The following is a 144,179-nucleotide window of genomic DNA, read 5'->3' as shown; positions in this document are numbered from 1 at the left end:
CCCTCCTACACACGCAAAGATGAGAGGTCAGTGTGAGTTTCCTGCATTCCCTTCCTGTAGGAGCAAAATAACCCTGACCAAAGTTGTGGGAGAACTCATGTGCTGGAAACCCTTCCCCGATCACGGAGTTCCCACCCCACACCCCCTCTCCAGCACCTTTGGTACTTGCCCGTTTCTCACTCCTACAAGTCTCCAGGCTCCACGTGTCCCTTTATTTCCCTGACTGATCCCCAACAGCCATCCTGGCACACCTCATGCTCCCTCTCGGTCCCATGAATATGACACTCTATTCTGACTTCCAGTCCCCACTGTGACTCCAACAGCAGTTTCAGAGTGATCTAAAACTTCGGCTCTCATCACTGTTCCCTCTGAAGGCACCTGAGACTCAGTCTTCCCCACAGAATAAAGTCCAGACTCCAACCACTGTGACGCCTCCAAGCCTAGCCCTGTTCTCTGAGAACATGGACACGTGTACATGTGTGTGCATGCATTCACAGGCTGCATCCATGCTCCTTCTCACGTGCATGCCTGCTGCTCATTTCCTCCTAGAACACTCTATTCCCTTTCTTTCTTGGGCCAATTCCTTCTGTCCCTTTAGCACCTCCGCAAGAGCATTTGGTTTTGCCAACTCTGACCTCTCCTCACTCCTTGCAGCAATGTGACTAAGTTGTAGCCACAAGATGTCAGTACAAAGCATTGGCTGGAACTACCAAGAAAACTTTGGCAAGAGCACAAGCTATCAGGCTCCAGTTTCTTCGTGTGAGGTGGATGTGATGGCAGGCGCTGTAGTAGCCACTGCAGCTGTGAGTCCATCTTCACATGGAAGTCATGCTCTATGGGTGGAGGCACTGGAAGAGGGGAGGATGTGGGATAGTGCTGATATGAAGGACCTGCCAGGTGTGGGCGGGCTTCCTCTGGTTCTTCTACGAGAAGAGGAAATAAGTCACCGTGTGCTTCAGCCTCCATTATTTTAGTTTGTTGCCGGACAGCCCTTGGGCCATGGGGACACACTTGTTCAGCTCTATTCCTTCATAAAGCTTTTCCCGATCTAACCCTCACTTCCACCATGCATAGTGACCATTCCTCCAGCCATATGCCCCCAAACATCTACGATGCCTCTAATGTGCCATCATGGGCTCATCTGCTTCAGCCTCCCTGGGCCTGTGTTATATGAGGCAGGAGTTCTGTCACTCCTTCTTGTCCAGCTAGCCCTGGACCCGCCAACACTAATAAGATCAACGATTAGGGAACATTCTATGACATGGGATGGGGGAGGGGCTGGCCCAGGGTCCGGACTATAACCTAGGAGAGATGGGAGACCCTACAGAATAAAAGAGCTGCTCTTAGGGCCACTGCACCCTATGAAACCCAGGAGAGGTCTCAGTGGATGAAAGAACATGGAACTCACCTTCCTTCCAGCTTCTGTCTTCTGGCAGCTGAGGCCCGCCTGTCACCATCTGTCCCTTTCTAGGCTTTTCCCCTGCACACTGAGCTGACACTCACAGCCAGAGGCAAGAGCTCCCTAAGTGCAGGGACAGACACCCAGCTGCAGCTTCCTGACACCGGCCCCTCCCAGCAGCCAGCGCTGCCAGGACCCATGAGCACAGCTGCTGCAAAGAGACCCGCAAGCAGAAGATGAGGTGGCCTTGCAGATGTCCTGGCAAGGGCCATCTCTCTAGCAGTGACCTTGACTTAGAGAAAGGATACCTTCCAAGGAAAATCAAACCTACACATGACAGCTCAGCCTTGATGACCTACACTGAAGATATCGGACGGAAAAGAAAGAAAAGAGGAATCCCAGAACCGTGCTGGGAAATAGAAAGTAAACTAAAGTAGGAATGTTTGAATGTATTGTCTGCCTGGCCGAGAGTCCTATACGGATGGAAGCTGTGTTTTTGAAGGACAGGGGCATGGGCAGCAGGGAGAGAGGATGGTTTGGGGGAACTCAGATTCTGCTCTTTCAGATGTGAATGGTCACTATAAGGCAAAACAATTAATGGAATAATAGGAAGAAAGGAGGGTATGTTAATTACATTGCTTGTCACTGTGACAAAATACCTGACAGAAGCAACTTAAGGGAGGAAGGGGCTTATTCTGGCTCACAGTTTCACAGGCTTTTAGTCCATCATGATGAGGAAGGCCCAGTGGCTGAGGGGGCTTGTGGCAGTGTGAGTAAAGCAACTTTCACATTTTGGTTGACAAGGACGCAGACAGCCAGAGCATCACCAGAGGCATGTTCCACCTCCAAAGGCCCAATATCCTTCACCCACCAGTTGCCCCCCCCCACCCCACATACCTCAAAGCTTCCATTACCTCCCCAGTAGCATTACCAGCTAGGGATATTGGTGCACACCTTTAATCCCAGCATCCTGGAGGCAGAGGTAGGAGGATCTCTATGAGTTTGAGGAGATCCTGGAATTATAGAGTGAGTACCAGGTCAGCCTGAGCTGGAGTGAGACCCTACCTTGGAAGAAAAAAAAAAAGGCCAAGCATGGTGGTGCATATCTTTAATCCCAGCACTTGGGAAGCAGAGGCAGGGGGATTACTATGAGTTCGAAGCCAGCCTGGAACAACAGAGTGAGATATAGGTCAGCCTGGGGGAAAGAGAGAGACCCTACCTCAAAAAAACAAAAACATAGTACCACGAGTCAGGGACCAAGTACTCAAAATATGAGCCTGAGGGGATATTCCAGACTAAACTACAGCAGGAAACCTCAGTGTAATCTAAGGAAGGATTTACCATGTAGTATAACTGTCCCGAAAGGAATGCACTGCTCTGGGAGAGTCCCCCCACAAACTATGAGGTGCAGGAAACACACAGCATGGCAGGCCACTATAGAATCCTTAGGCTGTGGGTGCTCCAAGCCTGCTACCTTGTGGGTCTTCCTGGGACATCAATCCTGTCTGGTTGTGGGGAACCAGTTGTCCCTGACGCCTTGGCTAGGTTTTTGGACTTCCACCGCCTCCTCAGGGAGCCTTCCTGTGTCCAGAGTAGCCCCGCTAGTTTATCAAGCATGGTGCCTCAACTACCTCCAAGGTCCTTTCATAATCTGCTTCACCTCAGTCTTCTCTCGCCTTGGGCATCAGGTACTGTGGCAGATGCCACAGAAGTTCTTATGGGTCACACACATACACAGAGGCAGAGACGCTGACCTGTGGGAGTGGCTAATCGAGCAGGGGAGGGGACTTCGCTGCCAAGGGCCATGATACCCACCATTCCACGACATACCTACCAAATGCCTGCTGTGTTCTGGGCACAGTACCAGGAATACAGCAACAAAGAAAGACATTGCTTCGAGAGAATTCCCATGTTCCTTTTGTCTTTCATATATAAGAAATATTTCTCTACTCTTTTATTTCTTGGTAGAGCTTGTTTGGCATTAAACTCACTAAAATGTGAACCCATTGCAACTGGAGACCCAGTTAGGACATTCCCACTGAAAGCTCACAGGGCTTCTGTGAATCAGTTCCCAACAGAAGAGGCAATGTGGGAAGGCAGCCTATCTGGGGCTGACTCTTCTCACTGATACAAAATGGGTCCTGTCTCCTTACTACATGCTCCCTCCAGACACAGAATGGCCTGGATATCTATGACCTCACAGTGCCTGACACTACCTACACAAGACCATCTAAGAGGAGGAAAAGATCATGACATCAAAATAAAAGAGAGACTGATTGAGATGGGGAGGGGATATGATGGAGAATGGAATTTCAAAGGGGAAAGTCGGTGGAGGGTATTACCATGGAATGTATTTTTTAAATTTTTTTGTTTTTTATTTTTATTTATTCGTTTGAAAGAGACAGAAAGAGAGAGAAAGAGGCAGATAGAGAGATAGAGAATGGGCGCACCAGGGCCTCCAGACTCTGCAAACAAACTCCAGATGCATGTGTCCCCTATACATCTGGCTAATGTGGGTCCTGGGGAATTGAGCCTCGAACCAGGGTCCTTAGGCTTCACAGGCAAGCGCTTAACCACTAATCCATCTCTCCAGATCCCCATGGGATATTTTTTTATAATCATGGAAGATGTTAATAAAAATTGAGAAAAAAATGGGTCCTGAGCTAGTAAGGGGAAAACGTCTTGGAGTACCCCTCACCATCCTACACTGCTGTTGTGTTTCTGGATGAACTTAGTGGCTGCTATAAACCTTTCATTCAGTAATTTCTCTGAACCAATGGATGGTGTCGGACTCTTGGTCAGCTGACCGAATCTTGATGACATAGAAAAGCACAGAATGGCCAGCCAAATTTCCGAGGCTACATCTCAGTCCTCATGCCTGGGATGCTAAAAGATAACCTTCATCTAGGCTGATGCCAGGCCTCCAGAAGATTATAAAGAGTCCCCACATGGAAAAGGAGGTTAGTCAGGAACCTGACCATACAAATTATCAGAGGAGATCTGAGAGAGAAATCTCTGTCCCGGTTGTCAGTGATACAAAATGTGGGAGACTGGAAAATATTTCTACACTACCTATCTGCATCAGGCTATGTCTCCCACACTCATGAAGTCAGAAAAGAGGACACAAGAACAAGAAAATGTAAGTGAACCTACAAATACTAACTCCTGTGAGTCAGGAGCAAAAGCTAAAGGAAGTCAAATAAGAAGTAGAGAGCTGGGCTGGAGAGATGGCTTAGCGGTTAAGAGCTTGCCTGTGAAGCCTAAGGACCCCGGTTCGAGGCTCGGTTCCCCAGGTCCCACGTTAGCCAGATGCACAAGGGGGCGCACGCATCTGGAGTTCGTTTGCAGAGGCTGGAGGCCCTGGCGTGCCCATTCTCTCTCTCTCCCTCTATCTGTCCTTCTCTCTGTGTCTGTCACTCTCAAATAAATAAATAAAAAATTAAAAAAAAAAAAAGAAGTAGAGAGCTGAGTTTGCCTAAAGGTGTTCCTATCTACCACACTAGCCTTTCAAACACATGTCCCCTGACAGCATGCCTAGAAACGGACTCTAGCATCTTTCCTTCTTGAACTTAAACTGAGCACACCAGGAATGCGTTTCTTAACTGAGCATGTTCAGGGCTGCTCCTGTTTCTAAAATAGCTTCCTATACAAATATGTGCTGGCTCCGTGAATGAAACCCCACCTTCCTTTAGTGGAGGAGGGAAGTGCTGTGAAATAAATCAATGTGATTAAGTAAACAAATCACTGGCAATACCACTACTCAAAAAAGTACCCTTATAAACACTTTGATGTATATATTCTTCCCCTAAATCTAGATAATTCTGTGTATTATTCTCTCTTCACTTATTGTATCATGAATAGCTTTTCATTTGTCAAGCATTAGTCTATGATACCATTTTTGTGTGCACTGGTATGTAGCATGCATGTACGGGGGTGTGCATGCTTGTATATGTATCAGTGGGTATATGAGCACATGTATGCATGTGTGTGTGGAGGCCAGAAATCAACGTCAAGTGTCTTTCTCTATCACTCTCCACCCATTTTTGGAGACAAGGCCTCTCACTGAACCTGGACTTCACTGATTCTGATTCAGCTAGATGAGCCAGCCAGCAAGGCCTGCCTCCCTGGTGCGGGATGAAAGGTGTCTTCCACCACGTAGGCTCTGGGGTACTAACTCAGGTCTTCATGCTTGTATGACAAGCCCTTTACTGACACAGCCTTCTTTCCAACCTCTAGGATATCATTGTTATTTGCTGTTAAAATAGGTCCCTTCATGCCTGTACCATAATTTGTAGAGTCAGTTCCCATATATTTACATATTTGCATCATTTCTAGTCTTTACTATAACAAACAGTTCTTTAATATGCATTCATCTAAGTGCTGGGAAGTAGCTCAGTGGTGGCATTGGCTTAGCATGCACTAGGACTTGAATTTCATTCCCAGCATTGTGGGAAAAAAAATAGCATTGTTTTAGGATATCCTTATCCATATTAGTGGTTATTTTACTGGTATAAATTCACAAAGGGGGAACTTAAGGGTGAACTATTTGACATATATAAACAACCAACCAACCAGATATTGCAGGAATTACAGCACCCAATTCCTCACTCCCTCTACAACATAGATATTAGGTTTTTATAACTAGAAAAGTTTATTAGTCTAGCCAGGTGTGGTGGCGCATATCTTTAAGCACTTGAGATGCAGAGGTAGGAGGATTTCTATAAGTTCAAGGCAAGCCTGAGACTATAGAATAAATTACAGGTTAGCCTGGGCTATAGTGAGACCCTGATTTGAAAAATAAAAGTTGACTAGTCTGGCAGGTAAACATATATCTCACTATTTTAATTTATCTTTTTTGTTTGTTGGTTTGAGACAGGCTCTCACTATATAGTCCAGACTTGCTTGGAATTCACAATGTAGCCCAGGCTGGCCTGAACCACAGTGTGATCTGACTCAGACTCCATAGTGCTGGGATTTCAGGCATGAGCCACCATGTTGGGCTGTATTTGCCTTTTAAAGAATTTATTCTTGGGCTTTTACATTTATTCTTTTTTCTGTTTTTTTTTTTTAACATTGTTGGGGAAGAATATGTTAGCTGTTTTATTTTGGAATAATTTTAGAGTCACAGGGAAATTATAAATGTAGTGTAGAGTTCCCATAGAGCCAGCTTCCTCTTATATGACTCCAGGACATATTTGGAATTTATCAGCTTTTCCATGACAGTCCTATTCTATCCTGGCTTCCAATCCAGGGTCATACACTGCATTAGCTGACATAGCTCTGGTCACGGGAACCATGATGTGTTTAAAGGATACTTGTGCAGTATTTTGTAGGACATCTCTCAGTTTGAGTTTAATGTTTTCTCATGATCAGATGGGGGTTATGAGTTTGGAGGAAGAGTGCCACAGAAGTGAACTGCGCTTTCCTTCTTGTCATTTCTGGGGTCACACGCTGTCTGTGTGGCATAGAACATCTAATGCTAATCTCAACAATTCGGCTAAGGTGATTTCTGCCAGCTACTGCTACTCCTGGAAGTCCTCATTATCTATGCTGAAAGCCCTCAGGTTCTGGGGCTCGGAGCCTCCAAGTCTGCAAAGAGTAACCCTGGAACTCCACAGCTCCACCTCCGCAGCCCAGCTTACCTGCTGTTTTTGAGCCCAAGATAATTCCTCTGGTAAACTTTCCTCTTCCTTCTTTCTTTGAGAAGGAAGAAGGGTTTTTAAATGATAATGCTTTTTTTTATTTTAAAAGAAATGGAGGGGGGCTGGAGAAATGGCTTAGTGGTTAAGCGCTTGCCTGTGAAGCCTAAGGACCCCGGTTCGAGGCTCAGTTCCCCAGGTCCCACGTTAGCCAGATGCACAAGGGGGCACACGCGTCTGGAGTTCGTTTGCAGAGGCTGGAGGCCCTGGCGCACCCATTCTCTCTCTCCCTCTATCTGTCTTTCTCTCTGTGTCTGTCACTCTCAAATAAATAAATAAATAAATATTAAAAAAAAAAAAAAGAAATGGAGGGCTGGAGAGATGGCTTAGCCATTAAGGTACTTGCCTACAAAGCCTAAGAATGCTTGTTCAAATCTCCAGATCCCACATAGCCAGACACAAAAGTGATGCAAGCATGCAATGTCACTCATGTGCACAAGGAGGCGTGCACATCTGGAGTTGGTACACAGTGGCTGAAATGCCCTGGCACACCCATTTTCTCTTTCTCTCTCTGCCTATTTCCCTCTCTTAAAAAATAACAAGTAATAAAAAATGGATATAACTCCTATTAGAGAAGGAAAATGTTTACAGTCCTAGGCCCCAGATGTAGAGATGTCTACCCATGGTACCCACAGTCCCAACTCTGGAAAAATCCAGCATTTTTGCAAAGTCAAATAAAACTGAGGGGTTGTGATGCAAACAAATCTAGAAATACTTGACTTAGCTAAAAACAAAAAGGTTAGCATCATCAGAGAGCTCACTTTCCACATGAGCTACATTGCTTTCTAGTGCATGTACAACAAACCCTCTCTATATCTATTCCCAAGAACTCAAACACAGTGTTTTGTTCTCCTGACCTCTGACAGGGCTAGGTTATATCCACTCTGATGTTAGGGAGAATTCCATGCATTATACTCCCAGGGACGCAATGTACTTGGCACCTCTTACCTGCAGCACTATGTCAGCCTCCCAACTGGTCTCCTCCCTTATTTTCCATGAGACTTCTCAGAGGCTTTGAAAGATAAGTATCTTATTGATCTCCCAAGAGGAAGATCCTAAGGATATGCACATTTCTCAAGCTTACTTGGTCATGGAATCTTCCATTCAAGAGGCATCTATTTATGAGATTAGTCTACTGGGGCTCTAGGGACCCAACTTGGAAAATTCAGCCAACAGGATACAGTCCCAACTCCTCAGTAGGCATGCACAGCTGTCCACGGTCTGATGTAGGTGCCCCTTTGTAGTATCATTTTTTTCCTCTCTCTCCTTTCTCCTGACACTCAAACTTGAGCTATGTGCAGGTCCTTCAGCACATGATCCTGTTGTAGGTGTCAGTGCATTTTCATATGCTATTCCGTCAGCCTGGCATGTTTCTCCCTGCCATCACCTTCTCCAAGGCCACCTCCTCAGGCTGACCAGGACACACCAGCCCCCATGATCTGTAGCATGTGGCCCGGGCCTTGCTAGCACTTTCCTGGATCGTGAATGTGTATTTCTTATGTGTGAGCTCTTGTCTTGGTTCTTGTATTCCTGTGGCTGAATGCTTTAGCCTCCCACCAATCCTAGGACACATTCCCATTCTTCTTTAATGCATTTCTTCCTCTTCTTTTTTAAGTTGGCAACAATTAGTTTATGTTACTTGTAATAAAAACAATCCTAGGACTTGGAGATAGTGTAGTTGGTGAAGTGCTTGTGTCACAAGCAGGAGGAGCTGAGTTTAACCCCTGGTGCCCATATGAAATGCCTGGTGTGCTGTTGCAGTCAGGTTCACATTGCTGGCAGAAATCACCCGACCAAGAGCAGCTTTTGGGGAAAAAAGGGGTTTATTTTGGCTAATCGACTCAAGGGGAAGCTCCATGGTGGCAGGGAAAATGATGGCATGAGCAGAGGGTGGACGTCACACCCTGGCCAACATAAGATGGGCAATACTAACAGCGAATGTGCCAAACATTGGCATGGGGAAACTGGCTATAACACCCATAAGCTCGCCCATAACAATACACTACCTCCAGGAGGTGTTAATTCTCACATTGCTATTAGCTGGGAACCTAGCATTCAGAACTCCTAAGTTTATGGGGGACGCCTGACTCAAACCACCACAAGTGGCAACACGTAGCTATAATCCCAGCACTGGGGAGGTGGAGACAAGTGAATCCTTGGAGCTTGCTGACCAGGTAGTCTAGCCTGACTGAGAAGCCCCAGGCCAATGAGAGACCCTGTCTCAAAAAGATGTGGACAGCATACCTGAAGAATGACCCCTGACACTGTCCTCTGGCCTCCACATGCACATGTGCCCACACACATGTGTGCACATGTAAATGCACATGTAACACACACACATTTATAACTTTATCACTCTGGAAAAATGTTAAATTTATAAATGCATGTTGAGATGACAAAAACCCTCTATGTCTATTTTCATAGAGGACTCATGTTCAGAGTGCCTCAAGAAAAAAATAATCCGACATGATCTGAGGAGGTACACACCACTGTGACTCAGATCTGATCCAACCCTCTGCAAAGGGAAGGGCTGTCTCTGTTAGTCCAGAAGGCAGATACCTGTATTTCTTCCAAGAAGCCAATGCCAGCTCTGCTCTGCACACAGCCTCTCCTGAGCTCAGGGGCAGGCAGGGACTGAGGCATGTGCTTCCTGACTCACCCTGTCAGAATGCTTCCTTAGCAGTCACTCTGAGGCATCAGAGAGGATCATTTAATCTCCTGAAGCAAATAAAGGCCAGGGCAGATGACTAAGTAGTCCCCCACCTTGCACAATGGACCTGGCCATTCTCCTCCCCTGGAATCTGACCAGTCTTGAGTTTGCTTCAGCCCAGAGAATGAGGTAGAAGTGCTGCTGTGCCAGCTCCAGCCCCACCACGGAGTCCTGGCAGCTTTAAGTGCCTGAAGTCCTGACCCTAGCATGCTTTGGAGAGCCAGGTGTGGACTGCTGGTGGGTAAGAGTCCATGTGGGAATCACCAGGCATTCCAACCAAGGGCCTGCAGCCAGTCTGAGGCATTTGGGTGGGAATCTCTGGGTCCAGCCTATTTCAGCCCAGCTGAATGCAGCTGCAGGTTAAGTCCATCCTAGACCAGCAGAAAGCCACCGGCCAGAACTGAAGGAAACAAGCATCATAATTTTAAGGCACTAAGTTCAGGATATCATGCTGTGCAGCACTGCATAATGAGACAGAAGCTATAGTGCAGAACCCCACAGGAGGGCCACGGGTTTCTAACTGTTGGGGACTTGGTGGAGAAGGTGACAAAGGAAATCACTGAATCTGCACAGTAACCTAGGTGCCAAGGAAGCAAGTGATGTCAGAGATGAGAGGCAGGAAAGTGAGAGGGTGGGCTGAGCCTCTGTCCTTCCCACCTGTTGTAGTCAGCTCCAAGTTGCTGGGCAGAACATCCAACCAGACAGTTTATGAAAGGAAGGGGTTGATTTCAGGCTTACAAATCCAGGGAAAACTCCATCGGTGTGGAAGAAGCTGCTTACTTCCATAGGCCCAAGCAGAGAGAAATAACCCATAGCCAGCACGAAACTACTAGAGCTCAACCTACTCTATCCACACCTTTGGGCTGGACTCCAGAGCTACCCCCAAACACACCTTAGGGCTGGATCGGCTGCCAGTGATACCTCCCCCAGCCAAATAGCTGGAGACCCAAATTATAAGCTTTAATTTTAATAAAATACCCAAGTCTATAGGGCCATACCTATACACTATCATATTCAGACTACCACACTGCCTCTCCTATAAAGTTCTAGGCTATCCCTACCCCAAGACAAGGAAGGAATTAGCTCCTTTCCTGTAAGCCTCCCTCCCACTCCTTTTCTTCTATTACCCATCCTGAACCATGACTTTGGGAAGAACAGACTACTAGTAATGTGATCTATACACTCAGGGAGCTACAGTGACCAAGTGAAGTTAAATACAGACCTAAAACCATGGAAACAGGCACTGTGAGGTCATGGATATCCAGGCCATTACATATACAAAGCCATCATAGTAGGAGGAAAAGACCATGACATCAAAATAAAAGAGACTGATTGAGAGGGGGGAGGAGATATGATAGAGAGTAGAGTTTCAAAGGGGAAAGTAGGGGGAGGAAGGGAATTACCATGGGTTGTCTACAGTTATAGAAGTTGTCAATAAAAGAATAAATTAACTTAGGACTGGAGAGATGGCTTAGCGGTTAAGTGCTTGCCTATGAAGCCTAAGGACTGTAGTTCGAGGCTCTATTCCCCAGGACCCACATAAGCCAGATGTACAAGAGGGCACATGCATATAGAGTTTGTTTGCAGTGGCTGGAGACCTTGGTGTGCCCATTCTCTCTCTATCTATCTGTCTCTTTCTCTCTCTGTCTCTCTCAAATAAATAAATATAAATAAATTTTTAATAAATTAATTAAATTAAAAAAAACTTGGAAACAGGGATTATGAAGGCAGTCCCACTGAGGGCTTATTAGGGTGGAAGCAGGAAGAGTGAGGTGCCCTGGTGCTGGGCTCCCATGCTGGACCTCCAAGGAAGGAGCTTCTCAGCAGGGAGAGGTGGGGAAAGGGCATCATATAAGGTAGGAGGAGCCAACAAGGGACAGTGTCCAGGAGTAAAAGTCCTCCATTCCCAGGTAATTCTCCCCATCAAGTATTGCCTTTCCGCTCACTGTTGTCTCTTTCCTCCCCTTCCTACAGCTCCCAGAGTGATTCTGGTGGAATTTTTTTCCTTTCTAGACTCTTGTTTTTATTTTTTATTTTAGAGATAGTGAGATAGATAAATAGACAGACAGAAAGAGAGACACAGAGAGATAGAGAATTTGTGCACCAGGGTCTCAGCCACTGCAATCGAACTCCAGATGCTTGCACCCCCTAGTGGGCATGTGACCTCGTGCCTGCCTCATCTCTGGGCATCTGGCTTATGTGAGATCTGGACAGTCCAACATGGGTCCTTAGGCTTCACAGGCAGGTGCCTTAACCATTGAGCAATCGCTCCCACCCTAGACTTTTTTTTTTCAAAGTAGGTTCTCTCACTAGTTCAGGCTGACCTGGCATTCACCCTGTAGTCTCAGGGTGGCCTCAAATTTATGGTGATCCTATTACTTCTGCCTCCCAAGTGCTGGGATTAAAGGTGTGCACCACCATACCTGGCTCCATTGTCTTTTTAATTAGCAGTACTCAGGCCTGAACCTAGGGCCTTCATGCACACCAAGCAAGTGCCCTGCCACTGAGTTGCATTGTCAGCTGGATGGGTATTCTTTCTCCTCTGTCCTGTGCCCAGCCATGTGTTGGATTAATCTGGAGAATAACAGATTTTAGAAGAGCTACTGAGAACTGAGGATGTCCCCAGGGAGTAGCCTTGAGAATTTACAGACTCCTGCAAGAAATGTGTGAGTCTTTTAAGCACCAGTCATTGAAAAACATACACATGTGAAAAAAAGACTTCGGCCCACCATGCAATAGTACCCATGCTCAGAGCCCAGGGTGGCTGAAAACCACCCAAGACTACTGATTACTGGGAAGAGCCAGTGGATTGAGACATGCATTTCCAGAGGGGTTTTTATTGCTTTGATCCTAAAACACAATGAAAGCGGAGGTTTTTCATGCCATGTTACATTTACATTTGCATGTGTTGAGGGGTGGTCTCCATGGTCCAGTGGTCCCTCCCTGTAGGACTTCACGTTCCAGCTGCTCTGAGAGGAGTGATGTTTACAAACTTAACCCCTGGTGATAATCTAGGTGGGGTCACCTTGCTGTCCTCTGACACACTGTTATCAACTCAGAAGCATCTGAGGTAGTTTAGAAAAGCAGTAGCCATGGGCTGAAGAGATGACTTGGTAAGGTGCTTGCCTACAAAGCCTAAGGACCCAGGCTCAATTCCTCAGGATCCACATAAGCCAGATGTACAAGGTGACACATGCATCTGGAGTTTGTTTACAGTGGCTGGAAGCCCTGGTGTGCCCATTCTCTTCTTCCTTCTCTTCCTCCTCCTTCCTCTCTCCCTCTCTCTTTTTCTCTGCTTGCACATCAGTAAAAATATTTTTTTATAAAAAGGAAAAGGAAGAAAGGCAGTAGCAGAAACCACAAACTCACTTTTTGAGGCTATTGCTTCCTAACTGTGTGAGTTTGTACAGGCTTTTCTGCCTAGAGTTCAATAAAAAAATAAAGGAGTGGGACAGGAGAGAGGAACACAGTGCATATTCTCCAAGGCATGGTCATGGGCCAACACTTGAGCAAATGATTCTGAGTGTGATTGGGCCTCAGGCTCCTTATTGGAAAGAGGGGAATGATACAGGACAATTTAAGAAGTGAGCTGTGAATGTGTGTAAATGACGGCCACATATAGCAAGTACCGATTACACTCCTCTCTCCCATCCTTCCAGGGACTGATGGCTCTCTTCCAGGTCTCAACCTCACCCTCTCACTGCCCCTTCAGTATGAAATGATCCCTCTGTGAGACATGGAACTAATCTTCTGGGAGAAGGGTGCTGCTGAAATGAGTGTGATGACTCCCCACACACATTTGATGCCCTGGGTGACAGCTGGCAGGTGCCAACTCCAAGCCTTGGCAATTCTGGCTCCTTTCTGGTCCTTGCTTAGAACATAACTGGCCCCAGGCAAAGCAATGAGTGAGGCTACCTCACTTCAGGCCAGGCCAGAACCAGGGCAGGCCCAGACAGTGACAACCACCCATTTTGCAACAAACAGGAAACCAGTTCACCAGCCTCTAAAATAGAACAGACAAAACCCCCAAAATAGGAAGATCTGCCAGTGGCGTAGCTCAGGTTTCTCCCATTGCTTCCTGATGGGTCACGGCGCATATGCTGTTGTTCAATGTCATGTGAGAAAAAGTTTGGCATTGCCTTTGTACAGGTGACCACACTCTGTGGGCTAAGACCAGGAAGTAGGCTGGCCAATCAGGCTTCCTTCTCAGTCCCAGTCCAGCTGCTGATGGTTCCATCCCGGAGGACACGACTGCCCTGAGCTCTATCGTGTCCCTGGCATGGGAGCCAAGTGAGCCTCTCACATCTAGCGTTGTTTCCTGTGGCCTCTCACCTTGTGCAATGTCATCCACCCCCCCCCCCATCTGCTTTCTCAGCTACCCAGAGATCCAGTGGATCACACCATCATCCACAGCCATGTTGACAACAGGCTCAGGCACGTCCTCCACTGGACCTTTGACACAGACATGCAGCGGGTCCTTGCTGTTCCCTCTAAACGTGTTCCTGACACATTCCCCTTCAGAATCCATTTCACTGGAAGGACGTGATTACTGTACTGATATCCCTGTGGACAATGCCACACAGAATCCCCCCTTGTGACAGGATCAGGGGAAGATGTGTGTCAGGTCTTAGCCCCTTAGCATCTGCACTTGATGCATTTTGATCCCATGGACATGATGGAGAACTGCTAAATGGCCACACTCCCTTTTTGATGTCATTGTTAAAGGGCTTACAGCCAAATTCATTCCTTTATGATATCCTAAATTGCCCAGTGGCTTCATTTCACTCTCTCTTCTTACTTTCCATGTGTCTGATTGCCTCATTCGCTTCATTTTCCTCTCATGTAGAATGTGTCTTTCCAAACTTTTATCTGGGACAATGTGAAAAATACAGAAATAACTGAACAAGCCATTCCAACATATGGGGGGCAGGGAATTCACTTCAAATGTCCATACCCCTGACTTCTTCCTGGCCACTATGCAAGGTGGGCTTCCCTCTCGGTAGTCTCACAACTCCTGTCTATATCATCCTGGATTGGCATCACCCATAGTTCTGTACTTTATCTGTTTTCTACACTGTTCTCATCACTTAGAAGGTTCTAGAATGAGGGCTGAAGGCTTCTCCTAGTCATCTCTGCCTCAATTTGTACCTGGTATTTCGTGTCACACCTGCCTACTTGTTTAGTCCTCCAGATGGCCTTCAGGAGAAGGATGATAGAACTGGATCTCAGCACGGTCAGGTGCTCACACGAAGTCACACACAATGGAGGCCAGAACTAGTAGAGAGCCCTGGTGTCCTAGCCTCATGCCAGACACATCTGATGGTCATCAAGCTCTCATATGAAAGAGAGAAGGAAACGGGTTTCCCTGGATCACCCAATAATTCACTGTGGATGACAGGCTCATCTTTACCACTTGTGGCATTTATAACACAGCTTGGTTCATTTAAAAAAATCCATTCTCTTAAAAAAAAATGAAGATGCATTTAACTGTGGCACCCTCTGAAAGGCTGGTTAGACCAAACACATCCCAGATTTATTACATTCCCCCCCCACACCTAGTGCTGGGAATAGAACCCAAGGCCTTGTGCATACTAGACAACTATTCTACCACTGAGCTATGCCTCCAGTCCCCAAACCCCATATTTAACTATTTTGAGCACCCTTTACCTCCACCCCTTAGTTGCCCCCCACAAACACTTTTTTTTTTTAACTCTAGGAAGTGGCTACGGGATAAAATATAATAAGACAAGAACTAATTTTGCAAGAAGCTTCCAAAAGAAAACAAGGCCACCTTTTTCCTGGTGAACAAGTGCATAGGAAACACGAAGCCAATCTCTCTCCAGCCCTCTAGTGTCAGACCCCTAAGACTTACAGCAAGGGATCTGAAATATGTAATGTCCCAGTTGGGAACCCACTTGGCCTGAAGCCTTTACCTTAACATCACCTTTACCTATGCCAATGAATACCCACTCAGAGAAGGAAACAGAGAAAGGTGATGGGGTGGTCTGGGTCTGGGTCTGAATGACCTTGGGCAAGTATAGAATCTCCCCAAGCCTCAGTTTCTATCTTCTAACTGCAGGGGGAACAGCAATACCGTCTTCTGGGGAGGCAGCAAGATGAGAGCTAGCACAAGGGCAATGGAGAGCTAAGTCACTCATCCCAGGGACAGGCACGTAAGCCCAGGCTGGAAGGTGAGGCATGGCCCTAAGATGTGCGCGGAAATGGAGCCAGGACTTCGGAGCCGCTTCCTTGGGGGCAGCAGAGCAGCCCTTATGCCGGGGGATCGCCGCCTCTCCAAGGCTGAGGAATTTGCACTTAAGCCACATTAGACCTTGAGGTGGGGGAAGACACATCTGGCCCTTGTTAAAAAGAAGTAGAGGGATCAGCAGCAGTGTATAGGGCATCTCCACACTTCATTTCTTTTCATCCTTTTTTCCAATATGAGCCCACTGGAGAGGGTTGCTGGCCTATGCCTCCTTTCCCAAGACTGCACCCTTCCATTCCCCCAGACAAACCAAGGCACCCTGGCTCAGACCAGTTGTCCTTCAGAGTTCTCCTGCCTGTACCCCTCTTCCTGGGGACACTCTCAGGTGCCTAAACATCAGGGAGTCTCACCTGTCTCCTCCAAGGGTTAGACCCTCCAGAGGCCTACTGACCATTATTCCTTGCTCCAAAACTTCTGTTCCTTCTTGGAGACAGTGGCATGGAGGTTGATTATTTTAGGGGCCCACAGAACTCAGAATGATTCCCCTACAATGCCACTCACGATCTCTAAGAGGGTCTGCCAGGGGCCACAGTTTCCCTGTGTGTTAGGTGGCAAAGTGTAGCACCTCACCCTGGAGTCTGTCCTGAGGATGGGCAGCTTGCAGCCCGTCTGGCACAGGGGCTGGGGTTCTGTCACAGCAGAGTAAGCGGGTCACCTGCACTTTCCTTCTGTGTTCCACCAGTGGGTAGACAAGCCCACAGAGCCCCTCAACCGGCCCTGGCCTCCTGTCACAGAGGCCTCCCAGCTCGACACTTCTCTTTCCCTAAGAAGGTCTACCTGACAGTACCCAGGCGTGTCAGGCTTCACACCACCACCTCGCCTCAGCCCCACTCTCACCCTACATCTCTCAGGGCAACAAGGGAAGTCAGTCTTAGGTCACTTGGGCAATTTGGGGACTTCATCTCTTCTCTTCCCCAAAGCCATCCACCTTCCCCTCTCCTCCCATCCCTCACCCCCACTACTCTTCAATGCTCAGCTGTGGAAGGGGCACAGAAGACCACCGTATCTACAGGGGATACATCCAGATGCCTGGAATAGCAACTTCCAAACACACCATGGTTTTCCCTATACACTGCGGTACCAGAGTTAGTCAGCCTCCATGTTTTATGCCGCGGCCCCTCTTCCCCATGGTTATTCGCATAGTCATACCTGACCGCTCAGCCGGCCTCTATGTGACTAAACGGGAGAGCAGCATATAGATGTGCTGGACAAAGGGATGACTCATGCCCCAGGCAGGACAGAGTAGATGGTAAGGGATTTGTCAAGCTACTCAGAATAGCATGCCATTTAAAACGGATGAATTGTTTATTTCTAGAATTTTCCACCTATACTTTCGGGTCACAGTTGAAGCATGGGGAACTGAAACCAAAGCTGAGTGTGTGTGTGGGGCGGGGGGGGGGGCTATTATGTTGCCTTTATATACCTCATCTCACAATTAAAAGTGGAGCACAGTTAGCAAAGAGCACCACTCCACCATGCTGCCCACTAAATAGTGACACAAAGAGAGGAGGCGTGGAGGAGGGTGGGAAATGCAAACACAATGGATTCCATCAGACGTCAGCCCTTGTCGTAGATCCCAGGGACCCAAAAGACCAGCAAGAAGAAAGGAGAGTATGGCTAACCTCTACAGGGCCCGAGGCCATGCACGTATAGGAAGACTGAGGAAGGAAAGAGGAAGGCTTACCAGGGTTAACCTGTACAGGGCCAGAGGCCATGTGGGTATGGGAAAGGGAGGAAGAAAGTGACCTTCGTGGAGACTGGATTATAGGCCAGGTACAGTCCCTACAGATGAGCTCTACCAGGCCCATGTTCCCAGGCATAAAGATGAGGAGATGAGAAGCAGAAAGGGGTTGGAGGATGAGATCCTGGGCATTCTATCTGGGCCGAGGTGTGACCTAGAATGCACAGCAGGGTCTACTTGGATCCATCACAGCCAATGTTGGAGACACAGAAGAGAACAAATCCTGTAGAACAGTGCAAAGGGTTAATAGTTCCCATTGACAAATGCTTGCTTGGGGAGGCCAAAGAGGGTAATAATGCCTGTCTGCAGAAGGTGGAACCAGGAAGGAGTTCACTTCACAAGGTTTGTGACATTGGGCCTTGGTCTGAGCAGGGTAGTGTGGAGGCCAGGTTAGGGCGTCACAGCAAGAGTAATGGCACCCAGGTGCCTAGCAGTGACTGGGGCTGGAGTCAGATTCCAGTCAAGAATGAGGGTATGGGAGAGGCACTGGCTCTGTTGTCTTCCTTTTAAGTCACTTCAGAAATCACTGCTGTTTCCAGGTAATGAGGGTCATAGCCCTAACCACAGCATCGCATACTCACAGGGCATTTACTGCATGCTGGACACTGTGTAAGTCCTGGTAAACATCACCCCTCTGGATCCTTACTACAACCCTATGAGATGAGACCAGTTGTCTGTCAGAATGCACTGGAGATTGGCTTCAGGATTCCTAGGGATATAACCATCCAAGATTCCAACCTACAACCCTCTCACTTCTTCTAAGTCATCTCTAGACTACCAAATACAACATACATTCTATGTAAATGGCTGGTGTGCTGTATTTTTTAGAAAACAGTGGTAAGAGAATAAAAAGTCTTTAACTTTACAGATGCACTTTTTTTTTTTTTTTTTTTGCTTTGGATATTTTCATCCTGTGATGGGCTGACTCTGGGCACGCAGAACCTATGAGTAGAGAGTTAACTACACTGCTGTTATCCTCTCCTTGTACAAAAGGAATGAGGCCCAAGGAGGTCAGGCAACCTACATATGATCTATGCTCTAGCAAGCGTGGGGCCGGACTTGAACCTGGACAGGCAGGCAGCAGAGGGCAAGCCTCTGAGCACTCTTCCTGCTCCAGCTCAGACAGCCTTTTCCTGATCCTGGCAGGTGCAGCCGCCCCCATCTCCACTTATCTCCTAGCTCTCACTAGCCTCCCAAGCAGAGCCACATTCCCCTCCAGTGTGTGTTATCCACCACCCCACCAACTGCCTTGGTAAGGGAGCTTGATGGGCACATCAGGATTAGCAGTTTCCAGGGGAGGAGGGGAAAAGCCCTGCTATAGTCCAGTCCGGGCCAGGACCCAACAATTTGTTGACTTAATCAGGCAGATGCAGAAAGGTGTTGTCATGGTGGCAAGGTTTCTATTCCAGGTGGCCAGGCCGTAATTAAATGTCCTGACCTGTGCGCCTCCAATTTCTGCACAAAAACTGGTTTCCCAGCCCGTTAACTAGCAATTATAGAACCTTCCACTGAAATTCCAGACCACTTAGTAAAGGTCACTTCCTTTATTTATTTTTCAGATATGGGTGTAGATGCTGAATGGAATTATTGCCCAAATTACAAGTGGCATCCGTTATTTAAAACAGGTTTATTCACAGAGTCATCTGGAGCAGGCCCTGCAGGCTGCAGGACTTATTGGCTGTTGTTATAAGGACTCTTGTTTATGGCACACTCACTGTGTGTAAAGTTCAAACATGGGCTCTTTATGTCTTTATATATGAGTTCATTCTTACAAACCTGAGAGGTAGGTATTATTACCATTTTGTAGAGGAATCAGCCCAGGATCAGGCAAGTTAATTGACTTTCCTAAGATCACACAGCTGGGCCTGGAAGATTCAGAATCCATAGCCAGGTCTGTCTGCCTCTGCACAACAGGCTCTTCCCATTAGTGTGGCTGGAAATAAGACATTCATTTTGGGGCTCAGAACAAGGTTGGCTTTGTGCTGTTCAAGTGCTGCTGAGAATTCTCTAGCATTCCCTTTTCTTGGTTTATCCCCGAAGGCTTCACTGCAATGGTGTCTATTCCAGCCTCCGGGATGGTTACAATGTCAGGGCTGTGCTTCTTCACCTCTCATGGCTCAGACAGCCTTTGTCTTGACAGGACAGCTTAGGACAGCCTGAGGACAGTATGCCCTGGGAACAAACATGGCTGATGCCAAAGACACAATCCACACACCACACTTGCCATACAATGCTCCTGGCAGACATCACAAATAATAGTGTTGGACCAGGCTCCTTCTCAGTACAGGTGACCCCTCCCACTGAAGTAGCCCAGGAAATACATCCCCTTTTTCCTCCCTTCCTCTCTCAATCTCTCTCTCTTTTTCTCTCTCTCTCTCTGTGTGTGCATGTATGTCTGTCTGTCTGTCTCTTTCTCTCCCATATGAACAACAAATTTCTGATACCAAATTCTGACGTGGTGTGACTTAAGATCATTTCCTAATTTATCATTTTGTTTTATTAAAGCAGCAAATAATTTAAAAAAATGCATTTCACAACTCACTTTAGCCAAACAACAAATGTCCACATAGTAAGACATGTCCTGGGAAGCCCACAGTACAAGGTTGTTACATAAGCATTCCGTCCCTGGGCCTGTACAACAGACCTTCAGCAAACTCACAAGAAATGGAAGAATGATGGAGGTGGAAGATGGAGGGTCCCCGAGAATAAACTATTGGCATCACTGTTCCACCAGAGTCCACACCTGGCTGGGCAATGCCCTGAATCTACAGATTGCTTTTTCAAGTGTTTTGTTCCAGAAGAGAAATGTCCAAATAATATGCTCATCTGATGGGAATGAACAGCAAAATGTCCACACTAGATGCACGTGGCCATATCTCTATGAACTGCAACTAGTCTAAGTACTCAGGCTCCAATGGTTGGAACCAGAAGCAAACTATAAATATGTCAAAGCCATGCTTCACAGACAGTCTTCCAGCCACCCACAACCACTGAATGGATTGGGTAACTGTAGAAATCCACATATCCATGAAGTTAAAATAGTAGAAGCAGATCCGAGCTTCTCCCAGTTCGTGATCTAGGCCCAAAGCAACTCTTTTCTTTTTTTTTCTTTTTAATATTTTATTTATTTATTTGAGAGTGACAGACACAGAGAGAAAGACAGATAGAGGGAGAGAGAGAGAACGGGCACACCAGGGCTTCTAGCCTCTGCAAACAAACTCCAGACGTGTGCGCCCCCTTGTGCATCTGGCTAACGTGGGACCTGGGGAACTGAGCCTCGAACTGGGGTCCTTAGGCTTCACAGGCAAGCGCTTAACCGCTAAGCCATCTCTCCAGCCCAAAGCAACTCTTTTCATTGCTTAACTCAAGTAACAGAATTGCCTCCACAGAAATGGATGCTACTGATGATGTATAAGGAAATAAAAGTCCACATAACCCTAGTGACAGCCAACAGCTGATTCTAAGTTTTGTGCAATGATTTCTCCCAGTTCTAGGAAAAGCCACCCCATTCACAGGAAGGACAGACATCAAATGTCCATTCTAGTTTCCCTTGGTTCCCATCTGCCATCACCTCCACCCTGAGGATTCTACCCAGAAGGTGAGCAACTATTCTTTGCCAGTGACATGCTAGCCCCAGTAGTAAACTCTTCCTCTTTGCCTGCCTCTGCTCTTTGGAACACCTAGAGCTCTCCAAGGTGCTGACCCTTGTTCCTGTCTGGGCCCCTAAAACTAGAGCCATGGTGAACAAGAGTTGTTTACCGTTCTGTATGCCTGTGGTTTGTTCTTTGAAAGTTATTTGTGGTTGTATTATTTGTGACACAGGAAAAAGATACTCTTGATACTTTTCACCCCATGCAATTTTTTTTGAGAAGCCAGCTGGGCCCGGTGCCATGTGGGCCATGGATTGTCTTACAAGAGCCCCACGGCTTTTTTTTTTTATTAGACAGAGAGAGAGAGAGAGAGAGAGAGGGAAGGAGGGAGGGAGAGAGAGACAATGGGACTGCCAGAGCCTCTTAGCTACTGCAAATGAACTCCAGATACATGGGTCATCATGTGCATCTGGCTTACATGGGGCCTGGAGTATTGAACCTGGGTCCTTAGGTTTCATAGGCATGTGCCTTAACCACTAAGATATCTGTCCAGCTACCCCCCAGCTTTGATGTCACCAGATCCTCACATCCTTGGTTCTTGCCTGTCCTATATCTTGGCTTTGTCCCCTTCCCACTTCCGGCCTATCAACTCCGGATGTCTAGGATGACCTTTTGCAGCCCTCAGAGGGCACTATGGCTGGTTGAGAACCTGGTTGTCTCTCCCAGTTGTTTGAGTCCTGGGCAGCTGCAAGGTCTGGGCTCTACCAATTATCTGGGCTGCCCTCCTCATGGTAGGGATGGTGGCCTGTGCTGATCTCTGCCTAATATACATCACTGGTACTCTAGGATCTGTTTCTGTTTGCTTGTCATTTGTTTACTTTTCTAGAGGAAAAGAGCCTGGATGGTCCTGAGTTGTCCTTACCCTTCGCCCACAGAAAGGCAAGCATTCATGGTTCATTTGAACACTGCTATGCAATATTCTAAGCACTGTATATTAGAACAAGCTAACCTTGTAAAATAAGTGCTGGCATTATCATTTTAAAATATACACCAAGGGCTAGAGAGATGGCTTAGTGGTAAAGGCACTTGCCTGCAAAGCAGAAAGGACTTAGGTTTGATTCCTCAGTGCTCACATAAGCACAAGGTGGCGCATGTGTTTGGAGTTCATTTGTAGTGGCTGGAGGTCCTGACATGTCCATTATCTCTCTCTTCCCTTTGTTCCCTCTCTCCCTCAAATAAATAAATAATAAAATATATATTGAGAAGAGGTAGGAGGATTACCATGAATCTGAGGCCACCCTGAGACTACATAGTGAATGCAGTCAGCCTGAGCGAGATCCTACCTTGAAAAACCAAGTGTGTGTATGTGTGTGTGTGTGTGTGTGTGTGTGTGCGTGCACACACACACATATATATATACACATATACATATAATATCTGTCTATATATAGAGATTGATGGATTGTGTGAGTGTATATATATATATATATATATATATATATAGAGAGAGAGAGAGAGAGAGAGAGAGAGAGAGAGTATATATATAATATATATTATGTATGTGTGTGTGTGTATATATATATATATATATATATATATATATATATAGAGAGAGAGAGAGAGAGAGAGAGAGAGAGAGAGGAAGAAAAGACACAATGAGGAAGGTAGACAATGCTGCTCACCCAGGTGGGCCAGCTGGATAGTGATATACCCACAGCACAACCCAGCATGGGCTCCTCCAGGGACAAAGCCTTTCACCACTGTGGTATGCTGTGAGAAGGGAATGGAAAAATTCCAGGAGAAAGCTATGAACTGAAAACTGAGAGGCTAAAAGTTAGGAAATGGGTGAGCTTTTACTTTTAGAGCTATAATAAATTCATAAAAGAAGGGGAAATCACAAAAAGATCACCTATTATAGCTACAGAGATGACTCTTTATCCAGCTCCCAAAGAGTCACATAACTTAGAGCTAGAAATATTGGTTTATTTTAAGGATGAGCTAGCAGAGGTCCAGAGAAACCCTGAAGTGCCCGTGTTACAAAGAAGGTGGCAATGGGCACCGGCTGGAGAAGAGAGACACTAGCAAACTATTTCTGCATTGGCATAAAGAACTCTGGAGAGATCATATTTCAATAAACAAAACAACCTGGATAATTAAACTCTACAGCTTAAGACAAGCACAGCTCACAGATCCGCTGGGCTCCCTAGTCCTGCCTGCAGGGGGCGCCAGAGGTGCTCCTTCCCTCTGCATAGGACCTTTGTCATCAAACTTGCAAGCAAGAGGAGCACACTGGAGAACAAGGCCATCTGAGGAGATATCTGAATCCTGAATAGCCGGCAGCTTTTAAAACTCCCCTGAAGCAGCTGGGCCACATCTGCACATATTCCCATCTGGACACCTCATTTTCATAGTGACAGTGACAAGTTTGTCCAGGAACGGAAGCTATCAACTATCAAGACAAATCTGGTGTGGGGAGGGGCAAAGACTGACCACTGGGCTGAGAATTTGCCATTTAAGTATAAAAATGAAAACTGAGAGAGCCCTTCTCTTAGAGACATACTCTGAGGACAGACAGGAAAAGCAGGGAAGGGCCTTGGCTTCCCAAATGCAGACCCAGACCTGGCACTGCTCAGAGAGGAACAGCTTTCTGGCCCTAGATGAATCTATTCATGGAGCCATGTGCTCTGAAGGCCCTGAGGCTCTTCCAGCAGCTGTCTCTGGGCTCTGATCCAAAGGGCTCATTTTAGGGATGGCGCTAGATGTTGAGGCTTGGGGTTGGTGAGAAGTATAAGGGTCCTTGACGCCAGTCCTCTAGACCCTGACTCAGCATTCTTTCCATTTGGCCAGAGCTGAGGGGGAGGGGCGCGAGGAGGCTCTCTTCATCAGACGCATCCTGGTGACGGGGAAGCATTTCTGGCAGGGCAGCTGGAAAGCAGTGATTTGTACTCCTTCTAGGCAGTCTGCTCCAGCTGGCCCTCCTCTTACACACACTGAGCAAGACTAAGGGCACAGAGGAAGCTGGCTAGGTCATGAGCGTATATGTTCTCTCCCAAGCCCCTAACAAGGATAGGACTTCTGTGCCCAGGAGCATGCAGAATAGATCTTACTGTGGAAATCAACTGCTGGCTCCTGGCCGCAGGGAATACAGTCACCCTCGGTATCCACAGGTTCCAGAGTGCCTAAATATACCACAACCTGAGAAGACACAAGTCCCTTGCATATATCATCTGTGTATATCCCCTATATAGTCTAAATCATCTCTAGGTTATTTTTGGTATCTATTTATGCAGTAGTTATTATACATTCTTGTTAAAGGAACAATGACAAAGCCGTTACATATTCAGTACTGACATAATTGTTTTTCTAAATATTTTCGAGCTGCAGTTTGCTCAATGTGACAATATGAAATCTGCTGATGTGGAGAACTAAGTGTATATCTTTCAAAATAAGGGAAGAAGCCTTATTGTCACAGAGCCACCCGATAGAGAGGGCCAGTGCTCTCTGATGCCCAGTGAGTAATCATGATGCATGACAGGCCATTAAAGTAGGAAAACCAAGGCATCCTTTCTCTACCCTGACACAAAACATTCCTCCCTTGACTCCAGGGCAAAATTCAGGTCTAAACATGAAGTCTTCAAGGAGGTCCTGTCACAAAACCCCGTGCCAGTGCCACCCACAGACCCAGCAGTGTATTCCCGGCTATGGGACCATAAGCCCCCTCACCGGGGGACATCTGAGGCTCTCGCACCCTCATGAACTACCCACGGCTGCCCAGACCACAGCCCTTGCTAAAGTCTCTGTCCCCAAATACCCTACACAGTCCATCTTCTAGTGGTGGGGCTTCCTCTCTTAAAGTTCTTGACTTGGGGCACTGTGATTCGGCTGCCTGAGGGGAATCTCCAGAAGACACTGAAAAAATGAGAGCCAGGGAGAGGGGACTCCTTTTTATTTATTGTTTTGGTCATGGATGAAATTCAAGCCCCAGTTCATCCCGTCTGTGAGGCTGTGGAAAGCCGACAAAGGCTGTAGGATGAGAGCATCTGCTGCCAGCACTCAGCAGACGTGGACCTGGCACAAGCCCTGTGCTCATGCCATCAGAGCCACAGCCGGAGCTCAGAGCTCCAGGAGAGCCCGCGGTGTGATGACAACCACTGCCTTGCCCTTCCTCATCACCTCTGGAGACGTTCGGTACCACCATGACGGCTAGTGTGTCCCTCTTTTGCAGATGAAGAAAGACAAGCTCAGGGAAGTTGGGAACGGCCAGGAGCCACGCACCTGAGAGGAGACAGAAGTAGAACTGGATCTCACGTCTAGATGCCCTCAGGTCATTGCCTCCCATCAGGTTACAGAACTGAGTGCATCCATTTTTCAAACTCTAGAATGAAGAATTGGCCTAAAATATGTTAGATTCAATCTATAGTGCCTCTCACAGCATAATAATCTTGTAATTATTATTCATTTATCACCACTCTCCATTGCTGGTTCACAGGGAAGCTTATTATGTATTAATACATTTCCAGTCCACGGGCATTAGTGGTAGCAGAGAAGGTGGTTCTTGTTTTCAAGCAGAGAGTTCCTTCTAGTAGCATTTCCTTTAGGAAATCTGCTCATTTGACTGCCTTGCTCATCTTCAGAAGCATTAGTTGTTTCAGCGCATACACACCACTGTGCTGGAGTCTGAGGATACAGCAGTGACCAGGACAGAAAAACTCCTTGCTAAGATGGGACTTATGCTATGGTAGAGGACATAAATAAATACGGTGATTTCTGGCAGCAAGTGTTATGGATAAAATGAGGCAGGATATTCATGGATACCCAGAGGAGATTTGGGCTGACACCTGATGCTTTCTGACTGAAAAGAGCCAGCCATAAAAAGAAGAGGTGAAAGAAAGTTCCAAGTAGAAGGAACATGGGCAAGTCCCTGAGGCAGGCATGGGTGGCCCTTGGTAATGGGAGTTAGTTCATTCAAAAGAAATCACAGAAGATGAGGTGACTGAAGACACAACAGGCTCCAAGACCACAAAAAGGCTTTGGTGCAACGTGACCCCAAAGCTGAGAACTAAGATGGCTTTCATAGTAGAATCACTGAGAGCCACACCCCAAAGATAATCAAACCTAGTGGTTTCTGGAATGAATTCTCAAAGAGTTGGGGTGTGCCCTGAATAACCCAAGTGGCCCTGGAGGCAGGGTCAGAATTAGAAAGAAGAAAGTGGCAGAGTCACAATCTGGACTCAGGCCAGCCTGGCTCTGCGGAGTCCTTCCACACGCCAGTCTCTCGCATTGAATATGTGATGATTCAGGAGAGGCATCAATTCCAACACAGAGTGGAAAGCACAGGGCACATTGGTTTACACACAATCAGGGTGAGGCCAGACTTGGCCTCCAAACTGCCCAGAGCAAGCAGCTCAAGTGTTTTTCTACTTCAGAGCAAATCCAGACAGCACGTTTGTATGAAGTAACAATGAACACCATCCATCCCCACAGCCCTTATTTGTGATTCACAGTAGTTGTTTTTATGTGTGGATCTCCTCAGAGGCCCACAAGAAAGATGGGCAACAACGTGCACTCCTCACCATGCCCTCTTGCTTCACTTTGCCAGGCTTTGCCCTCACTGGCACGGACTCCTGGGAGATACAGCCCTGCTCTTCCAGATCTGGCTCAGGCATCAGTGTCCGTAACAAACCTTCCTAACACACCAGCCTCGTGGACGGAATCAATCACTTCTAAGCTCCCATCTTTATCACACTCATTGTGCTGTGTGCATCCAATGACTCGAGTGACTGCTCCTCCTAAACTGTGAGCAAATACGGGGCTAGATGGTCACTGTGGATTGCTGGCGCCTGTCACAACACTTATCAGTGAGTAGGCGGTGACTGAGTGCTTGCTGCTACACTCACTTCCTGACAAGCATGGTTTTCTTCTACTGCTGATGAATGGCAAAGCTGAGAGCCTCAGATCACAGATTCAGCAGTGATGAACAGCCTTATGTTGTCACCAGGATGGGACAAAGGAGATGGAAGCATTGGAGGGACAGTGATTTGGGGTGAAAGAAAGTCCCATTGGACCACAGGAGGCCCAGTGCAGCCTGGACACAGCAGGGAGTGGAGAGTGAGGTGGCGATGGGGCAGGCTTTTGCAGAAGCCAGGTGGGAGGGTCAGAGGCGAATGAGCCTCCAAAGCTCCTTCTGTGGGCTGCTGTGGAAATGAGGACTGCCTGCTGGAGGTCAAGGCTGAGGGTGGGGGACTTGGGATGCCTTGCATAGTCAGCTAATCAGTGGGGCCCCAGGTCACCAAGAAGACCTGGAGCTCCATGTTCCCTTTAGACGTCGGCTTAGTGGCTGAGAATTACAACCAGGGTGACAATGGCTACCCCATGCTAAAGTCAATGGAACAAAGTGAGTTCAACAGGTCCAGAAAGGCCTTTGAATCACCACCCATCTGCACCCTCTCCAGTGAGCTGTTGCCTCTGGAAGTTACTAGGAATGCATCTTCATTTCCAAATATCCAAATGTGGCTGTGACAAAAGACGGGAACTGCCCTCTTTGGAGAAACCTGGGACAAGGAAAGAGCATGGGAAGAGCATGGAGCATGGAAGGAGACTGACCTGGGTTCTAACCCCAATTTTACCCTCCAGAGCTGAGTGGCCATTAGGCCAGTTCAACTGTCCTCAAAGGGCAACATGGCAACATCATAGACCCACGAAGACTGAGGAAAAGGATCTGTGACATCTGAACCCACCCAAGGTTAATTTCTAGACTACAGAAGGAAGCCCCATGACATCATCAGAAAAGAATGGTATATTCAATGGAAAAGCGTCAATGCATGTGAATGGGCCGAGTACATAGGGCAGCCCAATAGATAATAGTGTTTTCAAAGGTCTCAGATGTAGTAGTACATAGAATAATATCAAAATAACCTCAGTGAGATCTTTCTAACCTCCTATGCTGTGAATGTTGATGGTGCTCATATTGGTGGGTAAGTTGGGACCAGGAATCGTGTCTTGATGACGGAAGCGTGAATGGGGCAGCCATTGTGCAAAACAATCCAGCAGATTAGATGTACTGCATGATCTTGACTGTGAGCCAGAAAGTTCACACCTGGTGTAAATCCCAGAGAGTTGTTCATGGGGATGTGTCAGGGGCCACTTATGAACACATTCATATTGTTTCTCATAGCCAGAAATTAGAGGCAACCTACATACCAGAGACCTAGGGAGAGGTTATGGTGGGGGTTGGTAATACCCTTGGAACATGGTGCTGTCACCAGAAGCAATGACTAGGTGTGTATAGGGCTAGAGATATTTGATATATACTACGGAACAAAAAGGGTTGCACACAGCCAGTGTCAGATAACTGCATTTCCTTTCACGGGAAACAGGTTCCATATCTAAGGCACTAGCTGAGACTACGGAACTAATAAATCCTGGCTGTCTTTTCCTTATACATTGCCAGCTCCACTGAACACTCTCAGACTGTCCCTTTGCTTCCTCACAAGTGGAGTCATAAGGTCTCCTCGGCAGAAAGGGGAAGAAGATGGGTTAAGCTATTCTGGAACAAGCTTAATGTTAGAGAAGGAGTATTAGGATAGGAAGATTACCAGTTTGAGGGCAGCCTAGGCTTCCTAGTGAGACCTTGTATCCCTCAAAAATAGATAAATAAATAAAAATCCTGAATCATCAGTTTTGTTCTAATGGAAGTGGCACTGTAGGAGCAAGCAACAGTGCCTGCTTTGACTACGTATCACACAACTTGCCTCCAGGCACCCATTAGTACATCATAGAAATGGTATTAAAACCTGGGCAGCTGAAATTCAAAGTTTATATTCTCTTTTTGTGTGTGCATGTGTGCACATGCATATGTGCTAAAAATCTAACCTACAGAAATGCCCAGGGACTAATAAAGAGAAAACATCACGCCCACCTCACCCCCAGCTCTTCCCTGCCTTTGCCACTTAACCACAAAGCAGTGTCATTCTCGGTCGCATTGATGAGTTCCTTCTGCGTGCCCCTTCATCCTGGGTCTATCTAGCTAAAGGATTCTTTATCTTTTGTTTTCTGATTCAGTCACTGTCTTCTATGGTCTCTTTATTTTCCATTTTGTCACTGTGGTCTTTAGCATTTCCTTCTAATTTCTTTGAGTTTAATCTTTTGGTTCCTTTTCTTTCTTAACTGGGGCTCTTTTTACATGCAAATATTTATAGCTACAGGTTTTCCTCTCAGAATTTTTAGCCATTTCGTTAATATCAAAATGTTCCATTCAATTTAAACTGATAATTTCCATTGATTTCTTCTTTGGTTCACTTATTACTTAGAAGATTTAAAAAATGTCTAACTGGGAACTGGAGAGATGGTTCAGAAGATAAGGCACTTACCTGCAAAGCCTAACAACCTGGCTTCAATTCCTCAGTGCCACGTAAAGACAAATGCATGAGGTGGCACATGCATCTGGAGTTTGTTTGCATTGGCTGGAGGCACTGGCATGCCCATTCTCTCTGCCTTTCTTCTATCTCTCTACTTACAGATAAATAATAAAGATTTTTAAAAATTTCTAACTTATGGGAGGTTAATGATTGATTTCTGAGTTAACTGCCTTGTAGTCAATGCTACTGGAATTTTGTGATATATATTAGGGTTGGAGAGATGGCTTAGCAGTTAAGGTGCTTGCCTGTGAAGCCTAAGGACCGAGGTTTCATTCCCCAAGTACCCATGTAAGCCAGATGCACAAGGTGGCACATGCGACTGGAGTTTGTTTGCAGTAGCTAGAGGCTCTGGTGTGCCCATTCTCTCTCACCTGCCTCCCCCTACCCCTGTCTCTCTCTTTCTCAAATAAATAAATAAATAAATAAATAAATAAAATTTAAATATATAGACCTATATAATATTAAGATTTTTTTTAAAAATTAGTTGAGCACCTTGAAACTGGCACCTTAGGCCACTCAGCCATCCTGACACCCTTAAATTAGTTGATATTTGCTACATGGCCAAAATTTTAAATGTTCACATGTCCTTGAAAGAATTACTTTTTGAGCCAGGCGTGGTGGCGCACGCCTTTAATCCCAGCACCCGGGAGGCAGAAGTAGGAGGATCGCCATGAGTTCAAGACCCCAGCATTTTTAAAAATGTACATTTCAATGCTCTCTTCATCATTAATCTTAAAATTTTTAAACACATAAAAAATCTGGAGTTAGATGTATTCTTCAGTTGAATATTACCAAATTCCTAAAATGTTAATGTCTTCCAAGCCCTTTGACCATTAGTCTACTATTCTTTAAAAATTTTTTGTTTATTTATTTTATTTATTAGAAAGTGACAGAGAGAGAAAGAGGCAGATAGATAAAGGGAGAATGGGTGCACCAGGGCTTCTAGCCACTGCAAAGTCCAGATACATGTGCTCCCTTGTGCATCTGGCTTACGAGGACTGGGGAATCCAGCCTCGAACCGGGATCCTTTGGCTTCACAGGCAAGCACTTAACCACTAAGCCATCTCTCCAGCCCTAGTCTGCTATTCTTTAATATTTAGCTTCACCTGATTTTCATGCCTTCAAATTCGTGATTATTGCTAGTTCAGTTTCCTTGTTCCTGAAGTTTATTCTGTCTGCAGTGTGTCTAATTTGTCCTTATTCTTGGATGCTAGTTAGCTAGGTGTAATATTCCATATGGACACTGATTTTTCTCTTAGGAACTGAGGTTGAATTCCATGGGAATGGTAGAAATTATACTTGTATTACAGTCCTGTATTTATGTCAATTCAATCATTTTTCTTTCATAAATAACTTGTTGCTCTTGTACTATTTTGTATTTTTTCTTTGTCTTCAGTGTTCCACAGTGTCACCGCAGCGTGCACAGTACAGTGTAAGTTTCATTTGTCCTATTGGGGAGCAGTGTGATTCCTTTATAAAGATATTCAAATGCTAAAATTTCTCAGCCACTATTTGTATATTACCTCTTCTCTGTTCCATCAAATCTTGCCTTTGAGTATTGTTTTAGAGATATAGCCATATTCTAGAATCCTCCTTTTTCATTTGTGTTATTTTCATCTCTCTGGGATGTACTTTTTTAATTTGATAATTTTCTCATTCTACCATCTAGTTTATAATGCATTTTTTCTTCTGGGTCTTACCAGACAATGAAACCCCACCACTGAAATTCAATATTATTAATTACTCCCAGATGTAAGAGACCTGACTTAGCTTCTGGTAAACCTGAGCAAGCCGCTATTGGATTGAGTCTACTTAGATAGTGACCAAAGTACACACAACACAAACAAGAGGCCAAAGGCACTACAGAGGGAAAATCCAAAGTAGGCTGACTCTGGAGGGAGCCAACTGACACTTAGTAAGGGTGGTCATGGCATTAGTCCCCATATTGCTATGGAGGAACCAGCGGAGATGATAGTCTCTTGGGGGGGGGGGCGGTGACTGAAACTCCAGTAGTGGGAACAAGAGGAAATCACAGAAGAAGCCATAGCTACTTCTGTTACCCTGAATCTCTGTAAAAATTCTACCCAAATCTCTAGACCCTGAGCCATGTACATGCAGATCAGACTCTCACAAGCCTGCTGAAACAAAGAAATGGATTTATATTTAAACTTTTATCCAAGAGGCTACATGTTTTGCATTTAATCAAGTTAACTGCCTGCAACAGCAACAAAAAAAATTCAACACACAGGCTGGAGAGATGGCTTAGCAGTTAAGGCGCTTGCCTGCAAAGCCTAAGGATCCAGGTTTGATTCTCCAGAACCCCTGTCTCTCTTCTATGTCTCTCTGCCTGCAAACAAATAAATATTTTTTTAAAAAGAAGAGAAAATGAAAGCAAAAGAGAAATCTTCCTTTTCTACCATGTGAGGACCTAGCAGGAAGGCAGCCATCTGCAAGTCAGAGAGTCCTCACCAGAACCCAGCCATGCTGGCACCAGAATATTCAGACTTCCGGCCTCTGGAACTGTGAGAAAGCAAGTGTCTGCTAGAAGTTACTCCACCCAGGCAGCCTGAGCAGATGGAAGAACATCCCATCTGTCTCAGTCTCCTCTTCCATACTCTTAAGACGTCGATACACAGCTGAAGAAAACAAGACTTGTCTTGGTTGGAGTAATGTGACCAGGCCACACAGGAAGTATCAGATTGGTGTGGGTTCTCCTGGCTCTCTCTGAAGCCCATGCCCTGTCCTATATGCCTATATGCCCAGAGGCCTCCTCAGCATCTCTCAGTACAAACTTCGGAAAAGCCGGTGGCTAACTGCTTCTGTTCTGCCCTCCACCTCCAGCTGCCCTCTCCTTAGGCCCAGGCCCTGGAGAGTGGAGACTTCAGGAACGGTGGAATCCACAAGGGCTGCATATTCCCAGCCTCAGGGAAGGCAGCAAAGAAGCCCAATAAGCATCAAGTGTGTAGGTGGAATGGGACAGCAGCTTTTGTCCTTCTTGGGGTGTCGATGGGAGTACACACACCTTGGGGATTTTTTTTTTTTTATAGGAGCACCTGGGACACCTGTAAGCTCACATGGTACCAAAAGCACTAAACCCAAATATTTTTGTTTTTTAATATTTATTTATTTATTTGAGAGAAAGAAAGACAGAGGAAGAGGCAGAGAGAAAGAGAATAGGTATGCCAGGGCCTCCAGCCAGTTCAAATGAACTCCAGAGGCATGTGCCACCATGTGCATCTGGCTTATGTGGGTCCTGGGGAATTGAAGCAGGGTCCTTACACTTTGCAGCCAAATGCCTTACCCACTAAATCATTTCCTTGGACCCAAATCAAATGTTTTTAAAATCCATTTATTTCTGTCTCGACATAGACTCTAGACCTTTCTGACTTCAGGTAGGTAATAGAAGCAAAGTTGCTGGCTGGGGATTGAAGCTGAGGCAGAATCATCGCTGAAGAGGACTTCCCAGGGGTGGCCCATTGCCACTAGCCCAGCTTTGTCTTCACGTAAGAAGTCGGCGGTGGGGCCATGGCTGGGGCCTGGGGGTGTCTTGGTTTGCTAGGTGAGGAGATGAAGATGTGGACAATGTAAGAAACCAGCCCAAGGGAATAGCAAGAATCCATCTCCAGGCCTCTTCTCCCAAATGCCACATGCTTTCTGTCTCCAAGGAGATGCATCACCTGCTCCTAACTGCTTCCCATAGATGTCCCCGTCACTGACTTTCCCTGCCTTCTCTTGTTTATCAAGACTACCATCTGTCACTTAAGAATAGCCTGGCACAGTCGAAGGGGAAAAGCCTCTTTGTAGCTGAGGGTGGATCACACAGCTAAGGGGAGAAGTGGTCTTGACCGTGGCCAGAGTACTGTCTCTATGGTGACCAGCCGACACCAGATCCTGCTCTAGGTGCTTTACAGGTTCATTTCATCCTCACAGATCTGACCTGACTTGCAGAGATCACTTAACCTCAGGAGTCCCCTCCCTGAAGCCTTGTGAGAATGACGGGCCATCCTACACAGCTGTGCCCCAAAGCTATGGGCCTGGCCTGAGCAACTGAACAAGCCACCCTATTGGACCATGCTGTTCTTAGTTCCCCCTTGCTCTAGGTCAGGACGGATTAAGGCTTTCTCTCTCACCCTTCAGACGGCCTTCTCTGGTTTGAAGAATCTGAGAGCATCTGGCATGCCCACCCTTGTTCACCAACATTTCCAGAGAGGCTGATTTCTCTGTAGCACAGTTACTTCCGTAGGTCACTTCTCCTGAGGTTAGAGGCTGAGCATTGTCAGCCACGGGCAGAGGCTGGGAAACATGGATTCTGCATGGTACTTGATCTTGAACTGACAGTTGCATTTCTCAGGGCTTCAGGTGCTCATGTGCCCTGGCAGGGTGTTGCATTCTCTGGACCTTTAAGTAACTACCATGTGATGAGAAAAGGGTTCGTCTCATGGGATCACTGAGCTGGGCTTTAGGTAACATATCCCGCCTGGGCCAGGGATTTGACTGCTCATGGGTCCAGCCGCTTTCAGTACTGAGGAAGCTCTGCCAAAGTGTCAAGGTCATACTACTATCTGCATTTCACACAGGAGGAGATGTAACCTCAGAAAGTGCTCATATTTCAAGACCCCATTCAGGGATGTAAACTGATATAACCTTTTTACTTGTTAATATATATCAGGGGCCTAACAAATCTCTAACCCAGTAACACATGCCTAGCAATTTATTCAATGAAACAAGCAGAGATGAGCCTAGAGAATATGTTTTTCATTATAACACTGATCTCCACTTTTTCTTCTTAGTGATCATTAGCAACAGCAAATAATGATAATAACAAACATCTTAAATGGCCTGATAAAGAAATGGTTATGTAAATTTTGGGGGATCCAAACAATAGAAAATCATGTGACCACTAATAATCATGTCTTTAAAAATTATAAGTGATGTGGGAAAATTCTTATGATTTGACACAAGAGAAATAAAAGAATCCAGAACTATGAACATAATAAAAATTATTTCTCAGGGGGAGTGTATACATGGAGGAGAAACACTGAAAGGAAATATACTGATTTCTAAGGGCTATTGCTAGGTGGTAGGATAATAGGTAACTTTTTCTTTTTTACCTATGTATATCTTTATGACTTTAATAAAATTATTGATTTTAACATCTTCTTAGGGAGCCATAGACTGGACCAATAGTGATAAAACTTAGTCATGCACCTGACAGGCAGGGCCAATAGTGACCATGCTTTGCCATACATTTCTCAGACTGGCCCAACAGCCACCTTGCTCCACTATGCATTTGACAGGCTAGACCAAGAGTAACTGCTCCCCACCATGCATTTGACATCAAGAGACATTCATTCATTCTTCAGTAGAAGATTTATTACCTCTGGATGAAGAGAGCTCAGAGACGTGAGGCTTCTGCCCTGCGTCACGTGAAACCCACACTCATTTGTCTGATTTCCAAGTCCCAGCTCTTTTCTCTCCCTGAAGCTCTTTCCTACATATGTTGCATCTGGGCAGGAAAAATCTCACAGGGAAGAGGTAGCCAGGCTACCCCAAGGCTCAGGGGGTCTGCCGGTAGCAAAGACCAGAAAATTCTACTTGAAACAAGTTAGTGATCTGAGCCTGGTAGACAGATGGTTGTTGTCTTTCTTCCCACAAGTGTACATGAACTCTACCATGTCCAGTAATCACCAAGAACATTTTACTGAACAGACTTACTCACATCAGCTAAAACGTAAACCAACACGATGGATTTTTCCTTTTCTTTCTCCTTCCTTCTCTCCCTTCTTCCCTCCCTTTTTACCTTCCTTTTTTTTCACTCATTCTGGTTTTTTTTTTTTTCCTTTCTTGTTTTACTCCTCAGGCTCCTGGCCAACATGTTAATACCTCTTTCCAGCTACCAGCATTATCCATCTCCCATTATTGAAAATGAATGACAGATTGAACATTAGTTATCTTTTTGCATTAGTTCAAGATATCACTGAGGTCCCAGGTAAGATTCCCAGGGCACTGCAGGGAAGCAGATGGACTGGGAAACAGTGAGGGGTCAGTCAGGCCCACAGAGCAATTGTTTCCATCTGTAGCTGAACACTGGGTTGGTCTGAAGAAGGGACCCAAGGCTAGATCTAGATCACTAATAAATGCAGTAAATACCACAGGAATTAAATTATTTCTGTCAAAACAAAGCATGTAAAGTGCAGGACATGCCTTATGGTCTCACTCTAGCCCAGGCTGACCTGGAATTCCCTGTGTCCTCTCAGGCTGGCCTCGAAGTTATAGTCATCTTCCTCCCCATGCCTCCCAAGTGCTGGGTGTGCACCCCTCACCTGGTTATGATCCTAATTTTTAAAAAGACTCAAGAATTCTGAAATTTCTCCAGCTGTGAAGTAGAACAGCAGTGGACAGAAGTCCGTGTCTTTTGGAACTAGTGGGAAGCCTGGATAAATTAATTCACACATAGTTTTCAGAGCAGTCTCAATAACTGTTAGCTATCATCATTTTTGCATGCGTGTATATGTGCATGTGGAGGCCAAATGACAGCCTCAGTGTCACCATCCCCCGTTCTTGAGACAGGATCTTTCACTAGCCTAGAGATTGCCACTCAGGCTAGACTGGCTGCCCAATAAGCCTCAGGGATCCTCCTGTCTCCACCTCTCCAGCACTGGGATTACAAGTGCATGCCTCCACACCCATGTGTTAACATAACACACATGTGTTAATGTGGGTTCTGTGGATTGAACTCAGGTCCTCATGCTTGCAAGGCAAGCACTTACCAACTGAGCTATCTCCCCTGCCCTTATTATTACTGCCATTGTAGAATACAAGACAGTTTATCTCCCCCTTTACTCCTTTTTCTTCCACAGGCTAACAAAGTAGGTTTATCAAATCTCATGGCCCTGTGTACTAGGTAAAGGTGAACATACTCAGGTAGAGCGCTCTTATTGCCCTCTGGGATTTGAACATTCAAGGGGCTCCAGAAGCAATCACAGAAGCAGCCTGCTACGATTTTCAGACTGGAATCACTGTGTGGGAATGCCTGCTCAGCTGTCTTTCTGTCTACTGTGCCTCTCACCTTGGAGGCCTGTGAACTGTAGCATGGGAAATTGGCCCAGTTCACTTCTGCTCTACTGATACCCAGACGATGATTTGGAAATAAGTAAAAAGAAACAACTATGTGACCAATACATTTCCAGGCAAAGCAAAACTAGAGGAAGATAAAGGTGCTCTCAATTCCCTCTATAGGATCGTCTAGACTACAAGGTCTTGGAACTTTGTAAGAGCTAGGCAGAGGCATAGTGTGCCCAGAGCCTCTGCCCCTCTCCTCCTAGCACCCAGCTGGAATGTGGCCAGCTGACAGCTCATGCTCAAGGCCCTCCCCAGGAACTGCCTGCTCCACAACTTGGTACATCAGCTAAGACTACATGCCCTTCCAAGTACAGCCTGTGCCCAGTGATTGGTCACTGCATAAGGACAAAGACCCTTTGGCCCAGGTGGTAGAACTCTGAAGAGCCACTTTAGCTGCAGACATGTGTGGCACTGACTTGGGCCCCGGCTACATTGTATTCAGCCCGCATTTGCCCTCTGCCTAGCCCTGCCTCCATCATGCCCCAGCAAACTGCATGCATGCAGATGGGTGCCAATGTCTGAGACAGTCTGTAGAACCCAACCTGTGACCAACTCCTGAGATCAAGACTGAATGCCAGGAGGTAGCTGCAGGGTGGTTCTTCTCTGGAAACTTCTTCATCCCATGCCTACACCACTCACTCCAGCACTTTGTTCAGATGCACTCTCTCAGAGAGGACGTCTGGAGGTTGGGCCTAATAATTCTCAGCCTAAAACAATTCCTATGCCATTACCCCATTTTTGTCTCCGGTGCAGTCACAACCTCTCAAATCACCTGTCCTTTCCCACCTCTCTAGCCTGGAAGCAAGCTCCAGAGGACAGATGCTCTGCTACGCTAATATCCACAGCTTCTTAGTAGCACACTGTACAGTGTAAGCTCTTATCAAAGATTTGTTGAATGATCAAGAAACTACTCACATATCCACAGAGGGAAGCACTGGGCTACAAGTGAGAAGGACTCACTTCTAGCTCTGTTTCTGCCATTAACAAGCTGGGAGAACTTGGGCAAGCTACTGGGCCTCTCTGAGATCACAAGCCCTGTTCGTTCATTTGTAAAAAGTGGTGGCTGAATGTGAACACCAGAATTTTGGCAGCTACATCCTATAATTTCACATGGTTATGCATCTTGGAATTGCTGTCTATAAACTGCTTGGGGATTACGGAATGTTTTAGCCGATAAGGAACTTTCCAGAACATTTTGCAATGTCTAATGAGTGTTCCAGATGCCAATTTCATGATATAATGAAAGCTTGAGAAACTTTGATGGGAAAACATACACTAAAGGATAGGTTCAACAGGGAGGCCATGGACGCTCTGCGCGCTGTGAAACTGCCCTCAACCACAAGACCATGGAAGCATCTGGTCTCTCTCACACCCCGTGAAGTGAGACACACTGCACACTGGTTGAAGTCACTCGAGTACATGGGTACATCTATGCTCATGTGAACATGGAGAGCTTCCCCTGGCATGGAGGGAGGGTCACAGAATGCTACCTTCAAACGCAGGGCTCATTTAACCCAAACTACAACTGGCAGGAGGAAGAAGTTGCTCTTCTTCGTCAGCCTGGACTTAAGGACACTGACATACCAAGAGATGATCAACTCGTCCATCCCACACAGCTGACCGGTGATGGAACCGGGTTTGAACCTGCAGAGCTGGGGTCTAGAGCTCTGATTTTTTTGTCTCTATGTTCTGCTACCACTGAATAGAGATGGAATTCTGGGCTGGGATCCAGTCAGTGGTCTACCTGCAACTACAGAGGACAATGGTTGTAAAGCTAAGAAAGTACTGATTGTCAGTTTCTTGCTACTATGACAAAATATCCAAGAGAAGCAACTAAAAAGGAAGAAAGGTTTACTTTGGCTCATTTATGGTTGTTTGGTATTTTTGCTCTGGGCCCTTGGTGGTGTGCATCGCAGTGGGAGTTCATGGTAGAAGCGACTGCTCACCACATAACAGGGGAAATGGAAAGAGAGAGGAATAGGTCTGGGCTCCCTTTGTCTCTTTCAAGGGCATTCCCTTACTGACCTAATTTCCCATCATTCAGCCCCACCTCCCAAAGGTTCCACCACTAGCATCAAAGACTGGTGACCAAGCCTTTAGCATATGGGCCCTTGGAAGACATTCAGGGCCTAAACCACGGCACCCTCCAACTTCACTGTACACAAGAATCACCCACACAGTGCTCTTGGCATTCAGGCTCTCAGTCACAAGATCAGGGCAAGAGGGAGACACGTATTTCTTTTAAAAAAATATTTTATTTATTTGAAAGCAGAGTGGGGAGAAGAGGGAGAGAAAGAAAGAATGGAAAAGCTGGACCTCTTGTACCTCTGGCTTATGTGGGTCCTCGGGAATCAAACCTGGGTCCTTTGGCTTTGCAGGCAAGTGCCTTAACTGCTGAGCCATCTCTCCAGCTCTGAGATGTGATGAGAGGTAGGGTCTTTCTCTAGTCCAGGCTGACCTAGAATTCACTATGTAGTCCTCCCACCTCTGCCTCCTGAGTGCTGGGATGAAAGATGTGTGCCACCATGCCCAGTGAAATATGCATTTCTAACTGTTTCTAGGTTATACTGATGCTGAGAGACTGTAAGGAGGTTACTGTGGCCAAACACCAGAGAAAGAGTTCCAGAGACGATCTCCAGCCAGCCCTGGCAAACACCAGCCACAAGAGCACATGACATCTCTGCTCCTCTCCAGTACTCCACATTCTCATCTACATCATGGAGACAGCCCCACTGCTCATGCTCGGCACTGGAGGCGGTCGCAGTCATCAGATCACACGAGTGTGGAGAGCACAGTATAAACCGGCAAACTGACGTATAAAGAGGGGCAGGACCTTGCTCAGGCTCTGGGCGCTTCTCTGCTTGTGTGTGAGATGGGAAGCATCAAGGATTCCCCAGCACAGCACCTAGTGCATAGCAAATAATTAGAAAATAAGTGTTCATTATCATACCACACACTGTACATGTCATATAAGCTAATCTTCACAATGGCTTCTGATTTCCATTTTACAGATCAGGAGCATGAGGCTTTGTACTCAAACCACCCAAGCAATGAAAGCCAGAGCCTGGATTTCAAATTAAATTTGTGTGGCTCCCCACGCCGATGCTATTCATCTCTTCTTCTGCATGTCCTCCAGTCAGAGGCCCCACTGAGCTCTGCAAGTGGATGCAGGCTTTGCTTCTGTGCCTGTCACCTGGGCACTAGGAGTCCAACCTCCTGGTAGAATAAACAGGGGACCTTCAATAGTCTGGGGACAGATCCTGCAAGGTGAGTCAAACTCTCTCTTTGAGGGAGATGATGCAGACATAACCACACTGCTCAGATAAACTTGAGAACTCTACAGTGAGCAAAGTCAAGGCCTTCTATTGTCAGGGCTTCATAGTGAATGGTAATGACATGACAAGTGCAAAGGAACAAGTGCCTGGAAGTAGATCCTACCAGGGTGATCCAGGCAACCCTGCAGATGGTAGTATTTGGTTCTCAACACTAATCGTGGCCCTGGCATTGGCAAGAAACTGAAGAAGAGTTATCCTGTTCAGCTTCTACCTGCTGCAAAGCCACAGGGTAAGGCTGGCCTGAGGTCACCAGTTCACTGACCAACAACATTGTGGCCAAAGACTTCATTAAGAGGCTGCCACTGTCCCTACCTTACAGACTGGGAGGTCATGTCCTGGGAGGCTGAGGAATCAGTCCTAACCACAAAGGCATGGGCTTGGGGATGAGACTTGAATCCAGGACCAGCATGCCCCAGGCTTTACCCCCAGTGTCTGCCATGACCATTCCCAGAGGGGGCACAGGATCTGGGCCCAGAAAGGATCCTGGATCCACTGCAGATCTTGCCTGGGTTCTGATGGCTTCAGGGATGAAGGTAAACGTATATACCTCACCTGGGCAAGGTACAAACATGGTGACTTCCCTTCCTGCATCCTTCTGCTGGTGGCTTATGTGTCAGTCACTCCAAAGCATCTAGTGGTAGTGGGGAATCTAGGATCTGACAATCTGACAAACACATGCAGGAAAGACCTGGGTAAACGAAAGGGCTACCAGGCCTACTCAGTGGGACTCTAGCTCATGAAATGACAGGTGTCATGGGAGTTGCATTCAGTCCACTGCTCAGTCAGATCTGGCCCTCCAGGTTGCTTTCTTGTTTGTAAATGGGGGGAAGTGGCCAGAAATCCCTAGCAAGGTCACAGAACAAGAAGGGTCAAGATGTTGGAAAGAGCCTCATTTTGGAGATCAACTGGCCCTGTTCCCTCTGGGTTCATGACTGAACACAGCATAGCTTGCCCTCCTTAACTCCTCCTCCTGAGATGACCAGGGAAGCAGAAACCCTGGACAACAGGATGGTGGCAGCCATGCCAGTGCCCCACCAAGTCCATGTCTCTGCAGACACAGGGGCATTACAGCTGCACCTTACCGCCTCACTCTGAGCAGTCTGCCTTCCAGGTGGGCAGGTGGGATAGGCACAAGCCCTGCCCTGTGGGGCCTCGTCCTTATGATGCTATAGGTTTTGTCTGGCTGTCCTTTATCCTACAAAATACAGGGACACAAATGCAGGTCTTGTGAACCCCGTGCATTGTCCAGCACATCAAGAGTTCAGCAAATTCTGGGTAAAACTGATGAGGGATCATGGAAGGTCTGACTCAGCTGAGTAAAACAGTATTTCATAAAGACTTTGGATTTCATTATATATTTCTATATATATTTCTATATATATATTCCATGTGAAGCCATTGTTGAGGGAGGTTCTGAGCACAACGGGGATACTATAGCTTGGGGACCATAATAACTGGTCCCTAACATGTGCACTCTAAGAAAATCTAGGAACATTAAAGAAATCCTAAATACACTGTTTGAAATATCATTGGCTTAGTGTGCTCAACTGTCCTAATAAGATGCCATTGCTTGGGTGACTGAAATAAAAGCAGTTAACTTTCTCGAAGTTCTGAAGGCCAGGAAGCTCATGACCAAGGGTCTGGGACAAGGTGTCCAGGGCAACCTCTCTTCCAGGGTTGCTATGTCCTCATGGCTTTAAAAATATATAAATTTATATATTTGCAAGGAGGGAGGGAGGGAGCAGGAGAAAGAGTGGGGGGAATGGGCATGCCAGGGCCTCTAGCCACTGCAAATGAACTTCATATGCATGTGCCACTTTGTGCATCTGGACTTACATGGGTACTGGGGACTCAAACACAGGTCATCAGGCTTTGGAGGCAAGTGCTTTAACCACTGAGCAAGTTCTCCAGCCCCCTCACATTGCTTTCCTATGTGCTTGCACACAAGGGCAGGAGCAAGTTTTCTGGTCTCTTCTTCTAAGAATGTCTATGCTCTGACCTCACAGTGCCTGACACTACCTACACAAGACCATCATAAGAGGAGGAAAAGATCATGACGTCAAAATAAAAGAGAGGGCTGGAGAGATCGCTTAGTGGTTAGGCGCTTGCCTGTGAAGCCTAAGGATCCCGGTTTGAGGCTCGATTCCCCAGGTCCCACGTTAGCCAGATGCACAAGGGGGCGCATGCGTCTGGAGTTCATTTGCAGTGGCTGGAGGCCCTGGCATGCCCATTCTCTCTCTCTCTCTATCTGCCTCTTTCTCTCTCTGTCTGTTGCTCTCAAATAAATAAATAAAAATAAATAAATAAATAAGAGACTGATTGAGGGGGGGATATGATGGAGAATGGAGTTTCAAAGGGGAAGGGAGGGGGAGGGAGGGCATTACCATGGGATATTGTTTACAATCATGGAAGTTGTTAATAAAAAAATAATTAATAAATAAATAAAATTTTAAAATGTCCTTGAGAAAAAAAATGTCTATGCTCAAGCCAGGTGTGGTGGCGCACACCTTTAATCCCATCACTCAGGAGGCAGAGGTAGGAGGATTGCCATGAGTTCAAGGCCATTCAGAGACTACATAGTGAATTCCAGGTCAGCCTAGCCTAGAGTGAAACCCTACCTCGAAAAAACAAAAAAACAGCAACAACAACAACAAATAGTCTATGCTCTTGATACCCTTGTGACCTCCTTTAACTGGCATTAATTCCCAGAGGACTATTTCCAATTACATTCCCATTGTGGGGACCACACTGTTCTCTTCTTTCCCACACCTGGCTGGGGAGATATCTCAGTTGGTAAAGTGCTTGCCTCACAAAGATGAGGACCTGAGCTCCATCCTTAGGACCAAGTAAAGATGGTGGGCATGTTGGGTCTTGTCTACAATCCCAGTGCTGGGGAGGAAGAGCTTGCCTGATAGCCAATCTAGCCTAATTGGTGAGCTCTAGGCAAATAAGACACCCTGTATCAAAAGAGGGAAAAAAGGACAGTTTCTTTTTCTTTTTTTTTAAATTTATTTTTATTGAGAAGAGAGAGAGGGATAGAACCTGGGTCCTTTGACATTGTAGACAAATACCTTATCTGTTAAGCCGTCTCTCCAGCCCAGCAAAAGGACAGTTTCTAAAAATGACACCTGAGGTTGTCCTTTGGCCTCCACACTCCCACATATTCACATGTACATGCTCCACTCCCCCCCCACCACATGTCAAAAACAATAACAAAGAGAGCCCTATAGTAGAAACCTCATAGTTTGTTCATAGAAGCTGACAACCTTTACCAAGTTATCTTCTCCCTGAATGGGTCTCAAGGATGTTAGCAGGACCCAGAAATGGATCCAGAGCAGTTTATGCCAATATCTGTCCAAGAACTTGGTTGTGATCCCATCAAGTTTCTCTCCATCTCAGAACCCCATTTCTTGATATCCTGCAAGGGTGCCAGACTTCACCTGTGTTGTCCTCACCTTGTGCTTCAGGGTCCACAGTGAAGGCAAGCTGGGGCTCATTATGAATGTCTGTGGTTTCTTTTGCTCCTCAACTCCCCAAATCCAAGGCCATCTGCCCTCATCATTGGTTTTGTGCCTCAGCGGTACAGGAGGCTTATCGGTTGAAGGTGCTCAGCTTACTCTACTGTGCTCAGCACACAGGGCTCTGAAACAGGAGCTGGTCACTTAAACACCATGTCCATCAGGAATCCGGCTCTGTTTCTAGAGACAAGGGTAGACACGTGGACTCCCATGGAATTTCCTATCTAATTTGCCCATAAGAATATTCCAGAAGTGGACACTAAGGAGAAAAGGGGTCCAGCACATGAATGGGTGGATGCTGGGTATATGAACATACATGGGTGCACCCAACTCACAGCCCTGACTGACAGGCAGTTTGGGGTGAGGACTCCCAGGGAAAATAAGACGTGATGGATGTGGCACTGAGATTCCATGTGTCCTCCTTCCAATGGAGGCAGGAAACAGCCACTTCTACCTCTCTCAGAGTTATAAGTGCCTGGTAGCCAGCCTGGGTGTGACTGGCCCTCCCGTCCTTCTCTTGTCCCACTCTCAGGAAACAGCACTCTGCCTCAGGACCGTGGCTGTTTAAATCAACTAAATTCAAAGTCTAGTGCCTCCATCACACTGGCCACAGTCCCAGGGTGCAGGTACAGGAGCCCCTGTCAGTGTAGAAAGGTCTAGCAGGTCTGGCACCTCAGCCTCCATCAGTGAATCCATTCACCACAGTCCCTACAGGTTCACTTGTTCCTAAAGGACTAGATTGGAGGGCATCCCCACCACCACATCCACCCAGAACCCAAGCATGAGACCTTATTTGGAAAGAGTCTTAATTGGAAATGGATGTAGTTAAGGTGAGGTGATACTGGAGTTAGGTCAGCCTAAATCCAATATGACTATGTCCTTGTAAGACAAGAAGTCATTCACCCATCACACTCAGAGAGAAAGCCTTGTGATCAGAGGTACCAATGCAGTGATATGCCCCCGCCAGCTGAGGACCAGTAAGGACAGCTAGCAGCCCCCAAGAGACAAGTAAGGACCCTTCTCTAGAGCCTTTGAGGAAACACAGCCCCACAGACACCCTGGTTTTAGACGTCTAAGTTTTAGATGTCTAAAATGTCGAGCCGGGCGTGGTGGTGCACGCCTTTAATCCCAGCACTCGGGAGGCAGAGGTAGGAGAATCGCCGTGAGTTCAAGGCCACCCTGAGACTACAGAGTGAATTTCAGGTCAGCCTGGACCAGAGTGAGACCCTACCTCGAAAAACCAAAAAAAAAAAAAAAAAAAAAGGAAAATAAATAAATAAATAAAATGTCTTTAGATGTTTAAGCTTCCAGAAATATGACAGACTAACCTCCTGTCATTTTAAGCCTCCCAGTTTGTGATAATTTGCTACACAGCAGTCACAAGAAACAATGCAGGGCCCAGCTGCCCCTCACCTCCCTAGCTTTCATCCAGTGCCTGCCGCCCCCTTCAAATACGTCCCAGATCTTGTGAGTCTGGATATTTACTTCAGGCAGCAAAACCACAGAGCCCATTGGGTCTCTGGCTGAGCTGGTCAGTCCCTGAGTGGGAAAACTGAGGTAGAAGAGACACCTGGCCCCAGAGGGAACCAGCCATATTGGGTGAGAGAGGTGCCAAGGAAGGTAAGAGAGGTGCCAAGGAAGAAGCTGGAAGAGTCAGACAGCCAGCACTGCTCTCTTTTCCCTGCTGAGACAGTATCAGAAGGTTCCCAGAAAGCGACACGCCCCGGGCCATCCAGGCAGTAGTGATACAGTGGAGGCTGACAGCTAGGTTTATTAACTTGCTAAATCAAAGGGCTCTTCAAGTCTTTGTCCTGTAATAAGACACAGGAAGCGGCTGAGACACCCACCTACTAGTGACAGTGTTGACTCAATTCACGGAATGTGGCTGAGGGGGATCCTTGCTGGACAGCAGAGCCAGCCCCTTGTTGCCACCTACAAACTACCACTTCCTGTGCCCACCTGGTGCCTGCACTGTGCACCTGCCCACACACCAGCCTGTCGATGATGGCAACAGCACCATTTCCTTGAGGTGCCTCAGTTTTAAAAACATACCCAGAATTTCCCCTCTCAAATACAGTCCCATCCATCTCCTCCAGGACCCCTCTAAAACCTCAAACAAAGAGAGCAAACATCCGGGAATTTAAAGGTTTATTGAATTGATTCTTTAATGAAACAAACAGTGAGGAGTTTTCACTGTGTTAAAAAGAGGTGCAAAACCCCGGAGCCAAACGCTGTGCAGGTTAAGCAGCCAGACCTGCACCAGCATGACCCGCTGACCATAATGGAGCCTGGAGTCTCTGTTATGTTTGAATGTGAAAAGTGCCTCCATAGCCTCCTGTGTTTGAACATCCCATCCTCGGCTTGGGACACTATTTCCAAAGTGGCAAATCTTTTAGAGGTGGAGCTTTGCAGGAGGAAGTGAGTCACATGGGTGTGGGCCTCAAGGTATTTATAGCCAGGTCCCACGTCTTGTGCACTTTCCACTTCCTGACTGTGGACTCAATACGACCAGCTACCCCAGGATCCTACCACTATGCCTTCCCCAACCTTCATAGGCCATATCCCTTCTTAAACTGTAAGCCAAAATAAAACCTTTCTCCTTCAAGTGATTCATGGCAGGTACTTGCTCACAACAGTGAGAAAGACTTATAAACCCTGTATACCACCTTTGCTCCACCCTGGCTGTTTCTCTAGAAAGTTCTTTAGCAATTTACTTTCTCTTGTCCCCCTTTTTTGTAATAGGGTTTCATGTATCCCACACTGGCCTCAAAGGATGACCTTGAACTTCTGACCTCCTCCCTCTATTTCACACATGCTAGAATTACAGAAGTATTCCATCACATCCAGTTTTAGACATGCTAGGAATCAAACCCAAACCCAAATGCATGCTGGGCAAGCACTCGACCAACTGAGCTATATTCGCAGTCTCTCCTATTTTTCTTTTTATTTCTTTACGGTTTTTGAGACAAGTCTTCTTATATTGCCCAAGCTGGCCTTGAACTTGCCAACCTCAATTTCTCAAGTGCTAGATTATAGGCATAAACCATGATGCCTGGTTATTCAGTAGTTTTTTTAAAAAATTTATTTATTTGAGAAAGAGGCAGAGGGAAAGAGCCAGAGAGATAAAGAATGGACACATCAGGGCTTCTAGCCATGCAAATGAACTCCAGGCACATGTGCTACCTTGTGCATCCGGTTTTATGTGAGTACTGGGAAACAGAACCTGAGTCCTTTTGGCTTTGCAGGTAAGCATCTTAACCACTAAGCCATCTCTCCAGCCCTGCAGTAATTTTAAAACAGAAAAAGGGCCAGGCTGTGAGATGCTCTTCCTGAAATTTGGGGGGTAAGGCTTACAACTTCTGCCTGCGTTTGTGTCCCTTAAGAGCCACTGGAGCAAGTTACCTCATGATCTAAGCCTTGATATTCTCACATATAAAATGATGGATCTGATGAAAGCCCTCTTCCTCAGACCATAAAAACCCATTATTCATTATACATGGACCTGGTGGTGCAGGCCTATCCTAGCAACCTGGGAGGCTAAGGCCGGAGGATTGAATATTCAAGGCCAGAGTATACTAAAGACAAGTGTGGGAATTAGTCATACTTGTCAAAATAAAACATTTTTTTTAAAGGAGAGGCTAAAGATGCAACTAGTGGTAGAGTGCTTGCCTTGCATGGCTCAGGCCCTGGATTCAGTCCCTCATACTGTAAAATAAGGAGGAAAGCAAACAGCTATTATAATAGAGCAACTGTACAGCCACACAAATTGCATCCCTCCGGCTATTCCAAGTAACTCTTAACTGAGTGAACAAAGGACCGACAGGGCCATGCAGAGCCAGGTTAGCCCACTGTTCTCCCTGTCTCATTGCTGGCCCTCCTAAAGGCTCCTTGCTTTCTTATTGCTTCACTCCATACAGGTCCATTACTTGCAGCTTCTGGGGCCACATTTATTCCCATCAGGAAGTCTTGGAAGGAAGAACTTCATGGACCCTTGCAATAATAGCATGTTATTCTCCCAAATCCCAGACTCATTGAGAATGCTGAAGAAGGGACTGATGGTAGGTTCATTTTCCTTCCCAGGAGGAAAGAAAGAAAGAAAGAAAGAAAGAAAGAAAGAAAGAAAGGAAGGAAGGAAGGAAGGAAGGAAGGAAGGAAGGAAGGAAGGAAGGAAGGAAGGAAGGAAGGAAGGAAGGAAAGAGAAGGCATTCTTTCTCATTCATCCTATCCTGACATGCCAAAGTTCCTTTTTCACTTACAGCTGAGACCTGCCAATCAGACAGCAATTTTTCCCCACCCTTCTTGTTAACAGTGTCAGGGAGCCACTAAAACCAGCCCCTGCCATTAGATCTGCAGCTAAGGTCTGTCCACCTGCTACAGACAGGGGGTGAACTCCAATCCAATCTCCATAGCTTTCCAGAATGGATCTTTGATGGAAGGAAGAGTTTTGTTTCAAATTAAGGGTATTTTTTTTTTCTTTATAGTAAAAAAAACAAAAACAAAAAACCTTGGAAATTGTTGCTATGGGGACAAGCATGCAGGATGGAAGGATGTAAGCTTCCACTGTCCCTCACAGAGTGCCTCAGCACCCTTCCCAGTGAGCTACTAAGATGGCACCACAGTACACAGCAAGTCCCCAAACTTCATGGCATATGTGCCTTTCCAGATGACTGCATGGATACACTTCATCACACATTGTTCAAGTGGTAATTAGTGATAGACTTGTTATGAATATTCCAAATAAAATCTCTCCCCTCAACAGTTGACAAAGAGGCAAAGGGCATCAAAGGAAATGTAGGCAGTACTGTGTTTTTCTTTTCATACATAAGTATACCTTTATACATACAATATATACAACTGAGAAAAAAGCATAAATCAGAAGTTGATTTAATAAATTAAATATTTCAGAATCCTTTTTGGGCCAGGTGCCTGAGTGCACAAATTTCTTTTACAGTGCTTCAGAAAGATAATACCTCCATAAACTCCACTAAGAAAAGAGAAGCCCAATTTGAGAAGACACTTTTCTGTTATCTTGTGAACAGCAGCTAAGAATACTAAGGATGGGAGGCTCCAGGGAATAGAAGCACCAAGGAAATGCTGAGAAATAAGCAAGGAGCTATAAGCAAGTTCTCTTGCCCTTTGAGAATGAGAGAAAACAGCTTCTGCTCACAGTTATTATTTCTTCCTGACAAGGAAGTTTCTGAAGGCTGGCTCTGCCCCCACAACCTCGTCTACAAACTCTGACTTTACATTCACAGTGATGCTACTCCCACAGGCCAAGGGTGGTGCTAGTCACACCCTCCCTCTCCGCTGTCTAATTCCTGGGGTAGATGAATCTGCATCCATACAGAAGACAGTGAAAATGGGAGGATCAAAAGAGCCTTCCACAGCCACAGATAAAGAACAAGTCCACCAAGAGCAAAAAGGAAAACCACCACTCTCCCCATCAAGAAGAGGAAAGCTATGAGCCTGCTCCTATATCTGCTCTATTCACATGGGATTTCTGGGCTAGCTTGGATGGATTCTTTTGCTTATTATTATTATTTCTTTATGTGTATGTTCACGTGTGTGCTTCAGTATGCATGTGTGCGATGGTGTGTGCGTAGTGGGCAAAGGACAACCTCAGATGTCGACCTTCACTTTCCACCTTTTTTGTGGCAGAGTCTCTTACTGTTTGCTACTGAGTGTATCAGGCTAGCTGGCCTGTGAGCTTTTAGATATGTTCTGTCGCTGCCTCCCCTCTTGCCCTATGTGTTGTTTTCAATGTAAAATGTTCCCTATAGTCTCATGTGTTTGTGATTATGCCTCCTATGTGGTCCCAGCTGATGGAACCTTTGGGAGGTGAAGTCTTTCTGGAGGGAGGAGGTGTGTCACTGGGGGTGGGCCTTGAGGTTGATTTGTCCAGCCTACTGGCTGTTCAGAGCCAGCTCACTCAGAAGACTTTCTTCCTGCTTGTGTGAAGATGTGACACCCTAGCTGTCTACTTTTGCCATGCTTCCTCCACCATGATGAAACTTTCTCTCAAAACTGTAAACCAAAATAAACTCTTTCCTCACATAAGCTACTTCTGGTCAGGTGTTTTGTCCCAGCAACGAGAAGGTAACTGTGTCATCATAAGAACCTTGGCATTACAGACAGGCACTACTGCATCTTGCTTAATTTGGGTTCTTGAGATCTGAATCCAGCTCCCCATGCATACATGGCCAGGACTTGACACACTGAGGCATCTCCCAGCCCTGTATCTGCTGCCTTCAGGTTGCTGGTAAGAGAGAAAGTGAGGGGGCAGTATGTGCCATCATTCATAGTGTCCTGTGCAGGCAAAGCCTCCTTGCTTCCCTCACAGTGTTACCAGATGCCATATAGTACCACTTCCTACCCTGTTTATTGTGTCTATCCTACCATTGAAACCAAAGAAACATCCTGAAGGGATCATAATTGAGAGTGACAGTCATCTTAGCCCTGTGGACAGAACAAACCAGCCAGACCTGGGCATCTGAGGCAGGTCACCATAGCAAGGTCACCAGGAACAGCCTGAGTATGCAAACACACAGGCCTCAAACTTTTGCCACAGGGCCCTTCTTCCTTCTTCCTTCTTCCTCACTCTCCTGCTTCCTCTCAGTGAAGCCTTTTCTGACCACTTGATGAAAATTGTCCTAATACTTCCATCTCCTTCATCCTGCTGTAGTTTTCTCCATAGCATTTAGCACTTACACAATTCACATATCAATTATACTTATACAACTTGCCATTTTAAAATAATCCCACAAGGACAAGGAACTTGGGTCTACACCTATATTGCTTAGGTGTAGAATGGTGTATGCACTTACTTAATAACTGCTCAGTAACTACCAGTTGAACAAATAGATGAAAAATTGTTCTTTCCTTCACTCTTCTTCATTAACACTCATCTACTCATCTGCACACACATACACACACACACACATACGCACACACACATATATACACACATGCATGTACCTTTCTGTCTTTTTTCTTCACCTGTACCCAAGGCCTTCCATTAAAATTAAAAAGAAGGGGTGGAGAGATGGCTTGGAGGTTAAGGCACTTGCCTGCGAAGCCTAAGGACCCATGTTCAACTCTCCAGATCCCATGTGTTAGCCACACACACAAAGCTGAGGCAAGCTCAAGGTTGCACATGTCCACTAGGTGGCACTAGCGTCTGGAGTTCGAGTACAGTAGCTGAGGCCCTGGAGTGCCAATTCTCTCTCTCTCTGAAAAAAATTTAAAAGGATACTGTATATTATTCAGTAACAATATTGCCAAGACTTCCATTAAAAGTTCATATTTTGGGGCTGGAGAAATAGCTCAGTGGATAAAGTATTTGCTAAGCAAGTGTATTTGAGTTCAGGTCCCCAGAACCCATATGAAAAGCCAGATACCATGATGGATGTTGGTAATCCCAGCATAGCTATAGCAAGAACAGAAGCAGAAACATGAGAAACACCCAGAAGCGCACAGGCCAGCTTGCTTGGTGAATACAACAGGAAACGAGAGAGATCTTGCCTCAAACAAGGTAAGGACCCACACCCAAAGATGCCCTCTGACCTCAACCCATGTACAATAGCACATACATACACCCATTCAGACACATGCTCAAACATGTATCACACTTTCACACTAAACATTCATATTTCATGTACATATATGGTTTTGTCCACATAAAAATATCTAGGGCTGGAGAGATGGCTTAGCGGTTAAGCACTTGCCTGTGAAGTCTAAGAACCCCAGTTCGAGGTTTGGTTCCCCAGGACCCACGTTAGCCAGATGCACAAGGAGGCGCACATGTCTGGAGTTCATTTGCAGTGACTGTTAGCCCTGGCGCGCCCATTTTCTCTCTTTCTCTCTCTCTCTTCCTCCTTCTGTCTGTCACTCTCAAATAGATAAATTAAAATAAACTAAACAAGTTTTTTAAATGTCAAGAACAATATGCAAGAGGCTGATACAACTGATTATCTTGAGGACACTAAGTGATTGGGGCCTACATTTTATAATATAGGCTTTTGCATGATTTGAGGTTTAAATTATATAACTAACTGCTCAACATTTTTAATTAAAAGTAAAATTGTTAAAAAATACTTAACTTGTACCAACCTTAACCCTTGTCTTCAATATCATCTTAATCTAATTTTTTCCATGGTGAAGGTCACTAGCATTCTACTGGGTTGGGTTGGGTTGTTGAAATGGCAGTTTCTCCTTTTATCTAGTCCCCAAATTTTCTGGAATGTCACTGTTACTTCTATAATGAAGTATCTGAGAAATTCCATCAGGCAGAAGGATATGAATTAATGCAAATGCCCCTGCATACATAAAACATTGAGACTTTGTTTCAACTCATGAATCCCTTTACCTTTCATTTTGTTTACTTCCATGTGGCTTTTTCATGGAACAGATTTTAGAAGTTGTAGAAAATGGTGCCAGCTCGCTAGAGGTGCAAATGAGGGATACAGACAATGCCGTCAATAAAGTGGGACCCAGCAAAGATGTTCACGAGTGAGCAAATCTCACAGCTTCTCAAAGAGGCAGCAGGTTATGCGACAATTTTCCTCTAGGTCTTTCAGATTGCACCAAATTTTCTGCCTTGCAACATTATGATCTTACAATTTTCCTCTAACTATACATTAGCAAAGTAAACATGTATTATACAACACTGGCCTTCTCAAAGCTGTGGTATTCCTGAGGTTGGAGCCCTTGTTTAATTCATCTTTGTCTTCTTAGCCTGTAGCCTTGCACCTTGGAACAGTAGCTGCTCCTTAAGTAGAAAATCAATGATCACTTCTTAGCATCCACTGAAGAATTATAAGGTATCTCCAAGTTCCATAACCAACAACAACAGAACTCCCTCATCTCCACTTGCTCCCCTCCACCATCACTGATGGTTTATCTCTGCCCTGGGTGAGGCACCGGAAGCTGGTGTAGCTACTCGGGTACAGACAGACAAAGGCTGCTGAGAAAGACATATGTGGTCAGCCCAGAAGCCTATGGTACTGTGCTACTATAGACACATTCATGTAGGAACATATGACTCAATGGTCATCTTATCACTGAGGGAAGTAGGATTTGGGTATATTTTTTCTTCTATTTACTATATTTCTATTGCCTTTTTAATGACCATGGGTTGCTTTGCAATGATTAAAGGTAAACAAAATTATGTTTAATTGAAAAGTAAAGTACAACCATCCTGGATTAAGACAGGCATAGAAGACAATACTGGGAGTCAAGAGTGTGGAACAAGGCAGAATATGTGCGAAGGGTGGGTGACCTTCTGCCTGGGTTGGAACCAGGTTCCAACTGCCTCCCAATGGACGAAGGCAGCACTTCTTCCCAGCCCATGTTCACCTTCACATGCAGTCCAAGCACCACAGATAAGGGAGTTGCATCTGGGATGGGAAGGGTCGGGAAGAAAGGAACTGAAGAGCTGAGCAGGAGGCTCACTGACAAGGAGGCTCACTGACCAGGCCAGGTAGCACCTGTCAGAAGTGGAGCCTGGAATCACGCATGACACAGATGTAACGTCGATTTAGCAGCTTCTGAAGATTAGGAAAGTTCCCAGGTGCTTCTGTTTCAAGTGACCCAGAGTCAGGCATGACAACTGAATCCAGAACTTCAAGGGGAAAGTGAACACTTCCTCACAAGGAAGGCTAACCAGCACTGCCACAGCTGAAAGAGAAATCCATCTTTCATGGTGGATGGAAGATGGTTTGACTTCCATCAGGAATGGCGTCCAGATGTGAAGCAATCAGGGTGGGGGAGGTCCCTTCTCACAGTATCCCTTGGCACAACTGTTTGTAATCAGCACATGACCATCTCTGGGTTTCTCTGGCAGCTTTGGCTACTTTGGCTTCTCTGATCCTTGTGCCAGCTTTTGTGAAGTGAGAAGGACCCTGCTATGCTCTTCTCCATTTGGTGGGTCACGGATGTGCAGCCCAGGAGCTGATGTTCATGGCTCTTGGTCACTGTCAGTATCTGCGAACAGGGAGAGCACTTATCAGAATGCAACTCTACCGTCCTCCAGCTCCCATCACATCATAATGGGTAGAAACAGGACAAGGAAGATGAATGGGGGGAGTGGGCAGGATTCCATGGGAGCTTGGGAGGAACACACATGTGAGGTACACAAGTGCAGCAGGTTGTTGGAACACCGGGAGGAGGGACAGACCCCGGGAAGGACCAGTATCCTTGGAGATGAAAGGATACAGAGAGGGGCAGAAGGCTCGTGCAGTGAGGAAGGCCAGTCTCGGCTGGAGGACTCAGATTCCTGGCCATGGCTGTCTTACCTCCTGCTTTGCCCATCTGCCTCCTAGTCTCTGGCCCAGCAGGGGTCCTCCCAGCCCCACATCCCCATTCCTTTCTACCACTGGCCCTCCTCTAAGCCTACCAGAGAAACAAACTTACATCTACCTCCCAGGACTAGAGCACTTCGTGTCCAGCTCTCCTCCGACTCCTGGCAGCGCGTGACAGAGCGATCTCTGACTCCTCCAAGTGGTGATGTTCTCAGCCTCTGATGGCATTGGAATATGTACTTTCAGAATCTCTTTTCTTCCCATTCTTCAGGTAGGTGGCAGGATGTTTTGTCCCTTGGCTGGACAAGATGCAGCAGGAGTGGGCAACGCAGGGCCAAATCCGAGGCACCAGACTGAGAGGGACAGGAAGGGGAAACACGGGGGAGTGCTGGGTGATCTAGACCACTGGTCACCTCATTCTAGTTCACAAGTGGATGGCTAGATGAGAGAAACCAGATGGACCAGAAGTGCAAGTTCAGCGTCCAGCAGTCATTGGGTTATCTTTCATGTAAGACCCAAGCCCTTTCAGCACATAATGACACAGGCCCCAGCAGACCTATTTATCTGGGACAGGGTCATGCTTTAAAAGGTATGACAACTAACCTGAGTCAAAAAAAAACTGCTGTAATTAACCAGTATCTATGGAAACAAGCCCAGCAGCACTTCTGCCAAGACTCCTGGTTGAACCAGACCTTGGCAAAGACTCCTCTCCAAGCAGATGCCCACCCAGAGCACCTGCTCCAACAGAGACATGTATACAAGGTGTTGGGGCGTGACATCAAGCAGGACCACTTGGCTCAACCCCAGGGAGGTCGGGTGTTTTCCTTCTGCACTATTGCCAAGGACTGCACCAAGCCAAGCTGGAGAAACACCTTACAAACACAACCACTTGCCATGGCCATGACACTGACTTCAATGAAAGAATTCATCGCCAGAGCCCACACGGAAAAGTGCGCACTCTACATGACTGGACTCCGATGTGAGCATGCATCAGCCTCATCTGGAAGCCTTCAGCTGTATCTCTAGAACTCCCAACTTAGTGGGTCTGCAGTTCTAAGTAGTGCTCAGGTGCTGCTGCTGCTGCTGCTGCAGTCCAGAAACTTTGAACAGCACTGGCCCACAAGAGAGCCCAGTGGTTACACCTGTCTGACATCAGAGCCGCCATTGACAGCTTGCTCTTATCTCATACTCAAAGCTCACCCAAAGTGGACAGAAAACTACAACCCACAGAAATCTGCTAGCCAGTGCAATGTGTTCGTTTATAACAGAATATGGTGAACCTGAGAGTTCAGCTAATCTACCTCCTTCATGTCATCTTAATTAAAATAAGCCCAGTGAGGCAAACACTTACTCAAGGAACTAACAAGTAAAAAGCAGAACCCAAGAAAAAAAATCCCAGCACTGTTCTTAGAATCACAGTCCTAGAAGGTCCCCTGCTGTGTGCTGTTACCAGGATCACCAGGGTCAAGAATTTCTGTGCTACACCTTCCAAGGCTCAGGGTCTAATGCAGAAGAGGTGGCGGAAAGAATGTAAGAGCCAAAGGAAGGGTAGGACTCCATACAACATGCTCCCTCCAGACACAAAATGGCCTGGATATCCATGACCTCACAGTGCCTGAAACTATCTGCACAAGACCATCATAAGAGGAGGAAAAGATCATGACATCAAAATTAAAAGAGAGACTGACTGAGATGGGGAGGGGATATGATAGAGAACGGAGTTTCAAAGGGGAAAGTGGAGGGAAGGAGGGTATTACCATGGGGTACTTTTTTATAATTATGGAAGTTGTTAATAAAAATTTGGAAAAATAAATAAATAAATAAAAGAATTTTGTGCTGGGTAAATTTAGGCTTCTCCTTCCTGTCTCCCTGCCGCAGCGCTCACAGCATGCCATTGTAACCTCTGCGTAAGGCTGCGATGGGAAGCAGTGACTGGTTCTCTCCAGGTTCAGCTACCAGCCCAGTCTTCAGATTTGGTCTTCTCAGAAATTCCACGACACGTGGGGGCTCCCACACAGCCCCTCCCATGAGGCACAGGCTTGCTGCACCGCAGCGCTGACAGAACACACGCTCACCACCACGATGGATGGTTTCCCCACGCTGCACGTTGAAGCCCCACTTGGCCCTTCACATTTCCTGGCCACCTTCCCAGAAGCTCTCTCGTGCCAGGCTCCTTGTGTCCCAACCCGGAGCTGGAGCTTTGGCAGCTTCCCTTCCAAGTCCCTTCTGACTGCTCTGCACCCCCACCAACCTCCTGGGGCCACATAACCCAGCCCCTATAACCTTCTCTTTGTACCGCAAGTGCTAGCAGAGCCATCACTTCGCCCATTGCTCACCTGGCCCCGCCCACGCCAGCTCCAGTGTCAGGGACTTCATCTTTCTTGTTCACCACTAGCATCCCAACACCCGCACAGCGCCTGGCACGGAGCAGGTTCTCTGCACATGTCCACTAAGTGAACCAATGAACGGACAGAGGAAGAAAGAAACCAAGGCACCAGCAGCGTCCTCTCCCAACACGGTTCCCCAAGTTGGGACCTGAGACTTTTCTTCCTATTTCTCTTTTTAAGTAGTGGACTCCTCAAATTTCAGCAGAATGTGGAAGGAGGGAAAGGCATCCCTGGATTGGCATTCACGGCAACAGGAGAGAGGACACAGAGAGTCCTGTTAGCATAAGTTACCTCGTTGGGCTTGAGCCAAGTGGTCCAGCTTGATGTCATGTCCCAACCCTAACCCTAACCCTGAACCCCCTTCCCAGCTCTGGTCTCTTTGCCCAGATCTAACTGGACATAAAGTCTGCGAGGGAACAAGGTGTAGGGAACTATGAGATGCTTCAGGGTCACAAGATTTGTGTTCAAACTCCAGGCTTGTCATTTAAGTGTCTTTGAGCCTGTTTTCTCATTTGAGAATATCCAAGGCCAAGGGTATTTGTGAGGATTAAGGAAGTTAACATATGTGGAAATGCTTTGTAAACTGGAAGTCCATACCTTGCTGTGGAACTGTTGTTAATAAGAGCATGGTGTCCCTAGAGAGATCTAAATAGGTGACATTTTTCTATCTGCACATGCCTCTTTCGGGCCCATTGAGACCCCAACACCCAGCGAGTCATATGGATACTCCAGCCCAACAGTGACAGCCCTGGGGTGGGGCACTGTACACTTGGAGTCTTGGGGTCAGTCACAGCAGGAAGCCCAGGAGAAGGTCACTGTGGGAGCCACAGAGGAGCGCCACACACCATTAGTGGAAGTGAACCATGGAGCAGAAGGAAAGCTAGGACCCAAGTTCTCTGGGTCACCAAGTCCCAGAGACCAAAACTTCACAGAAGCCAGGTCCTCTTCTTTATGCCCTTAGGAGTGTCAGCCACACTCCTAAGTAGCATATCCTATGCTCTTTCCTCTTCCCCAGGTCTCTCCTACCAACAGCAATGGGAGCTGTACTGCCAACTTCCCATGGACAACATGTAACTTATGCTCCAAGCAATAGAGCTCTTGTCTAGAAAGCACTCTCATGTGTCCTTCCTCTGACCTAATCACAATCATTGCCACTTTTCCCTGAGAGATAACTTTAATGACAACTCTCATGCAAAGAATAATTCATCCCTTCTACCAAGAGTTCAATTTGGTCCACCCACTGGCTACCAGCCACAGATAGCTGAGAACGATTTTGTACAGAAATGTGCCATGTCCTCATGGAGACATAGCACAGCAGCCAGTTCCTGCTATCAAAAAACCTGGGGACAGGGCTGGAGAGATGGCTTAGCGGTTAAGGTGCTTGCCTATGAAGCCTGAGAACTCTTATTCAAATCTCCAGGTCTCACATAGCCAGATGCATTGTGATGCAAGCACACAATGTCACACATGTGCCCAAGGGAGCACATGTGTCTGGAGTTCGCTCACAGCAAGCTGAAGGTCCTGGCATGTCCATTCTGTGTCCCTCTCTCTCTCTGTCTCTTTCTCTCTCTAAAAGTAAAATAATAGCAATTTTAAAAAGCCTGGGAACAGAGAATGCAGTAACAGCACCAGCATGAACTAGGTGTCAGGGGTCACTGGCAGGTGAGACATGCACATGGTGGAGCATGTGGAGGCATCTTCAGTGCTGTGCTCTCTCCTAGCTTTCCCCTGCTGGGCTTGCTGGGCATCTGGACCATGAGTGAGCTATCAGGTTACTAGGAATGCTTCTACATTGTCATGGATACTGCTTGAGTCAGGAAGGCTTTAGGGAGCCATTACACATAGAATGGGAGGATTTCAGCATGAAGAAGGGTGGAGGAGTGGGACTGCACACTATGGGCAGCGAGTGAGAAAAAGGAAGAAGGAAGGTTGATCTTTGAGTGAGGCATGGAAGAGGCCATCTGCAGCTTTAGCTGGAGTTTGAGGCACCTGTGAGCTTTCTGGAAGCTACCCAGTCTCCAACTTCCACCCTAAGTAGCTGGCTCTGGGCTGACAATGCCAGCTGAGGAGATACCAGCCACCTGCCTATAGATGGTGAAGAACATGTGAACGCCAAGGGAGAAGGCCAGCTCACATGTTGGAATGGCAGGCCTTCAGGGACAAAGCGAGAAAGAGTCCAAAGAGGCATATGGACCAGGAAACCAGGTGCCTCATTCAGCATCTTGTCTTGTTTCTCTCTCTCTCTCTCTCTCTCTCTCTCTCTCTCTCTCTCTCTCTCTCTCTCCTCCCCTCCCTTCCTCTCTCCCTCCCTCCCCCTCCCTCCCTTCCCCCCCTCTCTTATATACACATGCACATACACATACTGTGTTCTTGGCGAGACAGGGATGTTCTTGGCGAGACAGGGAAAAACAGCTGGACTCTATTACTTCAGAAAACTTAGCAGATGTGACTAGTACCTGCTATCAGGGCCACTCAATAGGTGCCAGGGAGGGGATGTCACAAAGAAGTTACCTGCAGATCCAGGGACTTCTCTGAAGGGCACAGGTGCCTGCCCTGGGATTAGGAAGGTTGCCAGAGCATCCCTTCAGACAGAAAGCCTCTTTCCCATCTTTGCTCAGGTGTGCCCACCCTGTCTCCAGGGTTCTACAGAGCTCCTGTTCATGTGCAGTGCCTGATCTGGAGAGCTCCTCACAGGGTTCTCCTGCTGCACCTCTCTGCACTTCAAACCTGACTTTTCATGTTTAAGTCAGCCTTTCCTTCCCCATGTTCCTAATGGATGTCATTCTCCCAGCACTTTCCACATGCTGACTTGATCACTGGCCCTGCTTCCCACACTGGACCATGAAGCTCTTTGGTTTAGGAATGCCATCTGGACCAAGCATCAGATTCACACAAGGCCAGGCAGGTGACATTCATGAGAAGAGCAGCTTATTTATGGGACAGGAATGGTGGCCATCTTGGTGTTGGCCCAGCCACAAGAAGTCACAGGAGCTACACTGAACCAGAGGAGCTATCCTCACCTAAGGGGTGACTGCATATGGAGAATGCCACCACATGGGTACATGGCCCACATGGACAGAACTTCAGATGCTTGGGAAGAAGTTAGGTCTGTGCATTCTTGTGTGAAATCAGCCCAACCTTATATCAGCAGAAAACTCAAGACTTTAGATGACATATTGAGAGCCAAATAAAATGCACCTGCATCCAGAAGAGTCTCATAGGCCACCCACCCACTTGAACTTCTAGATGGCACCTCTTTATTCCTGTATCACTAATGCTTGGCACACTGAAAACACTCAATAAATGCTTACTGATTGGAAAGCAAAAGAAAAAATAGGAGTGAGTGAATAAGGAACAAGGAGCAGATGGGTGGGAGAGGGGAAGCCGGATGAATGCCCAAATGTCGAAACCCCAAGCAGTGGGCTGGGCAAGCTCAAGGTGACCCCATTGCCAAGCTGTTAGTGTGAACATTGGATTGCACAGTCTTGCTTGTTGGATAAGGACAAGAAGAAAGACTGAGGCCTGGGAACTGAGTCAGTCACCAGCTTGTCAAAAGCCATCGCAACCAGAGGCTCTTTCTGCAGCCAAAAAAGCACTGACCACAAGCTGGTGCGTGCACACTCCGGCGCACAATGTGTGCTGAAGCCAGACCTCAGCATGACAAGAGTTCACAGTCCCTCTGAAGTCCACGTTACGCCTCATGTTCTAGACAAACTGATGAAGGAAAGGAGAGATGGTGGCATTATTTGGGGGATTTAAGGGAAAAGGGAAGGAGTCGTCTAGCCAGGATGCTCCTTATCTCTTGCCAGAAACTCTGTCTCTGTTGCCTGTTGACTGTTGGCTCTGAATCTCTGGGATGGTACGTGTGAGCCTGGTGTAGGACTGCCCCTTGGCCTCCAGGATCAGGGCTGGGAGTGGCATATGAGAGGCCCCTGCGGAATGCCTGGGGTTGCAAAAGCAAAGTTATTTCAGGTTCAACTGAGTTATAATTTATTTTTTCTAAATGATCATTACTGCTGCTGGCTCTATAAATAACCACCTAGGGAGGCTGCTTTTCTGCTCCCAAATCCTGCAAGAGCCTGGCCAGGTTCTCTGTGGTTTCTGGCCTGCCAAGCACACAGCGCATTCCTTTTCTGTGCAGCCCTTCAGGGAATCCTTCTGCAGTGTGTGCCAAGGAATCTGCTGAGTTTGGCCCAACTTGGCCCTCCCCTTCCTGCTCCAGTTCTGGCCTCCACACTAGCCACCCAGTCCTCCTCCTTCTCCTTCACAGGAGGCCCTGCTGCCTGGACACAGTGGTTCCCAAGCCAAGCCTTGGCTTCTGTGTTTACTGTAGTCCTGTCCACTGTAACCTCCATGCTCAGAAGACAAGAGCTGCTTGTCCTGCAGAGGCCTAGCCAAAGCATCATTTGAGGTCAAACATGGGAGGAAAGAATGTTGTCGGTCTGATGGTATGGATGGTGAAACATCAAGAATCCATATGGCCCCAGGAAGGAAGGCTGTTGTTTACGTGAAACCTATTTAAGTGATTAAGTATGACTCAGTTCAAGGACAAAAATAGCACTTTGTTTTTACTGTACAAAGATATGCATCACTTCTTTATTTTTTTAGGGGCAAAAGCCATGGACAGAAACATCAATAGCTAACAATAGAAAAATAAATGAATGCTAATATATTCAAGTAATGCTAAAGCCCTAGGTAATCATCAAAAATGGTTATTACTTTGCAGTATAATTGTTAAGGAGCTCTACTTTAGGCCTTGTACACATAGACATGGATCAGCCTCACAGTGGGGATTTGAAGGAGGTATTTGGTCACTAACACAGCCAACTCAATTTTGCTTTGGACTCCCCTAATTTCATTTCCTTCCTTTTTTATGGTTTTTCGAGGTAGGGTCTTACCCTAGTCCAGGCTGACCTGGAATTTACTATGTAGTCTCAGGGTGGCCTCGAATTCATGGCAATCCTCCTACCTCTGCCTCCCAAGTGCTGAGATTAAAGGTGTGTGCCACCATGCCCGGCTCATTTCCTTCCTTTTGAGAACTCCTGAACCTTTTTCTGAAAAGCAAATCGTTGATGATATTCTGAGGATGAGTGCTGAGCTCTTTCTAACTGGCTCCTCTTTGATCGGAGGACTCAAGGGTAGTGATATTCTGAAGGCCCACAGCACAATAAGCATGGCTTTGTTGCAAAGTTCACAACGTGATACCTGTTACGTTGTGTGTTTATTCACACTGAGAAAAGGGATTTCCTCAAAGTCACACAAAAAGAGAGGGCAGGAGTAATCAGGCCTTGCGCGGCTCCTCCTGCTCACCCCTCTCTCTGGAAGACCACAGTCGAAGGCTGTGCTTAGTTTTCTGCTTCAGAAGACTTTCCTGATAACTTCATACATGCATATCATGTATTTTGATCATATATTCACCCCCCCATTGTCCTCTCTTATCCTCCTCTATTGACTTCTCACCAAACCCCTTCTCCTTCCAACCTAATCCCCCTCCTATTTTCATATCTTTTTGTGTGTGTGTGTGTGTGACCCATTGAGTTTAACTGCTGGTTGCTTGCATGAGCATGGTTGGGAGATTTATTTCCTGGAGGAGCAAAGACAACTTGGTGGGCATCCGAGCTTAGCAAGAGTCTATCTGAACTCTTTTGAATTGGCATTTCCATCTAGTTAACTGAAGCCTTAACTGCTGTCTTTCAACATGCACAGGGACATTAGCCACATAAGCTGTGGACATTTAGTTTGCTTTAGAGATCTGAAATAGGGAAAGTATGTACTTGTGTATAGCCTTAAAAACGATAGCCATGAATATTAACAAACTAATGAAAACTGTAATCTGTAACAAGTCTACAACCATCCAGGACATCAAGGAAGTCCTTGTGCCCCTTGCACACTCGTATACACGTGCTCATATCACACTCTGCCCACCTGAGGGCAGCACCTAGGATTGTCTATTGGAATGGTTCATTTCCTGCCTGCTTCTCCTTCTTGGCCAGTGAATTCAAAGTATTTGACCTTACATCCCAGCAGTCAACACAAGTGTATAACTATATGTGTGTATATTTATTTATGAATTATATTTATAATCTATTGATGGATTTACTAATCTGTTAGATCTGAATTGTCTCCTCAAAAGCCACGAGTTAGAAGGTCTCCAGCCTACAGCACTATCAGTAAGTGGTGAGAGAACCTAGCAAAAGGAAGTTTTGTCATTGGGGCTGTATCTTCAAAAGGGATTATGAGATGGGCTGGCGAGATGACTTAGTGGTTAAGGTGCTTGGCTGCAAAGCCTAAGGACCCATGTTCAACTCTCCAGATCCCACATAAGCCAGATGCATAAGGTGACACATGCACAAGGTCAAGCATGTGCACAAGGTGGTACACATGTCTGTAGTTTGATGTGTCAATACACACACACACAGTCTCTCTCTCTCTCTCATAAAAAAAGGGGGGGATATGGGGCATCCATCTCTTCCTCTCTCTGGCTTTCCAGCAGCATGAGGTAAGCAGCTTTGCTCTAGCACACACTACCCAGAATGATATGCTGCTCCAAAATGACCATGGACTGAAACCTCTGAAACTATGATCAAAATAAGCTCAGGCAGGGGGGCCCTGACAGCCTTCTTTAGGAGTAAGGCCATCTGCCATTTAAAGTTACTAAAAGAGCTAGGTAAAGGACTAAAACATTTGAAAGATATAAAATGCCAAAATCAACAGGAAAAAAATCCCAAGCCCATGGTGGACACTCATGAATGGTGATACACGGCAGCGTCTGGTGTCTATTTTCTTGCCACCATCAACCTCCCGCAGTGTGTGGAAGCTCAGACACTGTGGGACATTGATGGTGCAGGTCTAGCCTCTTTCCACCCTCCTGAGCCACAGTGGCTGTACTTTGCTGCCTGATGGAAAGCTCATGAGGGAAATTTAGCAAATGGATGGATTGAAAACTGGGTAACGACTAAAATTTAGAGTTTGTATAAATATAAGATAGAATTTTTAACCAATTTTTTGGAATTATTAAAGTCACCTCATGTGTAGTCTGTGTGTCTTCAATGCCTTACACAAAACCGGGGTTACAATGCTGTATTTTCTGCGTCCGCTGTCTGTTGTGAGAAGTTGTGGAGCAGTCATACAAGAGCATCAGCTCTGGGAAGTCTGTCTAGGTCTGGCTCACCTGCACCATTAGCCACCTTGGCTACCTTGCTGGATTCACCTCACATGGTTTTGTCACTTTATCGGTAATAGTACAAACTAGAGACCTATCCTTTAGCAATGCCAGAGGATGGTATGCATGATACAAAATGCCTAAGAAAGGCTCAGGCCGTGGTGTCACTACCTTAACCAACCCCAATTGTTATAGATTCCACTGCTCTTTGTGCTGGATGTATAAACATTACACTAGGAAAACCCTTCTGGCAAATTCTTCCTACACAAACACCATTGTTTCCTTGATTTTTTTTCTTGCAGTACTGAGGGATCACTGAACTGCACTACTGTGGGACCACTGAGCCCAGCCCTTTTAAACACAGTTATTTCTTTGAAATAGAGTACTAGCCATGCTTTCGCCAATCCAAAGGATACAGATATTTTAAGGCTTTTAATACACAATGTCAAACAGCCCTTGGCCTCCCTACCTCCCAAGCCTCTTCCTGCAGAGGAGTTAAAACCTCTTAATGGTCTTTGCAAATTTAGTAAGGAAAAACATGGCATATTGCTTTGATTTAGTTTTTCTTAACTACCAGGGACTCTGAACAGTTTTTACTTGCCTGACTTCTGTTATGAATTGCCTGTTTGTATCTTACAAGGAATCCATTTGTGTGATTGGAGGCAGCAGCACTGGTGGCCTTCGGGTGAAGTCCCCACCGCTGGAAAGAGTCAGCAAGAGTGGCTGGTAAAGCACCAGGGAGCCAGGCAACTCTATCTTGTCCAAAGTTGAATTCAGCGAGCTCTAAGGTCCCCTCTCACCCTGGGGCCACTGAACTCTGGCTTTGTCCTGCAAGCAAGCCAGCCTCGTATGAAAGGAGCCCCATAGATTAGATCAGCAGCAGACTGTGAGGACCTACGTCCTACATCAGTGGCTCCCGAGACAGATTTGATCCTCGCCCATAGCTTCTACAAAAAGATGCTTGAGTTGCATCAGACAGAAAAGTCAAGCTGATGAGGCCATATCTCTGGTAGACAGAGCACTGCTCATACTAAAGCAAATGCCTTAAGTCTCCCCTCTTGCCAAGATGGAAGAACTATTAGGACCTGTAGGAAGTACTAAGACCTACTAGGACCCTATATCCACAAACACGTCCACAAGGTGAATCTAGCACAAAGGCTTGTGAAGTGTGCATGGTCAGTGGTCTGCTTTCCTCATGCCGTATTTGTCTCACCGTCTTCCTTGTTTTGCACTTGGCTTTGGTACAGTGACTCAGCTCCTAATACCCTCCTTAGCATTCCCCCCGCCCCCCCGCAATTACGGACACAGCGATTTTCTTTGGAATTGGCCGGAGCCCTGCTAAGGCTTAGCAGAGGCTGTGTGCAGTGTTTGCAGTGAGCAAACACCAGGACCCAGGTTTGCTCACAGTCCACTTTTACACAGGGAAACTGATCATTGGTTGTAAAAGAATCCAGCTGTGTCTAACTCCCTTCTTCAGCAAGATGCCTGCAATGTGTCCAGAGGACATTCCAGATTTTCACACTGGGAATCTTTCTCCTAACACCTCTCCACCCACATTCAGGCTGATCCCATTAGAGTTTCTCCTGGGTATGGCCTCTAGGGGCATAAGGCCATTTGGAAACAGAACACACACATCTCTCAACTTACTCCTCATGGGAAGAAGTCCCTCACAGGGTGACCTGGCTACTGTTCCTGTGGTACACCTTAAGCACACAAAGCTGACATGGAAGCTGGCAGAACAGCGACATTAGCAGCCAAATCAAAGCAAAAAGAACATCTTTCAGTGGGATGGGGAATCATATGGAGGCAAAGCCAGGGTTTTAGCAATGTGAAAATAAAACCCACATGAAGAGTGTGGAGAAGCCTTCCTACCAGAACCAGAGCACACTGTTCAGACAGCCTAAGTATGGGGATGGAGAGAGCCATGTGCTGTGCAGAGCCTACAGCTCTGCCTGGGACCCTCGTTGATGAGCAGATTGACTAACGACCACAAAGAAAACTCACACACCACATTCTGTACAGCTCAACCTGTCGTCACGTTATCGCTTGCCTGAGCTGTCCAACTTTGACTCATCCAAAATGACTGATGGAGACCTGTGTGTATACTGCATGAGGCTTTCTGATAGAGACCCATGCATTTATTGCATGAAGCTGAGCACTGGGGGTTGATTAAAAAAATTATAAGGGAAGCTGGGCGTGGTAGTGCATGCCTTTAATCCCAGCACTTGGGAGGCAGAGGTAGGAGGATGATCGTGAGTTCAAGGCCACTCTGAGACTACATAGTGAAATCTAGGTCAGCCTAGACTACAGTGAAACCCTATCTGGAAAATATATATATAAGGGGGAGGGGGGCTAGAGAGATGGTTTAGCAGTTAACACACTTGCCTGTGAAGCCTAAGAACTCATGGTTGAATCTCTAGGTCTCACAAAAGCCAGACAGTGATGCAAGCACACAATGTTCCACATGTGCACAAGGGGGCACATGTGTCTGGAGTTTGTTTGCAGTGGCTGAAGGACCTGGCACACCCATTCTCTCTCTCTCTAAATAAATAAATTTTTAAACAACCAACCAAAAAAATTATAAGGGGCTGGGGAGACTGCTCAGTGTGGGTAAGAGCACTTACTACACAAGCATGAGGACCTGAATTTGGATCCCTAGCATTCACACAATAAAAGGACAGGCATGGAAGGCCTGTGCTTATGACTCCAGAGCCAGGAGCAGAGACAGGAGAACCTATGGAGCTCACTGGCCAGACAGCCTACTTAAAAATCATGGAGCCACAGGTTCGCAGAGCATCCTTACCTCAAGGGGATAAGGTGGAGAGTAATAAAAACATCCAGTGTCCTCCTCTGACCTCCTCAATGTGCCTGTGCATGGATGCATGTACACACACACACACACACACACACACACACACACACACACACAGATGCATACCCCCACACACATGTGTGCATACCCATAACACACATATACACACACACAATAAAGGAAGGAAGGAAGGAGTGCAAAACATGGGTGGTTGCACTAATACCATAAGATAAAACCAAGCTAATGGCCTCATAAAGATCTTTGGTAATACTGCAAGTCAGTAGGATGAGAGATTCCAGCAGGTAAGTGGGAAGTGAGCAGCCAACTGGGGAGGCCAGCCACTAGGAAAGCAGGAGAAGGGGTCCATGTTGCTGGCCAGGAAGGAGGGCTCCCTATGAGGAAGGCAGATACTCAGAGCATGGGGGGAGGAGGAAGGAGGCCAGATTTCAGAGGGGTCTGAATCCCACACACAGACATCTGGGTGTGATCCAGTAAGCAGGAGGGAGCAGTTGGAGCCTTGTGAACAGCAGATTAACATAATTAAAGAAAATGCCTAAAGATTTCAGCTTTCAGTGGGTATGCATATGAGATGAGAGGTGATGAGAACTGCTAGGAGATTTACAAGAGTCCAGGCTGGTAGCCACGGAGCTTGGACCAAGGCTTCGGATATGTTCCAAAGAAAGAGATTTGGAAGCTACCACAAAGCAAATGTCCACAGGGCTAGGAGACGAATTCTGTAAGGGCATCAAGGACGACTGGGAGGGGTGTTGCTGAAATTTGAAGCTTGGTGGCTGGAAGAGGGGTGGCAGACCTGAAAGCAGAGGAGAAGTGATGAGGTCAGAGTGGGAACATTCGAGCAGCTTGGTAAGAACTTTTAGAAGCCAAAAGGTCCCCAAAGCAGGAATTTACTGCAAGGGGAGGATATGAATGATTGTTCCTCATTTTTGTTCAAAGGAAAATTAACAAATCAGTCAACATTTTACCCAATATTAGTAAAACAGATGTCGGTCCAGACAAATAACCAATCAGTATGAGCTCTGCCCTCCCTCCTGCCCTCCTTACTCTACTCTCCTTGAGTTTATCAGACAAGAGACGAGGAGAGGGAATACTCAGAATCCAGAATTCTAGTCCTTTCTTCTACTGAAGTGCTGTAGGGCTTCCTTATTTTCACACATAAGCACATACTTCAATGTGTATGCTCAATGTGTAAAAACTGAGTCATTCCTGTCCTTTTCCTCCCCCCTTCCATCACTTACCCTATGAGTTCCTCCTACTCCACCACCCTCTCCAAACCACTACCAACCTCCTGGCATGCATCCTTCCCCATTCCATTTCTGCCACTTTCCAATCTTGCCTCCAATTTCTTTACAAGTGCCAGGGGTCCCAGAAATGAACTATATTGAACAGGATGGGGTGTGGAGAGGTAGCTTGTTGTAGACAGAGCCTTGAAAGGCAAATCGAGGGGCTGGAGGTTTAGAAGTGAGACAAGGCAATCAGATAAAGATCCTTGGTGACAGGGAGCCCCCTCATTACTCTGTGCCACAGAGATGAGATTTCTCCCTGCACAGATACCTAGGGGAAATGAGCAGGATCCTCCCACAGAGGCAACCCCAGTGCTCACAGCTGCAGCTACTCTGAATAACAGTGGGAGGGAAGGAAGCAATGAATGCAAACAAAACAAGAAGAAAGAAAAAGGCAGTGCTTAAGGAGCAATGGATGTGAGTGAAATGCACAGTCTCTAGTTCCTGGAAAACATGGATGAGTCAGAGAGAAGTGCGATCCGCAGGCAGGCATCCCTCCTCTTTGCCACAGACATTCCCAGACGCAGACTCATCCGTGCACCTGTCACCATCTCCACTGCCACACTGCCACTGCCTCTTTGGAAGGGAAGTGGAAAGGTCAGATGTGCCTCTGCTGGGAACCCCAAAGGAAGCTCAGCAAGGTGGAGCTGGCTTCGAGGGGCAGGAGAACAGGAGAGGGCAGTGAAAAGATGACAGGAGTTCATGTGGCTTTGAAGAGAGGAGCCAAGGATCATGCAATCTGTGGTGCCTGGAGCCTGCAGATATTTCTGGTTTCCTAGACAACCCTGCCTGAGCTCGGCAGAAATCCGAGCTCCATCTCAGAGAATAATACAGGTTCTGGGAATGGGGTAACAAAAGGAAAGGCAAGGAGAGGTGATGCCATGCCATGTGCTGCCGTGTGCCCTTTGCGGGCGTGGGCCTGAGCTGAAGAGGAGAAGTGAAACCTCACTAGGTCTGCGTTTTCACAATGGTGCACTTGTAGTCAAGAGAATGGCTGCAACTCCTGTTCACCAAAGAATGTGTGGGATACATGGGTGCATGAGTTCCTCAAAATTGATTGTGGGCTGGAGAGAAGGCTCAGGGGTTAAGGGCTCTTACTTACAAAGCCTGTCAGGCTGGGTTGGATTCCCCAGTACCCACATAAAGCCAGATGCACAGTGGCACATGCATCTGGAGTACATTTGCAGTGACAGGAGGCTATGGTGCATTCATTCTCTCTATATATCTCTGTCAAATAAATAAATAATTTTTTTAAAACTTTGATGTTAAGGGTATATTTAGGGTCTTTGCATTTCATTGTGTATGAATTTATTCTAGTAACTTTGGCTCTCCTGATTAATTGGTTGTGTGACCTTAGGCAAGTCACATTATTTATTACCTGTAGTTCAGAGTCCCTCATATGTTAAACTAAGACTAAGAAGTTGTCTTCTAAGCTTAATTCACTGGCCCTAAAGCTTACAATTTTGAAATCTGATTTTAAAAGCTAATGGACAGATATATCCAAATCCAGAAAGACTGTGTTCTTCCATAGACGCCGAGTCTTTTGTGATTGGTATTAGCCACTACAAAACTGCTCCACATCATCCTTCCTGGGTGCAGTGAAGAAGCCATCATCCCCTCATCACTGACTTTGTGGTTTCCCCTGGTCTGAGGCCTGTCCTCCCCTGCAGGGTCTCTAAGCTCTTCCCCTCAATAGCTTGAGGATCAGGCAGGCACTTCTCTCCCCTTCTTTCCAGGCCCTCTATGGTTCTGCAATGCCTGGTCAGGCAGCATGAACAAGTTCTTCATGAAGGGGGAGAATTTAAATCACACTAAATCCAGCTTGAGCCAGGCAATAAGTTTCCAATCCTACCCCTTAGAATAACAGATATATATATATATATATATATATATATATGGGGGGTAAATGAGATGGGAAGGGACAAAAAAGAAACATGTATGAAAGCAGAAGGAAGCCTAAGCTGAGGGAAGGGTACAAGAGGAGAAGGGGAAGGAAGAAAGTGGGGCAAAGGGGCAAAAGTATATGGAAACATTATAATAAACCCAAGTCTTGATAAATTAATAAAACATTTAATGATAAATAACAACTGGTAGGGCTTAGTGTGGTCAAAGGTTATGGAAGAACAGTAGCATGAAGCTGCCTGCAGGTCCCTGTGGGCTGAGTCTCTCCCAAGTGGTGATCCACATGCTCATAAATAAGTCTATGGTGGGCAACCTCATGTACATGGGCCAGGTATGCCACAGACAGGCCAGGAACCATGCACAAGTGGACTAGCCACTTACCCACTTCTCAGAGCAGTCTGAGGCACAGGGAGAGTCTCAGATAATCACAACGGGGAGAAGTTCACAAAGGATGTCTCAATAGCAGCTGTCCTGGTAATGTCACCTAGAATAGCTGGCCCTTACACAGACTCTGGATAAGAAAGACTACTGAATAAACACTGGGCTCAGATTGCAAATTGCTATAGCAGTTAGAAGAGGCAAAGGCTGAGCCATGAACCTAGACCAGAGGGTTCCTGCTTCAGTGCCAGCTTCCTCTGATGCTCATTTAGCCCAGCTCAGGCTCCATGTCGGATAAGCAGCCTCCCTTCACAGAGATACTTAATCTGAGACGCTACAGACTTCTTCAGAGGTGACTGCGAGTGAGCCCTGGGCTACCTGCCAGGATTTGAGGCTGGCATATCCAAACAGCAAAATGACAGTGGCTTATCATAAAAGGCCCAAACTATCACATCATGAGAATTAACCCCTTAGGAGTTAACCAACAGCTTTTCAATATAGATATTCATATAATTTTTTAAATCCACTCTCCCCAGCAGGCAAAGGCCTTCATAATCTCCCTGATGATGTCTTTTAGTCATAACCATAATAGAATCTGACACTAAACAACGATTGGGACAACAGTGGGGAGGAATTATGAGAAACAGAGAGATCTGAATTACCCAGGGACCCCGTGGCTGAGCTAGAGCCACCTGGCAGGCCCCCCTTAATGTCTTCTAGTGGCATTGTAGGGGAAGCTTGAGCTATACCCTTGAAACACGAGTCTCACAGAAGATAAGTCACCCCTTTATCTGGTCTCCTTCAAAGATGCTCTGAAGGATTGTCAGACCTCACCTTACAGAGGCAGTAAGAGAGTGGTGGAGTGCTTTTTTTTTTTTTTATCAGTCTCCTCTGATCATCTTTAAATAAGGGCATCCTGGTGTTGGGTCCATCCTAGAAGTGACTTGCGGAGACTATGGATTATATGACAGAGATGAGGATGATTTGAAAACTAAATCTTGAAGCCAAGGAACTCCAAATTAATCCTTTTTGTGACTAGGTAGGAGCAGAATCATGTTTCAGCAGTTAGCAGGACCTTACATTTGCCATGGGGAAAATTAAATGTGACAGATATAATGAGGAGGAGGCTAAGAAGCAATAGCTCTATGGACTACTCCCAAGGTCAACCCCACGTGCCCATCCCATGTGAGCTTTGGATTTGGTTACATAAATAATAGCATGGGCTTTCAAGTTCATAGATCAAAGAATTGACAAGTAGGAGGAGGGACTGTAGTTCAGTGGAAGAGTGCTTGGTGCTAACACATTCAAAGCCCTGGGTCTAATCCCTAAGTACTGACAATGAATAAATAAATAAATATGTTAATGGTCAAATTAACAAGGCTTGGATGGTAAAAAGGGCAGCTAAGACATCTACTTCTGGCACTCTGTGCATTTTCTCCTCCCTCCTGTGACCACAGCTAGCAGCTAGGCTGTCCACAGTCAAGAAATAGACCTGTAACTACACAGCAGAGCCCAACCTCCCACCGAGGCAGACCTTCCAGGACATTTAGTACCTTTCACACCTGCTGTTCTCACTGGAGAGGGCAGAAGGGTGGAACCTGGCATTACCTTGCAGACAGATCTACTCCTACCTCTGCAATCAAGGGACTGCCCAGCCACAAGCCCTCTGAGGCAGCTCCTAGGATGCGGATTCATGGCAGAAAGCACTGACCTTAAGAGCTGAAGAGCCTTCTATCTTCAACCAGAGGTTGGGATGACCTGAAGCCCAGGGCCAGGCCCTGGGTCAAAGGCCAGGCATGTCTGGGCCTCTGTATATGGTAGAGCCTATAGTCTATGACAGGACACTTGCCAAGAGTTTACTTTGGATGTGACTGTTGCCTAAGGCATTTATCATTTATCAAGTCTAGATGACCCAGAACCAGTTAGCTTGCCTAGAGTCAAAGGTCAGATAAAATCAGAAAGGGAATGCCTGTCTCTGACCCTTCTTACCTCCTTTCTGTTCTCCTCCCTTCTCCAAATAAGCCCTCTTGGCATAATTCCCCTCTCACCTCAGCTGATGCCTGGTATACCAAGTGTCCTTCCCAAAGAATGCCCCTGGCCCACCAGGCACTCAAAGTGTTAGAGGGTGGACTGTTGTACCCGAGTACACCTGGCTTACTAAGTGCATTCACACATCACTGGCAAAGCTAGAACAAGATCCAACACCCCAGCCCAGCCTACACATCCTGCCTTAGACCTTGACCTGTGACAGCAAAAGCAACTGTTGAGATTTCAGGGACAGCTGGTAAAGTCAGATAAAATTATCTCCTTTAAAGTTCACAAAATATATTACTTTATCACTCCCCCAGCCCCAGCATCCTCACAACCATGGTAACAAAGAGCCAATCACTTGGTCTTTCCATGGCTACTAAGCACTTTCCCTCCCCCAAGGGGTATGCTCTGCAGAGATTTCAGAGAGAGAGCCTTCTGCAAGGGCTGTCTGCACCAGAGCTGGTCTGTGTGGCTGGTATTCAAATACAGTCCTCTGTGTAGAGACGTGAGGCAGGGTAGAGGGACTGCCTAGTCCTGGCCCATAGTCTTTCTCCAGCCTGCATGTGCCTACAAAGCAGGGGTCAGCAAGCCTTTTCTGAAAAGGCCCAGAAAGCAAGCATTGCAAGCTTGGCATGGTTCCATGGGAGCTCTATTGTATATTGTTTGATGTTTTTTGCAACCTTTTGAAAATGAAAGAAGCATGTAACCTGAAGGGATATATAAAAATAGGCAGCAGGTGAGCTTAGCACTCAGGCAGCAGCAGTTTGCAGACCCTGACCTACAAAGAAGAGAGAGCATCTTGGGTTGGTCCCCATCAAAAAGTCCCTTCCACCTGCTGCCTCCATAGACCTCATCCACTCAAGAAGGCCACTGATGGCTCCAGTTGCTCTCTGAACCTGTGCCAGGCCCAGGGTGTCTCTTTACTGCACACATTGCATTAAGAAAGAATGTGCCATTCTGTCTCAACTTTGAGAAACATGGGATCTGGTGCAGTGCACCTTACCCCGTGTCTTCCATTTCTCCACTCACCTTTATCATCATATTTTATTCATTTGCAAGCAAAGAGAGAGGGGGGCCAGACAGAGAGAATGGGTGTGCCAGGGCCTCCAGACACTGCAAAAGAACTCCAAATGCATGTGCCACTTTATGCATCTGGTTTTATGTGGGTACTGGGGAAGTGAACCTGGGCTGTTAGACTTTGCAGACAAGCACCTTAACTGCTGAGCCATCTCTTCCCCAGTCCTCCCCTCTCCTTCCTTCCTCTCTTATTTCCTTCTTCTTCTCTCTCTCTCTCTTTCTTTCTGATAAGAGGCAGACAGAGAGAAAGGATGGGTATGCCAGGGCCTCCTGCCACTGCAAACTCCAGACACATGCGCCACCATGTGCATCTGGCTTACATGGGTCCTGGGCTTTGCAGGCAAATGTCTTAACCACTAAGCCATCTCTCTAACCCCCTCACTTTGAGATAGCATCTCACTGAGTTGCCCAACCTGGCCTCAAGAACTGTAATTCTTGGGCTTAGTGATTAAGGCGCTTGCCTGCAAAGTCTACGTCCCCAGGTTTTATTCCCCAGTGCCCACAGAAGCCAGATGCACAAGGTGGTTGCATGCATCTGAAATTCCTTTGCAGTGGCTAGAAGTCTTTGGTGTGCCCATTCTCTTTCTCTCTCTATCTGCTTCTTCCTCTCCCTTCCTACCTTCCTCCCTCTTTCTCTCAAATAAATAAATAAAAGTTTTTTTAAAATAATGTAATTCTCCTGCCTTAGCCTACCAAGTGCCAGGAGCATAAGTGTGTTCTGTTGCTTTGTCTTCACATTCATAACTGGTTTCCCGTCACCAACAGTTTACATAATGCTCTGTGTGCTTTTTTAAAAAATTCTTTTTCTTTGCTTTTCTTTTCCCTTTTTTGATGCATGCACTCTCATTCTACACAGGCTGATTTAGAACTCACTCTGCAGCCCAAGCTGATCTCAAACTAATGGTGATCCTCCTACCTCAGCCACCCTAGTGCTGAGATTGAAGGGGTGTGTATGTGCCACTAATGCCTAGTTTGTAGCATTTAAAACAAAAGATCTTGGGCTGGAGAGATGGCTTAGCGGTTAAGCGCTTACCTGTGAAGCCTAAGGACCCCGGTTCAAGGCTCGGTTCCCCAGGTCCCACATTAGCCAGATGCACAAGGGGGCGCACGCGTCTGGAGTTCATGTGCAGAGGCTGGAAGCCCTGGCGCGCCCATTCTCTCTCTCTCCCTCTATCTGTCTTTCTCTCTGTGTCTGTCACTCTCAAATAAATAAATAAATAGATCTTGTTTTTCTGCTTTTCTCACTAGAATCTAAGCAACATCAGATACAGGCTTTGACTTTCATAATGTCATAGCCCAGAGCCCAGTGCCTAGTACAGGTAAATATTGGGGGACTAAGAGGATTGGATGAGAGGTAGCAGGGTTGCCATGACATTACAGCATCCATCCCACTTGGATACCTTTATGCAAATAAGTAACCTTTTCCTTAAGTCCCCTCCCCTCAGGGACCAAGGAGATTAACCAAACAAGGAAAACAGACCCATCCCTGGAAAGAGCCACTCAGATGGTGTGTGTGCACACCCCCAAGTGTGCACATGTGTATCCAACCCTTAGAAAAGCAACACCAAATTAAAGATTGCAGATAGACTAATCAATTACCCAAGGTAAAAAAAAAAAAAATGGTTGCTGTAAGGTTTGGAGCCACCTGTACATGGCTCCCTTGTACTCACACATCACCTGGTAGGAGAGAGCAAAAACAGCCTGAAAAGGCAGCAGAAGCCCAGCATTCCAGCCCCAGCACTGACGTTTGCAGGAGGTGTGTGAATCTCCATGCAGTGCAAGCCCCAGAATGCAGCTTCCACTGGTTAAGTGGGGATGCTAATACTTATTTCATAAGGATCCTGTGTAGCTTAGCTGAATTGCTTACAAACACAAAGACAGCTCAAGATAATGCTCATGCAGTCACTGCTCCATAAGCAGTAGCTATTATTTTTGTAAATGAGGATGCAGAACCTGGGCCTGTGAGAGGATGTGCCAGCAGTTAGAGGGCCTGTGGGATTGGTGGTGTGCCTGGAGTCAGAGGGCCTGTGAGATGGTGGTGTGTCTGGAGTCAGAGGAACTGTGAGGTGGTGGTGTGTCTGGAGTCAGAGGACCTGTGAGATGGTGGTGTGCCTGGAGTCAGAGGACCTGGAAGATGGTGATGTATCTGGAGCCAAAGGACCTGGGAGATGGTGGTGTATCTGGAGCCAAAGGACCTGGGAGATGGTGGTGTGTCTAGAGTCAGAGGACCTGGGAGATGGTGGTGTGGCTGGATCAGAGTTCCTGGGAGATGGTGGTGTGTCTGGATCAGAGGACCTGGGAGATGGTGGTGTGTCTGGATTCAAAGGTCCTGGGAGATGGTGGTGTGTCTAGAGTCAGAGAGCCTGGGAGATGGTGGTGTGTCTGGATCAGAGGACCTGGGAGATGGTGGTGTGTCTGGAGTCAAAGGTCCTGGGAGATGGTGGTGTGTCTGGAGTCAAAGGTCCTGGGAGATGGTGGTGTGGCTGGAGTCAGAGGACCTGGGAGATGGTGGTGTGTCTAGAGTCAGAGGACCTGGGAGATGGTGGTGTGTCTGGAGTCAGAGGACCTGGGAGATGGTGGTGTGTCTGGAGTCAGAGGACCTGGGAGATGGTGGTGTGTCTCTAGTGTCAGAAGACCTGGGAGATGGTGGTGTGTCTGGATCAGAGTTCCTGGGAGATGGTGGTGTGTCTGGAGTCAGAGGGCCTAGGAGATGGTGGTGTGTCTGGATCAGAGGACCTGGGAAATGGTGGTGTGTCTAGAGTCAGAGAGCCTGGGAGATGGTGGTGTGTCTGGATCAGAGGACCTGGGAGATGGTGGTGTGTCTGGAGTCAAAGGTCCTGGGAGATGGTGGTGTGTCTGGAGTCAAAGGTCCTGGGAGATGGTGGTGTGGCTGGAGTCAGAGGACCTGGAAGATGGTGGTGTGTCTAGAGTCAGAGGACCTGGGAGATGGTGGTGTGTCTGGATCAGAGTTCCTGGGAGATGGTGGTGCATCTGGAGTCAGAGGGCCTGGGAGATGATGGTGTGTCTGGAGTCAAAGGTCCTGGGAGATGGTAGTGTGGCTGGAGTCAGAAGGCCTGTGAGATGATTGTGTGACTAGACTCACAGGGCCTGGGAGATGTTGTGGCTGGAGCCAGAGGACCTGGGAGATGGTGGTGTGCCTGGAGCCAGAGGACCTGGGAGATGGTGGTGTGTCTGGAGTCAGAAGGCCTGGGAGATGGTGTTGTATGGAGTCAGAGGGCCTGGGAGATGGTGGTGTGCCTGGAGCCAGAGGACCTGGGAGATGGTGGTGTGGCTGGAGCCAGAGGACCTGGGAGATGGTGGTGTGGCTAGAGCCAGAGGACCTGAGAGATGGTGGGGTGTGTGGAGTCAGAAGCCTGTGAGCTGGTGATGTGTCTGGAGTCAGAAGGCCTGCTCCCCAGCGAAACCTGGTGTATTAGGAGTACTTTCTTTCTCCCTTACACCCATACCCAGCCTCCCTCATTTTCATCTTTTTTACCTTATTTGCTTTTTCTCCCAGTAGAACTGAAGCAAGCATGTGCTTTCCCATCAACCCAATTTTGAAGGCCTCTGGGATAGGGACAATATGGAGTCATTGTCATTCTTTTAAAATATTTATTTTTTTTATTTATTTAGGGTGGCAGAGAGAGAGAGAGAGAGAGAGAGAGAGAGAGGGAGAGAGGGAGAGAATATGGGTATGCCAGGGCCTCTAGCTTCTTCAAGCAAACTGCAGACACATGCACCCCTATGTGCACCTGGCCTATGTAATGTTGCAGTCAGATTCACATTGCTGACAGGAAACACCCAACCAAGAGAGGCTTGTGGGAAATAAGGTTAATTTGGCTTACAGACTTAAGGGGACACTCCATGCTGGCAGGGGAAACTTGGCATGATCCAAGGGTGTCATCACCTCCTAGCCAACATCAGATGAACAACAGCAACAGGAGAGTGTGCCAAACTCTGGCAAGGGGAAGCTGGCTATAATCATAAACCTACCCCCAACAACACACTGTCTCCAGGATGCTCTAATTCTCAAATTACCATTAGCTGGCAACCTAGCATTCAGAACACCAAAATTTATGGGGGACACCTTAATCAAACCACCACATATGGGTACTAGAGAATTGACCCATGGTCGTTAGACTTCACAAGCAAGTGCCTTAACTGCTACGTCATGTCTCCAGCTCCACATGGTCATTCTTAAATACAACAACCCTGGAGAAGGGAGTCACCTGAGAACATTGAGAAATCCAACTGGCACAAAAGCTAAGAGTTGGGGCTGAACCATTGGCTTAGTGGGTGAGTGCTTGCTGTAGAAACATGAAGAGCTGAGTTCAATACCAGCACGTACCTGGAAAAGCTGGATATGGCTGCATATGCCCGTATCCCTGATGCTGAGCAGGACAGAAACAGGAGGCTCCTTAGGTCAGCCAGGCTAGCTGAAAAAGAGTGAGCTCTAGGGGCAGTAAAAAAACTCTGCCTCAGGAAAATAAGGCAGAAGAGTGGCCGAAGAGAATGCTTGACATCCTCTCTGGCCTCCTCTCACGGGCTGACGAGGCATGCGCGTGTGCACATATACATGCATAACGCTACACACACACAGAGCCAAAAAGCTAATAATTCACTTTCCCTGGTTGATAATTGTCCTTAACACATGCCAAATGAAAGTGACCTCCAAGGAGACTCAGAGCCTCATAAAAATATACCAAGCCTTATGTCCAGAACTCAGTAGAAACAGAAGTCAAACATGTGTCACCAAAGGACAAAACCCCCATCCAACCTTGCCCTAGACATTCACAAGTATTTATGGAGCACATATGTTTACTAACCTTATATAGAAGGTAAAGTTTTGAGAACAAAAGGCAAAGGGACATAAGGAAGCTCTTATTTATTATCTTCATTGTGATGAAGATGTATCATGGGGGTCTCACGTCCCAACTCATTAAACTGTGCACATTAAATGAATGAACTATTTGTGTATCAGTTATATTTCAACATAGTTGAAATTCACACTTCTGTATGGTTAGAGTGCCCCTCCCCATGTGCTTGTCATGAAGTTGACAATGTGTTTTCTCCTGGAACACAGACACTGATAAGAATATAAATTACGGCCGGGTGTGGTGGCGCATGCCTTTAATCCCAGCACACGGGAGGCAGAGGTAGGAGGATCACCGTGAGGTCGAGGCCACCCTAAGACTACATAGTGAATTCCAGGTCAACCTGAGCCAGAGTGAGACCCTACCTCGAAAAACCAAAAAAAAAAAAAAAAAAAAAAAAAAAAATTACAAAGAACCCAACCTTTCAGGAAACCCATGTAGAGGTCAGACCATGAAGAGACAGCCTAGACAGCATGTAAACAAGCCGGGAAGGAAGACGTGTAAGTGTGTGAGGTTGCTGGAGAAGGTTTTCTTGGGGCATTTCTGGGGACGAGGACTTGAGGCTGTGACTACAATGGGAGGGCTCTGCAGGCATGATGGTCACGGCCCACCCACCGTGCTTGCCTGGCTGAGCTGTGTACACCTCACTCAGATCTTAGTGGAAACACCACTTCTCCAGAGAAACCTTCCCACCCTGAGGGCGGGGATTCATTCAGCAGCTTGGTCCTTCCACCACTGAGCCTTGAGCTTCTACTGTGAGTCACCGCCTCCGTATTACACTTGTTTCAACTCTGTAACTGGATAAGGATATGCAAAAAGCTCTGACGCATTGCTTGTCTCTTCATTGTACTGTTGCTCCATGAGGACAGAGATCTTGTTTGATTTGTTTGGCACTGAATTATCCCCAGTGCCTCCAACAGGGTAGGCATTCCTTAAACACATATTGAAATAGCTGACTCAAAGCATTCAATGTCCTGCTCAGATATTAAATCCATTATTACCCTGTCTACCTCACACAGCTATAATCAATGTAACAATCAATAGGGCTTTTAAATTAAATGTAGGAGAGTTATTTATTTATGTCTGGTGTGTGTATAGAATGTGTGGTGTGTGCATGTATAGTATATGCACATATGTGTCCTTATACATGAAGGAGGAGAGGCCAGAGTAGATTGTCGGCTATTCTCCTCTATCACTCTTCCGCTCTACTTCCCTGAGGTAATCTCTCACTGAAATTGGAGCTCCCCTGGGGACTTGAGAAATGGCTTAGCAGTTAAGGCACTTGCCTGCAAAACCTAAAGACAGGTTTGATACCCCACAACTCACATAAGACAGATGCACATGACAGTGCATGCATCAGGAGTTCATTTGCAGTAGTTAGAGGCCCTGAAGTGCCCATTCTCCCTCTCTCTCTCCCTCTCTCTCTCTTCCCCCCTCTGTCTCTCTCAAATAAATAAAAATAAAATATTTTTTAAAAAGAAATTGGAGCTCCCCATTTTTTTTTCAGTCAGACTTGTTGATCAGCAAGACCCAGAGATTCTCCTGTCCCCACTCTGCTCAGGACTGGGATCATAGGCACATATGGCCATGTTTGGCTTTTTAAAAAAATTGTGTTATTTATTTATTTATTTGAGAAAGAGATAGAAAATATGGGTGCACCAGGGCCTCTGATGCAAACCAACTCCAGATACATGTGCCTCCTTGTGCATCTGGCTATACATGGGTACTGAGGAATCAAATCCGGGTCCTTTGGCTTTATCAATAAGCCATCTCTCCAGCCCATGTCTGGCTTTGTTTCATGCAGTGGCAGAGATTGGAACTCGGTCCTCATGCTTGTGCAGCAAGTGCTCTCACCTGCTGCGTCATTTCCTCAGCCACATTGTTTGTTTACTAATAAAAGAAGTAATGGGAAGTGCAAGAATCAGCAGAAGGTTATTTTCCTTGAGGGACAGATTGATGGTACAGACTGACAGACTTATAGATGATTGGCAAAGGCTGGTAGGGCAAGCTTAAGGAGAAGGTGAACAGAGCCAGCGTAGTTAGGTGAGTATCTTCACAAGCCGCCCGGCCCACAGCAACCAGCAAAATGTGTGTGACTATGGACACACTTACCCTCCCCGCTTGCTTGTTTCTCCATTACATAAACTATTTACAACAGGCTGGCACATGGGACATACTCACTATATATTAATTGCTTTATTTTCTGGAAGAATGAGAACAAGATTAGCTAAAGCCAAAGAAATGATATACTTCCCCATCCCACTGAGCCCATTCTTCTGAGATTTATTACTGAAATGAAGCCACTGAAAGGTAGGCAATAAGATGGACTCCCAACTTCATCTTTGTGGGCTCGTGGTTTTACCTTCACAAGTGATGAATCCATTGTTACCCATCAAAAATGAAAAACTTGAATGAAAGGCCCCATAGCATGATCCAGGTCTAAAGCCTACAATCTGATTTTGTTCTCCCTTCAGTGCCCAACGGGCCAATAACAGATGTTCATTTAAAGTCCAGAATTCAATCAATGAATTAGTTTATAATGAACATTATTTAAAGCTGAGAAAACTGCACATTCCAAGGTCTAAACACTTTATTTCCCAGTGTATATATGACGTAATGTCCAGAAGAAAACAAGCAGTAGTGAGGAGCTTGGTGAAGAAACTAAATTAATTGCACACAATTATCCTTGAGTTCTTGAAACGACATGTAGACCACGGAAAAGTGGTTGCAGAGTGCTCCTGCTCAGGAGCAGATGGTGAAATGCCTCTCCTCAGAGGACGGTATCAGGAGGGGCCTATAGTGAACACCTCTCAGAGAATGGTGTAAGCAGGGGAACTGACAGTGAACGCCTCTCCTCAGAGAATGGTGTCAGGAAGGAACTGATAGTGAACACCTCTCTTCAGAGACTGGCATCAGGCAGAACTTTCAAAAAGTCAGAGAGCAATGCAATATTACTATTACATCAATTTTATTGTTGTAGAATCTTTTCATTTTTTGGTACTTAAGTCAATACAAGTAATATGCTTATTCATGACTTCATGAAACACCTTCAATGAGGGAAATGGCAAGAAGGGTGTGAGTTGAAGAACCTCAAATTCTGGCCATACAAATCCTTGCCCAAATGGAAGCTTCCAAGTCTATTAACATATGAATCCTTTACAATGAGAAAATTTTAAAATAAAAACTGTTTGTTAGCTTTTTATAAAAATAAACTTGGTAAGGGTATACATAAGGTACAATATGCATATGCCAAGGAACAGTTGGACATTTTGTGTCAAATATTTATACTCAGTAATCTACTATCCCAATCAAGAAATATAAATATATATTATATATGGATATTTTTCAATAGCTTATGAAAATTCATTTGCACATATCTGCTTAATCCCTACTCTTCCCTCTCCATATCCTATCTTAAGGCGATCTGTGTTCTGATTCACTCCCCCAGAGATTAGTTTTGTCTGTTCTCAAAAGTCCTATCAATGGAAATATACAAAACATACTCTTACATCTGGCTGCTTTCAGCATGGTACACTGACAGTCCATACGTATTGTTGCATACAGCCTTCATTTGTATTTCCTTTCTTGGATTTACTGCAAGTTACTTGGAATTCCCTGGTTGATGGGTACCTTGGATGTTCCTAGCTTTGAACCATTACGAATAAAGATGTTCTGGATATCTGTGTGCATATGTCAACATAGGTGTACACTCCCCTTGGGAAATAACTAGAAGTAAAATATGGTGTGTGCTGTATTTTATGTGTAACCTTCAGAAAAGCACAGATGTATCCAAAGTAATGGAAACCATCAGCTAACTTGCTGAAAGCACTTAGCAGATTTTACAAATGAGCCAAGCAGGGACGGACAGGAAGTGTACCTGAAAGCACTCTGTAATGGGTTTCCTGAGGAAGGGGCAGGGATCCCGGTGCAGGCCTCTCAGGGCAGCCCTCCCTGGGCATCTCTGTTGGAAATGGTAGCCTTTTGGATTCTCTCATCACTCTGCCTGCATAGGCAGTCCTGACCAGCTGGATACCCACAGACTTGTCTAAGAGTCCAGACTTAGAGGGCCCAGCTCACTCGGAAATCCACAACCTAGGATGGCCTGTCAGCACATGGGGGATTTTGGCATCCACTGTCCTCACAAGGGCCATGAGGAGTCTTTAACATTATCGTCATGCTACAGAACCTGTGTGCTTGCAGAACAAGCACCCACCTGCCTTATTTCAGAGGTGTTCATTTATTATTGTTGTTGTTGTTGTTATTATTATTATTATTATTTGGCTTTTCAAAGGTAGGATCTCACTCTAGCCCAGGCTGACTTGGAATTCACAATGTAGTCTCAGGGTGGCCTTGAACTCATGGCGATTCTCCTACCTCTGCCTCCTGAGTGCTGGGATTAAAAGCATGCACCACCACGCCCAGCCCCAGAGGTGTTCATTATTGACACACTAACTTTGAATTAGATAAGTTCAGATTTTTCTCTAATCTCACTGATTTATTTATGTTTTTCATCTGAACTTTATCCATGTCCTTAACATTCTCCCCAAACTCCCTACCATCTTCATCAAGGAAGAAGAAAGGAGAAAAGGATAAAGTCAAGGGGGTGGGAGGCTTAGGATTCCTCAAAGGCAGGGGAATCTCAGAGCTCTGGGGCTTTAACAGAAATCAGAAATCAGGAGTCTGGATGCTGAGAAAGCGATCAAACCTCCAGCCCAAAGGGCATGAGGCCCCTCAAGGGCCAAGGCAGCCTCCTGTTTGCTGCATCGTGTGGTCAACTACCTCTGATGAACTGTGGGAACTCCTCCCTGTCCACTGTGGGAACTCCTCTCTTCTCTCTTTCACACCTACCGCAACTCTGCTCAAAAACTGCTAGTAGGAGATGACCCAGGGAGGGACCATGGCTCCGCTGTGACCTGGCCACCACCAACCAGGCCAGCACAGCCACCTGCCATCCACCTGCACTTAAAATGACTCCTGCTTCCCCCAAATCATTTCTTTCTTGCCTTAAAAGTAGCCAGAAATACTACATATGGCCAGTGTGCCATCCCATCCCCTTAGCACTGAAACAGATGTCCTTATGTGCACTTCTCACTCTCCTTTGTTGGGTTTGTGAAACAAGCAGAGAGAGGGAACAGAAAGGCACTGACTGGCTGGCATTTCACTGGGATGGTCATGCTCCTTGGGAAAGCAGAATGAAGGCACGGGGTTACACCGAGTTACTTTCTTTGAGAGCTGCTGCTTGAGTGGGGCTTGGCCAGCCAGAGCATTCACCTGCAAAGAGAGAAGTCTTTCTTCCCTGACGTCTGCTTTAGGATTCAACAGCACAAGCACCAAGTACTTCCCTGAGGCACAGGCTTAGACTCTTTGCTCCTCTGGTCTTGACCTTGGCCTTAGCCTCTGGGTAACAGGTGAGGAAGGCCAAATCCTATAAGACAAGGAGTGACTCCCTTTCAGGAATACCCATAGGGCCCTCAATAAGACCCCAGAAACAACTGGAAGGGACTGTGGAGCTCAACCAGTCTGATTTTACATATGAAAACCCAGAGGCCCTGAGGCCCAGTCTTTGAGAAAGGAAATCCTCCATTGGTCTCTATCTATAAGACTCTCCTTTCCTGAGAATAATTCTTCTTCTAAGACTTTGTCCCTCCTGCTTTGTGGAGAAGGGGGAGTGCTGAGAAGACCTTTTGCTTTATAAAATGGTAATAGCCAATGATAGCTATCAGAAAAATTAATGTTGGCGTTACATCATTTTCTAAAATTTTATTGGAAGTTTATGAATCCATGCTATCCTCAATTAAACATAAGGGTTCTAGAACCCTAATGTTGAGACACAGAGGGCTGAATGGAGGAGTGATGGGTTCTGCACTCAGACCCTGAGGCCTATGCTCAGATCCCAACTCTGCTCCTTGACATCTCAGACTCTGAGTCACTTGCGCTGTATGCCTTGGCTTCCAGGTGGGGGGGAGCAGGCGGCACTCTCCAGGTCTTTGCGAGGAACGAGGTTCTTTAACAATTGTAAACTTCCTGGAACAATGCCTGACACATAGCATTTGACAAACCCTAGTGCTGTCATTACTGTTACTGTTGGTGGTCAGCCCACGTCTCTGTGCCACCAGGAATTTCTGCTCTTGCAATTATGTTCTAACATCACCTCTTCTTTATATATGTTTTATTTATTTGAGGAAGAGACAAAGAGGGGGAGAGAGCATGGGTATGACAGGGCCTCCTGCCATTGCAAATGAACTCCAGACACATGTGCCACTGGCTGTACATGGATGCTACAGAGTGAAGCCCAGGGCACTGGGCTTTGCAAGCAAGTACATTAAACTACGGAGCCACCTCTTCAACCCCCAACATCACCTCTTTAAATGTCACCTGGAACTCCTAGTTCAAGCTAAAATGGTGCATTAGAAAGTTCTCCCACTTCAGAAAACCAGATCAGTGGCTAGCTAAGTATTAGCCGTCATAAACTGTGTCCAATCGGGATAGAAATGCTTCCAATCTATGTGATGTTCTCCCTCCTTCTTAGCAGATTCTGATGAGATTATTATCATGGAGACACACGACGCCGCGTGACAGCAAGCACGAGGACAGCCGGCAGGCCCAGGCTCCGCAGCCTTGCTCCAGCCTCCCTTGCAGTCCGTTCCCCTGACAGCGGCAGAGCCTATTCTCAAAGCATGAAGGTCACGTGCACTCATAGGTCAGGTGGTTCTACTGAGCCAAGTGAATGCACGCTGCCACCTCCTGAACTCTTTTCTTTCTTCTATGGCTTGTAATGTTACTGCCCACCCTGAAGGCCTTAATCTGTGTCTCCAGGCAGAATTCTGTCTTCCCTATGCTCTGCCAAGCCTCCCTCCAAGGACAGTCAGGTCCACGCATTGGGAGCAGACCCATTTCTGCTCTTATACAGAGGGAAGTGCTTCCTGGGAGGGCTGATGGGACCAGTGGGCAAGTCACCAAGAGCTGTTCCTGCTGGCCTCCACACAACCAGGAGGCCAGGCAGCCTCTGACGCCCTGGAACTTTTGAGTTCAGCTTGACAAAGACACCATTCTTCTTCATAGCTGTTCACACCCTGATCCAAGCAATTTTAAGTGACTTCTATTTCCTTTCAACAGAAGGTTATTTGAAGATGCCCAAACCATACTTGTGAATGAATTCTAGCATTCTATTTGCAGAGTGGATTTCACTGAATTTCATGTTCTATATCAGATATTGGTCACCCTCTTAGGGCTCAGAATCATTTTCTCCACCCATAACAATATCAGGAAAATTATTTTTAAGGCAAAGTTATTTGTAATACATGTAAATATAAAAATTGCACATCTTAGTGGGATGCCATGTCATTCTGTGACACATGCTTGCGCTGTAACGGTGATCACAGCTGGGGAGGTTGCTTCTGGTATCAGCAGGTGAAGGCAATCAGGTTAACTGATCTTCTCAAAAAATCATTTTCTTATGGTGAAAATAGTAAGAATTCTTTCTTCTGGCCTTTTGAGATACACAGTCCACAGTCCGTATCAATAGTCATCCCATTCTGCATTGACACCCTAGAACTTATTTCCAAATAACTTCAACTTAGCATTCACTGACCCAATTTCCCCATTCCCTACTAATCTCAATTTCTGTGAGACTTACTTTTGTATAGCACATACGATATATATTCCATATATGCACAAGGTTATCTAACCTTTGTATTTCTATACCTGGCTTTTTTCACTTAACCATTGCGGGTTCATCTGTGCTATCACCAGTGACAGAACTTAGCATTCTATGGCGGAACAGTATTTCATTGTGTGTATATATACCACATCTGATTTGCCCAGTCATGAGTTGGTAGGCATTTAGGTTGTCTCTACTTCTTGGTGAATGGTGCTAAAATAAACATGGGTGTCCAGATGTCTCTTTGACAAGTTGACTTAATTTCCTTTGAGAATATACCCCAAAATGGGGTTGTTACATTATATGCTAGTTATATTTTTAAGGAAACACCACACTATTTCCACAATGGCTATACTATTTTGAATTCCTACCAACAATGTTACCTTTTCTCCATATCCTCACCAGCAACTCAATTACTATTGTGCACATCTTTGATAAGCTATGTAAATTACAATAAATATATATAAGCTACAGAGCCAATGCTTCACACTTTAAAAGCCTACATTTTATATTACTATGTAGATGTTAATAAGGTTAAGAATTAAAAGCAAGATCTTAATGAGATTCTTTTCATCTTTCTAATGTCACTCATCTAAAATCTGGAGGTGTCTTATTAGTGCAGTAGGTAGCAGTTTGTCTCATAAAATTCAGGATTCAGATTGGGACTGTAAAGTCAACAAAATTATTGATTTCTAAACTAGTCCTGGATTACTCTTGCACATAAATACCACTGCTATAGAGAAAGGATGAAAGTGTAAATTAAATACAAAGAAAAAAATGGATTTAGAAAGAATATCCCCACATGGGACATTTAAAGAGATATACTTACATATATAATTTTACAACTCCCACAAAGCCTAACTTCATTTGTAAAGTACACCAGAACACCCTACCAAGTTTCTGAGGAGCTGTGCAACTAATAGCATTTTTAAATTAATTGCACATCTAGCAATTGCCCAATATGAATTAAGTGCCACAGGTTAGCACTGTGGAACATTTAGGTCTCTGTCCCTGCAGAGCAAGTAATTTGGAAAACTTTGCTCAAAGACACACAAAATCCATGACCATAGCTACCAATCTGAAGGACTTTCTATTCTGCAGGGATTCATCTCTATTCTCTCCAAAAATATTTCATAGACCTTCTGTGTTTCAAAGGAACAAATCCCTAAGGCTCAAAAAATAATAATTTCACAAGAAAAAAAAGGACAAGATTATCTCTGAACAATCATTTCATTTGCATAAATCTGGATACGAGATATTAGGTCATTATGTCTTGGCTTACAACTTACATCTCTGCAAGTGATAAGATATCGATTGCAGATGGGGAGAGATTAGGAGAAAACACATTCATGGACATAGGGGCATGTGTGCACCACACAAATCTCAGGATTAAAGTATAAGCAGAGATGAGAGTGGAACTGACTCAAACCTGAATCTAGGAATAAAGGACCCTCCATCTTCCAATCTCCCCTCCCTCCTTCCATCCCTTCTTCCTTCCCTACCTCCATGCTTCTCTTCCCTTCTTCCATCCCCCCTCTTTCACTTCTTCCATCTTTCCCTCTTTCCATCCCTCCTCCCTCTCTTTCTTCTTTTCTGTCTATCCCTCCTCTCTCCCTTCCTCCTTCCATACCTTCTTCCTTCTCTCCATACCTCCTTCTCTTCCTCCATCACTCTTTGTTCCCTTTCTCTTTTCCTCCCTCCATTCCTCTTCTCTCCTTTCCTCTTCTCCCCCCTCCCTTCCCTTCTTCCATCTTTCCCTTGCTCCAACCCTTTTCTCTCTCTTCCTTTTCTTCTCCTTCCATCCCTCCCTTCTTCCTTCCTCCTTCCCATCCTTCCTGTCCTATCTTTTCTTCTCTATCAATAAGCTAAGTGACAAAAGGAACACCTCATGCTCTGCTAGCTCCAAGATCAAGGGCAAGTCTTTGACAGAAGGCAAACAGCATTGCCCCTTCTGAGGTTTAAGGCATACTTCTCAGACCATCCTTGATCCACGCACAATGTAGGCAAACAGTATTTTCTTGAACACCCTCTCCCACCCTGAAATCTAAAACTGCAGATGGCCCAGCACCTATCCTACTTGTCCTCAAGTCCTCTCCTCAGCAGCCGAGTAAGAGAGAGTGTACTCTGGAATTAAGTGAGGTCATAGTTGGCTTGCGTGACTGGTCTCTTGTGTCCAAACTTCTGCCTAGAAGAGGCCCCTGCAGCCCAAATTAGGGCCTGCCTGAAGGACAGCCTCTCCTACCTAACAGGATGTTCATTCACCACAGAAATCTAGCTGCCTTCTTCCTCCTCAGGGTTAATCTAAAGGAAGATACTCAGGCTCTGCAAGAGCTGATGCCGGAGGAATCCAGCCTTTGACTTTGAGTGCCACCTGGGGCAGCTTGACTATACACTACCTTCTTTTGTCTTCTTGGTGAAAATTCCAGGGTTTCCTCATGGAAATGAATCAGTGCCCGCTTGCTTCACCATTTTCTGTGGCCCCTCAGAGCATGTCTTATATGGAGCAGGAAGGCCCTGGTCTAAGAGAGCAGGCCTCAGACCAGCCTCTCTCATTCCCCAGCCTTCAGTGACCAACCCTTGCTCCATCTCGCCACCCATCTCTACTTGTTCCAGATCTGCTCCTCCTACTTGGAAAAGTACAACTGACTTCTGCATCTTAAGAATGTACTGGAGCTTCTCACTGTTAGAAAAGCTAAGGAAGGTCAAAGTCCTGGTAGTTACCAGGAGTAAAAGGCAAGGTATAGTGACAGCAAACCCACCAGCTGTGCTGGTGGTACCTGGAGGCTGGGGAACCAGGGAGGTATGTATCTGAGAGGCTCAAGTGCTTTGCATGTGCTGACTGATAGCTTTACACAGCCTTGTCCTGTGGGGAGTGTTCTGAGCCCATTTTACAAGTCATGCAAGTGAGGCCCAAAGGAGTGAGTTAACACGTCCAGAATTGTCCAATCAGTAAGTGGTAGAGCTGAGATTTCAACCTAGGCAGTCTGTCTCTAGAGTGCTGCTGACCAGGGAGGAACAATGTCAGCAGGACCTCAAGCCATTGTTTCCCCCAAGAGATAAAGTACCTTTACATGCATTTCCTCAGTTCACACTGACACACACCCTTCAGCAAGAACAGCAGCTGCTCAAGAACTGAAGGAATAGGGGAAACACTTTGGCCCTGGAGAGATCCCTTTTTTTTTTTTTTTTTTCTTTTTGAGGTAGGGTTTCACTCTAGCTCAGGCTGACCTGGAATTCACTATGTAGTCTCAGGGTGGACTTGAACTCATGGCAATCCTCCTACCTCTACCTCCTGAGTGCTGGGATTAAAGGCGTGAGCCACCATGCCCGGTGAGAGATCTCATTTTAATGTTTTTAAAACTTCTGAACAACAGTGGATCCCAAGGTCACGCTGGTCTCCAAGGTCTTCAGACCAGGAGTGTGAACTGTGTGGTCTCTGCACTTCTGCACCGGTGTTTCAGACCTAGTGCAGGGAAAAGGCAGGGAAGATGGAGACTGCCTAGGACCGCAGCTCCTGGCGCTTGGAGCAGGGATCAGCATTAGCATCAGCATCAGCAGGCGATGGGTGACTGTGGAAACTAAGAATGTCACATTGTTCAGTGCTAAAAGAGTGGCCTAAGCTCAATTTCTTTATGACCAAACTAAGGCATAAAGGCAGATGATCTGGTTCTAATATCAACCTCAGGGACTTTTTGTTAGCCTAACCTAGTATCTTAGAGATGTAGATCTCACAATGCAAGTTCCTCAAATTTCCTTAGCTCCAGGGTCCTTTGGAAAGAAGTGTCGGCTTCAGCCACACTGGCCCTTGGAGGGCTGTCACGATGGTGGCAATGACAACAAAGCTGATGGAGGAGACACAGGCAGCAAGGAACACGAGAGCAAGCTCTGTACCCATCTAATGTCAATCAGTCAGGGACGAATACTTCCGTGCTGAGCGCTTTTCATACGTGATTGTATCTAATCTTCACAGCAAATGTGGGGGGTAGAAATCATCCCAACAATCACTTTACAGATGGGGGAATCAAAAGAGAGGCCATGCTTCTCAGGCAAAGTGCCACAAATGAGGTCACCCGTGACTGTAGTCCCATCTGACTCCACAATTTCACGTTTCATCCAAGGTTCAACTGTCTCTTATAAGAAAACCTTATTATAGAACGTTCTGGAAACAGGGTATGCTGATTACTCAAAATTTCTGATAAATACATATGCAATCAGTTCCAAATACTCATTTGAAGAACTTTCCAAGACATTTACAGTCCCTTTGCTGCCTCAGTAAATATAGCATACTAACGACAAATCTATTTCTGTTTAACAAAGAGATGCATTTAGGACCATCTCTTAGCTACTATGAGGATTGATTCTCCTTCTTAAGGAAGTAAGGCAGAGAACAAGACAAGGACTCCGATCTCCTCTGGGCTGTATAGATGTGTGAAGGGCACATATATCTGCACATGTACTTGCATTCACCACACACACACATCCCAAGAGAAAGATGTAAGAAAACTAGTATATTTCCCTTCTTCTTGTAAAACTTCAGCTGACATGACTTGGGTCAATAAGAAGTTTCACTGTAGCAAGCTGTACCAATGGTTGCCCACAATATGTGTGGGTCATAGAAGAACTGATGAGAAACAGAGAAAGGAGTGAATGAGAAATGAAAACATAAAACCCAGCACAGAAAAGAGAACAACCAGCTCCCAGATCCTAAGCAAAGTCCAGCTTCTCATAAGGAGCAGTCAGTTCATTTTTATCTTGTGGCTTAAGGTTTTTGCAGACACATTAAATCATAAAAATCCAAGAAACCCTACCTCACCCCTAAACCACATAATGTATTTTAAGGAATAGGTTCCTTTTCTAAGAAACTGCTTGATTTTCAGGAAGCGGCAAAGTGGCAGGTGTGTTCCCATGATCAGCCAAAGAAAACAAATAAATGTTCCACTGGGCAAACCTGTTTCTCTCAGAGGAACAGCTGCATGTTGCATGAAGGAAGGCACCAACTAGAACCAGGAGACGCTCCCTCTGTGGTCTGGCACTTCCATTTTCTGTTTAAACTGAAGAGGGAAGGAAGATGGCAGCCTATAGCCACACATAACCTAGCCTGTGGCCAGGTCAATCCCAGCCGCTACAGGGATGGGGGATTTCAGAGTCCAAGCACTGACAGAGCCCTCCGCTCCTCTCTCCTCTAGGAACACGTGAAAAAACACAGCTAACCTAGGAGCTGCAGAAGAAACAGGTTTTGTACCAAAGAGCCATCATTACACAATGACTAACCAGGCTAGGGAAGGCAGGAGGCAGGGACTGTCCCCCTTTACCCCCAAGGCAGTCTGTGCCTTCCTTCTCATACCACTCAGCCTGTTATTGTGTCTGCATGTCTATAACAGCCTGTGAGCTCCTGCACGTCCACTCTAGATACCTAATACACAACCCATAAAAGACAGTAATTTCCCTATAATGCGTGCTCCAGAAATATCTGCAGATCTGTGTAAAGTGGCAAATTCTTGTGATCTCAGTACTTGGAAAGCTGAGGCAGGAAGATGGCAGGTTCAAGGCCAGCCTAGGCTACATAGTGAGACCCTATCTCAAAGGAAGTAGGGGGAGGGTGGTGCTGGAGAGAAAACTCAGTTGGTAAGTGCTTCCCTCTCAGGCACGAGGGCTAGAGTTCAACCTCCAGTATCCGTACAAACATGCCAGGCAGGGTGGCATGTGCTTGCAATCCCAGCACTAAGGAGGCGGAGGCAGAGGATCCCTAGGGCTTGCTGGCCCAGTTCTAGCAAATTGGTGAGCTCTGGGCCAATGAGAGACTTAAGTCTCAATAAAAAGTGAGCAGCACCTAGGTGGAGTGATGCCTGAGGTTGTCCTCTGGCCTCCAGACACACCCCATGAAAGTACACACATGCACACAAACACATACATTAAAAAAAAATCTGTTGAATGAGTGGACTAGACTGCAGAGGGCATGAACCATTATTTCCCTCTCAGAAAGCCACTAGTTAAAAGCTTGACTGTGGTGTTCAATAGTTGGGACAGGATTTGCTATATGTTAGCTCTGGCTTGTTGTGTTGTAAGCAGGGTTATAGGTAAAAATCTCTGTGGAAAAAAAAATACCAAAGTAATACAGAGCTGAACTGGCTGACTGAAAATTCCAGATGTGACTAGAGCTGGCTAAGAGAAAGGAGCCAGCTGGCTACTCAGACGCTTGAAAACCAAGTCCAAGGGAGAAGGTCTGGGGGACACCACTTCAGACAAAAGCAGGCCAGCATTCAGAGATCCGGGGAACTCTGCACACTCATGGGGACTGACTGGTTGGGGCAGGCTGGAAGGGAGCTACAGGGCAGGCTGCCAGCAAGTACTTCCCCTCAAGAAAAGTGCTTCCCAGTGAAGGAGCAGCCGGGAGAGCAGCCCAGGCGGCGGGCGGCGGTAGGATGAGCTGGGCCAGTGCTCCTCCATGACGGAGGTCTCCCATGCTGCGCTTCTCTCAGCAGCCAGAGCATGGATCAGTGCGCCACTGATCTCCCACTGCGACCTGAACAATCCCTCAGGAAATGCTGAGGACAAATGACACACACATGACCAAGGAGAGAACTGAAACTTGCTTACTTATACAACTGAGAAGTAGTAGAACTTAAATTCTGAGCCAATTGCAGGCAGGGCCAAGAGACCCCAAGACACCTCAGGCCCGAGCCTGTCTTCCCACAGCTGTCAGAGGCAGTCTGAAGGGCACAGACCAAGCCAGGGACAGGGTATTGTTGACACAGCCTGCTCTTCTGAGAGTATCAGCTCATTTCCCATTGCTTCCTCCTGCCTGTCCTGATCCTAGCCCTGAACCCCTTGAGCCACTTCGACCAGGAGACATAATCTTGTCAAGGCCTCAGCCTGGCTGATGGGATGACTCCTGGCCGGCTCTGTCCTGGTACTTCTGCTAACACAGCTCCAAGCAAACTTTCCAGTCCTGACTCCCCAAAGGGAAGTCCTTGGAAGGGCTGCAGAAGGGGCTGATTGCAGACGGTATCTCAGATCCACAGTCAGAGTCCTCTGGGAGATACTGGGACCCTAGAATCAGATGTGCAACAAATTCCTTATGTCCTCCAGGAAGATGGGGCTCTCCGATCTCTCTGTATGAACACTTTTTGGAAAATTAAGAACTTTAAAAAATTTATTTGCAAGCAGATACAGCTAGAGAGAAGAAAGGCAGATAGAAAGAATGGGCATGCCAGGACCTCGAGCTATTGCCAGCGAACCCCAGAGGCATGCACCACTGTGCATGTGGCTTTACATGGGTACTGGGGAGTTGCACCTAGGCTGTCAGGCTTTGCAGGCAAGCACCTTAACCACCAAGCCATCCCTCCTGCCTTGCATGAACATTTTCTATCCATCTCCAATCCAAAATTGCATTAATGCTTTTTAAAAATATTTTTTTATAGTACTGGGGCTTGAATCCAGGGCCTCACACATGCTAAGCAAACGTTTTACCACTGAACTATTAGTAAAGCTATATCCCCAGCCTATGAATACTTACTTAAGATAGAATATTTGGATATAAAGAAAATATGATACATATATACAATGGAACCTTATTCAACCATAAAAATGGATGAAAATGGAAATTATTACATTAAGTGAACTAACCCAGACCCAAAAAGACAAACACTGCCTATATTCTCCCATATGCAGGTCTTGGTTTAATGTTTACGTATGTGCCTATATGTCTGTGGGGTGTGTTTATAGCTCATGAAACTAGATAGGTGTCTCTGAGAGGAGAAAAGGAGGTCTTAATGGGGGAAGGAAAAAAGAGAGTAATAGTACATGTGGCATGAAAGTGGAATGGGGGTCTTAGGGTGGGAGGGAAAAGCAGGGAGGGGCCAGAGGAGTGAGGGGGGAGGAGTAACAAAACAAAGTATGGGGCTGGAGAAACAGCTTAGCAGTTAGGTGCTTGCCTGTGAAGCCTAAGGACCCCAATTCGAGGCTCAGTTCCCCAGGACCCACATTAGCCAGATGCACAAGGGGGCGCACGCAGTTCGTTTGCAGTGGCGGGAGGCCCTGGCGTGCCCATTCTCTTCTCTCTCTCTATCTGCCTCTTTCTGTCTCTGTCTGTCGCTCTCAAATAAATAAATAAAAATAAACAAAAAAATTTTTAAAAAAACAAAGTATGCACAAAATACTGTAATGAAGTCCAAACTTTGTTTGCTAATTTTAAAAAATGAAATAAAATAAAAGCTTTTTCTTAATAAACTCCAACTCCAAAAAAGAAAAAGGAGCCAGGTGTGGTGGCACACACCTTTAATCCCAGCACTCGGGAGGCTGAGGTAGGAGGATCATTGTGAGTTTGAAGCCAGCATGAGACTACACAGTAAATTTCCCTACCTTGACAAAACAAAAAATAAAATAAAAGGAAATTTGGGGAGAAGGACTGAAAAGACTTAAGGAAACATGAGTAGCATGTTATTTTTCCATGCACAGGGCAATGCTGTCCATGTGTGGGTGAACCCCTTGCAGTAATTTTTTTCTCTGCCCAGCTTTGAAAATAGCATTACACGTGGCCCCAAACTAGAATCATCCCTTCCAGATCCAGCCAGCTACCTGTACAGCTATGGCACTAGGAGAGGTGCATCATCCCCACAGTGAATTCACATGGCCAATTTCATGGCCATCACTGACCATCACAAGACCACAGGTCATTGATACTGATGTACAGGAAGGGTAGAGAATGGAAATTTTGGGGACAGGAAGTTAGAAGGTCGACAATTTACATTTCTGCTACCCCTTCCTGTGTCACCAGTCTTAGAAGGTTACCTTTAGGGCACAGCTGTTCCCAACACTCATGCTTGAAAGACCTTAAAAGAGTGAAATGTCTCCCATAGGCTCATATATTTCAACACTTGGTCCCCAGTTGGTGATGCTGTTTGGGGAAGGTCGTGGAACCTTAAGGTGGTGGAGCCTTGCCAGAGAAAGCAGTCTTAATTGTTTAGGCTGGCCTTGAGCTCACTTGGTCATCCCAAGGGAAGTTTTGAACTTTTGATCTTCCTGTCTTGACCTCCCAAGTATCTGGGATTTTGAACCCGCACCACCAGACCAGCACAGCCACTTCAATACAAAGTCAAGTTAGTTGCCAGCTGTCCCCACAGTTGTCCACATAGCTTCCTCCAGCTCTATGCTATCCAGATTCTACTGTAAGGAACTGGGCATCGGAGGATGAGAGTTAAGGAAGAAAAACATGACAGAAACAGAGCAGGAACTAGTCTGTGGAAATGCCTCCCAAGCATCAGGCACCTAGATACAAGAGTAGGAGGAGGAGAAGGTAGTTTTCAGGGATGCCTACTCGAAGTGGGAAGTTTGTGCCTGTTGGGAATATATTTGGCAATACAATGAATACAGGTATAAATATGTCAGGCATTTTCCTCCCTTTTGGTTGGAATTATGTACAATAGATTTCACTGAATTTCCTACACTATAGAACTCAAACCTGGAACAGTAAAGCAAAAATGTGAATGTATGTCTGAAAACTTCTTTTATGCACAGTAGCTGTCAATCACAAAGACTAAATCTTGTCAACCATGCTGGATGGAAAACGAAATTATCTTTTCAGCCTTCCTTTAGAAAAACCACAAAATGATTGTTACATGTAGAAATGATCAAAGGGTATTCTGCTAAAAGATATGGAGGGAAAATATCACAGAGGTTAGAGAAGGAATTAGTGATAATGCTTTGTTACTCTTCTGGGTTTATCAAAGATTCTATACGTGTCAGCTTCTTAAACTTATATTGATGTCATTGTTTATTCTATATAGTAATCACGGTACCTAAATGCATGTTTTTATTTTATATTTTTTAATTAAGAAGTCTTCCAAGCCAGGTGTGGTGGTGCACATCTTTAATCCCAGCACTCAGGAGGCAGAGGCAGAGGCAGAGGCAGGATGAGCACCATGAGTCTGAGGCCACCTTGAGACTACATAGTTAATTCCAATTCTGCCTGGGCTAGAGTGAGACACTATCTTGAAAAAAAAAGCAAAGCAAAGTAAGTCTTTCAAATTGCCTACACATCAGGCCATACCAAAAAGAAAAAAAAAAAAATCTCAGTTCATCTCTACTAAAATAAATGCCCTAGCCAAGAAGTGGAAATCCAGGGCTGGAGGACTTGGCCACTTGACTCTGTCATCCCCTAAATGTTGCATGTCAGGTCCCCGTCATCCATTGGGCAGCCTGGGCTACAGGGTCAGTGTCTGGAATGGCAAGCTAGGTTTCCACCACTATCCCCAACACACTGGTCTTCCATCTCCCCTGGCAGACAGGCAAGAGGCTGTCTGAAGACCTGAGTAGGCAACCTGACAAAACATGACTGCTGGAAAAGCACCTGGAGCAGTCAATGATCAAGAATTCCATTTTCACACAGCAGAATGCAACTTAACTTGATTCTCCCTGTGCCACCTTGCCTAGACCTGCACTGACCAAAACAGTAGCCACTATTTTAGCCATTTGTAGCTATTTCAATTTAAATTAATATGACATAAAATAAACCCGCACATTTTAATGTTCCATAGTCATGGGAAAACAGTGGTTTCTGAACTGCACGTTGAAGGCACAGATGCTCTCACATCACCCATTCTGTTTTTCAGCTCAAGTGACAGGAAATCTTCCCTTCTGAGACATAGTAGGGGTGTTCTCAGGCCGTGGGGTAGATGGGTGAAGAGATGGGATATTAAAGAGAAGAGTAGAGGACAAAGGGGGAACAAAGGGGGCTGCCAACAGAATTAGGGTGTCAACACACACACACACGAGCCAAGGAAATGACTCCATCACCTCCAAGAAAAGATTCAGAAAGGAAGGAGTAGAAAATATTAGCTCCAAAATCAAGGCTATTTGTCTCTTACAGATGTGTACACAGACACTCACACACTGTTAGGTGCGTGTGATTTCCAAGTCTTTGCTGGGACTTCCCACTCCACAGGGCTTCTGCCATCCCAGGCTTAAGTGGGATAGGGAAGATAGTCCCTCGTTTTGCTGGGTCTGAGAGGACACTGACTCAGTTCTCTTGCTGAGCCTTGCTTGGGGAATCAAGTCTGTACCCAGCCTCCTGTATTCTAAGATCACAGGGGCCTCTAACCTGGTCATGGGCTGCCAAGATTGCCATGGTCTTCACCAGAGGCCTCAAAGCTCCAAAGGCCACTGCCTCTGACACACAGAAGCACTTCTCAGGAAGGAATGCCCTGCTCCCAGCCCCACCTGGTCCTGTTCCATGAAAGTTGACCTGTGTAGGAGTCATGCGCTCAAACTCGCTGCCCCTCCTCTACAACCCCACTCCAGCCCATGTGAGGAACACACTTAAACCCTGGGAAATATCTGACGGGCCTCACACTGAAAGTTCCAGGTGGACCTTCCAACGCCAAGGGTCAGTTATTTCTACTCACAAAAGAGAGTTGGCATCCAAGTACAGGAGGAAGGATATAGAGTTTTAATTAAACTTTGTCAAACCACAAAACTTGCTTCCATGGAAGCATGCTTTCCAACCACAGGATGGTGATGCCAGGGAGCAGGAGGAATGAGGGTGTGTTAGCACGTCGCGAGCCAGGCTATTGAGGCATCAATCTCCCTTTGGCCCCCTGGACCAGTGGCTTCCACAGCTGTCTTCAGTGTGTCCCTAGCACAGCTAGCACTCAGAAGATGTCAGTTGAAGTAGGGTTCCCTCCAGCTAGAGAAGAAAATCCTTGCTTGTAGTACTTTTCAGAAGCCAGTGGTCCTCTGCTTTCTCTGTCCTGAACATCTACTGGGCGGAGAAGGAGGAGGCAGCCCTCGAGGGTAGGCTGAGGTTAATTGTGTCTCCTGATGAGCTGTCTTCCACAGTGTGCTATAGCACTCCTGTCCTCTCGTCCTGACTTCATTGTTCCCGCAAAGACGCAGCCTTCAGTGGGAAAGGGAAGGCATCAAGCTCACAGGACATATCTGCGGGAGATTTGAAAGGGAACACCCACATAACTAGATCAGTCAGCACTAGAAAGCTGCTTGGTTCCTGACAGTATCTGTGCTTGGCAATTCCGCATGAGAGCAAATACCACCTTTCTGCTGAACAGGAATGGAGTGTGTTGGAGAAATAAGGGAAACCCAGGACCTAAATTAGAGCTAAAACTTTTGGACACTGAGCTGTGATTACTGATATAAAACTAACCTACAAAAAGCAAGGGATTGAGTACAACTCACATAGCTTTCTTTAAATGGATCCAAACAGTAGAGCTTTGCCTTTTAATTTACACATGCACGCGCACCTGCGCGCACGCGCGCACATACACACACACACACACACACACACACACACACACACACACACTATATGAATATGTATTTGTATCTTTTGGTCCCCAGCCCCTCTCCTGCTAAGAGTAACATGCAGTGCTGACTGACTTTTCTACAAATCTGGTCGGGACACCACGTGGCTGGCTGACGTATTCTTTATAAATGGGCTGAGAAGCAGAAGCAGCAGGTGGGTGCCACAGACGCAGCAGCTGTGCTCACCCACCCTGCACCTGCCTCGACACTTAACCACAGCTCATCCCTGCTCCATGGAGAGGTTCTGAAGCTGAAAGAAGAGCAAGGAAGAGTGGGAAGTGAGGGGAAACCTGGATATGTGCAAATGAGAATAAGTACCAGCCCCAGGGAGGCAGCTTCAAGATGGGGTGTTGATGGGCATCTACTAGCAGCTCTCTCCTGGTCACTGGCCCTCTGCTCTGGCATCCTTCACAGTTCAAGTCCACTTAAACCAATTAAGCCATGTTCTCAGGGCATACAGTGTGGCTGGCTGCTGCAGGGAGAATCCCAAATCTGCATGCTACCTGGCCCACCGTGAGATCAATGTTTTACCCAAATGTCCTTCTGGCTGAGAGAGAGAGAGCTCAAGTATATAGCTGAGACTCCACAGTCTAAGACTGCATGCAGAACCATTTTAATAGTGACGAGTAAAGCCGGGCGTGGTGGTGCACACCTTTAATCCCAGCACTTGGAGGGCAGAGATAGGAGGATCACCGTGAGTTCAAGGCCATCCTGAGACTACATAGTGAATTCCAGCTCAACCTGAACTAGAGTAAGACCCTACCTCAAAAAAAAAAAAATAAAATAAAATAAAAGGAGCCAGGCATAGTAGTGTGCACTTTTAATCCCAGCACTCAGGAGGCAGAGGTAGGAGTATCGCTGTGAGTTCGAAGCCACCCTAAGATTACATAGTGAATTCCAGGCCAGCCTGAGCTAAAGTGAGACCCTACCTCAAAAAAAAAAAAACAAAAAAACGAGGGGGCCTGGAGGGATAGCTTGACAGTTAAGGCATTTGCCTGCAAAGCCAAAGGACCCATGTTTGATTCCCCAGAACCCACGTTAGCCAGATGCACAAGGGGGTGCATGCGTCTGGAGTTCATCTGCAGTGGCTAGAGGCCCTGGTGTGCCCATTCTCTCTCCCTCTTTCTCTGTCAAATAAATAAAAACAATTTTTTTATAAAAAAAAAACAAAAATAAAATAGTAATGAGTACCAATACCTATTAAGAACTAGGCTTTGAACTTGGGATTGAGAGTTAGAGAGGTAGCTCAGTGGGCAGCAGCACTTGCCATGCAAGCATGAGGGCCTGAGAAGATGGGATTGCCGAGTTTGATTCCCCAGCATCACCTTAATAGCTAGGCATGGCCATGCACACCTGTAACTCCAGTCCCGTGGGCAGTGGGTCTAGAGAATTACTGGAGCTCCCTGGTCAGCAAGCTTGACCAGAGAAAGCAGCAGCTCCAGATCTGGTGAGAGGAATCACACAGGTGGATGTCGAGCAGTTTCCTCTGGCCTCTGCATGCGTGTACATGGGCCATGTGCATCTATGCGAATACATGCATACACCATCCCAAACCACACAACATACATAGTGCATCTGTGCGAATACATGCATACACCATCCCAAACCACACAACATACATACAGTACACACATAAAGAATGAAGTTGGAGCTGAGAAACTGCTAGCAAATCCTGAGGAGTGTTAAGGCCTTGACCCAGTGGTTCTCAAATGGAAGCAACTTCATCTCCCAGGGGACATTTGGCAATGTCTGGAAACATCCGTGGTTGTCACCACCAGAGGCAGGGGTTGCCACTGGCATCTTGTGAACAGAGGCCAGCGACGGTGCTTCACATGCTGCAGGGCACAGGACACAGGGCAGCAGCCCCCACAAAGCAACCATATGACCTAAAATGTTACTGGTGCCGACCTGGCTCGAGGGCCACCGAGTACTGGGCTCACGCCCTAACTCTCCGCTGTCTGGCTCAAAAACCTGTACAGCAATCCCATCAGCTCCCAGAGAGCAAGGCTCCTTTCATACCTTCAACAAAACTTGCATAGGAATCCCTATATGCCCAGCACTCTTCACAGCACTGTGAACAGAGGAGTCCACTCAGTCTTTCTATGTATTCTACACCACAGCATTAACCCTTCTCCCCTTTACAGAGGAGGAAACTGAGGCACAGAAATGTCAACCATCTGAATTACCTAAGAGGAGGAACCAGAATATGACAGCTTGGCGCCATAGCTCATGCTTTCGTGTCACCTGTTATAGGACCGCCTTTGGTGGCACAACTTAGGATACATTCTTGGCACCTGAAGTACCAAGTATAAAGATGTGCTGCAAAGGGGACATCTCAATTCTCGTTCTGCATTTCTCATGGTGTTTGTATTAACCTTGAACACTGAGAGCAAGGATCAGGCCACTTGTTTTTGCTACTTCCCATCTGCATCCCAGAGAAGTATATTCAAACCCTTCCACTCCTAAAACATGCAGCAACCCTCCCATGTTAATTCAGAAATTCAAAGGGAGCCCTAGTGAGGATGCCATTCACACTTTCAATATGATGTGTGTGGATGTTGTGGGTGGAAGACTGACCACTGGCCAGTGCTACTGAGAAGTCAAACTATTCTCTGTTCTAAGCCAACACTAAAGGCTACCCTTGTCTCCTGCATGTTCACTTCTGAAGGTCTGCAGTGTGTCCATTTGGAATTGTTTGTGAAACATTGCCTACATTTAACAGATAGCCAGGCCTCACCAAGCTGTGTAACACACTCTTAGAACATGCTGGTAGAGTCTCCTTGACAGCCACTTTTCACAAGCAGAAACTAACTTCGCAAGTGTGAGCTGGGACAAAGAGAAAAACCCACAAGTTTCAGTATGGTCGGGACTGTGAGCAAAAGCAAGGAAGTAATCAGCCCAACCAAACACTGGGGAACTTGATGCTTTCTTAAAAGGATAGCCAGTCCCTATGAACTCATGCAGAAAGACACTCAAGTCCTAACACGGTACAGCCTCTGAAGACCAGGGCAGCCTGCGGACCGACCACCTGCACAGACTCTGTCCCCCATCAAGTCAAGGCAGGGACTTTCCTTGTCCTCTAGACCCACATTTCCTCCCTTGCACCAACTTTGATTTTACTTCTTTCTAGAATATTTCCACCATGGGTTAGTCAGAGCCATGGGGTCCAGCAGTCATGTAGTGCTTCAAATGACCCAGTGGTGACTGCATCCATTCTCTCCCCCACCCCCTGCCCGGCGCCTCTTTCTCTCTCTCTCTCTGTCACTCTGAAATAAATAAATATAAATAAACAAAAAAATTAAGAAAAATATTTTTTTAATTTTGTTATTAGCAACTTCCATGATTATAAAAAATACCCTATGGTAATACCCTCCCTCCCCCTACTTGCCCCTTTGAAACTCCACTCTCCACCATACCCCCTCCCCATCTCAATCAGTCTCTCTTAAGAAAAATATTTTTAAAACATGATTTAAAGATTACAAGTTGACTACAGATTAACTAATTGAAAAACTTTCAATCTCAATATACAAAAATGAGAGAAATGGGCTGAAGAGATGGTTTAGTGGCTAAGGCACTTGCCTACAAAGCCTAAGGACCCAGGCTCAATGGCCTAGTATCCAAATGTACAAAAGCACATGTGTCTGGAGTTCATTTGCAGTGGCTAGAGGCCCTGGCACACCCATATAGTTCCTCCCTCTCTCTTTCTCACACACACACACACACACACTCTTTCTCTGCCTCTTTCTCTCTCAATCTCTGATAAATTAATTATTTAATAAAAGGAAATGAGGGAACTCTATGTCCAAATTTCTCTCCAAAAATGGAGAAAATCACAAAGATGGTCCTTGGGATCTTTAACAGGGCTCTAGGCCACTACCTAGCCAGTCTGACGAATAACATGAGAGGTGAAGGGAAGCAGGAAGGTCCTGGGAATAGGGTGCTAGGTGACAGGGCAGGATGTGGTTGTACCCATCCTCCAGCAACACTCCGTGTGACTGATAAACATTGTTCATGGAAAATGAGACCATAGCGTATAGGAAAATAGAAAGTACCAGGTACAAGGGTGATGTTTAAGCCTCTGTTTGGACAAAAGGTGGAAAGAAACAAACAAGAAAGGGAAGGCAGGAACTTTCTCCCTGCACGCTATCCTCCAAAAACTGTCTCCAACTCTAGAATGACTTCTTCTAGCAGTACAGAAGGGCAGCAAGTGAACTCCCCAAACAAGTGTCAATAAGCACTCTCTGCCACTCAAATGATGTATGCGCAGGGCACCACTAAACACAACACACCGTCAGTGGCTAAGAGCCGAGCACCCTGTGGAATGTAGTGTACGCCAAGTGAGCAATAGTAACTCCTGAGCCACATGAGTGTATTTCAGCACAGTTGACAATGTGGTGTGCGAGGAGAGGCTTCTTTCTGGAGCCAGGTTCCCTGTGTACAAACCCCAGCTCTGGCTGGGCCTGGCAGCACATGCTTGTAATAGCTACACAGGTATAGACATTTATCAAAGCTCATTTTTGAAATTGGGGACTTTATTATGTGTAAATTATATTTGATTTAAAAATGACACACTATGTCACAGTCCTAACTGAGGTGTGCTGGGTTCTGGAGCTAGGAATGAGAGTTGTATGTATCCCTTCCATTTGTTTGGCTTCTCTTTCCTTTCCCTCTTTTTCTCCCTCCCTCTCTTCCTCCATCTCTCCTTCCTCTTTTCTTTGCCTCTTTCCTTCGTTTCTCCTTCCCTTTCCCTTTTGTTCCCTCTTTCCCTCCAAAGGCTCCTTTCCAAACCAAACCTAACTGGCAGGCCCCAGGATCCCAGGAATTTCCAGGACTGCTATTACAAATGAGTGAATTGATCAGATATCCACGCCAAGTGGGTCTCTGCCTATTTCATAGGGGCAGATGCTCTACAGAACTGGCCGGAGACCTGTAGAGAAGACTGGCAAACCCACAAAGCCTTCACTGGCACTGGATGCCTTCTGCCTCCCAAGCACAAAGTGTGCATGTATTAAAAGAAAGAGAGAGATTATTTTCAAGAATTACTGTGCTTTGGGAAGAATCGTTCCCTCCATTCGGGTGTGCGATGGGGGCGACAGGTCACAGCAGGAAGAGAGAAGGCACAGAAAGCATGGCAAGCAGCATCGCCTTTCTCTGAGGACACAGCAAGGTGAGCTCAGCAAAGCGTGACACTGGGGCCGAGTTCCTCACACAGCCACCTAAGGCAGCACCACATCAGATGCAGCCCCGCCCTTTCTGGATGAGAATGAATAGAGATGTTCACAGGGCAAGAAGGCACTAGAGATGGTGGGAACAGAAGTGATACTGGCATTGTTAATGCCCCCAGGCTGCAGGAGGTTCCTGGCAACAAGGAACATCCATCTGCTATGGCCCACCCTCACCAGTGGGCTCACAGGAAGGGAAGGAGACAGTGATGAACCGAATGCTCTATGCTCAGAAGTACACCAGGAAGCGAGCAGCAGGACCCACCTGCCCTGGGAGCAAGCCCCAGCACAGATATCATCTGGGACCCCTTGGACAAAGAGCATTATGAAGTCCCTTAGCCATGGCCATGAACGTGGTGTTCAGCCAAGCGCAACCAAGAAACACGGACAGTGAGAGTCTATGAGGATGCCAGCTTCCCTCCCGGTCCTGTTTTCTGGAAGGCGAGAGAGCCAGTCTTGGAGAATTGGATACTCCGCTGCTGCCACACACACACAAGAGAATTTCTTATACTTTCCTGATATTGGAGAGAAAAGAGTACCATGAAGGTAGAACGCTTGGCTAAGACAGAATAGAAAGACACATCCATCAGAGAAAAGGTGGACCATCCTGAGACTCCAGTAAGTGGAGGATGAGAGAGGCTGCTGCTGGACCCGACTTACTCTGTTTCAAGTTTAAGAATGGCTGTGCCCAGGAGGAATATCCCACCAAAGAGGACAGCCAATGTGTGGAACTGAAAATCAACCCAAATTCTATCAGCTAGCTCAAAGTACTAACAGAGAGTAGTTAAATCGCCAGAAGTGTCTGCACTTGTGCATGTAAGAGAGACTGTTCCCTACGCAGTGTCACCGGCTCCTATGCTGGAAAGACTATCCCTGTCAGGTTTAAAACCCTACGGCCACCAATGAGGCTTCTGTCTTGGTCTAGGAGGAGCCTGCTGCATTATAAAGACTATTCCATTTAACTACTGCACAGACCATTGCAATAAACATGAGGGTATACATGCATCCCTCAACAGGATCCTTCATGGGTAGCATGTATGAACATTTATTGTTTTAAAGAGAACTATTAGGATTTTTATTTCCAGCACCATAGTGGACTAGGTCACCAACTGTACTAAAGACAATAAAACTGGATACTACAGAAAAAAATCTTCTTAAAAATATATTTTATTTATTTGAGAGAAAGAGAGAATGGATGCACCAGGGCCTCCAGCCACTGCAAACGAACTCCAGATGCCTGTGCCTTGTGCATCAACGTGGGTCCTGGAGAGTTGAACCAGGATCCTTTGGCTTTGCAGGCAAATGTCTTAACGGCTAAGCCAGAAAAAAAAATCTTTTTAGACGTCTAATGAGCTGGAGAGTTTGTGTGAAATGTTAGCAAGCATCCAGGCATGATGGCTCAACCTGTACTCTAAGTCCTCAAGAGGCAGAGGCAGAGGCAGAAGGATCACCACGGGTTCCAGGGAAGCCAGGGTATAGAGTGATGTCCTGTCCCAAAACAGAACAAAAGCATAGCACAATACAACCAAAGAAATGTTAGCAAAACTGCGTAAGAGCTGGAGCGCAGGAGGAAGGTCAACCCTGACCCAGCTTGTGGACATTTGCCAATCACAGTGACCTTGGCTTCTTCATCTTTGTGGCCTCGTGGGAACAGGGCCAAAGGGAATTCCCCACAAGAGGTAAAAGACACAACCAAGGGGTCTGAAAACTGGGAACTCTGGTTATAAGATGCAATGAGGAGCTGAGGATACAGCTCCGTAGTAGAGGGCAGTGCATGCCTAACATTCAGGAGGCTCTGCGTTCAAAACCCCAGCGCCACACACAAAAAAAATGAACGCCAACAGAGATTGTAAACCAAAGAATACTAAACACCAAACATTTAAAAGTAGCCAGAGAGAGAAAAAAAAAAAACAGATTATTCTCAAGGGCAAGACTGACAGACGTCACAGACAACCATGGAAAACAGAATAATAATAATAATAATAATAATAATAATAATAATACCTGCCTGGAGAAAAAAATTAACCATCAGACTAGAATTTATATAACAACAAAATCTCTTTCAAAAACAAAAGGGAAATTAGCGAGTTTTCAAGCAAACAAAATCCTAGTCACCAGCAGACTGGCCTTAAAGAAAATTATAAGAAATGAACTTCAAGGTCTATCAGAAGCCACTAACCAAAGCTGGGCATGGAGGTGCACTCCTTTCATTCCAGCACTCAGAGGCTGAGGTAGGATTATTGCGTGAGACTGAGGCCAGCCTGGGACCTCATAGTGAGTTTCAGGCCAGCATGGACTAGAGTAAGACCTTGCTTCAAAAAAATAAAAAAGACTAGGGCTGGAGCGATGGCTTAGCAGTTAAGGTGTTTGCCTACAAAGCCAAAGGGTCCTGGTTCAATTCCCCAGAACCCACGTTAGCCAGATACACAAGGGGGCACATGTGTCTGGAGTTCATTTTCAGTGGCTGGAGGCCCTGGCGCACCCATTCTCTCTCTCCCCACCCCCTTTTACTCTGTCAAATAAATAAATAAAAATAAAATATTTTAAAGACCTGAAAAAATAAATAAATAAAAAGTAAACAACTATTTTTAAAGAAATTAATAACAGTAACAAAATTCTGAGAAGATTAAAGCAAAACTACCAGAAAGCACATCCTCAATTTTTATATATGAAAAAGGGGATAGATATAACAACCACAGATGCAACAGAACTTAAAAGATAAAAACAAATTACAAATAATGTCATGGGGAAAATTTGAAAACTCAAAGTGGGAAAAACCTAAGAAAAGATAATTTACCAAAATTTAGTCAAGAAAAATTAAAACCTGAATACCCATTAGCTATTGAAGGAAATGACTCAGAAATTTAAAATCAGCAAGGAAGAATTTTAGCCATCCAAAGACCCTTCTTGAGAAGAATTCCAGCACTTATGTTATAGATGTCACATAACTCAGTATAAAACCTGGAAAATTGAGCATGACGAATAAAAACCAGCACAGATCCAAAACTTCTTTTTGCTTTGTTTTGTGTATGTACATGAAATAGGGTCTTCCTCTAGCCCAGGCTGACCTCAAATTCACCCTGTAGTTTCAGGGGGCCTCAAAATCACAGCAATCCTCCTACCTTGGCCTCCCAAGTGCTAGGATTGAAGGTGTGTACTACCACACCAAGCCAGATCCACAACTCCTAAGCAACATACTAGCAGTACAAATCTAGTAATGTATACAACTATGGACCTATGATGACCAAGTCAAGTTTACTGTAGGATAGCAGGTTAACATTGAAAAATCAGTTTAGCAGACATTAACAAATATATATGTGTATGTATGTATATATATGTGTGTGTGTATATATATGTGTGTGTGTGTGTGTGTGTGTGTATCCACTTAATAAATACAGGCAAAGCAATTTATAAAGATCCATTTATAATTAATTTTTTTAAGAAAAGAAGGGTTGATCCTTATCTCACTAAGCAATATTTCATGCCCCAAGAGCATGAGACCTAGACCATCACACTCAGGGACAATGTTAACCATGAAAGGCAAAACTAAACCTTTCAGAAGACAGAACCAGAGACATCAAATGCCCTTCAGGAGGTCCTTGAAAGGACATGAAATGTACAATGATAAAGGAAAGACTGATACATTCCTATTATATTAAATCAGAAACTTCTTCCACTCTAAATATACTTCAAAACTATGAAAGATATCACAGATTACAAGATATTTGCACCACCTATGAGTAATAGCCTTCAGCATATATAAAAAGAACTCTTACAAATAAGTAGGAAAAATGTAAACTACTTAAGTTTTAAATCAATAAGCAAAATACTTTTAAGGCACTTTATCTACACCACCCCCCCAAGGTAGTATAAGAAGGTCAATAACATATAAAAAGTTATAAAGCAATCAAATACCATAAATTAAAGCCAGATAGGATAATGTTACAGCCCCATAAGACTGGAAAAAAAATTCTGAGTATAAATATCAAGTGTTAGCAAGAATATTGAGCAACAGGAACACAGACACACTGCAGCTGGGTACAGAAATGGGTTCAACACATTGGAAATTAAGTTTATGTTGAGATGAAAGTCATACAACCTGGGGTAACTGAATTTTAAACTGCTCTGGTAGCACTGAGAATGCTCATGGTCCGTGACCAGCACTTCTACTACGGTGTATATATCCGAGGTGAAGTTAATATACATGCTCAGCAGGGCCTGAACAAGAATGTTTATAATGATACTATTTGTCATGGCAAAAAACTAGAAATAAGTGTTCATTAATAATACTACACACACACACACACACACATATGCCATGATGTATTCATTCAGTGGAATTAGACAAGTCAACAAAATGAAAATATTTCAGCTCCACTCAACAATGTGGATCACCAGGAATAAAACACCTAACAGGCTGGTGCCCATGGTGCTCTATGCCTGCTGTGGTAAAGTACAGAGCCCTCAGGGAGGAGGGGAGGGCTTGGAGAGGTGTTGGGGAGCACTCCAGATGGATCAGATAAGGAACAGTTGACTGACTGATATGGTGATTTCCCTGTTGCTTGTCAACCAACGCAGCCTTCCTGGTATGTGAGAAAAATCCACTGAGCACCAGAAAACCATTTAGGGGAGGCCACAGAAATACACAGCTAAGCAAGATGTTGTCCAGGGACACAAATACAAAAGGGTAATAGAGAAACACGTAAGGACCAGACAAAAATGTCTGGAACACTGGTTATCAGTGAGAAGAGGAGATGGGAGTGGATGGCCAGTACTAAGTGAACTTCAAAAGTAACAGCCATGCTCCTTCTCTCAAATTGACAGCTGAGGGCTGGAGAGACTGCTTAGTGGTTATGGCACTGCCTGCGAAGCCTAAGGACCCAGGTTCAACTCCCCAGTACCCATGTAAGCCAGATGCACAAGGTGACACTTGTATCTGGAGTTTGTTTTGCAGTGGCTGGAGGTCCTGACACACCCATTCTCTCTGTCTAGCTGCTTCTCTCTCTCTCTCTAGCAAATAAATTTTAAAAATAATTCAAAAATATTTTTAAAATTGACAGCTGAGCACATGAGTGCTGGAAGTACTATTCTTCTTTAGACTTTTCTTTGCGAGCAGTGTATGCATGCATATGCTTATATTCTAGGGTTCCTTCGTTAAAATTATTTTTAACAACATCATAAAGAAAGAAATAATAGCTGGATGTGGTGGCACACGGCAGTAGGATATTGCTGAAGAGGCGAAGGCGGAAGGATCAGGAGTTCGAGGCCAGCCTGGGCTACACATTTAAAAAAAAGAAAGAAAGAAAGAATAATAAATCTATCACAAAGAATTGCTGGAGTTCCTGCCATATCTTTTCTTGTTCATAGTCTGTGAAAGATGATCTCCTGCATAGTAATTGGTGGTGCTCTAAATCCACTGAACATTCTAAGAGCTTCACCCCAAATCATTCCAGAAACATTCTTGCAAGGATGTCTGCAATGTACTGCAAAATCTAACCTCCAGAGCACATTCTGCTCAGGTTTGCCACATTCATAATTAAAGGCTGTCTTTCTTTCCTTCCTTCCTTTTTTCCTTCTTTTTTTCATTCTATTTATCTGTGTGTGCACGTGTGTGTGTGTGCATGCATGTGCACACATGTGCACATGTGGAAATCAAAGGACAACCTTGAAGTGTGTGTCCACGTTCTTCTTCTACCCTCTTTTGACCTGGGTTCTCTTGCCACTGAAAATGAATGCCAGTTTCTCTGGCCAGCAGCATTCTCTCCTGACTCCACCTCCCATTGTTATAGGTGCTGTTGAGATCACGTGAACCACTTTGCATCCAACTTTACCTGTGTACTAGGGAACTGAACTCAAGCCCACAAGCTTTGCAAGTGAGCACCTATAACCACTGACCTATTTCCCTAGTCCTTTTTCCTCCCCTTTCCTTCCCTCTCCTCCCCTCCCTTTCCTTTCTTTTCCTAAGCCTCTTGGAACTTTCTCAAATTTTGAAAGCTTTAAGATGAGGGCAAGGAGCAAACGACTAAGTTCTGTCTCTCTTGCCCGGCTTTCTATGGCAATGCTCTCATATTAAACTCCACCACGAGCTGCAGCTGCGTGCTGCCCCAGCTCGCTCATCAAGAATTGCTGAGTCAGGGGAAATATCTAACCATGTATTAAGTCTATACTGAGGACCAGGAAGTAAGGAGCGCCTGGGAGCCGGGAGCTGCACACATGTTCAACTTTTTAATAACACCAGCTGACTGGCATTTGTAGTCAGCATTGACTTTTTCAGATTTTTTTGAACCACCCCTAACAGTCAAGCCCATGGCAACAGATCCTTTTTATTTTCTGATAGTCAAACATGAATTGCCTGTTACAGAGCCACAGACACAAAGGGGGCCATTTGGCTGGAGAGGGAGCCTTCTCCAAGGTCCAGCATCCCATCCTCATTCCAAGATGCCACCAGAGACCAGAGACACAGACAAGAAAAGCTTTCCTTGAGTACATGCTGAAGGAAACACTGAGGCCCGCTGGGACTGAAGCCAGTGCCTATGCAAACATTGCTGCATTTGCAAATTTGGAGTTTGGCCAAGGGCTTGAGGCGCGTCCAATGTCAAGGGTCTACTGGATTGAGGAAGTTTTCAAAATCCTCCATGTAGCAAGTTCATTCATTTTCATCAGGGTCCCGCTAATCTCAACATGGCCTTACCAGCTAATGTTGAGCCTGGGAGGATGGACAAGACTGAAACCAGTAACAAATTCAGCAATTCCTCAGAGGATATCATGTTTATAAAATGTCTTTTAAACAATGTTTTCATTTCTTTCTATCATTTAATCAGTTATTCTTCACATCCAAGTTATATAGCCATGTATTTATTATTATTATTATTATTATTATTATTATTATTTAATCAGAGGGAGAGCAAAAAAGAGAGATTGGGTACACCAGGACTTCTAGCCACCACAAATGAACTCCAGACGCATGCACCACATTGTACATCTGGTTTTACGTGGGTACTAGGGAATTGAACCAGGGTCATCAGGCTTTGCAAGCAAGTACATTAGCCACTGAGCCATATCTGCATCTTTGTTGGTTTTTTTACGTTTGACCTTGAATCCTGATTCCAAGCACTATAAATGCTGAGAGATTCCAGGTTCTCTGAGGATGGAAAACTTCCCCATGGTTTCCCATCTACTCCTCAGACTGAGAGTGTTCTTGGCTCATGCCTTGCACTTCTTCCACAGGGGTTCCAGCCATCCCTAGCTTTCAATCATGCTTTAAATGAGGGAGGAGTCCCACCACTGCTGGACCCCATCATTGCCCTGCCTCCCAAGAATGTGTTCCCAACTGGGACCCAGGGAGGCTTCAACTATCCACCACCAATACCAACCCTCCTGCCCTCCCAACCACCCTGGGATTTCATGGAATCCATTTTTCTCCAGCTGATTATAATAGTAACCCTTTCCTTATAGACATGGAATTGTGTGTGTGTGTGTGTGTGTGTGTGCGCGCGCGCGTGTGTGTGTACATGTGTTTATGCACATCTGTGTGTGGATACACTGTTCGCCTCTGTTTTTAAAAAATATTTATTTATTTATTTATTTATTTATTTGACAGAGAATGAGGGAGAGAGAGCGAGAGAGGATGGGCATGCCAGGGCTTCTAGCCACTGCAAATGAATTCCACATGCATGTGCCCCCTTGCACATCTGGCTAACATGGCTCCTGAGGAATCAAACCTGGGTCCTTTGGCTTTGCAGGCAAATGCTTTAACCACTGAGCCATCCCTCCAGCCCTCTGAGGGCTCCCATTGGCCTGGAGCTCACCAGTTAGGCCAGGCTGACTCCCAGGGATCTCCAGGGATCCTCTTGCTGCCACCTCCCCAGGGCTGGGCTTATTGGGGCATGACACACTCCAGGTATGTTGTATGAGCACTGGGGATTGACTCAGGTCCTCCTGCTTTCACGACAAAATTTTACTAACTAGTCCCCTACCTAGACACTCTATCTTTGGCAAGTTCTGAGCATTTCTGCTTCTAGTCAATGGATACTTTCTTTTATCAGCTTTAAGAATCTCTTCAAATAAGTGACCAAAACAATGAGCATCTGTAGATACCAAGTAATACTCTTCCCTTACTTTTTTTTTTTTTTTTTTTTTTGCTTTTTCGAGGTAGGGTCTCACTCTAGCCCAGGCTGACCTGGAATTCACTATGGTGTCTCAGGGTGGCCTTGAACTCACAGAAATCCTCCTACCTCTGCCTCCCAAGTGCTGGGATTAAAGGCGTGAGCCACCACGCCCAGCTCTTCCCTTACTTTTAATTAGACCTTCACATGTTCCACAGATGTACTGAATTAAAAAAAAAATACTCCTTAAAAATTGTCAGCTCTCATCTTCTTCAGCTTTTGTTTTTCCTGTTGCCTTTGTTTTGGAGCAAACTGTAACCAAGCAAATGAGCAGAGGGTTGGGCCAAGCTTAACACTGCTCGCTTAAGTTAGACATCCTTCCAGTTTTGAGCACAATGTCTGAATTGAGTAATCTTCACCACTAAGACGGGGTGTGGTCATAACAACCTGAACTTGTTTTTCTACAGAGCAGCACACTGGCCAGGGTCAACCCTCACCCCTAAACAGACACAAGAAATGCACGTCACTAAGGACCACCTTGGCTGCCTTGTTTCTACAGTCAGCTCCCCACCAGCTGCAGCAAGTCTCCAGACCCGAGAGGTCTCCATGTGGCTCTGGCCCCAGCAAGACACACTAAGGCTCAATGTCACATCCTCAGGACTTTCTGTAGCATCACATACTGAAATATAACTGATACTAATGTCAGTAGATTCCTGCTAAATTCCAACCAAAGATCACAAAGTTCTCGGTTAACTTTCACAGCTGCGCTGTACATAGTTTTATCTGAAAGCTCCTGGCTTGAGTGGGGAGGGGATTATAGGGCAGAGCTGTACTTTCTTCACTAAACACCATGCATTTGGAAGGTATAGGAAATGCGCAGGCCTTCTTAAACAGGATGCACAAAATGTCCAACTGTTCCTTATATACATGGGTCATAGATACTCAACAAAATATATAAATGTCATATACATATGACATATAAATGTCATGGAATTATTTATAATGAACACTTATAGTCATCTTAGAATTCCATGTTTTGTACTTTGAAACTTTGTGCTAATTTTTTCCATTTATGTTTTTCATACATTATTTATACTGATGCTTGATATGTCTCCTTTAATAACCTTTGCACAATATCAAATTCTAAGAACCTGGGCTGTTCCTTTAGTCACTTTCCATCAGCAATAAAATTCATTATTAAATGCATGCTCATGGACTCGTGACATCTCTCTTGCTTTACCACTTGTAGCTGAGTTTCGGCCCGTTTGGGACTAGCCTGATAGCCACCAGCTACTTTTTAACCCATCTCATTTTCTTCTCAAGGCTATGAAGGTTCTACTAGCTTTACACATGAAGAACAGAGCTGCCTGGTCCTCTGTATGTAGCCAGGGTTGCCTGCCTGGCCTGCCTGGTATAGTTGTAGATTGGTAAATATACTCTGACTCCTTGGGAAACAGAATGAAGAACAGCCTGTCGGGGCCTCTTTCATGGGCAGAAAAGAACCTGAAAGACACCAGGGAACTTGCTGAGCAGGAAGTGAGAGACAAGTTAAACACTATCTAGTTGTCACACAGCTTTCTTAATGTTATCTTCCATCAAGCCAGGTCCTGGAATCAGCCAGGACTTCAGACTAAACGCATCTTCTTCTTGCCTGCATCTTTTACATATTAAATGTCCCTGCGGCTCCCTTGGCAGGGGCCCAAGGGCAGCACACACTTCTCCACTCCCAGGAGGGGGGCTGACACTGTAACACAATGGGTGGAGACAGCTCAACAATAGCACCAACTGGGCACATCTTGACCCACTGCCACAGAGCACAGGGTAGTGGTTGGTCCTTACAGCAAACCCACTGGGGCGCTGAGAGCAAAATAAATAAATAAATAATCTTAAACAATTGCAGCCTTCTGGGGCTACATTTGCCAGCAAAGTAATAAATCTATCCAGCAGCCTTGGGTTGAGTCACTAAGAGTCATGCTAGGTGGGCCTTGCATTAACACTGTGACCTGCAGGCTCCTTGACAGAGTGGAGAGGAAGAAGGTTCTCCTCCTCTCCTGCCTGCAGACCTCGCAATGGGACAGCTGTTTTCCACTTTGCAAAACCCATCCCAACACTGCCAATCAAAGATGCCAGCCTCCAGTTTAAGAAGCGGGTGTCAAACATGCTGTCAGCAACACAAGTCTGACCTCCTTTCAGTTCCAACAGATAGTCCCGCCCAGAGCAACACTGGAACCTCCAGTGGTACAGGCTCTTCTCCCCAGCTGGCTCTTCCTGTGCAAGCAGGAGGAACAGCTGAAAGCTGGGTGACCACCCTGGATTCCATGTCCTTTCTGTGCTTTGAGTTAGGGCCAGTGAGCCGTGCAGAAGTAGCCGAGCCTCCTCTGGAGACAGAGAGGGGTGCCACTGCTAAATGAGAGTTCAGGTAAGCAATTCCTGGCCAGAAAGCTTGCAGGAATTCTATGATCAACACCAACCCAAAGCCCAAAGCAGGCAGGCTGTCCTAAGTGGGACACACATACACAAGTTTGTTCATGCCCTTCAGACCCAAATCGTTCAAAGCACCCCTTCCTGACCCCTCATACTCTCCTATCCCCAGCACACATATAATCCCATAAAGACGATGGAAAACAGCAGCACCTAACTTCTTCAGTGTGAGGTGGGGGAGGGGCGGGGCTAACACGCATGGAATCTGGGAGTGGGGCATACAGTCTGGTCATGAGTTGGAGTTACATACAACCACGGGCTGGAGAACACTTCCACGGAAAATCAATTCAGCCAAATGTCTCAATCTTTCCTCCGCCCTTCCCCCCAATGGCAGAAAACAAACTTGGGTTAACAAATTCCAAGTGTCCCTTGTAGCTACAGGGCACTTGGCTACTGCCTTGCAGGATCAAGGGCTGCCAAAAACTTCTTCGCGGGGCTAAGCAAAAGCAAATAGAGGTGTAGCTCACCCAGATCTCCAGACCTTCCTGCAGCCATGGGCTCCAGAGTTCAAGGCAGGCCAAGCCACAAAAGTGGTCTGACCCCAACCAGTGGTGTAAAGCAAACCAGCCACCTTAAAGGAAGCCAACAACTGGCCTTAGAGTTCCTCACCACCACCACCACCCCTACCCCAGCTACCCAGAGTCAAGCTGTCTGTCCACCACACTCAGGACACCCTTTGGCGGCGGGGAGGGGGGGACACGCACCACCAGTGGCACTTCCATTTTAAATGATGGTAAAATGTGGAGCATATCTTGAAAAGGGTACCTGCTTTGGTAGTGGAAGGGCAAGACTCACCCCCACACACCCCACCCCTGTCCCCACCACCACCACCATAGGAGTTCGTGTATGCTGTGGTTTTAGGAACATTTTCAGGAAGGCTGAGGCTGAGGGTGCGGGATTGGTGGGGCGGGAAAGCTCCCCCTTCTGTCTTGTCGCTCAGCATCACAGCACTCTCAATTTCTCCACCAAGCAGACAACAGGCACCACTCCTGAGCCTGCGGATCCCGGAGCAGCAGCCAGCGCGGCGTGGGGCAGGAGCCCGGGCCGCGGCCGCAGGCGCCCTGGCACAGCTGGGGGCAGCAGCGCCGGACGCCGCGCGCCCAGGGCCACAGCGGCGGTGACTGGCGGGTCCCGGGAGGCGCGGCGCGCGGGGCGCCGCCAGCACAGGCCGCGGGGCGCGCTCGGCCCTCCGGGGACCGCCCGGGCCGGCCCTGCGCCCTGCGCCCTGCGCCCTGCGCCCCTGCCGCCGGACACCTGGCTGGGGAAAAGGCGGCGACAAAATGGAATCGCAGCTCGCGAGGGTGTTTTCCGGTGACGGCCCGCAGGCGAAAACACAATCAGTAAAAAAAAAAATAATAAATAAATAAAAGCGCAAGGAATCCATCCGCCGAATAAAAACCCAGAGTCCCCTACCTTCGGCCTTTCGGGGATGGCAAAGCTGGTCCTGTGTTCTCTGACCCCCACGGATCCCAGCACCCTTCTTCAGGAGCTATTCCGGTCAGTCAGGATTTTGTGCATTTTTTTCGTGAACACCTGTTTCAAGTAAGGGGTAAAGACCTTATTGAAAGAATTTTCTTTAAAAAATAACACGTGCACACGTCTGTCCATCCAGGCAAGCACGCGTGTTTGTATACACACATATGTACACGGAATAGCCATGTACACGGGAGCACCAAACTAGGCAAGGGGATAATGGGAGAGTCGGCTGGTTGTGAGCATGCTCGCGCAGGGAACAGATCCACCCTCTGTTACTCCTCTGAATAAATATAAATCACCATCAGGAACCCAAACAGAAGCATCCCTCTTGAATTCCTGCTGCTGAAAACCAGAATAAATTCAGCCCGCAGACACGGAATCTAATCAGCAGCTGTTTTCTGAAGCCAGAGCCAACCCAAGCCTGGCTTGTCTTTTCCACTAGGAGTCCAGACCCTTTTTTTTTTTTTTTTAAGAGGTTTTAACCTTTTAAAGATACAGTGCACCAATTATCACTTTGGAATAGCACTGGGAGTGCAGGAAAGAGTCCTAGGCTTATAGTCACACATGGTAGGATTGCATGCTGAGACAAAGGTATCACTGATTGGTGCTCTTTCATATATATGTGCACGCATGTAACGCATAACGTGGAGAGAAGACATGTAAACGAAAGGCATGACACTAGGCATACACGTTTGCCTCCTGATGCACTTGTCAGTGAATTGACATGGTATGGAAACATTGAGAGCTTCACTTCTGAACACACAGGTGCACGGGTCAGATAGCCAGGAGATTCTGGTCAGCATGGCGGTTGGGGGGGGGAAGGGCTAGTGTCACCTCCCCGCTTCCCCACCCCCCTTACTGCCCACAAAGGTTCAGGAAGCCTACCAACTGCCTGGCCCTCTAGTGTCTTGATGGCAATTCAGATTTGACCTTTTTTTTTTGTAAGATTTTGTTATTGAGGTTTTGTTGTTTAGGCTTTTACATTTTTCCGGGGTGGGGGGGGGAGGCGTGTAGAACACAGAGGTAGAAAATCAAGGTATAGGATGAACTACCCCCAGCCTTAAGAAAATAAGAAGTACTTTAGACACCCAAGTGACATATATCCTAGTTTTGTTTTGGCTTTCAAAGAGGTTCCACTGAGAAGAAACGAAACTCCTAAACCTTACTCCTGTTTGAAAGGGAAACTAATGGTCTTTTGCAGTTTCTTTTCACCCTGGAGCCCCAGAGCATCCCTGTGGATTGCTTGCTCCACCACCACACCCCACTCTTGTCACTATCAGTAGTGGCAGCAGCCAAGCTCCCCTCTAAGTATTCCTAGGGCCACCAGAGGGACAGGTCCCTCCAGCTCTGGCCCCAGCGCCCTTGCCTAGCCCATCATGACAGGCAAGACCTCTGAAACCCAGCCTGACTCTCCTGCTCTCTTACCTGGCCCAGCCAGCTACCCCCTCCCAGCAGCCCCTCCCCTCCCCCTCCCTCAGCTCTTTAGCAGAAAACTATATTTCATGTGTCATCACAGAGCTAGCTGGGCCTATCACCAAATGGCTGGGCAATAGCATCAGGAAATGTCACCAGTCACACAGCATGGAGCTGGCCCTTCCAGAGCCACCACAGAACTGAGCCTAGGTGGCTCAGTGACAAAGAGCTAGCCTACCACAGGGAGCCTGTCACTCCTCGCCCAGCCTTACCTCTACCCATTTATAGGGGAGAGGGCTGGGGGAGAGGAAGAGGAGGAGACAAGAAGTGAGTTGAGAAGCCAACGATGTTTCTATTCCTGTTGAAGGACCTAGAGAAAATGTTTCTGACAAGAACATTTACTCTTTGTGTTTAAAAAATCAAGAAGGCTGGTGAAAACAAGGGTTTTGGATTTTTGTTTGTTTGTTTGTTTGTTTGTTTTTACTCATGGGAGCTTCTCTGGGCTGTCGATTCCTCTTTTAATATCACAGGCTCCACATGGCAGAACTGTTAGGAGTCAGGAGGATTGGAGCCCATCTTCTTTCCTTTAAAGGGAACAGCTCTGAACCCTCAGAAAAGCAGGCTGTTGAACTGGCCTTGTCACACACAATGAAGCATTTTAAGAGTGAGACAGTCTTTGTAGAGACCCACAGGAATCACTGTCACCCTTCCTGTCTTCAGTGAGCTTAAAGCAACTCAGAGGTCAGTCCCACCTCATTCTGTTTTCCTGAGGAAACTAAGCTTGCTCCACTGGCCTATTGTATAAAAGTTACATCTCAAACTTTTCACTCTATTTAGGCTCCCAGGAAAATCCTCACAGACAAAGGAAGTAGTTGGTAGGTCATTTGGCCCAACCATGCTTACAAGAGATGCTCCGGTCTCCTCTCCTAGTTCTATACCCAGGCTTTTGGTTTGGGAAATGATAAACGGAGCTCCCACATTGCTTCCCTTTCATTTCTCCTTCTCTTAAAAAGAAAAAAAGACTGAAATGTCAGTGGTCATGCTGGAAACCAGATAAGGATGCCATCAAGATCGGGACGTTTTGAAGAATAAAGGGAAGCTCCAAAATGGATGAAGCAAAGGAAGGAAAGACTGATGGTAGCTGATAAAGTTGGGACTCTGCACAGACCTTAAGGAAGTCAGTGCACAGGTTCCCAAAATAGGGCTCTGAAAATCCCAAGCTCAGAACATCAAGATGGGTCATGGGCAGGAATCCAAGCAACTCAAGGTCATGGGGTATCGCTGGTGGGTGTTTATGGTTGAGAGGGTCTCACTGTGTAGCACATACTGGCCTCAAACTTGAGCTCCTCCCACCCCTGTGCACCCTGAGTCCTGGGATTACCAGCATGTGCCACACACCAGTGGCTAGTAAAAATTTTCCTTTCTAAGCTGAATACCCAATGATAAAGAAAACAGTAGAAGAGTTACTGGCCAGAAACACTGAGAAGGACTAAGAGGAGACTTAATTTGCAACATAAATACATACTTTAGTGCAGCTGAAAACAAAGCAGCCTCGCACACTGTAGAAGCCTTCACCATGAAACTGGAATCGAGAAACAATTTGAATATAATGTGCCACGTGAAGATAAGTTGTGAAGGCTGGATTTTAAATCATGGGAGGAATACATTACTTAATAGCAAAATAATAGGGTTTCATGGTGGCTATTTGAAAATGATTATTTCCTTCTAAATCACACCTTACTTAAAATTTGTTTCATTTTTCTGAAAAAAAAAAGGCACCTCAAAGAACAGAGAGATATTATAATTGGTTGGTAAGTCATTCAATGCTAAACAGTTTTTTCTAATAATAAGAAAGAAAAAAATGAGGTCATTCAGTCTATGCCAAAACATGCTGGGATAGGCTAAACAATGGTTCCCAAAGATATTGACGTCTCAATGCTGGGAAAGTGAACAGCACCTTATACACAAATAATATGACTACACTAATGATCTTGAGATGGGGAACAACCACGAAGGCCCTAAATGTCATCACTAGGATGGCCGGTGACAGGCAGGAAGAGGGCAGAACAGTAGGAATGGGACCATAGAGGTCAACATCAGAGGAATTACAGCCTGAAGCCAACAAATGCCAGAAGCCAGGAGAGGCAAGGAATGGATTCCCTAAGGAGCCTGGCTTGGCCACAACTGTCCAGTAAAACTGCAGATTTCTGACTTCCAGACCATGAGCAGATGAATATGTTCTTTGAAACCACCAAGTTGGTGGCCCTTGTTACAGAAGCCATAGGAAACTATGAAAGTCACCATGATAAGAAACGGCACTTTCCAAGGATTATAATGATTACTACCAGCAGCCACACTTACTGTTTGTGTGCTAGGCACTCCTAGACCAGTTACTTATTTTGTCGCACACTAGGGGGCAGCAGAGAGTCAGTGTTGTTAGGGCTCCTCCACTTAATTAGCAAGTGTGCTTGGGTGAGTTCTGTCAACCTGCCAGTGTTCTTTCTCATCTGTAAAATAGAGGTGTTGAGGTTTGTATGTGAAATTTCCCCTCCTGGCTCATGTTGTGAACATTTATCCCCCAGCTCATGGTGCTATCGGTGGCTGTGGAGCTTTTAGGAGGTGGGGTATAGCTGGAAGAAGTAGTTCACTAGGGAAAGTGAACCTTTGAAGGTTATAGCTTGTCCTCTAGTCCTGGCCACTCCCTGGTCAGCTATGTTGTGAGGAATCTCTGTCACATGCTCCTACCTTCATGAACACCACAGCACATCTCTGCCATCATGGATTGCAGCACTCTGAAAGCTTGCACAAAAATAAATCTTTCCTCCATGAAGTTGTCTCTGTCAGGTATTTTGGACACAGTAATGTGACTGTAGCTGACACAAGAAGTAAGGATGTCATCTGCCTGTGACAGATAAAGGGAGGTAAGCAGTAAGGAGAAACTCCCTTCTTAGGCTGCACTGGGGTCTGTCTGCCAGAGATTTCTCACTGGTCCTCTTTCCTGTGTGATATGCACAGAACAAAGGTCACCTGAATGTCCTTCAGCTATCTGAAGACAGTGATCATCTGTCAGGAGTCTGAGCTTCTCTAGTGACTGTTCTCAGGAATTCATCCAGAGCTCCTCTCCCATAGGTCAGCTCCCTGGTGCACATTCTTTTTTTTTTTTTTTTTTTTTTTGATTTATTAGTTTTCTTTTCATCAAATACAGGCAGTTTGGTACCATTGCTTAGGCTCATTTACGATCTACCCCCTCCCATTAGACCCTCCTTGTTGATGTAAATGGGTCGTGCATTGTGGAGTTAGTCCCCAGTTATTGGTATGCTAAATGTCTGCAAATCATGACCCAACATGTGACTCTTTTGTATTGTTTTGCTTACTCTTATTTTGCAGGGTGTTGTTGTTACTGGACTTTGTTAATCTTTCTGTGTTTTCTTTTCTTTCTTGGTTTTCTTCTTCTCTCTCCTTTTCTCCCCTCTTCTCACTTTCTCAATTCTTTATGGGTCTATTATCCTGGTTTGTCAGTCTCTTGTCCTTTTCTACCATTGATGCACCTGCTGTTGTCTGCATATGGGCGTTAATGCCCTAGTAGCCCAACTACCCTAACACCACATTAGTATAAATACCTGTAACATGATATATTAATGCCTAAGCACACCAAAGGAAACAAAATGGTAACACAAGAAAGTTACCATAGAGCTGACCCAAACCAAAACTACCAATAAATCTTCAGGTCTCAACATTGGGCCCACCCTGTAAACCTGAGAGAAACACTGCTGAGCAAAACTAAAAGAAGCTACATAGGACAAAAGAAACAGCAAGACAAAGAGAAAGGAAAGGAAAAAGAGATCAAATAAAAGAGAGAGGGAAAACCTCCAGCTCTACAAATGCTCACAAAGAAACAGGGAAAGTATGGCTACAATCCACCTCAACACACTCCCAGCCTCCTAACCTCCCACAATGGGAACAGAAGAGGAGATAGCTGAAATGTCAGAGAGAGAATTTAGAGCTCTACTTCCAAAAACAATTAACAACCAGAAGACACCTCAAATAGGAATGAAGTAAAAAATATATATTCAAAGTCTCCAAAAAGAATGAAACAGTGAGTAATTAGAGGGAAAAGTCATAAATATGGAAGAAAAAAATTATCCAGGAAATTGAAATGCTGAAAAGGAACCAAATAGAAATTATGAAAATGTAAGCAATGACCAACCAAATAAAAACCCTATCAGAATGTACTACTAACAGACAAGCCCATGCAGAATGAATCTCACAGATGGAGGACAAAGTCGAGACAATACTGCACACAGACACATACAAAGAAAAGAAAGTAAAGGACACAACCAATATTTTCAAGAACTTTGGGACAAATTTAAGGGATGAAGCCTCAGAACACCAAGGGTAGAAGAAGAAGCTGAGATAAATTCAAAGAGGACTGATCAACTGCTTGATAAAATTCTAAGGGAAAATCTCCCAATTCCAAAGAAAGGAATCCAAAAACAAGAGGCAAATAGAACTCCAAACAGACTTAACCAGAGAAGGTCCTCTGCATGATGCATCACAGAAACAATGTCAAAAATCCACAGTCCAAAAATAATAGCAAGTGCTACAGGGAAAAATGCCAACTCACACACAAAGGCAAGAATGTCAGAGTAACCTCAGACCTTCCATCAGCAACCCTGAAAAGCCAGAAAAGAATGGAATGATATTTTTCCAAGCTCTATAAACAACTACCAATGAAGAATTCTTTAAATAAAAAACAAAACATTTATCTATTTGAGAGAGCAAAAGGGGAGAAGATTGGTGTGTCAGGGCCTCCTGCAGCTGTAAACAAATTCCAGGCACACACACCGCTTTGTGCATCTGGCTTTATGTGGGTACTGAGGAAACAAACCAGGGCCATCAGGCTTTGCAAGCAAGTACCCCTGACCACTGAGCCATCATCATCTCTCCAGCCCACCCCACCAAACCAAGAATTCTATACCCAGCAAAATTACCTTTCAAAATTGAAGAAGAAATAAAGATATTCTAAGACAACACAAACTAAGGCAATTTATGTCAACCATATCAGCTTTACAAAAACTTGTGAAAGGAATATATTACAGGGAAGAAGAAAAAAGACAGCCCTGTTTGTGAGAATGCAAGATAGGATACACCCCATGAAAGACAGGAAAAAATCAACTCTGCCTAACACAACAAGTCAGCATAATCTTGGTGAACAAGGAAAGGAAGTGTCAACAGTCCAGCCAAGCAGAACATCACCCCACATAGTACTAGGGAACAGAAATCCTCTCTATATAATAGCCTTAAATGGACATGGCCTTAAAATTCACCAATTAAAAAGATGCAGACTGGATGACCAGATTAAAAAAAATCCAACTATTTGTGGCCTCTATGAAACTCATATAACCAACAAAGATGTTCACAAACCAAGTATCAAAGATGGAAAACAAACCCCCAAGTGAATGGAAGCTGAAAACAAACAGGAATGGCTATCCTTATATCAGACACAGTAGACTTCCAATCAAAAGTAATCAGAAAAGTCAAAAAAGGGCATCTCGTTTTTGTAAAGGGACCAAGTCATCAAGAAGATAGCACAGTTGCAAACATTTATGCAGCAAATATTAGATCTACTAACCTCACAAAATAAACACTAACAGACATTAAAGAACACACAGCTCCAGATGCAACAGCAGTGGAGAACTTCAATCCCCACCCTCACACTTAGACAGGTCATTCAGACCAAAAATCAGAAAAGGAAGCTGGGCATGGTGGCGCATGCCTTTAATCCCAGCACTTGGGAGGCAGAGGTAAGGGGACTGCCATGAGTTTGAGGCCACCCTGAGACTACAGAGTGAATTCCAAGTCAGCCTGGGCTATAGCGAGACCCTGCCTTGAAAAAAAAAAAAAAATCAGAAAAAGAACTTCAGAGGTAAACCACACCATGTATCACTGAATTACATGTAAAAGGATATTTTGTCCAACAAACAGGGAATGCACATTCTTCTCATGGAACAGTCTCTAAAGCTGTCACATAGTTAGCCACAAACAAGCCTCAACACATGCAATAAAAAAGAGAGAGGGAGAGAGAGACAAAGAGAGAGAGAGAGAGGCAATGCCCTGTATGCTATCAGATCACACTGCTAAGCAAAAGAAAATGCAGAATGCAGAAACTGTACAAATTCTTCGAGGCTGGACAACACTTTAAAGTGAGGAGTGGATTGCTGTAGAAATCAAAGAAGAAATTAAAAACTTCTCAGAAATGAAAACAATGACACAACTTACCAGGCTCTCTGGGATACAGCCAAGGCAGTCCTAAGAGGAAATTTTATAGCTATATGCACACACATCCAGAAATTAGAAAAATGTCAAATAAGTAACATAACAATCCACCTCAAGGCGCTAGTAAAACAGCAATAAGTCAACTCCAAACCTAGAAGATGGAAAAAATAATTTAAAAAAAACAGGGTAGATATTAATGAAATAGGCACTTAAAGAATGATACATAGAATTAATCAAATGAAGAGTTGGCCCTTTGAGAAAGTAAATAAGATTGATATACCCTTAGCCAAACTAACAAAAAGAAGTGAGAAGACCCAAATTAATAAAATTAGAGACAGGAAGCTATAACAAAAAGAAGTGAGAAGACCCAAATTAATAAAATTAGAGACAGGAAGCTATTACAACAGACCCCAGTGAAATCCAAAACATTCATTTCTTTTAATTTACATTTACAGCTCCGGTTTCCTTGTTTGTAGTGGGTCTGTTTCAGTTATTGATGTCCTCCACTTTTAACTTTAGGAGATTACAAGAAACTGTACAAATTAAGCATAAAATAAATAAGCAAATAAATATGTCAAACACCAAATGGACTAAAGAAATGAACAGTTCACAAAAGAAGAAACACAAATGGTCAACAATTACTTTAAAAATGTTCAACATCCCTAGCATTAGGAAAACGCAAATCAAAGCAGCTCACAGATACCATCTGTGGTAGTTTGAATCAGGGGTCCCCCATAAGCTTCTGCGTTCTGAAAGCTAGGTCCTCAGCTGGTGGCAGTTTAGGAACTGGATACTCCTGAAGGGGGCAGGCTTATGGGCATTACAGCCAGCTTGCTCTTCTAGTGCTTGGCACACTCTACTACTGTTGTTGTCCACCTGATGTTGGTCAGGAGGTGATGTCCACCCTCCGCTCATGCCATCGTTTTCCCCTACCATCGTGGAGCCCCCTCTCAAGCCTGTAAGCCAAAATAAACACTTTCCTTCCACAAGCTGCTCTTAGTTGGGTTCTTAGTTCTCTGCCAGCAATGTGAACCTTTCTGCAACATCATCTTACCAAAGTTAGAATGGCTAACGTCAAGAAAACAAACAATAAAAGCTGAGGAGGATGGAGGAAGTGCAAACCAGTATAGACATTATGGTAATCAGTATGAAAATGTATCAAAAAGTTAGAAATATACTTCCCACATGGCCCAGTGATACCACTTCTGGGCATATGCCCTATGGACTCTGCAGTCTACGAGAGAGATACTTGCACATTTATGTTTATTGTGACTGTTTATAATAGCTAAAAAAATGGAATCAGTCAAGATGTGCAGTGACATGTTCATATGCACAATGAATTCATATACACAATGGAATTATATTCAGTAGTACTGAAATGTGACATTATGAAATTTGTAGGAAATGCATGGATTTGGAAAGAGGTATATTAAGTGAAGTGACCCCAACTGAGGAAAAAACAAAGCTTGCATGTTCTCTCTGATATGTGGGTCTTAGCTTGTAAGATCTGTAAGTATGTATGTATTATATGGAGGGAGGAAGTATGAATTAAAACTATAAGGATAGAACCATACCAAAGGGGAAAGAGAGACTAGCTGGAAAAGAAGGTCAGAAGGGCAAAAGAATACATGTGATACAGGGGGAAGAAGAGTTGAAAGAAAGAGAGGAGGGACAGTAGTGGAAATCAACAAAAACAAACTGTATTTGAAAATACTAGAATGAATGGTACCTAAATCTCCGTATGCAAACTAAGAATAAAATAAAAATAATAGAGTTTTTTTTTTAAAAAAATCAAGTTGGAGTTGGGGTGAAATCTTCCTTCCTGATGGCTAGCTTTCCATAGTGCAGGGAGGTCTGATGCAGGCTCCTGGCAGAGAAAATTCATCTGCATTACCACCCAGCAATGAACCCTCCTTCTACAACATATTCTACAATACTCCAAGGCAAGACATACCCTGCTGTGAAAGAGTGGCATGAAGGTTACGGGGGTAACTAACAGCTCTATGACTGGATTCGAGGCCCATTACATAGGAGAGAATTTATGCATGGTAATGAAAGCCAGGTCAAAAGTCCATGACACGGAACATGGCTACTCAACTTGTATTAGCTACTTTTCTTACTTCTGTGAAATACTCCACAAAAGCAACTTAAGGAAGGAAGTTCTAGGGGAAAGTACATTGTGGTGGGAAGGGCCTGGTGGCAGGACCTAGGGCAGCTGGTCACATTTCATCTGGAATCATGAATCTGAGAGCAATGACTGCTTATGCTCAGCTCGCTTTCTCCTTTTTATTCAACCTGGGACCCCCAACTTGTGAAATAGTGTCACCCATATTCAGGGTAAGTCGTCCCACCTCAATTAACCTAATCTAGAAACTCCATCACAGACATGTCAAGAAAGTCTTTGTTTCCATAGTGATTCTAAGTCCCATCAAATTGATAGTCAAAGTAACTATCACATCAACTAAAACTACATTTCCCAGCATCGCCTGTAGAAAATTGTGACCAGAAGACAGGCTCTAGCCTTGGAATGTAAGCAAGCAAAATGGGTGATTTCCCTGTCTGCTTTGGAAGGGATAGATCCACTCTCCCCCTTCCTTTCCTCGTTTCTCACTGGCTGGAAATGTGGACCTAAGAGTCATGCGGGATAAAGGAGGCTGAGCAACAAGACAGAAGGATTCTGGGCCTCGGGTGCTTCCACCTTGCAATGTCCGGCTTACTCAATCTGTGAGAAGGAGATCAACTTTTAGCTTTTTTAAGCTGTTATTCTTTCATATCTTGTGACAGTCAGGAACAGAATATGTGCCCCCAAGCAGTACAACTGTCATTTTCTTCTCCCAAATGTTGTTGTTATTTTTTTTATTTAAATAATCATTGCTACTAAGTCACATTTTCCTGGCCTGCACTTGGCACAGTTAATTTCCTGGTCCTCATGACATGACCTTATATTTTGCCCTATTATACTTCATGTTATAAGAAGAATCGCTCCATCATTTTACCTTGACATCTGGGGCCTAATTCTGTCACCCAAAGTAGCCTCTATCCTTTCTGACTTCACATCACTCTTCAAAAGGCACTTTACTTGTAGCACTCTCACAGCAGACACAGTGCTCAGCAAAACAGCAGATCAATATTAAATGAAATGCAGGGGGAGACTGCAGTGTCGGTGTGTGGGGAAAGGAAGTATCAGGTTTAGCAGGGTCCAAATGCAGGAGGAGGAGAGAATGGACGGGCTTGCTACTTCAGTTACCATGCTGCCATCTTCCCCATTATTTGCTCACCTGCAAAGTACTTCGTTCATGCACTTATTTGTTTTAAAAGTTGTTATTCGGGCTGGAGAGATGGCTTAGCTGTTAAGCGCTTGCCTGTGAAGCCTAAGGACCCCAGTTCGAGGCTCGGTTCCCCAGGTCCCACCTTAGCCAGATGCACAAGGGGGCGAACGCGTCTGGAGTTTGTTTGCAGAGGCTGGAAGCCCTGGCGTGCCCATTCTCTCTCTCCCTCTATCTGTCTTTCTCTCTGTCTGTCTCTCTCAAATAAATAAATAAAAATTTTTTTTAAAAAAAGTTGTTATTCAATTTTTAAAAATGGTCCCCACACACGTACCTTGCAGGTCAAAAAGCCATCATCATAAACACCAATGAACATACAGCCTATGAAAGCTTCTCTCTGCCTAAGTCCAGGAGCTCCCACCCTTTTCTTGGACACCTGCCAGCATTTTTTCCAAGACATAACCAGAGAATTGAAATAATCACTTTAGAACACTGGACAATGTTTGCAGAAATCTCTAAATGGGGGTGTGGTGGTTTGATTCAGGTGTCCCGCATAAATTTAGGTATTCTGAATGCTAGGTTTCCAGCTGATGGCAATTTGGGAATTAACACCTCCTGGAGGCAGTGTATTGTTGGGGACGGGCTTATGGGTATTATAACCAGCTTCCTCTTTGCCAGTGCTTGACACACTCTCCTGTTGCTGTTGTCTACCAGATGTTGGTGAGGAAGTGATATCCACCCTCTGCTAATGCCATCATTTTCCCTGCCCTGAGTCTGTAAGGCAAAATAAACCCCTTTCCCCACAAGCTGCTCTTGGCTGGGTGTTTACTGCCAGCAATGCAGACCTGACTGCAACCCTGGGTCATGCATGGTGAAGCAGGAATGGGGAAGAAGTCCTGTTTGCCCTCTGCAGAGCTGTATGACAGAAGGTGAGAAGTAGTGTCAGAGCCTCCACATGCAAATCCTGTGAAGCCTTAGTCGATTACCCACCCTGCCCTGCCATACTCTCCAACCTGTGAAGGGAGGGTGTGATATCTTTACCACATCCTTCTGAGGGAGAGTCTCATCCCCACTACTTTGTAGGCAATGTCTGAGGCTTATGCTCCTTGTCCAAGAGCAATAAATAGCAGTGTGAGGAATTCAACCCTAGGTCCATCTTATCCCAAACATGCTCCCCTCTTTTTCAAAGAGAAAAATAAATATTATGATTAAGATAGAAAATAAGTTAACACACCACGCCCAAAAGGCTAGCCAGCCTACCAGACGGAAGGTTAGATGACTTTCCATGGGGTACCTGACATGAGAGACAAGTGAGCTTCATGATGGTCTTCATCTGACTTCTTAGAGAAGTTTCCATTAGCTAGGGTGGAGCACACCATACTCTAGGATGGTACTTACACAAAAAGCTGGCTCATAGCCGGGCGTGGTGGTGCACGCCTTTAATCCCAGCATTTGGGAGGCAGAAGTAGGAGGATTGCCATGAGTTCAAGACCACCCTGAGATGACAGAGTTTATTCCAGGTCAGCCTGGACCAGAGTGAGACCCTACCTCGAAAAACCAAAAAAAAAAAAAAAAAAAGCTGGCTCAAGTCACATGCCCTTCTTACAATTATTCAACCTATTTGGAAGCCTTGGTCAAATATCTAATGAAGAAAAGTCAGTCTAGGCCAATGTGCACCACCCTTTGGCTTTCTTTTTATTTTACAGCATATAATGTGTGCTACAAAGTCACACTATACAGCATTGTTTGAACCTTTCTTCTATCCCTTGCATGTCTAAAATCTGAGGCGAGATGGCTTACTGGAGACCTCAGCTCTGCAGTAGACGGAAAATAGCAGCAGGAAGCTCAATGACTGTTTGGCAGAATGTTTTCATGATTCTAAAAGTCCACATTCCTATTTAGTACTACTGCCTTACATGTACTAGTCATAAACTAATCAACGAAAAAGGAATCTGAGGAGAAATTAGGAAAACATAAAAGTAAAAGTTATTTGCAGCCTGTGGATCCTGTTTGGATGGCCTATTGAAACCCTGTGGAGCTTTAGAGAAAAGATAGATGCTTCCAAGATTGTAAGGAAGGACCTTAGCATATGACGAAGATTCCATGAGTAATTCTGATCATTTCTGTCAAGAACCTGTGCAGGATCAGTTTTAGAAAGCCATGGTCCTGTGAAATATCACTGGGTCCAAATGCCAACTAAACAGTATGATACCAGGACAGATTAGCAGATGAAGTGTAAAACGCATATCCACAGACTCAATGGATTAAAAGTATAACTGAAATAGGATGGGCTGAACTCAGAAAAGGAAATGGGTTTGAAGGCACAGAGCCCAAGGCTTTTTAGTGGCCCAGAAAGTCAGAGGGAGGGATGTGGCTCAGCTTCTGATTCATGAAGCCTGACTGCTTCTCCTCCCAGGTAAGCATCTCCCTTTCCGTGCTGAGTATGGGGTTCAAGAACCAGGACGGTATTTCTGATATTTTCTTATGATTAAACTGGCCTCATGGATTTTAGACCAGAATAGTACAGAAATGCAGCATCCTCAATGTGCCAGATATTACATCAGTATGTTAGTGTGTCTCATCATGATCATATTAACCTTGATTTTATTTATTGCTGACACTTTTTCCATTGTAAAGTGACTCTTTATCCCTTTATAATTGACAGATATTGGGGAGTCTCAAATATCTAGAGACCACACCAAATGTCTTGTTTTTCAAACTTCTACCCACTAATTCACTGGGTCACCTGTCTGCAGCAATTATGGCTGCAATGTCCTAATGGACCTAACAGTGATTTTTCTCTTTCCCTTATTTCTCTATATTTACCCACTGGAATTCTTCCCTAAGGAAAAGTCGCCCTTTCTCCCCTTCAAATAACTCATTTGTTCAACTTGTATTTTTTTTTATCACTATCAACTCATGAATACTTATTTTATCCTTTGAGTTACAACCCAACATATAATTATTGTTCCTGCTTCCAAATTGGCTCCTGTATTCAACACACTGCCATTGCTGATGTTTAGCACTACCCTACTTTCTGCTGCCCTGATATCCTCACGGTCCATCTTGTGAGTTCTGTACCCCATCCTAGAGTCTACTTTTCTAGTTTTTAACATAAATATCTTAAATATTGGGCTGGAGAAATGGCTTACCAGTTAAGACACGTGCCTGCAAAGCCTAAGGACCTGGTTCCGTTCCCCAGTAAGCCAGAGGCACATGGTGGCATATGTGTCTGCTTGCAGTGGCTAGAGGCCCGGATGTACTCATTCTCTCTCTCTATCTATCTATCTACCTCTTTCTCTTTCTCTCTCCCTCTCAAATAATAAAAATAAAATATTTTAAAAATATCTTAAATATCATACTATTAAATTCATACCAAGTATTTAATTTGAGGGTGTAAAGGCATCTAAATTTCAAAGACCAAATGTTCTTTGCTAGTAGGTAGAAATATGATTGACTTTGTATTCTTCCACCTTTACTAAACTTAAAATTCTGAAACTTTTGAATATATAGCTTTTTAATATTTTTCTAAGTAGAAATCTAGTTATATGTAAATAGATGTGGTTTTATTTATTCCCTTATAACAATTTAAAATATTTTTGCTTATTTATTTGTAGAGAGAGAGAGGAAGACAGGAAGGGAGAATAGGCTGCTAGGGCCTCTAGCTGTTGCAAACAAACTCCAGATGCATGAACCACCTTGTACATCTGGCTTTATGTGGGTACTGGGGAATTGAATCTGTTTTGTTAAGCTCTTGAGGCAAGCACCTCAATTGATGAGCCATCGCTCCAGCCCCACTTCTAATTTTTATGTCTCTAATTCCCTTTCTTGCCTTACTGTATTCTCTAAGACTTCTAGAATAATGTCAAATAGGAATCTTAAGAGAAAATCTTACATTGTTTCCAATGTTAGGGGGAAAGTGTTTAATCTTTCACTGTTAAATGTATTGCAAATACTCTCTTTGTGCTCTTTTTTGCTTTGTTTGTTTCTCTTTTTTATAGATATCTGTTGCAGTCAGGTTCACATTGCTGGCAGAAATCACTGAACCAAGGGAAGCTTATGGGGAAAAAAGGTTTATTTTGGCTTAAAGCTTCGAGGGGAAACTCCATGATGGCAGGGGAAAATGATGACATGAGCATAGGGTGGACATTACCTCCTCAACAACATCAGGTGGACAACAGCAACAGGAGAGTGTGCCAAATACTGGCAAGAGGAAACCAGCTATAACACTCATAAGCCCACCCCCAACAACATACTGCCTCTAGGAGGTGTTAATTCCCAAATAACCATCAGCTGGGAACCTAGCATTCAGAATACCTAAATTTATGGGGGAAACCTGAATCAAACCTCCACATTCTGCCCCTGGCCCCCATAAACTGATAACAATCTATAATGTAAATTGCAATGCATTCAGTCCAACTTTAAAAGTCCCCATAGTTTTTTATCAATTTTCGTGATGTTCAAACATCCCCATATTCCAAGGTCTTTTAACTGAACCATAATACCAAAAAAAAAGAACAACCCATAATGGCACAGAATAAACATTCACACTGCAAAAGGTGGCACTGGCATAGCAAAGAACTATTCAACCAATACAAGATTTAAACAGAGCAAACATCAAACTCCGTAGCTTCAAGTTCAACAACTCTAGTCAGTGACAAATCTCCAAGTCCAATACTTCTAACCAGCAACAAGTCTCTGGAGTTCCAATTCCACCCTTCCAGCTAGGCTACTCACAGTTCCAGAAAAGTTCATCAGGGCTGGCAGTTCTCCTTAGCAGGCATCTCGTGGTCCTGGGATCTCCACTGGATCTCCACTGCAACCCACAGTCCATTCTCATAGCTCTGTCAGGTCTCCATGCAGGCATCCAGCAAACCTCCTTAACACTGCCCATGGCCATTTCCAAAATACAAGACCGTGTTGCAAACTCAATGATCCTCTCTTTCCTGCATTTCTTATACTCCACAATACCAGGTAGGGTGCCAATTTGTTAATCCGCGGGGGGGGGGGGGGACGACAAAGTTGACTTTGAAGAACAGGACACTCCTTGAGCATTCAAGCCCCTTCATAAATATCTACATTCTTCCTGTTGCCTCAGTCTTAAAGGTTGTAATCTCTCATATAATTGCAGCTGTATGGGCAGAAGTTTCATCCCAAAGATTTCATTTCTGTGTCGTATCCCTCTGCCCACACCAATTAATTTCTACACAATGCTGCCCTACACAACTTCTCAGGACATGAACATAACATCAAGCCTCTCACACAAACTGTTTCTATCCCAGTCCAAGCAAAGTTCCTTCTTCAAGCTCTTTCTTACCCATATAAGCCAAACCTCACAGTCCATAGTTCTTACTGCATTCAGTTCTTTCAACTCTGACCAGAATAGTCTATCAAGCTGTACTTACAGCACTGAAAGGCATCTCTTAGGACAAGGTTTCAAATCCTTCCACATTCCTTTTGAAAATCAGCTACAAAAGGCCAAAGCCACACAGACAGGTGTCTAGCAGCAATCCTACTCCTCTGGTACCAACTTTACTGTTGTAGTCAGGTTTGCATTGCTGGCAGAAATCGCCCAACCAAGAGTAGCTTGTGGGGGGGGGTTAAAAAAAAAAGGTTTACTTTGCCTTAAAGATTTGAAGGAAGCTCCATGATGGCAGGGAAAAATGATGGCATGAGCAGAAGCTGGACATCACCTCCTCATGAATATCAGGTGCACAATAGCAACAGGAGAGTATGCACTGACAAGGGGAGACTGGCTATAATACCCATAAGTCCAGCCCCAACAATACAATGCCTCCAGAAGGCATTAATTCCCAAATTTCCATCAGCTGGGACCCTAGCATTTAGAACATATAAGTTTATGGGGGGCACCAGAATCAAACCACCACAATATCCTTTATAAGACTAAATAGTTTCCCTTACTACTCCAACTTTGCTGAGGATTTTAATCATGACATGATACTGAAGTTCTCAAGCATGTTTCTAAGTATATGGAAATGATCATTTTTTTTCCCTTGATTCAGTAAATAGTTGAATTATTTTGATTTTCTAGACTTTAAATATCCTTGGATTTAAAAGATGAATTGTTTGTGTGTGTGTTTATGTTAGTACTAGATTTTATTTACTAATAAATATAGATATATAAATATATATGCATACTAATCCTAGATTTTTACACGTATCATAATGAGGGATATTGGACTATAACTTTTTTTCTTGTAATCTCCTTGTCAGATTTTGGCATCTGGGAAATTCTAGTCTTATAGAGTAAGTTCATATGTAGTCTTATTTTTTATTTTTTGAAGATACTGTGTAGAATTAGCATTATTTAAGTGTTTGGTAGCATTTGTTATTGAAACCATTGGGGTTATAAGTTTTCTTATGAGAGAAAGTGTTCTTAACTATAAATTCAGTTTTGCTAAGGCATAATGAAGTATTCAAGGTATATATTTCTTTTTAAATGAGTTTTGGTATTTGTGTTCTTTATAAAAATATTTTTTTTATTTACAATCAGAGAGAAATAGACCAAGAGACAGAGAGAGAGAAACAGTATGTACACCAGGGTCTCTAGCTACTGGTAACAAACTCCAGATGCACGTGCTACTTTGTGCATCTGGATTTATGTGGGTCCTGGGGAAATGAACCCAGACCTTTAAACTTTGCAAGCAAGTACCTTAACTGCTGAGGCATCTCTCCATCCCAGTATTTGCATTCTTTAAAGGACTGCTCCTTTTCACCAAAGTTGGCAATGACCTATTTGAAGTACTTACTTATTTTTCATTTATTGTCTGCAGGATCTTTAATGATGACATTCTTTAATCCTGCCACTGTTAATTTTTGTCTTCTCTTTGTCTTAGTCAGTCTGGCTAGAGGATCACTAATTTCACTCACATTTCCAAAGAACTAAATTTTGCATCAGTTGTCATTTCTGAATTGCCTTTCTAATTTATTACATTTTTTTTGCTCATATCTTTATTATTTCCTTCTTTCTCCCTTCCTCTAGTTTGAATTGTTCTTTTCTATGTAGTTGTTAGTGGTGGTAGTGCTTGAATTGCTGTCTGGGAACCTTTCAACATTTCTAATGTAAGCATTTGACACTGTAACTGTCCATGTATGCCTTTCACTTCCTCTCCCCAATTTTGATATGTGTGTTTCCTTGCCATCTGTTGACAATATCTTACAGTTTTCTTAAGTCTTCCTCTAACGCATGGTTTATTTAGATTTGTATTGTTTAATTTCCATATATTTGAGAATTTCAACATAGCTTTCTATTATTGATTTCTAATTTAATGATGGTTCATGAATGTCTTTCCCATGGTGTCTGTTCTTTCGAAGTTGTTTGGTTTGTCTTGTGGCCCAGAATACACCATCTTTGGGGACTGTTCTGTATGTCCCTCAGCAGGACAGTGAAGTGCTCCATGAAGGTCAGGTAGATCAAGGTGACTGACAGTGTTGTTCAGGATTCCTACAATCTTGGAGGTTTTATTTCATCTACTGAGAAAGGAGCACTGGCATGTTCAATGATAATTCAAAGTTGTAAAATCATGTATTTCACTTTCCATTATACCAGCTTTTGCATCAAGTATGTTGAAGCTTTATTGTGTGTCACCTTGGAGAACTTCATGCTTTATAAAAATTTCATGCCTATCTTTACCCCTAATAAGAACAACTTCTCTTAAAGTCCATGATTTCTGATATTGATATAAGGTCCTCAACATCATTTTCATAGAATTTGACTAACATGTCATTTTATATCTTATTATTTTTAACTTATCTTTTTGCACTTAAAGTGGGTTTCCTACAAACAGTGTACACTTGAATTGTTCTTTATTATACAATCTGAAGCCAGGCATGGTGGCACAGGTCTTTAATCCCAGCACTCGGGATTCAGAAGGAGGATGGCTGTGAGTCTGAGACTACAAAATGAATTTAAGGTCAGCCTGGGCCAGAACAACAAAAAGAAAAAAACAATATAATATGTATATATTTCAATCTGACCATCTCTATCTTTTAACTTATGCATTTAAACCATTCATGTTTAGTATAATTATGGTTACAGTTGAATTAAAATCCATTATCTTTTTAAGCTGTTGTTTTCTATTTGCTCTAGTTTGTTCTCTTCCTCCTTTCTTTTTCAAGTTTTTTTAGTGTCATCTGGAGTAAGAGAAGAAAATATTCTATTTGTTCTGCTTAAGTTTTAGTCTTAGACAAGCACTGTATCACTAAGACCTGAAGCTGTGCTCTTCTTAGTAACTCTATCTCTATCCTGGTTCAATTGTGAACTCAGAATGCACCCCTGATCTTTTCTTAGGAGTCAAAACTTTTTTCCTCTCCCTTTATCTCAGGTGCAATGGAATTTGACCAGTACTCTAAGAGTAACGGTGTGTGTTCCCATCTACATACACAGCACACAAATTAAAGCTTTGTTTCCAGTTACGTAGTTCCCAGGGCCCACTCCTGGGTAAGACTGTTGATAATCTAGGAGTCTGCATAGCACTTTCCAACTCTGACAGCTAAAGGGGATAACTGTCCTCAATGTTTTCTGAATCTCTCTCCCTTTCCAAATACATGCATATATTTACATGCATGTACATATAAATCTTCTCTACAACACTGTGTTATGATGCTGACATTTAGTGATGTATTTAGTCTTTCTGGAAAAGCATATACACATATTTTTAAACCAGAAACTATGTTTAAGAGTTCTCTAAAAGACACCTGCCATAGCATGACATGCTATAATGGTCTTAGTCATCTAGAATATAGCAATAGCATGGAAATGAGTTTAAAGAAAACAATAATACAGAGTTACTATTAACTCTTCATTTGTGAGGGGCAAAAATATAGACTCAAGCATCTTTTGCCTCCACTAAACAAACTTGTGCAAAGATTGAAGATTGTTATGGGAAAAATGATGACAACCACCAGCCAAGTCAAGAGAAAGTGCTGCAAAGAGGGAAGGCAAGTGACTGGTCTGGCAGAACCCAGTGTGAGGTTAAACAGCCGCCTCCCCCACCCCCCACATACCACAAGATGGAGGAGCCCCCAAGGTGGCCCTGGTGGAGTCACTGATAATATAACCCAAAGCAACAGCTTGTGCTTCTTGGCCCTGTGCAAGTCAAGATACACACAGAAAATTAATATATTTAGATGACCTATGAGGGAAGTTGAGGCAACATACCCAGAAACTTCTGTCACCACAAAACCTACCTGTCCTCCTCAAGAGGTAGAAATGGAGGGAGTATATTTTCACACACCTGTTATCCACTCACAGCACAGAAGTGAGTTTTTGTCTATCAAGTGGCAAGATCTTCAATACCTTATATCAACAAGAAGTTCAATTACCTTTGTTGTCATATGTTTAAGAACTTGGAAAAATAAAAAGTAGGGAAATAGGGCTGGAGAGATGGCACTTGTTTGCAAACCCTGACAGCCTTGGTTCAATCCCCCAGTACCCATGTAAAGGCAGATGCACAAAGTAGTGCATGCATCTGGAATTTATTTGCAGTGGCAGGAGGCCTGGTACGTCCTTTCATTCTCATATTCATATTCTCTCTCTCCCCTCAAATAAATAAAAATATTTTTAAGTAGGGAAATATTTTCATTGAATGTGGATAGATGTCAAAACATTTTGATGCTTAAAGTACAAGCTTCAGTTAGACACATTAGCTTTTGGAATGCTTTACCCTCTGAATGAAGGCACAGAAATGCAAAAAATTCCATCTCTCTTCTCCTAGGCTTTAAGATATGTCTATTATGTCACTCCACCAACCCTGAGACTTTTTATTTTTACCCTTCTGAGAAGGTACATGACACATTTTTCTTTTTTGAGTTCTCTGATTACATCTCTCTTCTGAAGTGTGCATTTTCTATGGCTCTCTCCTAGGGAGTTTCCCACTGGTCTTCATGATCAATTATTGCTTTCATAGTTGTCATCTTGATACCTTGGAAGACACACCTATTCCAAGCCTTTCAGTCATAAATAGTCTGCTGTCACCAGTTTCCAATATCATATATTACTCTTTTACTTGGTATTTTCCAAACCAAGACTCATGACTGTTTTCCTTGGGCACCAGAAGGTTTGTAATCTGGAACTATTCCCAACACTCAATTCTTCCTTCCCCTCCAGGGATCACAGTGCCAGAAGACTCTTACTTCAGCTTCTCATTGATTGTCTCATCCTGGGCCCACCTGACCTCAGGGGTCCCCTGGCCTGCCCATGCCCACCCCCATACCCCACACCCTCCTGGGCCCAGCTGTGTGCTCTCCTGGGCCACACTCAACCCACCATGGCCAGCACCCCCAAGACATTTTTCAAGTCCAACTTAAACCTGTAATTACTCATCATGGATCTACAGTCTCACTGAATGATCTTATACTCCAAAGCGCAGGCCATTTGGTGGGAAAGAGGTTCTACTAACAATTATAGAGTAGCAACAGGGATAAAGTCATAGCTGTTCTAGGCAAATCAAGATATTTTATTATCCTAGAACTATGTGCCCCCACTTAGTCCTAATCTTTTTAGAGTAAGAAATTTAACTTCTCTACTAGAAGCAACAATAAAAATTTTAATAGTGCATACTAGTAGGGGAAAACCCCCTATAAACAAAAATATATATAACAGAAAATCAGTGTTCCTTTTACAGAACTCTTGGAATCATGCTTCCTAACAATACTATCCCTCAACAGTCTGACTTCCAGCCCTCTGCCATGCGGGGAGGACAGCAGCCTTAAACATACTACCCAAGATCACACAAATGAATACTGAGTGGCTGAAAGTAGAAATTTCTACCCCCAAAACAGATTTCAGATGAGGTCTACCCTTCTCTTGTACCTCTGGAGTTCAGTATAGGATCTGGGTCTAAACTCCTCAATGGGCCACTTTCTTCTTGTCACACACTGACTCTAGGTGGTCATATGACTCTCAGAGCAAATGAAATAAAATTTTTGTTCAGAATTCTGACTTAGAAGGACAATCTCGCTCATTCGATCATGGATTAAGACTGAGGGCCTCAAACCTTGATCCCTATACATAGTTCAACATAGCAGCTATGAGCCACATGAAGCTATGAAGCCCTTGAGATTTGACTAGTCCAAACTGAGGTGTGACATAAATATGAATGACATGTATTTCAAGACACACTGTGGAAAAAATAATATTAAAAAGACTCTTTTAAGAATTTTATATTGGGTTGGAGATGTGGCTTAGCAATTAAGGTACTTGCCTGCAAAGCCTAAAGGCCCAGGTTTGATACCCCAGTAGTCATGTAAAGCTGGATCACAAAGTGGCACAATGTATCTGGAGTTTATTTGCAGTGGCTATAGTATTTGGAGTGCCCATTCTCTCTCTCTTTCTTTCTCTCTCTCTCTCCCTCCTTGCAAATAAATAAATAAATAAGACACATTTAATAAAAGAATTTTAGCTGGGCTTGCCTTTAATCCCAGCACTTAGGAGGTAGAGGTAGGAGGATCACCATGAGCTCGAGGCCACCCTGAGACTATAAAGTTAATTCTAGTTCAGCCTGAGTGAGACACTACCTGAAAAAATAAATAAATAAAAAGAATTTTAGGGCTGGAGAGATGGCTTATCAGTTAAGGTGCACGCCTGTTAAGTTTAAGGACCCAAGTTCAATTTCCCAGTACCCACATACGCCAGATTCACAAAGTGGCACATGCACCTGGAGTTCATTTGCAGTGCCTCGAGGCCCTGGCATGCCCATTCTCTCTCTCTCTCTAATAAATTCATAAAATATTTTATATTGATTATATGTTGAAGTGATGACCCATGTGGCTAATATTATAGCTCTCTCCTGAATGGTGAAGTAAAACATTTGAGCCTTTGATAAACCCTTTGTCTTTGTAGACAAGTACCTTAACCACTAATCCATCTCTCCAATGCCAGGTTTTCCCTTTTATTTTCAGCATCTAGAACAGTGCCTAACACATAATAGGTGTTCAGTAAGTATCTGCTGAGTGCTATCAACAAATACTTAAAAGTGCAAAGGAGAGAGAGAGAGTTAGCAGGAGATGTAATAAAGCAAAGGAACCCAGATAATTGCATACAAACCAAGCCACCCATGGACATTACCTCTGTCTAGCAGAACTAAAAGAAAGGATGAGAACTGAGAGACGAACGGCAGGTCTGAAAGGGAGTAATATGAAGTTAGTGGCTCCCTGGCCCTCCCTCTTGCTATAACATGATCAGAGACACAAATTGCGAGACCTGCAGTTCAAAAGCATCCCTGAACTCCACACAATAAAGATTCTGTCAATGGTTTCATTTTCTGCTGGTATCAGTCTGATTCTCAGGCTTGTTTTCACTGCCTGAATACAAAACACGGCAGCTCTGGGCTCCACTCTAGGGTGCTCACCTCACTCTGTCAGAGGGCGACCAGAGACTTTGGCCTCTGCTTTGTGGAACTTCCTAAGAGTCTGGCAGGGTGGTACCCAGCCCCAGCCTGATGGCATGGGCTCGAGTCCCCATTACCCATGTGGAGCCAGATGTGCAAGGTGGCACATGCATCTGGAGTTTGTTTGCAGTGGCAAGAGGCCCTGGCATAACCATGCTCGCTTGCTTGCTCGCTCACTCTCTCTCTCCCCTTCTTGTTTTGAAATAAATTTTTAAAGAAGATAGCTCCAAGCAAGGTGTGTGAGCTGCCCTGGAGAGCCACAGCAACAGCTGGGGAAACAGGACAGTAGACAGCTCTCAGCTCTCAGCTTCTTATCTGCAGAAGCCAGAATTGTTGGAGACAGAGGCTCAAGCTCAGGCTTATGCTTCTAATCCCAGCCCCATGCGATGCAAAGATCAGAAAATGCCTGGGACTTGCTGACTGAAAACTGCAGCACCAGGTTGAGTAAGACTCTGTCTCAAGGAAACTGGCAGCTGAGTGAAAAGAGGGCATCCGACGTTCTCCTCGGGCTCCTGCAAGCACGGTGTGCACTGGGAAGACGCATCTTCACAGATGTACTCTACACACACACACACACACACACACACACACACACGCATGCACGCACGCGTGTATGCACACACAAAAACCTTCAATTGACTCCTTGATCTTTTTATACAAAAAAGGAAATTTGTGTAATGTATTTTATGACATAAAGCACAACAGAAAAATGAACCAAGGTGGAGACATGACTCAGCAGTTAAGATGCTTGCCTGCAAAACCTAATAATCTGAGTTCAACTGCCTAGTACCCATGTAAAGTCAGATGCACAAAGTGGCACATGCATCTGGAGTGGCTAAAGGCCCTGGCGTACCCATTCTCTTTCTCTCTTTCTCTCTCTCCTTGCAAATGAATAAAAAATAACCATGTAAGATAGAACTTTATCTTTGAAGGCTTCTGTGTGACTCTTCCTAGTTTCCTTGGGGTGTCCAGGAACCTGGGCTTAGAGGAGCTTAGAGGGTAAGAACATGGTGCTGTCCACAGTGAAGGTACTGATGAGTCTCCAGTAAGAGGCAAAGCACCGTGTCTCCGAGGAGCAGTGGGTTTAGCCCGTCTCGTCCTTGCCTCTTTCATCTCCCTGCTGGGAGGACCAGGAAAGTGCCTGTGGAAGAATCTGGTGCAAAGTTCTAGTTTTCTGCCTCCTTTCTGTTCTAGCAGTTGGTTTTCATGAGGGGAGAAGGTTCTCAATGCAATCAAGCATGTGCTGAAAGGGCAAACATCAGGATCAGAGAACTGGAAGGACTGAATTACAGAAAACCTTTTTAATGCATGTACATGTGGTTTCATGTGAGCATGAGGGTATGCATGTATGCACGCAAGTGTATGGAGGCCAGAGAGCAAGCTTGAATGTCATTTCTGAGGAATTCTGTTGTAGCCAGCTCACGTGGCTGGGATGAACTTCCAACCAGATACAGATTATGGGAGGAAGGGATTTATTTTAAATATTTTTTTTAATTTTATTTATTTATTTGCAAGTGACAGAGAGAGAGGGGGGGGCAGTTAGAGAGAGAATGGGCATGCCAGGGCCTCCAGCCACTGCAAACGAACTCCAGACGTGTACACCCCCTTGTGCATCTGGCTAACGTGGGTCCTGGGGAGTTGAGCCACAAACCGGGGTCCTTAGGCTTCACAGGCAAGCGCTTAACCACTAAGCCATCTCTCCAGCCCAGGAAGGGATTTATTTCAAGCTTACAGATCCAAGGCAGTTCCACCAGTGGTGGAAGAAGCTTCTTACTTCCACACAGGCAGAGAAGCAACTGGAGCAAGCAAAATACCAACACCAACAGACAGCACGGACCCCAGCAGAGCTCAAACCTGCTTCACACACTTTTAGGCTGGAACCAGATCCACATCCCATGAAGCTCCCCCTTCCAACAGGCTGCTGGAGACTTGAGCAAAAAGCTTAAATACCTGAGGTTATAGGGGACATACATTCACATTGGAACCAACACAAATACCATCTACCTTTTTTTTTTTCCTTTTTCTTTTTTTTCCTCAAATGAAAGGCTGGGAGATGGCTCCCAGAGTTTCTCACTGGTCTAGAACTCAGCAATTAGGCTAGACTGGCTGGACAACAAGCCCAAGGAGCCTCTTGTCTCCACTTACCCAGCCTTGGAATGACAGGTGCATACCACCAGGTCCTGTAATTTTTGTCACACAGATGCTAGGGCTCAGATTCAGGGTCTCATGCTTGCTAGGCAAGCCCTTTGCTCACTGGGCCATCTCCCCAGGTGCCAAAGAAAAATTTTGTTTAACAACTGAGACCTTAAAGGTAAGAAAATTTAATCTAATCTTTCTGGCCTTTTCTGAGGTCATTGAGCTAAATCTTTGCCTTCAGGTTCCAAATTATTTTTTTAAGTTTATTTTTTATTTATTTATTTGAGAGCGACAGACAGAGAAAGAGGCACATAGAGAGAAAGAGAATGGGCGTGGCAGGGCTTCCAGCTACTGCAAACGAACTCCAAACACGTGTGCCCACTTGTGCATCTGGCTAATGTGGCTCCTGGAGAACTAAGCCTCAAACCGGGGTTCTTAGGCTTCACAGGCAAGCGCTTAACCGCTAAGCCATCTCTCCAGCCCAGCTTCCAAATTATTATCTGCCCCATTATTCAATTTCCATTGCTGATACACTTTTATGATGGATCATCCAATTATAGTATCGATAGTTTCGCTTTAGTCTGAGGTACTTGCCCTCACCTAGAATATTAGTATTACATTTAGCAACTTTAATAAAACTTGTTTTGACCCACACATAAAAGGGGAAGATAAGACCTCCATCAGTGTCAACTCCTTTATTGTGCTCTTAATAGCATTCATGCTAGCAATAAAAAGTCACTAGTCTCGCTTTTTCGATGCCTCTTAAATTATTTCTATGTACAATAAAATACATAATTGAGTTGAACCTTTTAAGCTATAGACACTTTCACATACTTATCAGTGGTGAGGGTGATAGTCATAAAGGCCTTACTCATTTGGGGACTGTACAGATTGCTGTTACTCATTTAGTTAGCCAAAACTCTCCAATACCCTCTAGGTGCCAACACTACCCCAAACACACTTCTTACTCTTCAATCCCCCTCACGAGGAAAGTGTCTCAAGTTTTAGATGTTCAGAGATCCGTATATTCATACATGTAAAAAGTTTCTTATTTGTTTCTTTTCAATAAAACCTTTTTTTATTGTTTCAAGGCACTATTCTAGATACTAGAGGGACTTGTAGAGCCCACACTTAGGATAACATTCACTTAAATAACTACAGTCTGTGGCTTAAGATCACAGACACAGATGCCCAGAGGCCAGGCAGGTGTAGACATGCATGAAGCAAAGGGAAGAAACACAGACTGGGGAGAAGAGCTATAAAATGGTTATTCTTATGAAAGAAAAGATGGAGCGGGAAAAGAGAAAGTGTTAGGGAGTAAAATATAAACCTAAAGAGACAGAGGTGGAGAGGAAGAAAGGAGGTAATATGGAGAGAAGGGAAGAGAAAGGGGGAGAAGAGAGAGAGAAGGAAAGAAGAAGGTAGGGCAGAGCCTTGAGGAACATCAGCACCACGCAGTCAGGTGAGGAGGTGGCAGAGGGACAGCAGTGCGGCAGGAAGAAAGCCAACAGGGCATGGTGTCCTCAAGACCATAAGGAGCAAATGTTGCCCAGTCAAGAAGACGGTCACAGTTGTCGGAACCTGGTAAATGCATCTGTGGTACTTGATAACACGGGTCATTGGCACTACAAGAGCAGGTGAGCATTAAGATGGAGGTGGGGCCAGACTGAAGGGTACTGAAAAGTAGAAGGAAAGCAGAGACTGAGACATGGCCTAGAGGCATCTCTTCTGAGAAGTTTTATAGTGAAAGAAAACAAAGATCTGGACCAGTGACTGGACAGACAAGATGTCAAGGAAGAAGTGATTCTTAAAAAGATGACCTTAGGGCTGGAGAGATGGCTTAGCGGTTAAGCGCTTGCCTGTGAAGCCTAAGGACCCCGGTTTGAGGCTCGGTTCCCCAGGTCCCACGTTAGCCAGATGCACAAGGGGGCGCACGCGTCTGGAGTTCGTTTGCAGAGGCTGGAAGCCCTGGCGCGCCCATTCTCTCTCTCTCCCTCTATCTGTCTTTCTCTCTGTGTCTGTCACTCTCAAATAAATAAATAAATAATTTTAAAAAAAAAGATGACCTTATTGATGTCAACCCAGGTTATGTACTGATGGGAAGAAAAGTTCAAAACGAGGGAGCCATTGCTGGCATGGAAGGGGCTATGAGCAAAGGAGCTAAGCCCTAAAGAAGGGGAACTGTGACGACACAGCATGAGTGAATGGCCTTTGGTCTAAGGAAGGGCACTTTTTCCATCACTTCAGGAGGAAAAGAGGGGCCTAATGCCAACGCAGTGAGCATTTGGTGGTGGAAGTCTAAAAGAATTCCCACCTGAACCTTTGTATTTTCTACATAAAATAGTGGAAAACACCGTTTGACAATAAAAAGGTAGTGCATGAATAAGAGATGTGCAGAGAGGAGAAAGGTGTGACCTAATGCCCTAGGGTCTGTAAAAGCAGACTCACTAGAGGAACACAGCAGATGGCATGGAGTCCAGTTATGACTTGGCATGACAAATGTAAGATGGCACAGCCAGTCAGCTGCATTTCATTTTGTCTAGTGAAGGCCATCTGCTCAAAGGGCACAGAGGAGCCATGAGTTCCTGTGGAAGATGAGAATGTAAAATTCTGAGCCACAAGGTCTAGGGTCCGGGGTGTGACCCAGGCATGCGCATTTCTCACATGCTTACAGCGATGTCACTGCTTCTGGGTCTCAGGACCGTAATGCCTGACAAGGGGCTAGAGCCCTTCCATTTGTCAGTCTCCATCCAAGGGCTTCATAAGGGGTACAGCGGCTCTGCCACCCCTGACTTCAGAATAATACTAACAAGAGCTTGTACAGGAGGGAAAATAATCCATTTACTTGCTGTGGCTATAGTAGAAACATTTTTTTTTGTTTTTAATATTTTTATTTATTTATTTGCAAGCAGAGGGAGACAGAGAGAATAGGCATACCAGGGCCTCCAGCCACTGCAAATAAACTCCAGATGCATGTGCCACTTTGGGCACTTGGCTTTTTGACCTTGGTCGTTAGGCTTTGCAGCCAAGAAATTTTACTAAGCCATCTCTCCAGCCCCCTCCAACTTTTTAAATTTTTTTATTGACAATTTCCATAATTACAGACAACAAACCATGGTAATCCCCCACACACACTTTCCCCTTCACAACTCCACTCTTTTTCATATTCCCTCACCCTTTCAATCAGTCTCTTTAATTTTTTTTAATTTTACTTATTTATTTGTCAGGAGAGAGAGAGATAGAAGAGAGACAGAGAGAATGGGCATGCCAGAGCCTCCAGCCACAACAAACAAACTCCAGATGCATGTGCCACCTTGTGCATCTAGCTTACGTGGGTCCTGGGGAATCGAACCTGGGTCCTTTGGCTTCGCAAGCAAACGCCTTAACTGCTAAGCCATTTC

At 45.3% G+C, this 144,179-nt stretch overlaps 1 long non-coding RNA gene across 2 annotated transcripts; it reads right to left on the bottom strand.

Moving 5' to 3' along the window:
- Positions 1–52,943: 52,943 nt before the first annotated feature.
- LOC123460785 lies at positions 52,944–115,709 on the bottom strand. Of its 2 annotated transcripts, XR_006637195.1 has the most exons (4): positions 115,577–115,709; positions 115,215–115,334; positions 54,207–54,447; positions 52,944–53,777 (listed from the first exon to the last, which is right to left on the bottom strand). It is a non-coding gene; the product is annotated as an uncharacterized LOC123460785 (long non-coding RNA). The 2 variants fall into 2 exon arrangements; XR_006637194.1 differs by lacking the exon at positions 115,577–115,709 and having other exon boundaries at positions 115,215–115,538.
- Positions 115,710–144,179: the final 28,470 nt, after the last annotated feature.

Source organism: Jaculus jaculus, chromosome 5 (genome assembly GCF_020740685.1).
Source record: "Jaculus jaculus isolate mJacJac1 chromosome 5, mJacJac1.mat.Y.cur, whole genome shotgun sequence".
Taxonomy (NCBI): domain Eukaryota; kingdom Metazoa; phylum Chordata; class Mammalia; order Rodentia; family Dipodidae; genus Jaculus; species Jaculus jaculus.
The sequence above is the reverse complement of the archived record's forward strand: the minus strand, read 5'-3'. Positions and strand labels throughout refer to the sequence as shown.